This window comes from Pistacia vera, unplaced genomic scaffold, assembly GCF_008641045.1.
Source record: "Pistacia vera cultivar Batoury unplaced genomic scaffold, PisVer_v2 Contig208, whole genome shotgun sequence".
NCBI classification, from domain to species: Eukaryota; Viridiplantae; Streptophyta; class Magnoliopsida; order Sapindales; family Anacardiaceae; genus Pistacia; species Pistacia vera.
In genome coordinates this window covers 330626-474804 of record NW_022196011.1, presented here as the reverse complement: position 1 = coordinate 474804, position 144179 = coordinate 330626, and the positions used below count along the sequence as shown (strand labels likewise).

Below are 144179 nucleotides of genomic sequence, written 5' to 3'. Positions count from 1 at the left end.
TTCAGGGTACGCACATTTATGATTAATTAAGCTTTTAAATATTGGTTTATTTAACGATCATGATTCTCTCATCGTTTGAGAAAAATAATTAAGGTTGTAATTAATGTTTATAGATCGTTTAGGAGAAATGTTTCAAAACATGAGAGAATTAGACTTATAATATTCTATGGAATAATTAATGGATCGAGATTTTATCATTTAGAGTATTAATCACAACAAGGCAAAATTAATTCTCACATAAGCAATCCTAAAAAACTTATGTTTTCATGCATAATCACACATCATTAACTTAATTTCGATCTAGATAATTGTTTTCTTTGTTTCTTCTTACAAGTCTATGTATATCTCTGTACCATTCATTAAAAAAAATATTCTCAATTTTCTATAGGATAAAGTTCATTTTATGAATATCAGTATCTATAACTACAAGTCATATATAGGACATACTTAAAAGACGGGTAAGGAAAACCGTTTTAGATCATGACTAACTGGTAATTAATATGTTAGGATTCTTCAGATACGAATTTCAAGGATTATTTTCATTTAGTCTATTAATTTATTACATTAGCTTCCTACAACATTTTTATCATGTTAACTACAGATTCAAAGGTGTTCAAAGATCAAGAAATGATCAAACAGATGACTCTACAGTCCGTCAAGGGTTTCCCTTCAGAAAAGATACAACTGGTAAAAAATTGTGACATTTCTACCCTAACACTCACCCATCTGAGATATCGTGCTCCATGGGACATATTATTAGGCCAATTTCGAAGGGGAACCGTGACGGTAGCTGGAGATTCGATGCATGTGATGGCTCCATTCCTAGGCCAAGGTGGCTCATCTGGTATAGAAGATGCAGTTGTGCTTGCTAGATGCATGACAAGAAAATTAATTCAAGCCAATAATGATCCTAAAGAATTCAAAGGTCAGAAGATAATTGAAGAAGCAATGGATGAATATGTGAAGGAGAGGAGAATGAGATTGGTTAAATTATCTACACAAGCTTATCTTATTGGTTCATTATTGGATACTTCTTCATTGCTTTTGAAGTTGATAATTTTTGTGCTTTTGGGTGCTTTTTTTAGGGACCAATTTGGTCATGTTCGATATAATTGTGGCCATCTTTGAGAACTTGTTGCTTCTAGAGCTACCCAGCATAGTTTCAATGGTTGCACTTTCTAGTATCGTTTACAGCATCGTGAAGATACTAGAGTTGTGTTTATAAGTTTGTTGTTGAATGTTGTAAATTTATTGTAACTTGTCCGTAAAATTAATGGTAGTTAACATTTGAGTGCAATGTAAGTCATTATCTATCAATTGTTATAAGCCCGTTTTTACTTTTTTAATATCTATTGTTCGTTGTTACAAGTAAGATGTTGACATGATTTCAAGTCAAATTGGTAGTTGAAAATTCATGAATAATATCACAAACAATACACTTATAATATTCAATGATAAGCTTAAAAAAAAAAATGCTTACATAAATCTTCGGCATTAGTTACATCATGGTAAAGATTTTTAATTTTTAATACGAAAATAATATTTAAGTGCATTTTAGGTCACTATTTTTGGTTTTTACAAGTTCACTGTTGTGACATTAATAAATCACGACTATGCTATCAATTTGTTGATAAAAATGACACTAATACCACGACTACATTGTTATTAATTTGTTGTAGATAACTCAATATTCAAATTCAACAAACTTATAAGATTTTAAAAGTAAATTAAAGCATAATAATAACATCACTCAATAATAATATCATAGATTATCTTAAATTATTAATGAATTTTAAAAAAAAATAAATAAATAAATTTAAGTATCACTCCATCTCTAGTACTAGATTTCTCATGCAAAATAACTTCCTGACTGCATTCTAATTAATTGAACAATTCATATTTCATGCATATTAAATTCATACCGGATCCAAGTAGAATATTTTTTTTCTCATATGCATATATTTAATTATACAAGATTCCAATACAATATATATTCACAGGCACGTTAAATTCATGTAAGATTAAAGTAGAATTTATAATTACGCATTATAGTTGTCCAACAAAATTTCTATTTAAAATTTATTTTTTTGTCTCAAGTATGAGTTATAATTAAATTTTAAAAGATTATTTTCAACCAACTAACGATTTTGTTGATAAAAAGGGATGAGAATGCAAAGAACCTGAGTAGCAGGAGCAAACTAGAGTTTGGCAAAAGTGATGTCGTTTTTCCAAAGTTCAGACATCTTCATTTCACAAACAAGAATGCAATTTGTTAGAGTGTTTTGTTTATCTCAAAACTGTATAAAAGGGAAAGTTATTCTCTTATCTTTCTTTTTATGTTCTCTGAACCCTTGCCACTGTTTCACATGGTATCAGAGCATTACAGATCCTAGCTTCTCCCAATTTCGAATAAATAGCAGTAGAAGTGGCAAAAGATTTCCAGACTTGTACAGCTTCAATTCTAGCTTCCAGCTTACGAGTAATTAACCCTAAGTTGACAAGGAACAACTACAAATTTTGGAGTTCACAAGTGCTATTTACAATCGGCTCACATAAGCTAGAAGACCATCTACTAGTTAGGATTCCTTGTCCTTCACCAATTATTCTGTGTGATTCTGAAATTGAGACTGATCTAAGTAAAATCAGCAATGAAATAAAAGCTAGTAATGACAATATAAGTGAAAAGTTGAATCCAGCATATGTAATTTGGAAAAGGATAGACAAATCCTTAGTGAGCTGGTTGTTAGCTTCGATTTCTAAAGAAATGTTTAGCTATGTATCCAAATGCCATTTTTCCAATGAAATTTAGTTAGGTCTAGAAAATGAATTCTTAACAGACTCTAAAGCCAGGGCTCTTCATCTTAAGAATCTTCTTCAAACTACTCATAAAGGAAATATGATATTGGTGATTATGTCAAAAAGATGAAAGAGATTGCAGAAAGTTTGTCTACCAGTGGGATAGTTGTGTCTGATGGAGATTTGCTACAGTATGTACTTGATGGTTTAGGACCTGAGTATGATCCTACAGCGGTTACACTCACTTCTAGGTTAGAATCCAAAATTGATAATGTCACCTTACAAGAAGCACAATTCTTGCTATAGAAGTATGAAATAAGGCTTGACAAGTTTAATTCAGTCGACTTGTATAATAGCTCAATTAATCTTGCTGTTGCTAGTAGCTCTGGATGTTTTAACAGTCCTGGTATGTCTAGCCAATCTGGTCAGAGCAATGACAAAAAGAATGACCAACCCAATAATGTTATAGCTTCACTGATTTTACTTGGCAACCCATACTGTTCACAAACATATACAACTACCTCCTTTTGTCAAACACCATCTACTCAATATTTTACTACATCAACACCTTAAAATTACACTACACCTCAACCCTTCCCAACTTACCATAACACTGGTGGATTTCCCTCTCGACCTGGTGGCCCTATACCTTATGGAAAAGGAAGAGGTAGAGGATATTGCAGAGGTAGACTTATATGCCAAGTGTGCAACAAAGCTAGTCATTCAATTGTTCATTGCTACCACCGATTTAATTCCTCATATACCGGTGCTTTGTCATCTCCTAGAAACACAATTCAAGGTGCCTACGCTGATTCACCATCACAATACACTTATTCAGCTGGTATTCATCATTTTTCACATGGTGGATCCCAAGCTCATATGACAAAAGTCCTTTACTAGCCAATTTACAGTCATCATCAACAGAACTCCAATGCTCAAACTGGTCCTGGTCTATCACCCAATGCCACTTTTGGTATTCCCAGTCAACAGCCAATAGGCTCCAACCAAGCCAATTTTGTGTCCACTGGTCATGGACAACTTAGCTAACATGGTCATACTCTCACTGGTGGCTATTCTACTTCTGGGCATGGTGGTGGAACCCATAACAACTCAAGGATACCTCACAACTAACAAATACACTCAACAGCTATAGCTACAGCCTTTACCCCTACTAATCCCACATGGTACATGGCCTCAAGAGCCACGGATCATGTCACATCAGATCTTCATCAACTAAACATCTGAAGAACTATGAAGGTAAGGAGCAACTTCAAGTCGGTAGTGATGAGTATCTTTCAATTTCACATATTGGTCACTCTATCTTTCCTACTTTACATTCCAAACGTTTACACCTTAGAAATATCTTATGTGTCCCTAAAATCACAAAAAAAATTGCTTAGTATATCTAGGTTTACAAAAGATAACATTGTTGTAGTGGAATTTGATGATAATTGTTGTGTTGTCAAGGACAAGTCCACACGAGCAACTTTACTACAAGGAGGCCTTAAAGAAGGTCTCTATTAGCTGAATATTCCTTATTCTCCATAGCCTTTGCCTACTTATACAGCTCATTACACACCTTATTCACCAGAACACTTGCGTATCACTTCACAGCCTTCGAATCCAAGCCTAAGTCAGTCTGTTTCATTTTATGCTAATAAGTCAGACTCTATTAAGAATTTTGCATGCTCAGTTGAGTTGAATCTTTCTTACTCCATGTCTCAATGTACATAGCTCTACAATGCAAAGTCTACAATAGTTCCTGAAAATAATTTGCAGTGTACTCAAATTCCTATGAATAATATCCATGTTTATGATAATGTTGTTGTCAATTTTGAATGTGATATATATGACAATACTATTAGCGATTGTTTTTACCCTGCTCACTCTGATGATTGTTATAACAATTCTCCTATTTGTGATAATGTTGTTGTCAATTCTGAATGTGATATACATGATAATACTGTTAGTAATTGTTTTTGCCCTGCTCTCTCTAATGATTGTCTTAACGGTTCTCCTATTTGTAATAATGTTGTTGCTAGTTCTGACACTTGTGACACCAGTAAACTTGCTGAAGAATGTATCTATAGTAATGTCAATAACTATGTCAATTCTGATGCTTGCAAGACTGTTTGCTTGACTACTAATAAAGGCACTAACCAGTACATGATTTGGCATAAGAGGTTAGGACATCCTAGTCTCCTTGTTTTACAAAAAAATTGTGTCAAAATTAAAAGCTCTCTAGGTGCTTCCCCCACTCCTTTATTCTGTGATGCCTGCCAATTAGGAAAACTACATCAAAATAGCTTTCCTTTGTCCCAATCTCATTCTCTAGCACCCATTGAACTTGTTCACAGTGATGTGTGAGGTCCTGCCCCAATTCCTTCTATTGAGGGATTTAAGTACTATGTTCAGTTTTTGGATGACTTAAGTTGGTTCACTTGGTTTTTTCCTCTCAAAACTAAAGCTGAGGTTAAATATGTCTTTATCAAGTTCCACCACCTTGCTGAAAGACAATTTGGAACAAAATTGAAATATCTTCAGTCAGACCACGGTGGTGAATATAAAGCCCTTGTTCCTTATCTTCATGAAACTGGTATTCAATACAGGCACTCTTGTGCCTATGTTCACCAGCAAAATGGCCACAGTGATAGGAAGCATAGACACATTGTAGAAACATACCTTACCCTACTTGCACATGCCTCCCTATGCCATTGACCTATTGGTGGCATGCTTTCGAAACAGCAATCTATCTAATCAATAGACTACCTACTGCAGTCTTGAATAATGATACACCATATCACACACTATTTAGAAAAGAACCTGATTATGATTGCTTAAAAATATTTGGCTGGGCTTGTTTTCCTTAGCTTCGAAATAACAACAGTCACAAGTTTGATTTTCATTCTACTAAATGTGTATTTGTAGGATATAACTTAGTACACAAGGGGTATAAGTGTTTGAGGAATGATGGTACAATTTTTGTTACTCCTAGTGTGAAATTTAATGAGGATGAGTTTCCTTTTTTAATTGGTGATTTTTTTTTTTTAGTAAGGTTCTGTCATTGTCTGATAATTCACAGCCCAATTATGTTAATCCCTTACCTACTTACACCCATTTATTTACCTCAATTCATACACAATCTTCAGCACAATCTTCAGCTGACCCTAATCCTTTAATTTCTATGCCAAGTTCAGCTGACCTTGGCACTCCAGTAGTAATTAACCCTTGTGATAAGACTACTCCTTGCAATGTAACAATTTCTGATGACAACACAACAACAAAGTGTCTAACTCCAATATCTAATAGTTCTGATCTTCCAACTCATAATACAACCAACACACGATTAGCCACCACAACTTCAATCACACCTCCAAATACAAACACATAGCCCCATCATATAACTGCTCCAAACACTACATAGTCCCTACACACAGTCCAAACACTACACAGTCTCTACACATAACTTCAAACACACAGCTTTCAAACACAAGATCAAATACAAACACACAGCCCCATCATATAGCTACTCCTACACAGTCCCTACACACAACTCCAAGTATACACTTCAACACAAAATCAAAGGTTGCCAACATTTTACCTATACCTTCATACTATTTTGATCCTGCTGTACAAAAGCTACCCATCATTACATCATTTGATGCTCTACGCACTTGCTCATTTGAGGTTGATCTTACATCAACAAGTTCTTTGATATTCTTGTATCTGGTGTTCATGTTCCTGCCTATTCTGGTCCCAACATCCATCCCATGATAACAAGAGCAAAATCAGCTGCAAATGCTCTCCCTCATCATACTTTTACTCTCCCTTGTCAAGTCTACCTTACAACAAGTCAGAATGTAGTTGAATCTGAACCTTCTACAGTAGCTGAAGCTCTTGTCGGCTCTGCCTGGATAGCAGCTATGCAAGCTGAATTTGATGCACTTGTGTATAACAACACTTGGACCCGTGTCCCTTCAACACCTGATATGAACATTGTAGGGAATAAGTGGGTATTTAGAACCAAATATAATGCAGATGGCACATTCTAAAAGTATACAGAAAAATTAGTAGCTAAGGGGTTTCAATAAACACCTGGCCTAGACAATTTTGAAACTTTTAGTCCAATGATTAAACCATCTACCATTCAGATTAAATTTACCCTGGCAGTAACCAATTCCTAGGATGTGAACAATGCATTCTTAAATGGAACCTTGAATGAAACAGTGTATATGGCACAAGCTCTTGGATTTGTATCAACTGCTCATCCATCTTTTGTTTGCAAGTTAAACAAGGCTTTATATGGATTAAAACAAGCTCCTAAAGCTTGGTTTGACAAGCTTAAAACTTCTCTTCAAACAAAAGGGTTGAAGAACTCCATTTCAGACTCTAGCCTATTCATTCTACATCAACTCTCTGGTCTCATCTATGTCCTGATATATGTAGACGATATCTTTATCACAGGATCAAATCCTGGCTATATTTCTCACCTGATGGCAGAATTGAATGAGCAGTTTGCTTTGAAAACTCTTGGTTCCTTCAAATACTTCCTAGGGTTGGAAGCCAACAAAGGGTCTACTGAAATACATCTTAAACAAAGCAAATACGCCTCAAATTTGTTAGAAAAAACCAAGATGATGGATGCTCATCTCTGCTCCACACCAATGGCTATTGGTACAAAATTATTTGCTAGTGATAGTCCCTTATTTGATCAACCAAGCCTCTATAGAAGCACCATAAGGGCACTGCAGTATTTGACCCTCACAAGACCAGATATTAGCTTCCCTATTAATTGCCTAAGTCAATTTGTACAAGCACCTACTGATTTACAGTGGCAGGCCTACAAAAGAGTGTTTCGGTGTATCAAAGGTACTTTGTCCTATGGGCTTCAATTCAAACCAGCAAGCACTCTTCATGTTGAGCACTATACCGACACTGAATAGGGAAGTAACTTGGATGATAGACGATCAACTAGTGGTTATTGTGTCTGTCATGGTCCAAATTTGATTCAATAGAGCTCTAGGAAATAGAAGGTAGTGGCTCTCTCTTCCACTGAAGCTGAATATAAAGCCTTAACTCACACTGCCATTGAAGTGGCATGGCTTCAGAGTATATTCTCTGAGTTAGGGATTACACTTCCTTACACTCTAATCATTTGGTGTGACAATGTTAGTGTAGGTGCTTTAGCTGCCAATCCTGTGTTTCATGCACGAATAAAATATATTGAGATTGACACACATTATATACGAGAGCAAGTATTAGCCAAAAAGATCAGTGTTCATAATGTGCCTTCCAGATTGCAAATAGCTGATCTTTTGACCAAACCACTGTCTGTTGCCCAGTTTGCTAAGTTAAGACAAAAGCTAAGTGTAGTTGAATCTGCTCCTTCACATGCATAGTCCAAATCTGTATACTATTGTCTACTACTTCTTGCTCATCCCCGTGTTCCTTCAATTCAACTGTTGTATAAAGTTGATTAATTGCTATGCTCATCTTGGTGTTCCCTTAGTTCAACTGTTATATGAGTTGATTGTTGATTGGTTGATTAATTAGTTCAGAGCTTATTAGTGTCTGCTGCTTGCTGCTTATCTTGGTATTCAGTTAGTTCAATTACTATATAAGCTGATTAGTTGCTGGATCGGTTCAGAGCTTTGAATTACTATATAAGTTGATTAGTTGTTGGATCAATTTAAAACTTTGATTATCTAGAGCTTTGATTCATTCCTACTTCAGTTCTCTTGTTCATAATACAATCAAATTACAGTCATACAGAATGCAGCCATATTATATGTTTTATTCAGAGCTTTGATTAATTCCTACTTCAGTTCTCTTGTTCAGAATACAATCAAATTACAATTATACAGAATACAACCAAATTATATGTTTTATATGTTTAGATTGCTTTGTATAGTAGTCTAGATTGCTGTTGCAATTTGATTCAGTTGATTTGTGGTTAAAGATTACAAACCTGCCCCTGCTCCTCTTATATTACAAGTTCAATTCAGCTTATAGTCATAATTTGTTCAGTTGCTACGTGACCAAATGTTACAAACTTGGGCTATAATTTGTGGCTTAACTATGTTGATAGCAATGTACTAAAGCTTCCTAGTTTGATTTGAGGGGAAGTGTTAATAATGTACTGAAGCTTCCCAGTTTCTTTTGATGGGAAGTGTTGATAAAAAGGGATGAGAATGCAAAACAATGTCACTTTGCCAAAGTTCAGACATCTTTATTTCACAAACGAGAATGCAGTTTGTTAGAGTGTTTTGTTTATCTCAAAACTGTATAAAAGGGAAAGTTATTCCCTCTTGTAAACTGTTCAGAAAAGAATTGAATAGAAGCAAAATTCAATTTCTCTTGTCTTTCTTTTTGTGTTCAGAAAAGAATTTTATCAACATTTACAGTTATCGAACACAAATATTGAGAAAGACAATGAAAGAACACTTAACAGTGTAAAGCCGTTAACTTTAACTGTAATTTTTAAAAAACTGGAATATCTATGTGTGAGTAATTTTATTATTTAAAAAATAGAAATAAGACAATATATACATCACTAAAATTTAAAAAAGTAGAAAATATATATAATTATACAAATAAAAAAAGGCAATATATGTGAAAAAAATTATTACAAAATACAAAGTACAGTTTCAATTTTTTTCCTTAGTTTTCCATTTTTTCTATTTTTTTATTGATATGTTCTCATTTATTTTTATTTTGACATTTGTCATTTTCTTATTGATCTATTATTATTATTATTATTATTATTATTATTATTGTAGTTTAAAAAACTTATGTTATATGAAACTATATTACACATAACACTATCTTAATACTCTGAATAAAATTAAGGTTAACAGTTTTTAACCTTTAAGTATCTTTTCATTGTCTTTTTTTCTAATATAAGTGTCTTATAACTGGAAGTTGGTGGTTATTCCCTCACGCCCTGATGGAATAAGGTTTGGTAAGGGCTCTAATTTTGAAGTCCAATTCCCAAAATGAACTTGGAATATTTTTTACTATAAAAGAAAATAAATTAAATACCTTTGAGAGTTGTTCCCATAGAAAATATGAATAAAAATTAACATTAAAAATCTAAAGTACACTCAATCTCATCTTGTGTGAACAACATTAAAAATTAACATAATCATAAAAATAAAAAAAAGCTTTTGAATAACAATTGTTTTAAAAAATTAGAACGATACTATTAATTATAAAAATAAAATAAAAATTAACCAAAAAAATCTTGAATTCTACACCTACCAAATTATAGAGAAAAAGATCATAATCATATCATATTGAAATTTATTACAAAAATATTGTTCTGTAAGAGATGGGTCACCATATTTCTACTTTCTACAAGAGCTATAAGTAGTCTGACAGACTAAAATTCCAACAATTGTAACAAGATAAAAAGGAACAATTGCTCACTTCATAATTTATTTTATAATTTTCTATCATTTTTACATTATAATTATTTGTAATTATATGTATTAACATAATGACATAATAATTAATAATTTTAAAATGTGAATTTCATTAGTAATAATTTTCAATTTTAAATACAAATTTAAAACAATTATTAAAAGATAAATTTTTCAATTTTGAATATCCAACCAAACCTTATCTACTTGAAAATATACACCGTATATCAATACTTACCACAACAAAAAGGGCTTTCAGCTACGAATTTTTTTGTTGCTAAAAACCTAGAAATTGTTGCGATATACGTTTAGCGACGAAAGAAAATCGTCGCCACGCTCGTCACGGTAGGCATGTTGCGCTTGATTTTAGAGTCCGCTTAGGAGTTTTATGGTAGTGGTTATGAGGGTAAACTATCGTAGCGGTTTTGAGGGTAAACCACCATAGCAGTTTTGAGGGGTTTTTAGTAGCAGTTTTTAAAACACCCAACCTGTGCTTGGGAGTTTATTTTCCAACGGTTCTGACAGTTTTTTTAAATGATAAATTTACGTATATGCCCATAAAGTTAAAATACTCTCTCTTTTGCTGAATTAACTTTGATAAATATAGATAATTCCTACATTATTTATTTTTATTTTCTTTCTCTCCAATCAAACAAGAGGCTCTCTCTGCCTTTTTGATTTATGCGGCTGCAATAGTTCAGATGAAAGATTTTGACATCTATTTCTAATATTTAGAGACACATTGAGATTAGTACTAGATCCTTTTAACCTGTATTTTGGTTGATGTTAATAAGTTAATTTTAATGCATTGGTGTTGAACAATAGAGATTGTGAAGCTAATGTTTCATGCAGGGTTAGAGGCATCTACTGTTGTAATGGCTTGGAGAAGCAACAAAGGGATTATTAGTGGAAAGGGGTTTTTTGGGATAAAATGTTTAAACCAGCCAAAACACCCGGATTTGGAGTGTTTTATAAACCCCTCAAAAATACACTACACTAGTTTTAGGGGGTTTTTAAACCAGTCAAAACCAGCCCATTAAAAATAAAACCAGTCTAATTAAAAACCCCCCAAAACCAGTGAAAAAAAAACTCCCAAGCAGACCCTTAGGTGACAATTTGTTAAAATTCGTCGCTAAATCTGGCAACAAACCAAAAAATTGTCGCCTATACCATTTTCATCACTAAAACTAATTACCGGTGAAATATTAAATGTCGTCGCCTAAAGTTAATAATGGCATACTCTCTATTGTGTTACCTACTCTATACCACGATAAGATGTGTGTTTTTGTCGCTTAACATATACCGGGACGAGATGTGTGTTTGTGTCACTTAACGTATACCACGACGAAATGTGAATTTTGCTCGCCTACAATATACCGCGACAAAATGTGCATTTTTATTGCACAAAGTTAATAGCGACATTATAATTGTATGCGTCGCTTAAAGTATACAACGACGAAATGTGACGTTTTGTCGCCTAACATGTAGTGCGATAAAATATGAGTTGTTGTCGCCTAAAGTTAATAGCGACATAATCTCTGTATGTGTTGTTTAAAGTATAACACAACGGTACTTTATATTTCATCACTTGAAACTATTAGCGATGAAATGTAAAAGTCATCAACAAAACTTTTCAATGTTGAATGTATTTCATAGCTAAAAGTCTACAACGTAAATATCAATTTGTAAATTTAATTAATTCAAATCAGACAAATATATCGAACCAAATATATTATAGAACTACATATGTTTGTTTTTAAATAAAAAGTTAAAAATATATAAAGTTGACTAAATTTTTAATGTTCAACAAAAAGTGACAGACAAAAACTCAAATTGTTGCAGGTGGTGGAGGATCTGGTGGAAATTGGCCCGAAAATATTTGTGAGCCATTAGATTGAGAACCCATATTAATTGAGATAAACTGTTGCATCTGCTCCATTGTTTGCCTATATTGGTGAAATTCTTCCCTTATGCCTTGTAGTTCTTGCACCCCCTCACGCAAGTGTGTGAGTTCCTCTAAAACTTCTTGATCGGCTCGCCTTGTAGTCTTCAAAGATGCAGGTGGTACTGAACAAGTCTACCTTATTAGGCTGGTGGCCATTCACTAGAGTTCTTTCTTTTTAAAGAAAGGGGTGGTAGAGCAAGATTCGCATCTAGTCAAAACAAAGAAGGTTAACAAGCGCAAAAACAATACTCAAAAAAATGTTCAATCCAGTGGAAAGTGGAATTAACCTAGGTTTACAAAACTTATGTTGCAAGTGAGTCACCAGTAATAAAAAAACAAAAACAAACCTAATGAACATAATTTTGAATTCTAAATTATATCTTAGTTTCTCAAAATATTACTCAATTTTGAAAAACAAAACTGACACCGCCTAAAAATTATCTCAACTTATAAAGCACACACAAAAAAAAAAAAAAACCTTAAATTGTACTATTAACCAAGCCCTATCCTACTACTATCATAAATTAAAATTTAACAAAACTAATCAACACTAATTGCCCTCAAATCAGCCAAATAACAACTCGAAGCATACACAACGGAAATCAAGAATCAAGTTTATACTCTATCAAATTCTAGCTACTATAATGAAATCAAATTACAAAACAAAAATGTTAAAACAATGAATTTAATCCATAAAATGGAAATTAAAACGCACAATTTTCTTAAAATAAATTACAAATCCCTAATTCAATTACAAAATAAAACAAATCATCAAAAATAGATTTTTAGCTACTAAAAAGAAATCAAATTACCAAACAACAACGTTGAAACTATGAATTGAATCTAGCAGAAAAAAGAAAAAATTGAAGAATTAAAATTCCAGATTTTTTTGAAACGAAAATAGAATGTTTAACCTTAATTTGCTGTGTTTCCCTACCAAACCTTAACAATGCAGATTGGTGCCTTAATGAATTGAAGTGCCACCGAGAGAGAGAGGGAGAGTCTGAGATAAAATATGTGAATTGAAGCGCCACACAGAGAGAGAGGGAGAGTTTGAGATAAAATACGTGGGAAGGAAAAAGAATATTATAATGGCTCTATTTGTAACTTCCCTTTTAATGAAGAGATCATGATCAATATAGGTTTAGCGTTTATGGGCATTGTGTTAGTAAACGGTCCCGTATACGCAGCGGAAACAAAAATAATATAACTCAGGGATCGTTTACATGAGCCAAGATCAAGGGTATAATTTTACAATTTATATTAAATAAAATCTGCATAAATATTCAACATGAGTTTAAAGAAACAAACGCACATTGGAGGGTCCTCCAAATTTTTTGATGAATGTTTTGCTACCGATCCAAGTGTAAGATCGAACCTGTGTAGTCCATACGAAGACAATCTCAAAAGAACCAAAGAGGGATTTGCTAGATCCTCTTTGGCTTCAAGATTAAGAAGAAAACAAAATCAATTGAATTGATTTTAGGCCATAGGTGTTACTGCTGTGGGAGAAGCAAAATGGGGCTGCTTTGTGTTTTTTTGGTTTTGCAAAGAAAAATCCTTCATTAAAAATCACACACTTTTCCTTTTATATTCAAAAAAACAATTTGTCCTAATCCCATACGGAGTAGGCTTGGGCTCCAACCCAAACGCCGCATGTTGTCAAACACTCCCAATTTGATTTATTTTATTTTCCATCATTATCTCAATTAAAATCAATTAATATATATATATATATATATATATATTTAACAATAATGATAATATATTTAAATATGTGCGAACACACATTTAAACGTAATTTCACTTATTTAATTTTTCTAACAAATTAAATAAAGGCTACGACCTCAGCAAATTTAATTGCACTGTGAAATTACCAAAATACCCTTTCGCCTTAAAAGACGAAAACGCCCTTCTTTCTTCTTGCATCTTAAATTGTCTTCTATGTGTGTGACCCTTAGGCTCCTCATCATATCGGCAGTGTATAGTATTGCGATTAACACCAATTAATCGTCTCACTAATACACAGACCAAGATTGGCCCCTAGCAAGGCATCATGGCCACCCGATAGATTCGGATTCAGCAAAGTAGCTACCTGTCAACGATATGGTTACCGTGCAATTCGATCCTTTCATCATACGTTATCTCGACGAGACGAAGGCATAGAAATAGTGTCAACCTTCGGTTACTCTCGATATTATTTATTCAGTTTCTGGACCAATGACCCGTATTATAAACTGGATAGAGCAACAACTCAATCCCACTGTGGCCACAGTTTTAGTGTCATTGCCATATACTGAATTGCGCCGTGAGATAACTTTCTCCCGTACCCGGGAGTGATGAATCCTCTGTCAATCCACCATAGTCTTGATACACTCCTTGATGCAGCCAATCACCACCGTATTGACAGCTCTGAAAAGAACTGCATTAGGCTAGTGTCAAACTACACCAATCGGTGCACAAGGCGCTCTGGTGATCTCAAGTCTAAGGATCACATGCACCACCATTCGTTAGAGGATTTATTCCATAGACACTGGGGTTACCATCCATATGGAATCCTCTAGTGGGTCAGTCCAGTGAACTTGCTGTGGTGTAATCGCCTACAACAAACACCCATGTGTTGCACCAGGTTGTCACCAAACAACCTTGACAAGTGAGACCAGTCACTGCCTTTCAACAGGGTCGTTCAACACTATGATAGCCTTACCGTATTATCTGTGCCCTTAGTTCAGAATAATACTGGGGCTACAGACGTTTCTAGAATGGCCACCATATGTGCTCATAGGGTTCTCACTATCAAGATTTGAAACACTTGATACCCTCATCACGGCTCTACCATTCTAAGGACATATATCAATACATATTGCAATAATAATGATTTACGTGATATAGAATAAAATGCCTTTTATTGATTAATGAACATTATTACAAAGAGTCAATTCTACAATAATTGATTGGCTCTAGGGCATCTACTCTAACACATTGTGATTTGGTTGGCTGCTGTATATAATAATAATACTAAGATATCAATTCATCAGTGGCGAGTTTATTGTTTTTATCTTGTTTTATGGTAGGTTTATTATATTAACCTAAACCTAAATAATATTAATAATATTATTAAGATATCAATTGAGTGGCCGGTTTATAGTTTTTATCCCTTTTTATTAATCACTAGTGTATATCTTCATATTAGTAGACCTAATTTACATTATGGAGTAATAGAAATAGGCTGTATAAATGGAATGTTGATATCACTCATGCTAGAATCCAGCCGTGATTATTGATAATTCCCAAGGTTTTAAAACCTGACCCGAGGAGTGACCCGGTTTGGTCACCGGTTGGTCGGTTGAACCATGATGTCATCATGTAGATGTCAGCGTGATGATGTCATTCTAATGTCAACATAACATATAAAATGACGCAACGAGTTAGCGTGAATAGACAAGAGTAGCACTCGACTACACCTTTAGAACTAATAAACAAATCTCAATTCAGAAACTTAAATAGTGAAATCTAAAGAAAAATCTAAATAATGCATTGAATGGTCTCCAAAACGAAAAATAAGTTTATATAGGGTGACAACCAATCCTAATAAGACTCCTAATAACAAAAGGAAACAAAAACTAAATCGATGATCCTAAGTTAAGGGCCAATTGGAAAGTTATACAGAAGGTGCAACATAGGCATTTATACGACATTCCCAATAACATTGTGGAAGATCAATCGACAATGCATGATGCATATCAAGCCAATAATTCAGATGAATTTAGTTTTCATATTGATGCAAAAGTTAATGAACAAGAAGAACTTCATAGGGTGGATGTGGAACTAGAGGTTGTTCAATTTGTTGAGTCAAGTAGTAGAGTTAGTGACAATGATACCAGTTTCATAAATGATGATAGTGAAAATGAGATGAGTGATGAAAGTTGAAAGAGTCCTAGAATCGTGAAAGGAAAGTTGCAAAACTTTCCAGAGAAGAAGAAACGAAAAACTGACAGAAAAACAGAGCAAGGAAAACTTGCTGAAGAAATATTCTTTTATAAGTTGATTTTAAAAGAGAAAAAATTACAATTTGCTATACGTGCAATGCTTATTTATAAAAGTTCTAAATCGTAACTGAATCAAGCTAAAACATAATGTAATCAAGTTGCAGAATTAGCAACGACTGTAACAAGAATTCATCAAGTTGCAGAATTAGTTTCAGCAATGGTTGTAACAGAAATTCATCAAGTTGCAGAATTAGTTTCAGCAACGGTTGTAACAATAATCTGGTTGTAACAGAATCAAGTTGCAGAGGCAACTTGCAGAATCAAGTTGCAGACTCAAGTTGATAGTAACAGTTGTAACTGATCGGTTTGCCAATGTACGTGGTAAGATGAGTAGTTGTTACTACTAATGCCATGCTGTACATGCACGTACCTTTGCACTGTAATATCCTCCCTTAAACTGAGCAGCAGTAAGTTGGGAAAGTTTGAAAACAAGCACTGTAATATCCTTCCTCAAACTGAGCAGCAGTAAGAAGTTTAGTTGTGATCTGAGGTATTACTTGAAGGGGTTAACTCGTTGTAGAAGAAAGTAGGAGATAGACTATCCTCCCTGAAACTCATAGGACAGTTGATATTTGATTGTGTGTCCTCCCTAAAACGAATAAGAGAGATCAAGCGTAGTTTATCACACAACATTTGAAAACATGTGATAGGCAGAGGTTTTGTAAGAATGTCTGCAATCTGAAATTCACTGGCTATGTACTGAACAGCTAACCTCTTTGAGAGAACCAAGTCTCGGACGTAATGCACATCAATTTCGATGTGCTTAGTCCGAGCATGAAATATAGGATTTGCAGCCAAGGCGTTTGCACTCTTATTATCACACCATAATACTGATTGATTTGGAATATAAATCTTTAATTCTTGCAACAATTGCTGAACCCAAACAAGTTCAGTAGAGGCTTGAGTAAGTGATCTGTATTCAGCTTCTGTAGAACTCAAAGCCACCACCTTTTGTTTGCGAGATACCCAACTAATAAGATTGCCAAAGAGACAAATACAGAAGCCGCTGGTTGATTTTCTATCATTCAGATCATTGGCCCAATCTGCATCAGCAAATCCTTCTAATACTGGATTTTGGGAAAGCTGAAACTGAAGACCAACATCAAGAGTACCTTTGATATAACAGAGGACTCTTTTACAGGCAACCCAATGTGACATAGATGGACTTTGTAGAAACTGACTTAATCTATTCACAACAAATGCCAAATCCGATCGTGTCATTGTCAAATATTGCAGACTGCCAATAACACTTCTGTGCAGGACTGGGTTGTCAAATAAGGCACTATCATCTTTAATCAATTTAGTGTTTGCAGTTATAGGGGTTGAACTAGCATTAGCATCAAACATACTAACCTTTTTTAGTAGATCAGCAGCATACTTGGATTGATTTAGGTGAATACCGGCATTGGTTCGCACTACTTCAAAACCAAGGAAGTAACTTAATTCTCCTAAATCTTTCAAGGCAAAGGTGTTATGTAATTCGACAACTAACTGCTGAATATAAACAAAGTCATTACCCGTAATTAGAATGTCATCCACATATACTAACAAGTAAACAACCTTTGTGAAGGAATGATGAATGAACAAGCTGCTGTCTGAGGAAGAATTCTGAAAATCCTTTTCCAATAGTACTCCTCTAAGCTTTTCAAACCAGGCGCGAGGGGCCTGCTTAAGGCCATACAAAGCTTTGTTCAACTTACAGACATGGGCAGGCTTACTTGTGTCAATAAATCCAGCTGGTTGTGTCATGTAAACAACTTCAGTGAGATCACCGTTTAAGAAGGCATTGTTGATGTCAATTTGCTTAATTTTCCAGTTGAATTGGACAGCCAAAGCAAGGATGACTCTGATGGTACATGGCTTGACGACTGGAGCAAAGGTTTCAAAGTAGTTGATTCCAGGAGTTTGCTAAAACCCCTTAGCCACCAACCGTGCCTTGTACCTGGAAACACTACCATCTATGTTATACTTAATATGGAATACCCATTTATTATCCACCAGACTCATTTGATTTTCATATGGAACTAACGTCCAGCTGTTATTGTTCTACAGTGCATCAAATTCTTGTTTCATGGCTGAAAACCATTCTGGAGAGCTTAAGGCTGCATGTACGTTTGTAGGTTCATGAGCTAGTGTTGCAGAAGATGTCTCAGCAATTTCAGCAACCAAAGCATTTGTTTTGCGTTGAGATCTAGTTATCATAGGATGTTTGTTGGCTTTCAACTGCTGTAAGGTTGATGAATTTTGAGATAAAGGAAGTTCAACCTCTAGATGAATTGTAGGGATTGATGAGGATATTTTATTATCCATAACTTTGTACAATCCTAGAGGCTGATGCTCTGCCGAGGTTGGGATATTTTCAGTGACATTTTCATCTGGAGTCTGACTTTGATGTTGTGTTGAAGAAGAGGATGCTATCAAATTGTCATCTAAGGATGCAGTTGCTGATTTTGGTAAGTTGGCATCAGCGGTATATGTGAGTGGAGCTGCAAGTTTTTGTGGTGAAAAATCAGTTGGTAGTGCACATGGAAGTTGCCAATTACAGGTTACTATCTCAGTTGGTTGTTGTTGAGATGTAGAAGTGACACGCTGCACATCCTTGGATGGAAAGTTTGTTTCATCAAAATCAACATGTCTGGAGATGTAGACCTGGCTTGTTTCACTCAAACATGTAACACCTACTGAAAACTAGTACAATGCATGCAATTAACAATGGAAAATTGGGCCCAAAATTAGGGAACCCTTTTCGATAATTCATTTACCTATTAAATGAATCATCTGGACAATTCATATACATACTTTATTTTAAATGCATGACTGAATAAAGGAAGCAATTTACATATATGAATTGAAGAACTCTTTCTTCTATTATTTATGATATATATAGATACAAGATAAAATGCTCTGAAACTGACAACACGAATGGTTTCTAGGGCATACACTAATATACACTAACACTTAAGTCATTTATGGAGAATCACTTGGATAACCAAGTGTTTACCAACTTTAAATTTTGTAAATCATTCCTGATCAGAAGTATGTCATCGACATACAACACTAGGAATGCCACTGCGCTCCCACTTACACTTTTGTAAACACAGGTCTCATCTTCGTTCTTGATGAAACGAAAGTATTTTATTGCTTTATTGAAATGAATGTTCCAGCTCCTTGAAGCTTGCTTGAGTCCACAAATGGACCTCTACAACGTGCATATCCTTTTAGCTTGTCCATCAAGAACGAAACCATCGGGATGTGCCATATACACTTTTTCTTCAAGGTTTCCATTCAGGAAAGCATCATTTACATCAATTTGCCAAATCTCATAATCATGATATGTAGCAATCGCAAGCATAATCCGGATGGATTTAATCATGGTAACTGGCAAAAGGTTTTTTCATAGTCAATACCATAAATTTATTTGAAACCTTTGGCAACTAGTCGTGCCTTATAAGTATGCACCTTACCATCCATGTCAGTCTTCATCTTGAAGACTCATTTACACCCTATGGGTTTTACCCCTTCAGGTGAATTCACCAGAAACCATGACTGGTTCTAGTACATGGAGTCCGTCTCAAATTTTATGGCTTTAAGCTATTTAACGGAATCTGGATCCAATACAGATTCATCATAGGTTTTGGGTTCATTGTCTTGGTAGACTAGTACGGCACCATATTGAGTCATAAGAAAACCATATCTCTCATACTCACGATGTACTCTTCCAAATCTACGTAGCTCCTGTGCTACCTGAGGTAGTTCACTTTGATCCACAAGTTGTGGAGTAACTTCCTCCTGATGTTCAACCACTTCCTGTGGCACATCATCTCGTCCTTCGTCTAATGTATCTAGTGGTACTAGAACTTCATCGAGTTCTACTTTTTCTCCCACTAGTATTTCTTTGAAAAAAAAATTCATTTTCTAGGAAGACACCAGTATGAGCAAAAAAGGTTTTGTGCTCTTCTGGATGGTAGAAATAGTATCCTTTGGTCTCCTCAGGATACCCCACAAATACACTTTCACAGGATTTCGAGCCCAGCTTGTTCGAAGTCAATTTTGTAAGTAATTGATCTACCATACGTAGCAGAAAAACAAAAATTCAATCAGTAAATCAATTACCTTTCTTTGCCTAGATTTGAGTATATATTATACCATTTACATGTTTATAAACAAAAATCTGTATAAAGTAAATCCATTCAAGGATTAGAATACTTACGTACGTTTGGAGGTTCCTTCGAATATCTTTGATTTTGGACAGGAACACTGTTCATGAGCTACTGTTCACCGTCTACTGTTCATGTGATTTTTTGCCAATCGATCCAAAGTAGGATCGCACTCACGGAAGTCCACACAAAGACAATCCGCAGAACCCTTGATTATTTTGCTAAAACAATCAAGGGCTTCAAGAATCAAGAAAGAAGAACAAGAAAAGTTTTCTTCTTGAGAGAGAGAGAGAGAGATAGGGTGGCTAGGGTTTTAATTTAATGAATAATTCTCTTTAATGTTTTAATTTTAAGTTGCACTTATATAGTGCAACAATTAAAACCCTATTCCACTTAGGAGTAGCCATGGGCTCCAACCCTAATTCACCCTTGCAACCAAACACACCCTTTATGGTATTTTAATTAATTAATTATTATATAATTAAAATCAATTAATATATAATAATATATTAACATTCAATTAATAATAATAATAATTCATTTAAATATATACATAGATATATTTTAATATAATCTCACTAATTTAATTTTAATATTAAAATTAAATACAGGCAACAACCTCAGCAAATTTAATTGCACTGTGAGATTACCAAAATACCCTTTTGTCCTAAAAGACGAAAATACCGTTCTCACAAATTGATTCTTAAATTATGTTTTAAGTGTGTGACCCGTAGGCTCCTCATCATATCAACAGTGTGTAGTATTGTGATAAACACCAATTAATCGTCTCACTACACACAGACCAAGATTGGCCCCTAGCAAGGCATTATGGCCACCCGATAGATTCGGATTCAGCGAAACCGCAGCCTGTCAACGATATGGTTACCGTGCAATCAAATCCTTTCATCAATAGTTATCTCATCGAGACTAAGGTACATAAATAGTGTCAAACTCAGATATCCTCGACATGTTTGTATTCAGTTACTGGACCAATGACAGGAATAATAAATTGGATTGAGCATCAACTCAATCCCACTGTGGCCATAGATTTAGTGTAGTTGCCATTTACTGAATTACCCAATAAGATAACTTCTCCTGTACCCTGGAGTGATGAATCCTTTGTCGATCCACCATAGTCTCGATACACTTCTTAGTGTAGCGAATCACTATCGTATTGATAGCTTTGAATAGAACTACGTTGGGCTAGTGTCAAATTACACCAATTAGTGCACAAGGCACTCCGGTGATCTCAAGTCTAAGGATCACATGCACCACCGTTCGTTAGAGGATTTATTCCATAGACACTAGGGTTACCATCCATATGAAATCCTTTGATGGGTCAATCTAGTGAACTTGCCTCTAGCAAGCACCTATGCATTGCACTAGGTTGTCGGCAAACAACCTTGACAAGTAAGATTAGTCATTGCCTTTTGATAGGGTCGTTCAACACTATAATAGCCTTATCGTATTATTTGTGTCATTGGTCAGAATAATACCGGAGCTACAGACATTTCTAGAATGGCCACCATACGTGATCATAGGGTTCTCACTATCATGATTTGAAACACTTGATACCCTCGTCACGGTTCTACCATCCTAAGGACATATATCAATACATATGATATGTTTACATGATATAGTAGAATATGCCTTTTATTGATAAATACACATTTATTACAGAGTCAATTTTACAATAATTGATTGGCTTTGAGGCACCTACTCTAACAAATTTTTTGACATAAGCTTCGCAACCCCAAATCCTTAGATAAGACAAGTTGGGCTTTCACCCACTCCATTATTCATACGGAGTCTTATCTACAGACCTTAGGGGTACACAGTCTAGTGCGTGAGTCGCAATGTCTAGGGCATAACCCCAAAATTATATGGGTAGATCACAAAAACCTCATCATAGACCTAACTCCCACATTCCTTCAGGTATGTTTAACTCAACTTGCCACATTCGGCGTAGATGTGACTCTAAGAATATTCTTATTGTCCATTTTTGAAAACATATTATTATGAAATAGGTCCATAGAATATTATTTACACTAAAAGACAACAATCCATTAGTAAATCAATATTCTTACTTGTCCAAAGTGGACACAGAAAAATTATTTCTAGAAACTGAACGAATATCATAACAATCCACAAGTTCCAAGTAACAAGCCCGTAGGCAAAATCATACAATAAGATCTACAGCTAATGCAACATCATGTGCTCCATCTCTAACTAGTAGGTCTACCTTTCCCTCGATGAGCAATCTACTCTGCCGTAGTCCCTGCACATTAGAACAAATGTGAGTACCACATCCTATGCTAATGACCCAAGATGCTGACGGGAGAAGTTAATCTCAATCAAGAACATACCTAACGAAGAAGTAACATTCTTCTTCCTTTTTGCTAGAAAATTCTTGCAATGTTTCCTCCAGTGGCTGGGATTCCCACAGCGAGGACAAACACCCTTTCTATCTATAGCAGTTTCTTCCAACGACTTCTGAGCCCTTACCTTCTCACTTGAGTTGGCTTCAACCAACGTCAATGTTTTTGACATTCTCATGTTTGACTCAGTAGCATTCAACATATCTAGAAGCTTAGAAAAGGTATTCTTCTTATCATCCTCAATGAAGTCATAGACAAATTGAGAGTAAGAATATGGCAAAGACTATAATATTAGGTCTATTACTAAACCTTCATTAAGTCTGCATCATAAAATCTCAAGCCTCTTCATATACTCGGTCAACTTGAGTATATGATCGCCAATTTCGGTACTCTCGTCCATCCTATATCTGAATAATGACTGAGACACCATATGCTTCTCATTTCTTTGAAGAAAATGAAGAATAGAAGCCAAGTCCATTCTTTGGCACTGTTGTCGCAGTAATGCTGTCATTGATGCAAGCACAATGTATCTAGTCATTTATGCTTTTGCATCATATATATGCTTCACATATACATACCCAGTCTCATGGATAGAAATATCAGCAGGCTCTGGTGACAAAGCCTACTCAATGGTGTATAATCTATCACTTGACTAAAGTATATCGTTTATACTTCTACACTAATCAATAAAATTCTAACCATTCCATTTCTCTCATAGTTCGATGATTTATCGCAGTGATGTTGGGATCATTTTGCTTAATTAAGTGAAACTACAAGTGCAGAATAAAGCAAAAATATTATCATGTTTATTTTTATTTAATAAGGCCTTTTATTAAATAATCGCTCCCATTATTTTTCTCAAGCCAATAGCCCTCACTATTAACTTGGGAAAGCCCGTTGGCTTTCTTAGTGGACTGAGATCCCATCTAGCCCATTTCAAACCTTCGCTTTGGCGAACAAGCCAAAATGGGTTGATTAGGTAGGCCACCAAATTTAATCCGCACCAGTTGATAGCTCCCACTACCAACCTCAAATGTGGAGTAAGCCAACAAGCCAATCACACAATATGATGACTGAAGGCATTGTTCTCAAGTTTGATTCTCAGTATCAGTAGAGTGGACACTACATGTTGCCACGTACATATAAAAAGTGTACTTCTCTACTGTGCCTATGAAGTGTTTATCAACCTTCGCTTTGGCGAACAAGCAAAACTATCATTTTAAGTCATCCCATCACCATTAAGGAAAACTCCAATGAATTTTAACCTCCCACTAGTAGAAGTGTACCATTCGCTTTGGCGAACAAGATTCCGATGAACAGTGGTTTGATTAAAACCATGGTAATGGAAGGCATACGTGACTTAATATACTTAAGTTAAGGGTTTTATTTAATGTCTCACCATATTATTATCTTTGTTAGAATGTCATTGTTTGGTATGTTATTAAACATTCAACCTTAGCATGCATTCTAAACAAAATAACATGTGCCGGTACATGGCCCACTAAAATCGATTTCCTCGAGCCTAGAGGAATCGGTGGGTCAACTTAGGGGTTTAAAAGTAAATCTTGGGTCTTCAAGTTATTCCTCGTCATAGCTCCTTCATTTCTTCTTCACGATTATTACAAAGTATTTTATAATAAAAACCCTATTCTAATTTACATTGATAAAATAGAAACCTCGCGTTACATACAAGGGGAGTGAGATGAGAAAAAGAAATACATGGAGATATAAGAGAGAGAGGCAGAACACGCAAGTCCTATTTCTTTATAAAATTACAAAAATATACCAAAGTTCTAAGGCTCATGTACTGGGCACCATGCAATTTCAAACAAGAACATTGCATACATCCAAAATTAACATTTTGAATTCAGGTGGGTGGAATTATTAAAATTACCCTTTTTATATGTGCAGAATTATTATTGGCTTTATAGGTTTAAAAACTACAATTTGACCCCTGTGCGAAAAACGGAAAAGTAGCTTTCTTGCTGTGACGAATAAATTTCTTCGCTGTGGCGAAGTTCATACACACATGGTTGTTGCGGCGAAGTTTTATTTCACCACGACAAATGCCATAAACTTCCAGAAAACACAAAACGTTCCAGAGAGATTCATGCCGTGGCGAAGTTTTATTTCACCGTGACTAGATCTACTTTTCTGTCAGTTCGCCGCAGCCATATTCACTTTTTGCATCTTGCCGTGGCATAGTGTTATTTCACCATTGCTAACGCCGTAAAACAGTGAATCGTATAGTAACCCTTTTTGCAGTTTTTTCACGTAACAATATGGATCCAAATCAAATCGAATGCATAAGCATTCGACCAAGACATCAACCAACCAATAAGTCACTCATCAACACATCATTAGTCAATTGATCAATTAAACAAAATTTTATAGATTTAAAAATAATCAATTTATGCATCAACATGTTATCAATCAAATATACATGTTATCAATTAACGATTAAACATTATAATCTGGTACCCGAGGCTCTGATACCACTATTAGTAACTGACTGGATTCGTGTAGCGGAAAAATGTAATAATTAAAATGAATCGATCAATTACACAAACCAAGATCCGAGTACAGATTATAAATTTTTCATGCATAAACTGAAACGTAAAATAAAACTGTATAAAAATACAAGGATTTAGTTCATACCGATGTTTGGAGGCTCTTCCGAATATCTCTAACTGCAGACAAGAACATTGTTCACGAGCTGTTGTTCACTAGCTACTGTTCACCGACATTGTTCACGTGATTCTTTGCTAACCGATCCAATGTAGGATCGCACTCACGGAAGTCCATACGAAGATAATCCACAGAACTCTTGATTATTTTGCTAGAACAATCAAGGGCTTCAAGAATCAAGAAAGAAGAACAAGAAAAATTTTCTTCTTCACACAAGAGTGTAACGTAAGAGAGAGAGATAGGGTGGCTAGGGTTTTTGATTGAATGAATATCTCACCTTGTTTTGATTTTAAGTCGCACTTATATAGTGCAACAATTAAAATCCTATTCCACTTAGGAATAGCCATGAGCTCCAACCTTAGTTCACCCTTGCAACCAAACACACCCTTTATGGTATTTTAATCAATCAATTATTATTATTATTAAAATCAATTAATATATAATAATATATTAACATTTAATTAATAATAATAATTCATTTAAATATATACATAGATATATTTAAATATAATCTCACTAATTTAATTTTAATATTAAAATTAAATATAGGCAACAACCTCAGCAAATTTAATTGCACCGTGAGATTACCAAAATACCATTTTGTCCTGAAAGATGAAAATACCCTTCTCACAAATTGATTCTTAAATTATCTTCTAAGTGTGTGACATGTAGGCTCCTCATCATACCGGTAATGTGTAGTATCACGATTAACACCAATTGATTGTCTCACTACATACAGACGAAGATTGGCCCCTAGCAAGGCATCATGACCACCCAATAGATTCGGATTCAATGAAACCGCAACTTGTCAACGGTATGGTTACTGTGCAATCAAATCCTTTCATCATTTGTTATCTCATCGAGACTGAGGTACAGAAATAGTGTCAACCTCAGATATCCTCGACATGTTTGTATTCAGTTAATGGACCAATGACCGGAATAATAAATTGGATTAAGCATCAACTCAATCCCACTGTGGCCACATATTTAGTGTCGTTGCCATTTACTGAATTACCTAGTGAGATAACTTCTCCCATACCCAAGAGTGATGAATCCTTTTTCGATCCACCATAGTCTCGATACACTTCTCAATGTAGCCAATCACTACTGTATTGATAGCTTTGAATAGAACTATGTTGGGCTAGTGTCAAACTACACCAATTGGTGCACAAGGTGCTTTGGTGATCTCAAGTCTAAGGATCACATGCACTACCATCTGTTAGAGGATTTATTCCATAGACACTGGGGTTACCATCCATATGGAATCCTCTGGTGGGTCTGTCCAGTGAACTTGCCTCTAGCAAGCACCCATCCGTTGCACCAGGTTGTCGGCAAACAACCTTGACTAGTGAGATCAGTCACTACCTTTCGACAAGGTCGTTCAACAATATGATAGCCTTACTGTATTATCTGTGTGCTTGGTCAAAATAATACTGGGGCTACAGACGTTTCTAGAATGACCATCATATGTGATCATGGGGTTCTCACTATCAAGATTTGAGACACTTGATACTCTTGTCACGGTTCTACCATCTAAGGACATTTATAATTACATATAACTATGATTTACACGATATAGAAGAATATGCCTTTTATTGATAAATAAACATTTATTATAGAGTCAATTTTTGCAATAATAGATTGGCTCTCGGGCGCCTACTCCAACATGTTTAACAAATATAATCAAGTAAAATTGATGAAATTAATTGACAGATTCCCATAAACAATTTGTCAGGAACATATGTGCAATGCAATCATAAAAAACTTACAATTAAGTAGAACTTTTGCAAACTATTATATCAAAGTTTACTATTTCCTCAGTTACTTTTTGCAGGCTATTTTTGTTAGCATTAGCAAAAAGAACAATACTGTGGTGACAATATGTGTTAATGCAAAAATACACCAACTAGAGTGATCCGATCGACTTTGTCGGGACTGGAACTGACGTGTGTGTGATTACAGGTAACCAGCAGTTAATAAATAATAAATAATAAATAATAAATAATAAATGCAGTAAATTAAATGGCAAAGAGGTTTTTAAAGTGGTTCAATGAGTTGAACTCTTGAGCCTATGTCCATTGTTTTGTGTTTTCTGTGAGAGTTTACAATGATAGTCCTAGAATAATTTGCTAACCCTTTTCTCATCGTTGAAGGGGGTTTATATACAGATTGTGCACAAAGGAAAAAGTGAAAATAAAGGGATTACAATTAAGTTTGAAATGCAACTCCGATATTTTTGCGATTGGGTGCTGTGGTTGTGCAAAGATTGCTATCAATCTGATCCTTCTTGAGATATCCGGGATTTGAAGTTATCTGTGAATTAGTTGAACAACTGTAAGGATTGGTTGCAAATAGCTTGTGCTAGGTTAAGTTATAACTCGACGAGCTTATTTTGGGTCGAACAATCGGTAGAATCGGGCTAGTTCTAGGTTGAGCTATAACCTCGCAATTCTCCAAGCTTGAAGGAAAAATCACACACAACATCTACTCCCTAGTGTTTGGTGCTCGTTTCGAGCTTCGAAGACTACTGCTCGATTCGATGTCAAGCTCGATATTCATTGGTAAGGCATTGAATGCAGATTCGATTGAGCTTTGTGAGTCAGACTCATCCCCAGTCGACATACTCAACACTTGACCTTTTCTCTTTTGTGACATTTTGGCCAACTCGGAATTTGAAAAGAAAGGGTATTCGTGTAAATTCCACGCGATCATGTCACATTAAATGCGGCAGCCTTTGGCAGTTGCTTTTCATCGCGTGTGGGTGACTACAATTGTCCACATGCGAAGTTGAGGCGACATGTGACGACAGTTATGATTGTGACAGTTTGACGGTTGATCGCCCCTCGTGGATGATTGACGCGTAGCCATATCCAAGGGTTGAGATTGCTCGATGAATGGAGGGCTGAGATTCACTGTAGATCGACGGCTACAATCGAACCCCGCCCTTTCGTCTTCCATGCAAACCACTATAAAAAAGGGTGAACTCGTTATAAAGCGTACACACCTTGCAAAAATTCTCAAATGTTCTTGTTTATTTCGTCATTACTTCTTCATCTTCACGGTGTGTTTCCGGTGAGTTCTTCTTATTCTCTTACTCTGGTAAAGTTTCTTTTTCCTTTCTTCAGTTGTTTTCTTGATTTTTGAGGTTGTGGGTGGCCATTGTCGTGGCCACATTGAGTCTTTTAGGATTTTTAAGTGTGTCTCCAACGAAGCTGGGTTTAAGAAGGGTTTATCATGGCGGTCGTTGGAATCCCTAATAGGTCGTGTGTGTCTGTTGTCCGACGTGAGCTATCTCGGGTGCCTGAACTAAAAGCAAAGTGTGGATCGGTCGCTGAGTTTTTCAAGCTCTGACACATGTTCGCTTCTGTTTCAGGTACTTAGAGGTGAGCTATAGTCATGTCTTCGTCAAGCAGCCACACAATTGATCGCATGTTCAATTCCCCTACAAGCTCGGCAATCCTTAAGGGCACAATCCCTAAGGTTTTCGAGGAGGTCATCACATGGACCTAGATGCGATGGGCTCGTCCGATCATGCTTCGGTGGAGGTCGCTCAGTCAAGGAGATCTCCAGTTCACAGGCTACTAAAGGAACTACAATCCTTGATTGATGCCAAGGATCTTAGGCATATAAATGAGAATTATGTGCCTTAACTCAAGTTAAGGGTTCCAGGAGGCTTCTCTTGGAAGAATCCCCCCACAGGCTGAAAGGCAATCTCTGAGACCCTTTTAAGGTGTGAGATGTCTATTCCCCCTCATTATTTCATCGACAACGTTTTGAGAAGGTTTGACATCGTCCTTCTCTAGCTGTTCACAAACTCATACATCATAATCATAGGTTTGTACATAGCATATCAAATAGCCGAGTTGGGCGAGCCATCTGTTGAAGAGCTCGTCCATTTGCATAGATTAAAGAAGGTCAAGACCAGACATACTACCTCTTCAAGGCGAGGAAGATACATTTCAATGGGCTGGTCGACATTCTAAAGAAGGTCCCGTATTAGGACTCTCAGTTTTTCTTTTATAAGGTCGAGGAGACCGATATTTTTGCTTTGAAAGCTAGTAAGACTTCGACCCCCAGTGTGTATGAAGAGTGGTTTCAAGCTCGATGGTCGAACTAACCAAACTTCTTTGATTTGCAGTTAATGTCGAGCATAATTTTCTCCCCGCTATGAGTTACAGAGGCTTCAGTGCTTCAACGACCTTTCTGATAAGGAGCGCAATGACAACAAGATTATCTCGCTTCCTCGCTTGTAGGCATATGACTTTTGCGAGGGTAACGCCAATTTTATTACCATCCTTGAAAAAGGTAAAGTGTTCACTTGCTAGCGCTTTTTCCTTTTGCATAGGTAGGTCGTTGATTGTTTGCTTCTCCTTTCACAGAAATATGGGCCTAGAAACCAAAGAGCTTGAAGAAAAAAGTGGCAGTTCCTAGGGTTGCCAAGAAGCTGTTGATTGCTCTAGTGAAGAAGCAGCCCACTGATATGCTAATACAAAGCGTAGTAGGGGTGAGCTTGGGGAAGGCCCAAGTGCGAAGAAGCCTGTAACTGCCTCTAAGGCAGTTTGTGGGAAAGGTGCCCCCAAGCCCTAAAAGGGGTTGGCGAAGAAAGCATCCGAGAAACTAGAGGCTTGGGAAAACAGAAAATGCTTGAGCAACATGATGGCTTGAGCAAGAAAAAAGATGCCAAAGCAGAAGAAAATGACCAAGCAGTAGGAGGGCTCAGGGAAACAGAAGGATGCCGAGTAGCAAGGTGACTCGGGCAAGGAGGTTATAGGGTAAGCAGACGGCCCAAAGAAATCTGCGGCCAAGGACTCGAGGCAGCTTAAGTGGCAGTCGATGAATTAATCAACCAACTCCTCTAGCACATCATTATCGGGGTTACGGCGGCCAAAAATGTCCTCACCCTATGAGCTTTCACGGATGTTAGGGATTTGTCTCCCCCATAGCTACTGGCTTAGATGTGCAGCTATACGACGAAGGTACCAATAGTTTGCCCCCTTCTTTATATATATATATATATATATATTCTTTTTATTCCTTGCTGACTTTCACTTTTCCTTTTTTTAGGCTTGCGTGGTGAGCAAGCTCCTCTATGATGAGTGTTACCCCACATTGGAGGGCACTAATCAAGGATGGCAGGAAGCAGAAATGCTTAAGGAGGATGCCTTGGTTAGGGCCGAGGTAGCAGAAAAGGAGAAGGACGAGAAGCAGGCCAAGCTCGAGCAGCTTAAAGAGGAAATGACGACCTTTGGGGTCAAGGAAACGGAGTTCCTTGACAAAATTAAGGCAAGTGAGGCCGCTCGGGCCAAGGTTGAAGCTAAAGCAGTCAAGGTTGAGAAGAGTTTGGCACAGTAGTGAGGTGCCAATAATAAGTTGAACACCGAGCTCTCTTCGGCTCAAAAAACTGCTTTGGATTGGGAACAAAAGTTCAAACAAATCTCGCTGACCTTGCCTAGGAAATAGAAGGTCAACAAAATGTCAAGGCATAAACTGAGCAGCTTAGGCTTCAAATTGGGGAGCTGAATGAGGCTGTTAGGAACCGAGCTTAGGAAACGTCGGTCTTCCTTATGTAGAAGTTGTCGGAAGCTCATCCCTCAATTGACTTCTCTTTTCTGCCACAGTCCTATCAAAAGGAGGTTGACAGAATGAGGACCGAAGCTCAAAGGATAGCCTATGTTTACTCGGATGATTCCGAGCCTGATGGTTAGGGCCATGATGAAGTCGAGGAAGGCCATGATGAAACTAGCATTAATCAGGAGGTTTAGGATCCAGCTCCCTTGGCTATGCTCCCCCTTATTGCTGTCGACCTACCCTCAGCTGAGCCTTCGCAAGATATCCCAGCTCCTACCCCCAAAGAGGATGCCCAGACTCTTGCTGTCTAGGAAACTTTTGCTCAGATTGGCGACAAGCCCCATGATCCTTTAGTTGCTTAGAAGAGTTTTTTTTTTTTTTTTTTAGTTTAGTTTGTAACTAAACTTTCAATCAATGAAAAAGACTTTTTGCATAGATCTGTTGAACAATTTTTTTATTTATGCAGAGTCGTTACGATCGTCCTAATTGGATTTGTCATAAAAAATTCAAATTTTTTCCAAGTTATGCATTGCTCGCTTCTTAAGGAACTTTTCAAATATACGCGTGCAAATCTTATGTGACAACTCTAACTTCAGAATCATTGTCCGTCTCGAGTTTTGGTCGCCGACTTATGACCAATTTCCTTTGACATGTTTTACTTGGATTTTTTCAAGTGTAACTTTGTCGATCTGGGAATTTCACCCTTAATGAGTCGGATTTTGGCGTGACTTATTAAGCTAAGTTTCCTTTTTCCAAACTTATGACTCTGAGTTTTTTAGATGCCATTTTGATTTTCAAAGCAATAAATGATAAATGATAAATAATAAGTAAATAAAAGATGATGAACAAAGAAAAGTTTATGAATAATACCTCTTTTTATTGATAGAATCGTTTGGTCGTAAATGACCTTAACAATAAATGTCTAAAAGAGAATAAAACATGAGTAGAACCTGAGCTGCTCATTAATAATACCTTTGAAAATGCTCGGTATTCCAGGCTCGTAGTATGGCTTCACCATTGAGGCGTTCTAGGTGGAAGGTTCGTGGTGCAAGCTTTTCAGAGATCCTGAATAGACCTTCCTATTTGGGCTCAAGTGTACCCAAGTTTGGCTTTTGTGTATCCTGGACAACCTTTCTGAGGACTAGGTCACCCACTTCAAAGTCCCTGTTCTTGACTTTGGTGTCAAAGTATTGTTTGGCTTGTTGTTGGTACGAGGTAAGCCTTAGCTGAGACTTGGCCCGATGTTCTTCGATTAGGTCTAACCTCAGGCGGAGAAGATCTTTGTTTGTTTCTTTGTTGAAAACTTCCATCCGGAACAAACTAATCCCCATCTCAACTGGGGCCATTGCTTCACACCCATATGATAGAGAGAATGGGGTTTCTTCTGTTGAGCTTCTATCTGTCCTTCTGTAAGACCATAAGGCCTCGGGGCAATTCTTGGCCTATCTTTCCTTTAGGGTATCGAGCTTTTTCTTAATGGTGTGCTTGATAACTTTGTTCACAATTTCTACTTGACCGTTGGCTTGAGGTCGATAAACAACGGCGAAGCTCTTCTTAATACTAAGTCATTCACAGAAATATCTAAAGTCCTCACTATTGAACTATTTTTCATTGTCGGTTATTACAGTGTGAGGGATTCCAAATCTACAAATGATGTTTTTGTAGACAAAGTCTTTCAGCTTGTTTTCTACGTAATGGTAGCTAAAGGCTTGACTTCTGCCCACTTAGTAAAGTAGTCCACAACGACTACTACGAAATTAACGCCCTATTTTCCTTGAGGTAAAGGGCCTATCAGGTTGATGCCCCAAATTGTAAATAGCTAGAGGCTTGTCAAAGTAGTTAACTCCTAGGATGGAGCTCGCGAAACATATGTGAACCTCTATCATTTGTCACATCTGCGCACATAGTCTGCTTCATCGTCAAAGAATGGTGGCCAGTAATAGCCCTGACGAATCACTTTGTATGCTAGAGATCTACCCCCTGCATGGTTCCCATAGATGCCTTCATGGATCTTTCTCAGAACATAGTCTGCATCTTTATGGTCAACACACCGCAATAATGGTGAATTGAACCCACGCTTATACAATTTGTCATTGATGAGCATGTATCGAGCTGATTTTGCGCAAAGTGTTCTGGCTTCATTTTTCCCTTCAGGTAGGCAATTATTGCATCCATCAAGTCGTATCTCTAACTCGTCACTAAGACTGGTTCCTGTAGAGCAGAGATGCTTGGACTTGGGACTTGGGAGGAACTTAACAGGTATTGAATTAGTCTTCTCTTGGTTCATTGTAAAGGCTAGGTGAGCTAGAGCGTCGGCCAATGACTTCTTCTACCTTGGGATCTGAAGAACAGTGAAGGATTTGAACTCCTTAATCTCGAATTTCACTTGTCGGAGATAGGATGCCATTCAGTCTTCCTTTTAAAACCTTGACAATTTTAGCTGGATTTCAATGGATGTATCCAATTGAAAGGACTTTAAGAACTTATAAATCTTATGTAAAGAATTAATGAGTTCATATTATGTTTTATGTATCTTTATGATATTGAAACCAAATTCAACCGACTAGAGCGTAATTTAGATGAATTTAGTTTTGATATTGATGCGAAAGTTAATGAACAAGATCAAAGAACTTCGTAGAGTGGATGTGGAACTAGAGGCTGTTCAATTTGTTGAGCCAAGTAGTAGAGTTAGTGATGATGATATGCGTTTCATAAATTAATTTTATCAAATGTTATTTTGTCACGAGTAATATAGGCATTATGATAAATTACAATAGCTTTAAAATAGTGTTACAATATATTTGAAATACAATAAATTATTTAAAAAAATAGTAGAAATATAATTTAAATTATTTAAAATAATGGTATAAATATAATTAGTTTTTAAATTATTAAATTATCCTATATTTTGGTTGGATCCAATAATAATCATTTTCCTAATCTAAATAGAATAATGGTTTTCTTAATGAATCCACTTGGCATTTACAAAACATGCTACTACACCGTTTTGGGGCAGAAATCCAGTCAAGCTTTCCTTTGCTAAAAACCCTTCTTCCGCTAAAAACCCTTTTGCTATATGCCTCTCTCCCAATGTATGAAATTGCTTTGTCATTAACGCACAAAACTTCAATCTCTTCTCTGCAATAGTGCAACCTTCACTCTTCTCTGCACAAATCGACCAAACTTCACTAGTAGGAAACTTCAATCTCTCTCCCTGTGTATAAAATTTCTTTCTCATATATGTATATTTATGGTATGGTTTTTGGCTTTTTCTATTTGTTCTCTTGTTGGTTGGGTTAGCGGGGTTCTTGGGTTAGATTTTTATGCTACATTTTCTTCATATATTTTGAGAGCTTGACGAACATCTGGTTATGTATTTTCACTTTGAAAACTCTATCAATTAAAATGGTTGAGATATATGCATACAAAGTTTTAGATGTTTAGATTTGAATGTGGAGCTATGTCTTGTATATGCACAAAATGTTTAGAATTGCTTGATTCTGATGGAGTACTGTTTGCCCTTTTTTTTTTTTTTTTTCTATTTCTGTCAGGAATATAGTAATTTTAGCAATAAAAAAAACTGAAAATGGCATTAATTGAATAGTATATACATGAAAATATGCAGAAGTAGACTAGTGTGAATCTCCCTTTGGAAAAGTCACCAAAAAAAAAAAAAAAGTTCTTGTAGTACATTATAAATGCTGGTATTACACAAAATAAACAGAAGTCTTATCATACAAAATAAGCTAGCTTTTGTTTATATCTTGTATCTTTCAATGGTGGATTAGATAATAACTTAATAAATTTCCTCCAGTAGGAATTAAACATTAATTAATTTAAATCAGTATTATTAGATGTCTTTATTGTTTTTTAAATTCCCCAAATATTATTTCAGTCTTGTCCCCCAATATGCAAATGTTTATTCTGTTTCGTGTCTTATATTTTCTAATCAAGTTGATCAAGTTTGTTCTCTATGTATGGTGGATAATTGATAATCTTTCTAATTGTATGATGTAGATGGATAAGAGTTGGATTCATCATCCTAATAGATTGTCAATTGAATATGCCAACGGTGTGCGCACATTTATTGAAATTGCTCGAAATCATGTTGATAGTGATGGGAACACACATTGTCCGTGTCGTAAGTGTCTTAATGCCTTCTTTAAGTCAATCAGTGTTGTTAAGAAACATCTTTTTATGAATGAATTTTCAAGGACATATGAAAATTGGATTTTTCATGAAGATAGTCTATTTGAAGGGTCAACCAATCTGATGCATTCTACTGACATAGACCAACCAACTTCTAATGGTGTAGACATTAATGATGATATGTTAAATGTGTTAAGTGACGTTTGTCGCCCTGCTACCTCCATTAGTTTCAACCACGATAACATGAATGTAGAAGCAGATGCAGTTGATGAGGAAATAGTAACAATGAGCATGAACCTTTTGATCATTTATACAGTGAGGCAGGGAAGAAGTTGTATCTGGGTTGTAAATTATCTGCTTTAACTTTTGTGGTTAGGCTAATGCATTTGAAGGATCTCAACATTTGGAGCAACAAGTCACTTGATATGTTGCTTACACTGTTGAATGAGGTACTACCAAAAGGTTCAAGTTTGCCAAAAAACACCTATGGTGTTAAGAGGATGTTACATGACCTGGGACTTGGATGTGAAAAGATTCATGCGTGCAAATATGATTGTGCATTGTTTTGGAAAGAAAATGAGAAATTGGAAAATTGTCATGTATGTGATGAATCTCGTTATAAGATGAATAATGGCATTGGGAAAAAGATACCACATAAAGTACTTAGATACTTTCCATTGAAGCTGAGATTGCAGAGATTATTTATGTCGAGGCATACATCGGTTGATATGTGGTGGCATACTGAGAAGCGAGTTAATGATGGTATGCTTCGACATCCAGCTGATGGGAAGGAGTGGAAAAAGGTTGATAGGTTATATCCATCATTTGCTAGTGATGCACGAAATGTTCGATTGGGACTTGCTTAAGATGGTTTTAATCCTTTTGGTAATATGTCTAATTCGTATAGCATGTGGCCAGTTATTCTTGTACCCTATAATCTACCACCGTGGAAATGTATTAAAGAGCCATACTTGATAACGTATCTTCTTATACCAGGGCCATAATCACCTGGTAGAGAAATTGAAGTGTTTTTACATCCATTAATTGAAGAACTCAAAGAGTTATGGTCGGTTGGTGCGTTGACATTTGATTTTTCAATTGGCAAGAGTTTTCAGATGCATGTTGCTCTCTTATGGATAATTAACAACTTTCCAGCATATGGAAATTTATCGGGTTGGAGCACTAAAGGTTATATGGCATGTCCAGTATGTAACAAGAAGACTTCATCTACGTGGTTGAGAAGTAAGATATGTTATATAGATCATCGATGATTTTTACATTCTGGGCATGCATGGAGACGAAATCGACTACACAATAATAAACTAGAAACTAGAGCGGCACCGAGGGAGTTATCAGGGGTCGATATTCTGAATCAATTAAGAAGTGTTGAGATGGTGAAATTGGGAAAGAACCCAAGTAATCAAGATAGAAAGCAAAAACGTACACCAGCAGAATTGAATTGGACGAAAAAAAGTATTTTCTTCGAATTGGAATATTGGTCCTCTTTAAAAGTACGACATAATATAGATGTCATGCATGTGGAGAAAAATATTTGTGATAATGTTGTTGGGACAATTTTGTGCATTGATGGAAAATCAAAGGATACTGATAAAGCTCGAATGGATTTGCAAGATATGAACATGAGGAAGGAATTGCATTTGGTGAAAATTGGTGATAGATACATTAAACCACGTGCAACATACACTTTGACACTACAAGAAAGAAAAGACTTTTGTAACTTTCTTAAGACAATTAAATTTCCTGATGGTTATGCAGCTAACATATCAAAAAATGTAAGTGTTAAAGATGGTAAACTTGGATCACTTAAAAGTCACGATTGTCATGTTTTACTTCAACGAACTTCCCATTGCCATTAGGAAATTTTTGCCATGTGACATTTATGCTGCACTGGTGGAGTTATCTTGTTTTTTTAAACAAATTTTCACCACGTCAATTACAAAGGATATGTTGCACAAGTTGGAGGAACATATCGTGTTAATACTTTGTAAATTAGAAAGGAATTTTCCATCGGCCTTTTTTGATATCATGGTTGATGTAGCTGTTCATTTACCACGTGAGGCAAGACTTGCAGGACCAGTTGGATTTCGATGGATGTATCCAATTGAAAGGGCTTTAGGAACTTATAAATCTTATGTAAAGAATAAAGCAAGACCCAAAGGCTCTATTGCCGAGGCATACATTGTTAATGAGTCATTGACATTCTGTTCTATGTATCTTCATGATATTGAGACTAAATTCAACCGACTAGAGCGTAATTTTGATGACAATGACAAAGTGTGTGATGCATCTATTTTCAAGCATAAAGTTAGTCCATATGGTGGGAGGCAACTACTGCAGTTACCACAAGCAGAAGTTGATAAAATACATTGGTACATTCTTAATAATTGTGTCGAATTGCGTGATTATTTAGAGTAAGTGATATTTTTGCTAACCTTATGAATTTTTTGTTTTTGTGAGGTTTTTATTTTGTCATTTTATATGATATGTTCTAACTTTGTTTAATCTTTTGTTGTATCTTATGAAAAAATGTTTAGTGAGCACATGCTTGAATTAGCAAAAGAAAGTGAAGGCACTAATATTTCAGAGGTGGAAATATTGAAAAGGCAACAAAAAAAGTTTCCTGACTGGCTTGAACATCGGGTAAGTTGTCGAACATTTTGGATCTTATTATTATTATTTTTTTTTTATGGTTTTCAACTTTTATATTGATCATATATTTTAATCATTTTTTTTTTGTTTGGTAGATGAAAGTGTTACGTTCTCAAGGAGCAGTTGAGGCTACTGATGATTTGTATTAATTAGTGTGTAAGCCTGATAGACGAGTGTCTAAATATAGTGCTTGTATTGTTGATGGAGTACGATTCACTGTGAAAGATCGTGATGATCGACTCACAACCCAAAAGTGTTTTAGTGTATGAGGAACTTGAAGATGATGATAATGGTGGTGGTGATGATGATGAGAGGATGGAATTTTATGGAATTCTTGATTCAGTTGTTGAAGTGAATTATATTTATGGCAGAAGTGTGATTTTGTTTAAATGCACTTGGTTTGACACTGACCCTAAAAAAAATGGGTGTGAAGGGATTTTCACTTTACAAGCATCAATGTGAGTCACAAATGGTATGCCAATGATCCTTATGTGTTAGCATATCAAGCTAAACAAGTTTTCTACATCGATGATCCTAAGCTAGGGGTCAGTTGGAAAGTTATATAGAAGGTGCAACATAGGCATTTGTACGACATTCCTGATAACATTGTGGAAGATCAATCGACAATGCATGATGCATATCAAGCCAATAATTCATATGAATTTAGTTTTCATATTGATGCAGAAGTTAAGGAACAAGAAGAACTTCATAGGGTGGATGTGGAACTAGAGATTGTTCAATTTGTGGAGCCAAGTAGTAGAGTTAGTGATGATGATAATAGTTTCATAAATGATGATAGTGAAAATGAGAGGAGTGATGAAAGTGAAGATGTATAAGTTGAAGATGATATTGAGAATTAATAATATTTATTATTGTCATCTAAATTTAATTTGCATAATTGTGATATGATTTTTCTTTGTGCATTAATTTTGATTTGTTTGCTTTATATTATTAATTTAATGTACTAAATTTAATATTTAATATTTAAATATAAATATTAAATAATGTTATAAATTTATTATAATAAAATAAAAAAATAATACTAACAATAACCTAATAACAATAACAATAATAAATAATAATAATTTTAAACAGCAACAAACAAGTACAAAACTTAAGCTGCCAACAGTGGAAACCTGAAAAACAATACAAAATAAATAATAATAATAATAATTTTGATTTCTTTTATTAATTACTGATTAGTTTTAAGTTTTCAATTATTGTCATATAAATATAAAATTATATTAAAAATTAAATTCTAACAAACTAATGGCAATGATTTTAAGAAAATCGACACCAAAATTTTTTCACGACAAAACAGAGATTGCGTCGCAATACGTTTTTTGCATTGTTTTTTATATTTGCGTCGCCAAAAACGTTTCTCACTGAACAATTTGTTGCATAGCCAGATGAATTTTGTGTCGTTTTTTATATTTTCGTTGCCAAAAACGTTTCCCAACGAACAATTTGTTGCGTAGCCAAATGGATTTTGCGTCATTTTTTTATATTTTCGTCGCAAAAAACCATTCCTGACGCACAATTTATTGCATAGCTAGATGGATTTTACATCGTTGTTTATATTTTCGTTGCCAAACACGTTTCCCGACGCATAATTTGTTGCGTTGCTAAATGGATTTTGCGTCATTTTTTATATTTTCATCGCCAAAACGTTTCCCGATGCACAATTTGTTGCGTAGCCAAATGGATTCTGCTTTGCTTTTTGTATTTTGGTCGCCAAAAATGTATTACGACGGGCCTTTTGTTGTGTAGCTAAACTTCGTTGGCGTCGCTTTATATATGTTCGTCGCCAAAAGCATTTTATGGCACCATGCATTTGCTTTGCTAAATACTTTTGGCTACGTTTTGCATTACTTTCGGCTCTTAAAAGTATCCACGGTGACATATAGTTACGTCGCGAAACAACTTGGGCATCGCTTTTTTTATTTTCATCAGGAAAAACATTGTATGAGGAATTATGTTGTCGCTAAGTCCATCGCCAATTTGCTTCCTGCCATCTTGTAACAGCCAACATTGAGGTACATGATTTAAATTATGTTGTATAGCCCTTAGTTAAATTTTGTTAGAATTATTTTAAGAGAATTTGAAGAAAATGCCTTAAATTTGCATTAAGGGTAAAATATTCTTTTCTCTCAAAACTAGTTGTTTTTTTGGGGAGTGAAAAGTGATAGAAAATCATAGAGAATTCAATAAAAGTGAAGGCATTTTGGTAATTGACTAAGGGACAAAGATGGAATTGCCTTCTAAGGGACAAAGATGGAATTTTTAGGAAAGAGTAAGGGCAAAATGAGAAAGTGAGTTTATAAACTAAAATGTTAAGGGTTTCAAACCCTTATTTCGTTCATACCACCCCCACACTCCTCCTCCTTTTTCTCTCAAATTTTCATTCACTTTTCCAAGGAATTTGAGGGCTTTTGAGTAGATTTTCATAGGGTTTTGATTCAAGGCATCAAAAGGTAAGGATTCATACTCTTTATCATGATTTATTGTGTAAAGGTTGAGTTCTTATGAAGTTTGCTTAGGTTAAGAGAAGATTGGAATCCAAGAAAGTAGAGAGTTTGAGAGACTACTCAAGCACAAGGTAAGTAAATTCCACTCAAAATCCAACTCAAGCTAAATTTAAGAATTCAGTGAGTAGAGATTTATTTTATATATGCATAGTTGTGATTATTGAGAAATTAGTGAGATGTATGATGTATTATGCTTATTGTTGGATATATTTAATATGAGAAGTATATGTGATGATTTTGATGGGTTGAAATTGGAAGAATTGGAGAAATTTTGGGAGTGTGTTTGCCATGTAGCATGTGATGCTACAAGAGAGTTTTTCTCTCATTTTGGATGCTTTTAGAAATAATAGAATGATATGAATCAGGGTTTGTTGTGCACAACTAATGTTTGATGAAATGCCTAAGTGAAAACATGTTACCAAACTGCCCTGTCACACAGCCTGACTTTCTAAGTGATTTTTGGGCATCTTACAACTATGAACTGGGTTTAGACCAAAACATAAAAGTTGTAGCCTGTCTCAAGCTTTAAAACGAGACTAAAACCGTATGAATCAATGTGTAAACTCAAGTTATGTCTTCTTGAGTATGACCTGGCAGAATGACTATCTTGATGCAATATTGCTTTGTGCATTTCAAAGTGCATATAAGTAAGTAAACTTAATGAACAGCAGACCTCCTTATGCATTAATTGTGCATTGAGAAGTAGTTTGAGAAGAGTAGAGAACTTTGTGATGGGCTACTCTAAAAGTAAGAGAATGAGAAAAATCTAAGAACGGGTTGGTGCTTTGTGAACTCCACCCGGAAGTTATGAAGAATGGGTTGGTGCTTAGTGAACTCCACCTAGAAGTCACGAAGAGTGGGTTGGTGCTTGGTAACTCCACCCGGCCGTGCCTCCGGTAAGATGAGCTGTGACATTCAAGTGAGAAAGAATGAGAAATATAGAAGGAAGAGAGGAACAAAATGAGTAAAGTCACAAAGAGTGGTGGGTGCTTTGTGATATCCACTCAGCCGTGCCTGCCGGTAAATGAGGCTGTGACATACAACAAATTTAATAGAAAAGAGCTATGTGAAGAGAAACAGAAAAAGAAAATAAATGAGAGGAGAAGAGTGTAAGGAAAGAATTAAGAGAAAGAGTTACGGGGATAGACGAGTAGAGGATTTACTTACTGAGCATTATTTTGTGCTCACCCCATTGTTTATCTTTGTGTTTGTAGGATCTAGGTGAGGAAGCGGTCGGATGGGCGTTGGCCAGCGAGGAGCAATAGCTACACTGTCCACTGTTTTTGATAACTTTTACAAATGATACCTTACTTTGTATAAAGAATGATTATATGTATTAAAAGAAAATTTCGGGCCCATTTACTTTTGCTAATATAAATGCATTTTAATTTATGTATTTCTATGAGTAACCTAGTATGAAGCAGTTATTACACGTCTCGTGCAAGGATTAGAAAGTTTGCGAAACTATTGGCAACCAATTTCATATTTCGTCGCTAATAGTTACCTTTGGCGACGAATTTTGAAATCATCGCTAACAAAATCATAGCTAAAAGCCGTTTTTGTTGTAGTGTAAGTTGGTTTCTATCCTCTATGTCTGAATCCATGTTTCATCATGTAGCTAAGTGTAGCACCTCCTATGAAATATGGAACCTGTTAGAGTTACATTTTCAGTCGATAACAAAAGCTAGAGCATTGCACCTTAGAAATATGTTGCAAAGTACTAAGAAAGAGTCCCGTAGTATAAGCAAGTATGTCTTGAAGATGAAAGAACTAGGAGAAGAATTAATTTCAAGTGGTGTGCATATAAGTGATGAAGAATTATTACTCTATCTCCTAGATGGTTTGGAAGCTGAATATGATGCGATGGTGGCAAGCCTTGTGGAAAATAATAGTGAAACAACACTACAAGAAGCCCAATTTTTACTCCATAAGCATGAAATTCGTTTGGAGAGACAACATAATTTATTTAGGAACTTTCATGAATAGTTAGCTTCAGCGTTGATAGCTATAAAAGAAAGCTCTAATGAAACTTCTGGTATCCCGCAAAATAAAACTTTGGTTATGCTTGAAACTAACCTCACCACTGATCAGTCGAAAATGTTCAATACTTTGGCTATGAACAACTTTGCTTTACAGTCTCAACAGTTTCCTACCACTCCACAACACCAGACTTTCAATACTCCCTCTTTTGGGGCAAGTAACGTAAGTTAGACAAGTTTCAGACCTGATTACAATCTGCCTTATCAGAATCAATTTCTTCCAACTATAGATAACTCTAGTTAGTTACTTCCTTCTGTTATGTTCATGTACAATCCTCAAGGGATGAAGGGTCGAGGCAGAGGACAAGGTCACTTTCGACCACGCTTCATATGTCAGGTCTATGGCAAAGGAAGGCACTCTGCACTCTAATGCTATCACAAATTCGACCATGGTATTCAAGGCTTTATCAACACTGGAACACCTGCTGGTTTTGTCAATACTAGAGTAGCTAATCAAGTGGGGTCACATGGCCATTTTTCAAAATTCATCTACTAATGAAGCTCAAGCTCTAATGGCCAGAATTATGGCAGGCCAACCAACACTAAACTCTATCTACTGGAGTCCAACTAACAACTTTGGCTTTGTTGGGACATCTTAGCTGCCACACTTAAGTCAAACTACTAAAGTTTCTGCCAATATCTTTCCTAGTCCAACCTCAACTTCATTTCAGGGAGAAGGATCCTTGACAATTTCTTCATAGAATGTGCCTATTACCTCTCCTTAAACTGTTGCTGACCAGACATGGTATGTATACTAGATTCAGGTGCCACCAATCACATGACCTCTGATGCTAACAACTTGCTCCTCAAGGACAATTATCATGGAGGATTTAATTTCAAGTTGGAAATGGTCAGAATGCTCTCGTCACTCACATAGGTGAGTCTCTTTTACCTTCTACCACTTGTCCTAGGGTATTATATCTTAAGAAAATGCTGTGTGTACCTCATATTGTGAAAAATTTATTAAGTATATCTCAGATCATTAGAGATAATGGGGTTATTATGGAATTTCATTGTGATCGTTGTCTCATAAAGGATAAGGTCACCAAGGTTGTTTTACTACAAGGCTCTCTAAAAGATTGGCTATCCCAGTTGTAAATTTCACTCCCTACTGCTGGTTCTGCATTCGTTTCCTCCTCTACTCATAAAGGTGTATTTCATCTTCCTCTGACTGCAATAAGACATCTTCTGGTGCTGCAGTTTCTTCAATTCATAGTACAAAAAAATAAGGCATCTGGTGGTGCTACTATTTCATTAGTTCGTAGTATAGAGAATAAGCCTTTTGCTAGTACTGCTACTTGTTCTTTAGTTTGTAATAAGGAAGCTGTTAGTAATAATGTTCTTGGAGCATTAGTTAGTCAAGCTCACTGTATGCCAACAAATGAATATGATGTAAAAGTTAGATTTACTAAGCTATGGCATGCTAGATTGGGGCATTCACATGAGAAGAACTTGAAACATGTAATGGATACAATGAATATATGAGGCTTTTTTGGGAATAAAATGCTTTTTTGTGAAGCTTGCCAACTCNAACCTAGAACATTGCACCTCAGAAATATGTTGCAAAATACTAAGAAAGACTCTTGTAGTATAAACGAGTATGTCTTAAAGAGGAAGGAACTAGGAGATGAATTAATTTCAAGTGGTGTGCATATAAGTGATTAAGAGTTATTACTTTATATTCTGGATGGTTTGGGAGTTTAGTACTATGTAGTGGTGTCAAATAGCAGTGAAATAACATTACAAGAAGCCCAATTTTTACTCCACTAGCATGAAATTCGTTTGGAGAGACAGCATAATTCATTTGGAAACTTTCATGAACAATTAGCTTCAGCGTTGATAGCTGCAAAACAAAGCTCTAATGACACTTCCAATATCCCGCAAAATAAAACTTTGGTTATGCCTGAAACTAACCTCACCACTGAACAGTAAAAAATCTTCAATACTCTGGCTATGAACAATTTTGCTTTACAGACTCAACAGTTCCCTACCACTGCGCAACACCAATTTTTCAATAATCCCTCTTTTGGAGCAAGTAATGCAAATCAGACAAGTTATAGACCTGACTACAATATGCCTCATCAGAATCAGTTTCTTCCAACTACAGATAACTTCAATAAGTTCATTCCTTCCACTATGTTCATGTACAATCCTCAAGGAATGAGGGGTAGAAGCAGAGGACGGGGTCATTTTCGACCACGCCTTATATGTCAGGTCTGTGGCAAAGGAAGGCACTCTACACTCTAATGTTATTATAGATTTGACCATGGTTTCCAAGGTTTTGCCAACACTGGAAACACTGGAACATCTGCTGGTTTTATCAATACTAGAGTAGCTAATCTAGTAGGATCACAAGGCCACTTTCCAAATTCATCTACTCATGAAGCTCAAGCTCTAATGGCCAGAATTATGGTAGGACAACCAACACTAAACACTTTCTACTAGAGCCTAACTAACAACTCTAATTTAGGTGGAACATCTCAGTCACCACACTCAAGTTCACCTACTGGAGTTTCTGTTAACACTTTTCCTGGTCCAACCTTAGCATCATTTCAGGGAGAAGGGTCATCGATAATTTCCTCACAAAATGTGCATGTTGCTTCTCCTCAAACTGTCGTTGACCAAACATGGTATGTTGATTCAGGTGCCACCAATCATATGACTTCTGATGCTAACAACCTACTCATCAAGGATAATTATCATGGTGGATCTCAAGTTCAGGTTGGAAATGGTCAGCATGTTCCTGTCACTCACACAGGTGAGTCTCTTTTACCCTCTACCACTTGTCCTAGAGTATTATATCTTAAGAAAATGTTGTGTGTACCTCATATTGCAAAAAAATTATTAAGTATATCTCAGATCACTAGAGATAATGGTGTCATTGTTGAATTTCATTGCGATCGTTGTCTCATAAAGGATAAGGTCACCAAGGCTGTTTTACTACAAGGTTCTCTAAAAGATGGACTATACCAATTGCAAATAGCAATCCCTACTATTGGTTCTGTATTCATTTTCCTTCTCTACTCAGAAAAGTGTATCTCCATCTTCCTCTGACTACAATAAAGCATCTGCTGGTGTTGTTGTTTCATCAGATTGTGGTATAGAAAATAAGTTGTATGCTAGTACTGGAACCTGCTCTTCAGTTTGTAATAAGGAAGTTGGTAGTATTAGTGATAGTCTTGGAGCATTAGTTAGTCAAGCTAATTGTATGCCAACAGATGACTCTGATGTAAAAGTTAGAATTACTAAGCTGTGGCATGCTAGATTGGGGCATCCACATGAGAAGAACTTGAAACGTGTAATGGATACAATGAATGTATGTGGCTCATTTGGGAATAAAATACCGTTTTTGAAGCTTGCCAATTCGGTAAAATACAACAGGCTACTTTTCCTTTATCACATTCTCACGCTAAAGGTCCTCTAGAATTAGTTTATTCTGACGTATGGGGTCCTACACCAGTTTGTTCCTCTGAAGGCTTCAAGTATTACATGTTATTTGTTAATGACTTTAGCAGATACATGTGGATCTATCCCTTAAAACTAAAGTCTGAAGCTTTCACTATATTTACACATTTTCATAGACTTGTTGAAAGGCAATTTGAAGTTAAATTGAAGAGCTTACAAACAAATTGGGGAGGAGAATTTAGACCATTTGCAGGTTATCTTCAAGCCCATGGGATTGCTTTTAGACATCCCTACCCTTATTTGCACCAACCAAACGGAAGAGTGGAAAGGAAACATCGAACCATTACTAAATTTGTGTTAACCCTGCTAGCTCACACTGCCATGCCCCTTTGCTTTTGGTTGCAAGCTTTTTCTACAGCAACCTTCATTGTTAAGAGACTGCCTTCCTCTTCTACTGCCCACATTTCTCCATTTCAAACATTGTTTAAGCAAGAGCCAAATTACAGTGATTTTAAGGTGTTTGGAAGCTGCTGTTATCCATATATTCGGCCTTATTAGAAAAACAAGTTTTCCTATCACACTGAAAAGTGTGTATTTCTAGGATATAGTTCATCCCACAAAGGCTACAAATGCTTAATTATCTTCTTCCAACAAACTTTATATTGCCAAATAAGCGAAATTCAATAAGGATGATTTTCCTTTCAAATATGGTTTTAAGTGCAATTTTTTTAAAGATACTGATTTTGAAGGACTGACATCAGCACTAAATTCAAAAGGAGTTTCTTCCACTTGGGATTTCTCTCATTGTTTTGACTCTTTAGTAGCAGGTATTCACTCTGCTCCAGTTGGTGATTCTGCTCATCATGTTCCAGTTAACTCTTTCATAAATTTAGCTCCTGTCTCAACTTCCCAGTCCACAAAATTAGCCCAACCAAATATAGACATGAATACTTCAATTCACTTGGTCCCCAACTCACTTCTGCCAGCCGAAAATGTAGCACAGCCTTCTGCAACAACTCCAATAATGCCTCATATAGATACTGGCGATGTACCTGTTACTTCTCCCAGTCCTACCTCTTCCTCAGCAGGTCTGAACTCAATCTTTCAGCCTGATGCAAATGTGTCCTCATATCTGTATCTCTCTATTCATCCTACTGGTATCCAGTTAGAGGTAGTTCTGCCCATATCTAAACCATCACTAGCTACCAATAATTGCCACCCGTTGATTAATCGTTCGAAGAGTTACTCTCAAGCATATATGGGGTAGGCTTTTTGGTGTGCTATCGTAGGCAAGCAAGACTAAAACCTAAAAACACATGTAGTAGTGTGAGTAAGGATCATTCCCACAAAGAGTGTCTAGCCGAGTTTTATGTTACGTGAACAAGGTTGAGGGGGTTTCAGTAAAACAGAAACAATTTCAGTGAAAAACAATTCAAATTAAATTACCAATCAAAATAACAAACCTTGGTCTAAGTCAACATCCACCATGAATTTTACAACTGATCATCAATGCAAAAATAAATCAATTCATGCTTTGAGTATTCACCGTTGAAACTATTTTCCTATCTCTCCTTAGTTGTAGTTAATTAGGAAACAAGCGATCTAATTAATCTTACTACTAAACAACCCTAGACAAGCGTTAAAGATTTAATCTAGTAGTAGCCTTAAGGGTTAAAGAAATCGATGAAGCTGAACAACACAAACACAAGCAATTGTATTTAATTTAGTTGAATGTTCTTCTTAAGATTTAATAATTCTTGATGCAGCAAATTCTTAAACCCTAATTACTCACAAGTTAGAAGGATCAAACAATTACGGATTTGATATCTAACTTAGCAGTGGATTGCAACAAATAATAAACTAGTAGGCCTCCTAGTAATTAAATGAAAAAATCATGAAAATAGGCATAGAATAACATCCAATACTCAAAACATATATTGAACACTAGAAAAAACAGATTAGATCTCACAGTTTTATTGATTCCGAGGCCTCAGTTTCCTTCGACCAAGTTATAAAAGTTTTAGCCACTCATGGTCATAATCCAAAACTCTAAAAGAGAAAAATCCCAGAAAAGAGAAAGCGAGGCGTGTGTAATCCCCCTAAATTCGATCTCTCTCTCCTCTTAAAGATATCTAATTCAAGTATTTGAATTCTACTAAATCTCCTAAAAATATTTTAATACCCTAAAATAACATTTATCCTAATCTGATTCTGATTAATTGAAAATAAAATAAAGTCCTAAAATAAAATAGGAAAGTGGTGTGTCCAGCTGTAACTTGCGTGCAACAGGTCTTCAAATCTTCCAATAATAAACTGCCTATTTGAATTGCATGACAAGGTGGAATGTTCCAGAATGTCAGTAGTGCAGGTGTGTCAACTTCAAGGCCGATTACAACCTTGATGAAGCGAGTATCTCTCCAAACTCAAAACATGAAATTGTATATCTCTTTCTTAGAGTTCCACAGCATTTTGAATCATCTCAATCAGAGCTTGGATGAGAGAGTTATGCCCAGATTACGAAGTGATGTCAAAACTGTCCGAATTCAACTAATTAGTTCCGTTTTGCATTTAAAGCCTCCATTTGCATCCTAAATTAAAATAGAATAATAATGAGTACATTTAGGCAACAAATAAGTATAAAATACTAGACATTAAGGGGGGTAAATATGACATTTTGCATTCTCATCACTTTTCTTTCTACTTGTCATATTTTGCCTGAGCCAAAAATAGCTTCTGAAGCTTTGCAAATACTCGAGTGGAAAGCAGCAATGAGTGGTGAATTTTAGGCACTTTTGAGAAACAATACCTGGGAATTGGTTCCTCATACATCGGACATGAACGTAGTTGGGTGCAAATGGGTCTTTAAGACCAAACTTAAAGCTGATGGGACATTATTAAAATATAAAGCAAGGCTGGTGGCTAAAGGTTTTCAGCAAACACCAGGCTTGGATTACTTTGACACATTTTCTCCAGTTGTGAAACCAGCCACCATTAGAATCATACTGTCCTTAGCTATCCATAATCAGTGGGATATCCAACAAATCGACATTAATAATGTCTTCCTCAATGGAGAACTAACATAGACTGTATTCATGGTACAACCAAAAGGTTTTGCTGATTTAACCTATCCTAAACATGTGTGCAAGTTGCATAAAGCCTTGTATGGACTAAAACAAGCTCCTAGAGCTTGGTTTGACAAATTGAAACATGCATTAGTTTGTTGGGGATTCACAAATTCTATATCTGACACTAGCCTTTTCTTCTACAAGAGAGCCCATCAAATGATATATCTATTAGTATACGTTGATGATATCCTCATAACTGGTACTGATCCTGATCTTATTTCTCATATTATTCAAGACTTGAACAAACAGTTTTCTCTTAAACATCTTTGTGTGCTGCAATATTTCCTTGGTTTTGAGGTTAATCGCAATGAGTCAGGATTACACCTTACTCAGTCTAAGTATGCTCAGGACTTGTTGATTAGAGCTGGTATGTTTGATTGCAAACCTTGCAATACCCCAATGGCGACAGGAGTGAAACTAGGGAAGGAAGATAATGCCTTTTATGATCAACCTTCACTCTACCGTAGCATTGTAGGTGGGTTATAGTACCTTACTCTTTCCAGGCCTGATTTGGCTTTCTCTGTTAATCGTCTGAGTCAATTTCTCCAGTCTCCCACCATTGCACATTGGACTACTTGTAAGAGAGTTCTTCGCTATATCAAAGGAACTCTCTCACATGGACTGATTTTTCAGAAAAACTCAAAATTCATCCTTGAAGGATATGTTGATGCAAACTGGGCCAGTGATGTAAGTGATAGACGATCAACCAATGGGTATAGTATCTTCCTTGGTGGGAAACTTGTCCAATGGGTTTCTAGAAAGCAGAAGGTTGTCTCTTTATCCTCAACAAAGGCTGAGTATAGGGCTCTTAGTCAAGCATCCACTGAATTGGTTTGGATTCAACACTTGTTTCAAGAACTTGATATAACTATTAACAATACTCCTGTTTTATGGTGTGACAATATGAGTGTTGGTGCTCTTTCTTCGAATCATGTTTTCTATGCACGCACTAAGCACATTGAAATATATGTGCATTATGTCGGGGAGTTAGCTGCAGAGAAGAAGCTATGTGTTCAATATGTTGGTACAGAATATCAAGTTGCAGATATTCTGACCAAGGCACTTCCAAGTTTTAGGTTTCAAACTCTCCGAGCCAAGTTAAAGGTAATTGCTACAGTTGATAATGAATTAGATAACAATCTTCTTAAAGACATTAGTTTGCTTATTGAAGATGAAGATCCTGTTAAGTTTCATTATGATTGTGGAAACATTGACTGCTCTTGATAAGTCCCTAGAGTCTTTTTGCTGAAGAGTCTGTTAGTTTTTCTGGAGTCCCTAGAGTCTTCTGCTGAAGATTTTGACAGTCCCTGGAGTTTTTGCTGAAGAGTCTGTTAGTTTTCCTTTTGGTTTGCTGGAGTTTTTTGATGAAAGATTTGCTGGAATCATAAAGAATTGTTCTAGTGTTTTTTTATGAAGATTTACTGGAGAATTTGGAACATTTGCAAATTCGTCTTATAGTAATTGTTGTGATACATGCTGAAGACTGTAAAAGAATTGAGGTTTAGCTTATAGGGAAATATTGATGTAAAAGAAATGAGGTTCAGCTTACAGGGAAATATTGATGTATATTGGCACATTACTATGTCTAGTTTAAGGGGAAATATTAGTATAATACGATGAGGTTGTAGAAGTTAATGTAGGGTGCACTTTGTAAGGTTGTATAAGTTAATATAGGGTGCACTTTGTAAAAAGTAAAAGTAGTTTTCTTAGACATCAAAACACTACCGTTTTGATGTTATGGCTTGATGTATAAAAACAAGTCAGTTACCTTTGTATTGAGTTAGTTCAGTTCAGTGGAAAAATTATAATTGGTTTTCTAGAATTTCTTCTCTCTTCTCATTTTTCCTTTTTCTTGCTTCTTGATTCCAAAATCATTCACCCACCTATCAGACCGGTCTTTTGGGTTGGACTCTCCCTTGGGCTTGAGTTCTAACATTGGTGCTTTTCATTGAGAGTTGGGCTGCGGAACGGGCTACCTATAGGCTAGATTAAGGTGTAGTGTGCTCTCTTTGGGAGAAGGTGTTGCATCAAATAACTGATAAGTGAGTGAAGCCACCCAAAGGGGGAAATGGCTACCGTCGGGTCAGTGTCGATAGAGTAAAAGTTGTCCTGTCATGGATGTCAGCTCTTGAAGGGGTGGTGTAATGTTAAGATCCCACATCACACATCAGGATCTCTCATCCACCAAGTGTGGTACTTAAGCCTAGGAGCTCTCACACCTATCAGGCCGGTCTTTTGGGTTGGGTTCTCACTTGGACTTGAGTTCTAACAAAGGATGAGATTAGGAGGAGGCAGCAATTACATGACAAATGGAAACAAATGACAACAAATGACTTTGTCTTACATGGAGACTACTACAAGTTAATATAAAATCGAGGCTGTTCTTAATCTAGTCTGACTTATTAATCAAGGAAAAAATAATATACATAACTATCAGAGAGACCTTCTCGGATAGAAACAGCTAAAAATCAAATTAATATTATTATAATGAATTGCCTCTTGATTTAGAAAACAAAGTATTGCTTACATTTAATAACTGATCAACACCTCAAATTGTTACTGTGTACTTCCATCTTACTAGTTTGATAAATATCATCACTCAAAACAAAAAGGTTTTCATAAATCATCAAAGTTTTCCACAGCCCCCTTTCTGGATAACGTAGCACCTCACTACCTCTCTAGTATTTTAGATTTTTCTTTTTAAAGTAACAATTGCATATGAAGTTTTTGAAATAACGGACATGTCTCTCGATTCTTGTCAACTAATAAAAGAAAACCATAAACTGTGAAATTTTACACATTTACCCTTAAATACATGTGTTATAACATCACAAATAAAGTATAAATTGTTATTTAACATATAAATAAATATAAACGTGGAAAATTAACAGGGGAGGGGGAGGGGGTTCAGTTTTTAAAGGTCAGGGATCCTAGCGATATTATACTGGCTCATAGCATTCTACAATTAATTAACAAAGGTCAATTACAATTAGGACGAAGTCAATATATAATTGCGGTTTGAGATTGGATTATCCAAAAAGTTGACTTTTTTTTTTGGAAATTAAGGATCGAGTTTACGAATATAGTGTATAATGATCCTTTTTGAATTCTTAGTCAGCAATATAAATGATAAATAAACAAATAAGCATTAATTATACGCATGTTCTGATGACTGGGTTCTTCAGAGCCGAAGTTAAAAAATATCATTAATTAAAATAAAATAATGTTATGTGTCACAAGATATTTATATGAGCATATAGGTGAGATGATTATGTATTCATAATTATATTTCTAAAAAACAGGATTCAAACTTTTTTTCTTCAAATCTTGACCATGCAAGGAAGAATTTATTAGGCAAAAGGTAAAAAGAAAATATATAAACTAAGGGAGAGAGACAAATTTATGATTTATTGCAATGTTTTAATTAACGACGAAAAGCATTTGACTTTGCCAAATGTGTTAAAAATACATAATGTATCATTAAAATGGAAGTACGTACTTATCCAAGATATCATTTTCTAAAGTTTAATGCCTACTTAAAACATTCCAATGACTTGTAGTTTATGTATTTTTTATTCCCATAAGTTTACACGGTGAAATTTTGTATGATTTTGGAGATTGAGGGACAGTCCCATGGAAGAGAAAGGCAACAACATGTAACATTAATTATATTAATTTTTCTATTGAATTTCACATTTGAATCTTTCTTAAGGATTCTCATAGAGCCTAGGGAACCCTTCTTTTTTATGATTTCTTTAGAGTAACTTATAACAATGAGAAACTTTGATTGAATATAGTAGTGCCATAAAATTCATCCTGCGTACATACTGTTAGTCATAAAGCATAAACGGGTGGATTTTGAGAGAAATGTGCGAAAAAGAAACAGATCTGAGAAAGTAATTGAGAGAACCAAAAAGGAGTTTTTCTTCTTAACTGAACAATTGAATACTGTTAGGGATGATACTTCCCTTTTATACAACTTTACTCTTTACAAAACGATAGTGCTTTGGCACATATTAAAACATTAGCACAAACTTAAAACGACACCGTTTATGCTTTATGACTAACATTCCCTCTCAAACAGAACTGTATGGACTAATCCTATTTCCAATTGCTCTATGATTAACATGCTCTCTCAAACAAGGCCACGTAGCTTATGATAATTTCTCATGATAACACCTGGTATTTCAGTAAGAACACTTGGAGCCAAAGAAGAAAAAAAAAACTGCCTGTGTCACATCCAAATGAAAAACTGAGTAATGCATACTGCATAATTCCCAGAGCACCATTTCCTGCATAATTTCCTACAAATGCATACTGCATAATTCACAGAGCACCATTTCCTGCATAGTTTCCTGCAAATGCATACAGCATAATTCACAGAGCACCATTTCCTGCACAATTTCCTGCATAATTTCCTGCAAATGCATACTGCATAATTCATAGAGCACAATTTCCTGCATAATTTCCATAGTTGAACTAGCACACAACAATAACATTTCCTGCTTAACCAAAGCTTCAGAAACCAATAATTTTTCCTGCTAAACCAGAGCTTCTCACAACAGTAACTTTTCCTGTTGAATCAGAGCTTCAGAAACGACAAGGCTCAGTCATAGCAACACCCTCACCAGAGCTCAAGTACAGCCACAGGCATGCAATAACATAATCAATCTCCAGAAACCATCCGTTTGACAGAACACACTAGTCTACACCAACTATCGGCTTGACAGAAAACACCACATCTTCATCAGTTTGACAGAATACAACACATCTTCAGTAACTATCAGCTTGACAAAATATAACACATCTGCAGTAAGCTTTAGAACAAGAATTTCCTAGCAACCATTAGGTTGACAGTACACAACCAATAACATCAATTTCACAATTACCATCAGTTTGACAAAAAAAAAAAAAAACTTTAGAACTTCAGTTAGTCTAGAATACAACCTTCTTCACCAGATTTCAACCATCTTCAGAACAAAAAAAAAAAAAAAAATCCAGAACACAACATAGAAAGTTTAGAACTTTAGTAAGTCCAGAAGATAACCATCTTAACCAGATTTCAACCATCTTCAGAACAAAAAATAATTCCAAAACCATCTTCAGAAAAGAAAATAATTCCAAAACACAACACAGAAACTTCAGAACTTTAGTAAGTCCAGAATACAACCATCTTAACCAGATTTCAACCATCTTCAGAACAAAAAAAATAATTCCAAAACACAACACATTTTGAATTCCACATCATGGTAAATTACTGATGAGTTGAAGAAGAAGTAACTGAGACATTATCTTACTCATGAACATCATCAATTTGAACATTCAGTTTAGCCCTTAGAGTTGCAAACTGGGTTGTAGGCAGTGCTTTGGTGAGGAGATCTGCAATCTACAGTTTAATAGGGACATATTGAATAGCAATTTTCTTGGCTAACACATGCTCTCTAATATAATGGGCATCTATTTCAATATGTTTGGTTCTAGCATGGAAAACAGGATTTGCAGCTAAAGCTCCTGCACTAACATTGTCACACCAAACAATGGGTAAATGATGGATGGGTAATCCTAACTCAGAGAACATGCTATTAAGCCAAGCCACTTCTGTAGCAGTTTGAGCTAAAGCTTTATATTCTGCTTCAGTGGAGGAGCGGGCTACCACATTGTGCTTTCAGGAATTCCATTGGATGAGATTGGGTCCTATATAAATGCAGTAACCACTAGTGGAACGTCTATCTTCCACACTACTAGCCCAATTTGCACAGCATAGCATTCCACAGATAATGAGCAGGCTGGTCTGAATTTTAACCCATAATTCAGTGTACCTTTGACATATCTAAGTACTCTTTTGTAGGCTTGCCATTGATGTTCAGTTGGAGCTTGAAGAAACTTACTTAGCTTGTTTACAGTAAAGCTAATATCAGGTCTAGTTAAGGTTAAATACTGAAGAGCTCCTATGGTACTTCTATACAAACTTGGGTTATCAAATAGTGGGCTGTCACTAGGGAATAACTTGACACCTGTAGCCATTAGTGTGGGACAACTATTAGACTCCAACATTCTGGTCTTAGTGAGAAGATCAGTAGCATATTTTGTTTGCTTTAAGTGGATGCCCGAGGAAGTTCTACTTGTCTCCAATCCAAGGAATTACTTTAAAGAGCCAAGAGTCTTTAATGCAAAATCAGAATTTAGATTCTACACTAGAGTGGTAATGTATGAAGAATCTGAACCTGTTATTAGAATGTCATCCACATAAACAAGAACATAGATAATACTAGAAGATTGTTTAAGCACAAACAAGCTGGAATCTGAAACAACATTGTGAAAGCCTTTGAGCTGAAGAGCATGTTTCCGTTTGTCGAACCAGGCTCTTGGGACTTGCTTAAGGCCATGGAGAGCTTTATGAAGCTTGCAAACAAATGAAGGCTGAGACTTATCTTCAAAACCAAGAGGTTGTTTCATGTGAACAGTTTCATTTAGAACACCATTTAGGAAGGCATTGTTGACATCAATTTGTTGAATGTCCCAATCATTTGTAACAGCAAGAGTAAGAATAATCCTAATGGTTGAAAGTTTGATCACGGGACTAAAAGTTTCAAAGTAATCTAAACCAGGGGTTTGTTGAAACCCTTTTGCTACTAACCGGGCCTTATACTTTTGCAAGGACCCATCAGCATTGAATTTGGTACAAAAAAAACCCACTTATTCCCTACTATATTCATATCAGCACTAGGAGGAACAAGACTCCAGGTATGATTTTGGACTAAAGCATCATACTCACACAGCATGGCAGCCTTCCATTCATTACTAGTAAGAGCTTCTGGTACTGAACTAGGCTCTGATACCATGTGGATTTTGAGAGAAATGTATGAAAAAGGAACAGATCTGAGAAAGTAATTGAGAGAAGCAAAAAGGAGTTTTTCTTCTTAACTAAACAACTGAATACTCTTAGGGATGATACTTCCCTTTCATACAACTTTACTCTTTACAAAATGACAGTGCTTTGGCACATATTAAAACATTAGCGCAAACTTAAAACGACACCGTTTATGCTTTATGACTAACACATACAACAAGTTATTAGTTTCTTACGAAAGAAGATATATATTTTCAAAGCAATCGAGTTTATTGACTGACCTAGAGGAAGTCCTAGAATTTTGGGATTCATTTATCAATCATATTTTGTTTTCACATCATAAAAATGTATCTATAGTATGAATTATATAGATACAGTAAAACCTCTCTATAGTCATAATAGTGGGACTAACTAATTTTATTACTATGAGGTTGTGACTTAATAGAGGTGTAGTTAAAAAAATTTATTATTTCATAATTAATATTTTAGTAGTATAATATTAGGATTTCAATTCATGTTTTAATAATATTAGGGTTTCAATTCATCGCTTTTACAATTTGGAGGAAGTCAATTTTATTTGGATTATCCAAAAAGTTCACTTTTTTTATGATTTATAGCAATGTTTTAATTAACGCCGAAAAGCATTTGAATTTGCCAAATGTGTTAAATATAAGTTATGAACAAGTAATCAATTCTGAAAATGAACTAATGCATGCATCAATCAAACCACTTTGTTAGACAAAATTCTGAACTTCTGATTCGCTATCAAAATATATTTGAACCAAAATATATTATTTTTAGTTATATATGATTCAAACACAATTAATCTTATCAAAAGCATAAAAAAAAAATTATTAATTTGTAACGGTCAAAGGGCAAACTTAAGGTTTCTTATTCTTAACTGATTTTCGATTGATTTTGGCTATGACTATTCAATCGGTCATCACCATTTGATCCAACGACCTCTACTCTACAAAATCTCTCTTATCCTGTCTTCTGGTAACTGTTAAACATCAGTTGAAAAAGTAAAGTATATTTTGAGTATTAACAGAATATAAACTTTAGGTAAGAAAGTGGTATTTTCAAACTTTTTGAGTAGAAACCTCGGGTGGGAAAAAGTCGTTCACTCTATTAGGAAACTCTCAGACTATATGCTATTACTTAACAAGACATCCATGCATTAAAGTCTTATTGCATTAATTCATTTTCTAAAAAAGGAGGACTTTGTCTTACATGGAGACTACTACAAGTTAATAGATAATCGAGGTTCTTAATCTAGTCTAACTTATTAATCAAGGCAACATAATGTACATAACTATTAGAGAGACCTTATCGGATAGGAACAGCTGAAAATCAAATAAATACTACTATAATGAACTTCCTCTTGTTTTAAAAAACAAAGTATTCCTTACATTCTATAACTGATCAACACCTCAAATTGTTACTATATACTTCCACCTTACTAGTTTGATAAATAGCATCACTCAGCAAAAAGGTTTTCATAAATCATCAAAGTTTTCCGCAAAAAAAAAAATAATAATAATAATAATAATGAAAATCCAAAATTATTATTTTGTGCAGGAAATAGCATAAAGCCATAAACTGTAAAATATTACGCATTTACATGTGTAATTGTATCATAAATAAACTATAAATCCTTATTTAACATATAATAAACAAAACGTGTCAAATTAACAGGGGAAGGGGAGGGAGTGGTCAGTTTTGTAAAAGTTAGGCGTCCTAGCGATATTATGCTGGCTCATAGCATTTTACAATTGATTAACAAGGATCAATTACAATTAGGAGGAAGTCAAATTAATTGCCCTTTTGAGATTGGATTATCCAAAAAGTTCACTTCTTTATGATTTATAGCAATGTTTTAATTAACACGAAAAGCATTTGATTTTGCCAAATGTGTTAAATACAAGTTATGAACAAGTAATTAATTCTTTAATACAAGATGTCTCATTAAAATAGAAGTACTGTACATACTTATCCGTGATATCATTTTCTAAAGTTTAATACGTACTTAAAACATTCCAATGACTTGTAGTTTATGTATTTTTTATTCCCATAAGCTTACACGTTGAAATTTTGTATTATTTTGGTGATCGAGGGAGTCCAATGGAAGAGTAAGGCAACAAAATGTAACATAACTAAAAAAATAAACACACTCGATGTATACATAACATGTATGTAGCCTTTCTTTATTAGGTCATCAATTGTAACTTGTAAAATAAATTAATGAAAACATTTAGCTAGAAGTAGGAAACATATTTCACTGGATTTGACAATATGTTTCTCTAATTGCTATCCATCCAGAACTTTTTCTGGAGATCTTCCACCACTTTCTTGTCCAACTGGAAAGCTTTAGCAAGAAAACCAGGATCAATGGCAGGATCTGATCCAAATACCGCATTTGCGATGGTAATTACACCAGGGTTCTGGCTGCTTAAACCGGCAAAAGCAATCGCATTTGTTTTTCCAATATTGAGTTGGAAGTGAATGAGACCAATGGGAAACACAAACACATCACCCTTGTTAAGAACTTTGCTGATAAGTGTGTTGTTTGGATTGGAAGTAACGAAACCAACAAGAAGAGTACCCTCCAGGACTACAAGAATCTCAGTGGCACGAGGGTGAGTGTGAGGTGGGTTTTGGCCATAAGGAGCAAAGTCAATACGGGCAGCTGAAATGCCAAGTGTGTTAAGTCCTGGAATTTGATTGACATTCACAGCGCTAACATTTGAACCAACTGGATTGTTTGTGTCTCCAGGCATCTTAACTGAAAAGTAGAAATCCCCAGCTTTGGCAAGCTTGGGGTCCTTGCAGAACTTCCCATTCACAAACACTGAAAANATAGTATTTGAATCCTTCTTTAGAGGCAAAAGGGGCAGGACCCCATACATCACTATGCACTAATTCAAGAGGAGAAGTGGTGTGTGATTGTGAAAGGGGAAAACTAGCCTGATGCAGTTTTCCTAGTTTGCAAGAGTCACAAAACAGTGGGGCACTTAGTTTGAATTCTGAAGATACATGTTGTTTTGAGAAACCAGAAATTATTTTTTGTAAACTCCTAGGATGAGGATGACCTAGTCGCTTATGCCACAACATGTAATCAAGATATTGCTTACTAGTGGTTAAGTACACAACATTATCATCACACGCATCAGTATAATTATTAGCAGCAACAGAAATTGAACTAGTGAAATCAACAGATTTATTAGAAATATTAGCTATGTTAAAGTTGGAAGCATTTTCATTATTGGTAGTAAGATTATCAACAGCAACATTTTGACAGTAAGGAGCAAGCATTACATTAGTACTTTCAGTAACCAATTTATTGGAAATTTCATCAGTGTTAAGCTCATTACAAGAAGAAACATTTGGTTGAACAATGCTGTCACTAGTTTTAACAGTAAAAGGCTGAATTTTATTGTTTGAGACATTAGAAGCCAGAGGCTTACAAGCAACTAAACACTCAGATTCTGAAACAAAGCTAGACTTATTCGTATCAGTAATTACAGGTGTAGTAAGCTGAACACTAGGAACCAGAGGCTGACACATAGTAGGATAGTTTGCTTCTGGAACAAAATTGGACATGCTCTGAAAACTCATGCCTGCACTATTAGGTTGTGACAAAACACTACCAGATGGAGACATAAAATTTTTGAGACCAGGAGATTGAAACAAGGAGGCAAATGATGGTCTATGGGACTTTGAAGAAAGTGTGGATGGAATGTGTAACTGATACAGTCCTCCTTTAAGTCCCCCTTGCAGCATAACTCCCTTGGTTAGCTTGTCCTTAACAACACAAGAATTGGCATCAAACTCTACAATTACATCATTATCTTTGGTAAACCTAGATATACTTAGTAGGTTCTTTGTAATTTGGGGCACACACAATATATTTTTTAAATGTAAACACTTTGTATGTAACTGACTTGGTAAAGATAATTGACCTGTATGAGAAATGTTGAGACACTCACCATTGCCAACTTGGAGATGATTAGTACCTTCATATTGCTTGCTGACATTCAGATTTCCCAAGTGAGACGTGACATGATCAGTGGCCCCTGAGTCCATGTACCAAGCTGGATCAGTTGGAGTCATTGCTGTAGCCAGAGCAGTAGGTGAAGCATGTTGATAATACTGATTAGAGGCTGAGCCAGTGGCTGCAAAATGAGCTTGAGCATCTGATCTTGTTGTCTGTTGACTAGGAACACTGAAACCAGTAAATTGAGCTGGATTGGTGGTGTCAGGACCAGATAGACCAAAATTTGGTGATTGAGGATGTGACTGATAACCAGGAATGCTTTGAGGATTAACACCACCAGGATACGCAACATTTGCAGGAAAAGGTCTGTTCCGTCCACCAAAATGATGATGAGAACCATTATACTGGAGTGGAGCATTGCCTGTAGGTGAGAATGAACCAGTATAGGTTGCATTGAATCTATGATAGCACTGAATAGCAGAGTGCCCTGTTTTATTGCAGACTTGACAGATCAGTCTGTTTCTTCCATTGCCTCTTCCTCTGCCACGACCATACACCACAGAACCATGAGGTCGAGCATTAACTATACTGTTGTCATACGGTATGTATGAAGGTGAGGATGGAATAGTGTAGGTTTGAGGATAATGAGGGTTCCCAAGAGATATTAATGAAGGTACACTATTGTGGACAGGAGGCTCAGTAGCTTTAGTCACATGCTGACTTCCAACAGATTGATTTGCCAAAACGTTAACATTGTGAACTTCATCATAAGAACTAGTAGAGTTACCCGTTGAGGCTATAAGTACAGAACTGTTGTACAGGTCTGTGGAGTTAAACCTGTCTAACCAAATTTCATATTTCTGTAGAAGAAATTGCGCCTCATGTAATGTGACTTTATCTATCTTAGACTCAAGCCGAGAGGTAAGATTCACAACTACTGCATCAAACTCTGGTCCCAGCCCATCCAAAACAAATTGCAAAAGATCTTCTTCTGACACAATAGAACCACTTGCAGATAAACTGTCGGCAATTTCTTTCATCTTCTTAACATACTCTCCAATACTAAGATTACCTTTTTGAGTAGTCTGTAGTAAGTTTTTAAGATGAAGAGCTCTGGCCTTTGAGTCTGTAACGAACTCATTTTCTAAAGCAATCCAAATCTCACTCGCAAAACGACACTTAGAAACATAACTAAACATGTTCTCAGAGATCGAAGCTAATAGCCAACTTACAAGAAATTTATCTGTTTTCTTCCACAAAATGTAATCAGGATTAATCTTTTCATCAAATGAGTCTTTACTTGCACCTAAGTTGTCATCTAATACAGAACTGCAACTGATAACTGGTGAAGGGCAAGGAACCTTACCAAGCAAGTGATCTTCAAGTTCATGTGACCCGACAGCAAAGAGTGCTTGTGAGCTCCAGAAACGATAATTGTTTCTGGTTAATTTTGGGTTTATAACCTGCAGACTGGACGCCAGAGCTGAAGTCGTGCGATTAGCTGAGTTTCGAAGCAATTCTTCAATGCCGTTAAACATTGATGAAGAATTGAATGTATTTGCCATTGACGTGAGTCAGGGCTCTGATACCATGTGGAATTTGAGAGAAAAGTGCGCAAAGAAAGCAGATCTGAGGAAGAAATCAAGAGAAGCAAAAAGGAATTTTTCTTTGTAACTGAACGACTTAATTCTGTTAGGGATTAAGCTTCCCTTTTATACAATTTTCAGTTTTACAAAAACGGCAGTGCTTTGGCACATATTAAAGATACTTAAACGTCACCGTTTATGCCAACATGCTTTATGACTAACAAACCCAATTAGAACAAACCTTTCAAAAAGTTGTCTTTATATATATATATAGCTTTTTCAATTTACTGAATTTTAGGGAAAAAAATGAGTATTAAGTTAAAAATTAAACACACCAAAAAGACTGAAAAATAGAAATTAAGTTAGATTTCGACCGAAGTTGAAAAAACAAACAGGGCCTTATTTGGTCAAGTTACAAATAATAGATTCTCTATCACAGGCTACACATCAATGTATAATTTTATTTTATTTTTTCCAAATATCCCATATGTTGTAGTTATAATATTTCATAATGATAGTGGTCATTCACCATGAATAAAACACTCTATATCACAAATATTTCATAATGCAATTTGTGTGAAGTAGCACTCTTCCATTTTGATAGAATTTTATTTGGTAATTGGGTCAATACGATTGCACGTAACAAGAGTAGGTAGAACTGTAGAAGTGAACGTCATATTAATCAATGCTTTGTTTGCATATAATGTAATTATGTGAAGGCATTGGATCCATATAATGCACGGGATGTATTCTATTTTGCATTTGAAGATTAAGTGTAAGATAAAAGGGGGTTAGATATGTTGGAAACTGAATTATTAGCAATCCATAAGGAATAGGAATTTAGTAATCCTACTCGTAGTGAAATAAGAATGGGATAGTTTGTAATCCTACATCAAATAAGAATATAAATGGGATTAGGATTCTGGGCCTATATAAAGAAGGCCTAAGATCTATTGTTGTTCATCCCAAAAAATTATTTACTCCTATTGATGCGAATTTTCATAACAACTAAATCGTTGAGACGTCAACACACACCAACCAAGGGTGCTCGGTTGACTCTTGAGAGAACCGAGTAAGATGGGTGTGTGATTCCTGGTAATTAGCAGTAGGGACCCGTGTCGCATTCGGTGGAGCTTAAGGTGGTGACGAGCCTCCTAGTAGATGATAAATAGCTAGACGTTTTTAAAGTGGTTTGGCCGTGAGAATGAATAAAGCTTACATCCACTGTTATTTTATTGCTTTGTGTGGTGTTAGGAATACAAATGATGGATTTTTCTGGTGATCGAAAAAATCCTTCTAATTGGTCGTGAAGGCTAGGAGTACAGAGGGAGCTGAGTGATGCTCTATTATTTCTTCCTTTTGCCTCTATATCTATATCCTTCTTTTTTTTTTTTTTTTTTTTTTGTGTACATCGTCCCTCCTTCTGTCATATGGCTATTGCCCTTTTATACAGAGAGGGAGAGTTTTAGAATGCTGTGATGGTGAATGCGTCAGCCATGTTACTCGATGTCGCATGGTGGCCGGAAGCTCACATGCCCCTACGCCATAGCTAATGATGGATATCCACTTTGATAGTAGGTGTCTTTATCCTCTTGGCTAGGGTGCATGGAGAGCACATGGAGCTTGTCTGGTCGCATGCCGTTCAATCATAGTATGCGTCTTTTACATGGTGAGTTGATCTATCCAAGGGGACATATATTTTCCTAGAATGGGTCCCTTTCTTGATCTCATCACACCTTATGTTTGCGCTTTCTTGTTGAGAACTTGTGTTTCTTCCTCGGTTAGTCCTTCTTTCTGGGCTTGATGCTCACTCCAAGCTAAAAGGCATCCCGAGCTCTTCTACTCGGTCCAGGCTTCTTTGCTTAATTCGAGCTGGGGATTTTTCCCACACAACAATTGCCCCTAGTTTTCCAGGGTCGAGGTGAGCCTGGTAAACTAAGTCTTCTGCGATCAAATCCCATTAATGTTGTTCTGTCTAGTCTTGTCACTTGCAGTCTTTTCTTCTGCCTTTAGCTTTTTAGTTATTTGGTGAATATCAGACGTTGTCAAGTGTTGTATTCAATGGGATGCAATTGACTTGCCATGCCATTTCCTAAAGCGTCAAGGGTTGTGGGCATTTCAGGGATATCAAAGTGACACTATAGTGCCTTTTCTCCTTATAATTACATGTGCTTGAGGCTTGAAGTTTCATCATCTACTATCAAATCCTTTGCTCTAAGTCTTGTGAGCAATTTTGAGTTTTCCTCTTCTATGCTTTTTCTTCCATGCTCTAACAATGTCATCCACCAATGATCATGTGGACGAAAAGACTGGTTCTCCAGATAATGAGGTCCCTAACTTGCAGTCACAACTATCAGGAGGCGCTTGGGCTGGTCCGTTTCACTATGGCCTCCATAGTGGCGACAGTGCTAGTCCTTCAAATGCTCCTCATGGGCGAGGAGGTTATGGGCAAGTCCTACATTGTTACCGGACAAGGAGCTATTGAATATAATAATTTATAGAGCTTGGTTATTAAGGAAGTTGTCTACCAAGTCAATTGAGTAAGACACAATGGTATCATCACCAGAAGATTCTCCACCAAGAAAATTGAGTAAAGAACAAATGGCATCATCGTCTACATTAGTAAAACTAATGACGATTACAAATGCAAAAACTGATGTTGAAAAATTCGATGGTCAAAATAACTTTGGCCTATGTCAGTGTGAGGTAATGGATATTTTGTGTTAATAAGATATAGATATAGTTCTAGAGGAGGAAAAAACAGAAGATATTGATGAGAAAGACTGGGTGAGGTTGAGTGTAAAATTTTGTGGAATGATTCACTCATATCTTTGTAGAGAGCAAAAGCATCATTTATGAAAGAAAAGTCTACCAATAAGTTATGGCATGCATTGGGAAACAAATACATGAAGTAATGAGAGTCGACTCTATTTGATGAAAAGATTGTTTCGTCTTCAATTGCAACCAAGTACGAGTATCGGTAGCCACATTGATACATTTAACAAAAATTTGGATGAAACATTCAAAAGATCAACATAAAGCCATGCTATTGATTGGTTCTCTTCCGAATGAGTTGGATCATCTTAATATTACACTTCTTCATAGGAAAGAAAATTTGTCTTTTGAAGATGTTTGTTATGCCTTATATAATCATGAAATTCGGAAGAAAGATCAGAATGAGAATAGAAATGAGTTAGCAAAGGCACTTACAACAAGAGAATATAGTCAGAGTCATAAGAAGGAGAAAAGGGGAAGATCTTATTCAAGGGGAAAAATCGACAGGGATCAATGTGCCTTTTATCGTAAGAAGTTGCGAAAGAAATAAAGTAAAGCTATTTCTGATGCATATGTTGTTAAACATAAAGAAGATGAGTTGGATTTTTCTCCAGTTAGCCTATTGTCCACATTTGGGTCAGTGTGGATTATGAATTCAGGTTGTACCTATTATATGTGTCCTCAGAAGGAGTGGTTCTTTAATTTTAAAGAACTAGCTGTTGGAGTTGTCTATATGGGAAATGATGATGCTTGCAAAATAATTGCGATAGATCCAATTTAATTGAAGAATCAAGATGGCTCAACTAGAACTTTGGGAGATGTTCGGTATAGACCGAAATTGAAGAAGAATCTCATCTCTTTGGGAGCCTTGGAATCTAAAGGCTACATAGTGAACAAATGAAATGGAACTCTAAAGTTTTCTTCATACGCTCTTTTGGTAATGAAAGGTATAAGGAGAAACAAACCGTATTACTATAATGGTAGTACATTTATTGGAATGGCAACTATAGTCGCACAAAAGGAAAAAGATTTAGAAATGCTCAGACTGTGGCATATACTTTTAAGGTATGCAGGTGAAAAATCCTTACTTAGTTTGGTGAATCAAGGAGTATTGAAAGGTGCAAAGACCTATAAGCTGGATTTTTGTGAGCATTGTGTTCTAGGAAAGCAAACAAGAGTGAAGTTTGGCACTACAATGCATAATATTAAAGGTATTCTGAATAATCTTCATTCTAATGTATGGTGGAACCTATCAAAACAACATCTCTGGGAGGTATGCACTATTTTTTCACTTTTATAGATGGCTTTTCCAAAAGAGTTTGGGTGTATGTTATGAAGACTAAAGCTAATGTACTCAGAGTTTTCCTTAAATGGAAAAAGATGATTGAGACTCAGACTAGCAGAAAGATCAAGTAGCTATGAATAGATAATGGTGGAGAGTATCATAGTGATCCTTTTTTGAAAGTTTGTCAAGACGAAGGTATAATACGTCACTTTAGAATAAGAAATAAACCACAACAGTTTGGGGTGGTAGAATGCATGAATCGAACTATACTGGAAAAAGTTTGATGTATGTTGTCTGATGCTGGGTTAGGCAAGGAATTTTGGGTTCAGACAGTTACTTATGCGCACCATCTCATTAATCATTTACCATTGACTGCAATTGAGGGAAAAACTCCATTAGAGGTTTGGTCTGGAAAACTTGTTTCTGATTACGACTCTTTACATGTTTTTGGTTCCACTGCTTATTATCATGTGAAAGAGTCTAAGTTTGATCCTAGAGCAAAGAAAAAAGTTTTCATGGGAATTACCTCAAGTGTGAAAGGATATTGACGTTGGTGTCCAAGTCCAAAGAAAACATTGTTTAGTAGGGATATTACAATTAATAAGTCTTCTATGTTAGAGAAGAAAACAGGAAACTAGATAAAGGCTAAAAGTACTTGGTAGCAGTTAGAGTTTCAAAAAACATCTGTTAGCCCAACTAGAAATGTTGAAGCAAAAAATGATCCTCCTATGATAGAGGAGTCAATTGAAGTTGAAGATGCGAATTCTTCCTAATAACCTCAATAGGAATCCATTGTTGTTAATAGGCCAAGATGAGAAATTTGCAAGCTTACTCGTTTTGAAGATATGGTAGCTTATGCACTCCCAATCGATGATGGAGAAGTTCCTTCCACTTTAATTTAATGAAGCAGTCAGTAGTTTTGAAATTGGTCAGTGGAAGAAAGCCATGAAAGAAGAGACGTAGTCTCTTCAGGAAAATGAATCTTGGGAGGTAGTTCAATTACTAAAGAATAAGAAAGCAATTGGATGCAAATGGGTACATGCAAAGAAATAAGGATTTCTTAATTTGAAAGACATTTGATACAAGGCAAGGTTGGTGTCGAAAGGCTACACTCAGAAGGAAGGAATTGATTACAATGAGGTGTTTTCTCCAGTAGTGAAGAATTCTTCCATTTGGATTTTGTTGGCCATGGTAGCATAGATGAATCTTGAACTAGCTTAACTTAATGTGAAAACTGCATTTCTACTTGGTGATTTGGAAGAGGAAATCTATATGACTTAGCCAGAAGGATTCAAGGTTATTAGGAAGAAATATTGGGTTTGTAAACCAAAAAGGCCACTTTATGGTTTGAAATAATCTTCGAGACAGTGAAACAAGTGATTTGATAGGTTTATGATGAGTCAAAAGTACACAAGAAGAAAATTTGATAATTGTGTGTATTTTCACAAGTTACAAGATGGTTCTTTCATTTATTTATTATTGTATGTTGATGATATGTTGATAGCTTTTAGAAACTTGTCAGAGATTGATGCATTGAAATCATAGTTGAATCAAGAGTTTGAGAAGAAAGATTTGGGTGAAGCCAAAAAGATTCTTAGCATGGAGATTTGCAGAGACAGAGTGAGGCAAGGTTTGTTTGACCCAAAAGCAGTATTTAAAGAAGGTCTTACAACGTTCTAGCATAATTGAAAAGTCAAAACATGTAAGTACTCCACTTGCTTCTAATGTAAAGCTTAGTGCATTGTTATCTCCAGGTACGCATGAAGAACGAGAATATATGTCAAAGGTTCTGTATTCAAATGCAATAGGTAGCTTGATGTATGCAATGGTGTGTACTAGGCCCAACATTTCACATGTAGTTGGAATTGTGAGCAGTATATGCATGATCCAAGTAAAGGACATTGGTAAGTTGTGAAGTGGATTTTATGGTACATTTTAGGTACTATAGACATTGGTTTGGTTTTTGAGCAGGATGATGATCTTAGTCATTTTTGCTATTGGCTATGTTTATTTCAATTATGCTGGTGATTTGGATAAGCGTTAGACAACTACTAGATACGTGTTTACTCTTGTTGGAGTTCTAATAAGTTGGAAATATTCTATAGTTGCATTGTCTACTACAGAGGCAAAATATATGGCAATTATAGAGGCTAGCAGTAGAGGAAGCTATTTAGTTACAAGGACTATTTGAAGAATTGAAGATTAGTTAAGAGAAGATCACTATCTATTTTGATAGTCAAAGTGCTATTCACTTAGCAAAGAATCCAATATTCCATGTTCGCACCAAGCATATAGATGTTCGTTACTACTTTGTACGGGAAACCATTAGTGAAGGAAGAATTTTCCTACAGAAGATTGGGACTACTGAGAATTCCGCAGATATGTTAACAAAAGTGGTGACAATGGTCAAGTTCAATAATTGTTTGAGCTTGATCAACATCTTGCAAGTTTGACTACGCCATTTGGCGCATTTGAAGGTGTTGCATAATTTGTCAGAAGAATACAAAAGAACTTTGAAGATTGATAATTCGTCAAGGTGGAGATTTGTTAAAAATTGACTTATTAGCAATCCATAAGGAATAGGAATTTAGTAATCCTTATGGAATAAGAATTTAGTAATCCCACTCCTGATGAAATAAGAACAGGATAATTTGTAATCCTACATCAAATGGGAATTTAAATGACATTAGGAATTTGGGCCTCTATAAAGGAGGTCAAATTTTATTATTGTTCATCCCAAAAATTATTTACTCCTATACTCTTAGGTGCATTTAGTTCAAGGAATGTTGTATTACTAGGAATGTTATATTAATGGAAATATAGATTTCTTGAAGATTATTGGGAATGCTTAGGGAAATGTGTTTGATTAGGTTGGAATAAATTGGCGGGTATGTTATATTTTTATGTTTGGTTGGGAGGAATAATTTGGAGGATATGTTATGTAGATTATTGAATGGTCCTTCTATGTTAATATTGTTATTATTATTTTAAATTATGTTTTAACCCTCTACATTAATTAATTTAGCTAAACACACCCACAATAAAAGTTTAGCAATTAACTAAAGCACTCCAACCACCCAAGAGGATAGCCAGCTACTACCATCGGACGGCAGCTGACAGTTGCCAGATCCAATCTTTCGTGCATTGATATGGTCGTTTTTGGTTAGATCTCTTGCCAGAATTTGGTCGTTAATAACCGCCAGATTTTGGTTGTTGCTAACCGCTAACCAGATTCTAGATGTTGTTAACAGCCAGCCAGATTCTGCCTGTCGTTAATGACCAAATCTCTAGCCATAGATTTGACTAGAATGGCTAGAGATGACGGCCAAATCAGCGCACGATCGGCCATTTTAGACACTTTGGCGAGCAATGGCTGTCGACGGCAGCGGCGATGGTGATCTTGGGTGGCCTGCAATTTGTTTAAAATACCAGGGCATTATTGTCAAAAAAACTTAATTAATTAGGGATAAAATTGTAGTGGCAGGTTCATGTAAATTAATTTCAAAATAAAGGCATTATTGTCCAAAATTTTTATTAATAAGGGGTAAAATTGTAACAAAATTAATAGTACCAAGTAATCTTAATATACTTAAGAAAATAGAGGTAATCAGATTGTCACCTATTTATCCAATAGTAATTGCTATTGATTTTGGAAGATTACTCGAATCTTATAATGCTTGACAACCAAACTTGACAATCTAGTAATATAAGATAACATTACCTCAATAATTGAGGTACCAAACGCCCCCTTATTGTAAAGGGTTCTTACCCTATAGTTTAGAGTTTTTTTTATATTCCCTTTATTTAGGGTTTTTGCAGTATTACCTAAAAGTTTGTAATATTCTTCAACAATAGTGAAGTTCTTCTACAGCACCCGAGGACGTAGGTAATAATATCGAACCTCGTTAATTTCTTTGGTGTTCTTTATTTTTGCATTTATTGTGGACATTTATTTCTATTCTAATAGAGTTGTATTTCCGTTGCACAACAAAATATGGCTGAGATAAAGGAGATCAAGCGGATTGCAAACCATGAAAATATTTTATGAGATAAAGGAGATCTGCAATTTTAAGTACTTAATGCCATAGTTAAATATTTTATGATAATACATTTATACACTTGTAATATTAGAAATGTAAATGGCACTCTTGCTTTGCCTCATTAGTCGAATTTATTACGAGATTCCATATATTTTATTTTCGAGTTTTTAGAGTATGGATAATGCATATAATTCTTAGCTTTTATCAATTATACATTAAATGTATATGAATTGTGTATGCATTTTATGAGTAAACCACATTTTCCCACTTAAGGTTTAGCGAAATGGTAGTTCCCACCCCTGCTTTCATATATTTTAGATTTCCACCCTCAAATAGAGAGTGCTATTACCAAACTATCCTTGAATCTTTTACTTTTGATTCAAAATAACCCCCATCTCAAATTTCTCTCCACCTCCTCTTTGCCTTCACCTCTACCACCACTGGCCAGAAAATTGTGTTGAGAAAGGTCGAAAAATGATACAATCAATCAACAACACAAATAAACTCCAAACATAATCAATCTCCTTTCAAATGAACTCCAAAAAAAGACTTTAATCAAACCCAATCACAACTATCATGTGAAATCAATGGGGAAGTGGTGGATGATGACCGATGGTCATTTCACGGTCTAGGATGATTGGGGGGGGGGGGGGGTGGATGGGGGATGAGGTGAATGGTGGTGTTAGGGTTGATTTTTGATGTCAGAATCTATTATAAAATCGCTTGAAGCATGCAAACCCTAGATAGCGGCGACTGACATTGATCAGTGATCTTGGGTGGATGACATGGGTTTTGGTGAGTTGAAGCCGTGAGGTGAATGGTGGTGTCGGGGTTGATTTTCAATGTTGAAGTTGACTGGAAATCAGCTTGAACCATGCAAACCCTGGTAAGTGGCGGCCGACGATTGATGAGATCCTGGGTTGGCGATGATAGGAAGCTAGTGAGGTAATGGTGGTGTCGAGGTTGATTTTCGATGCCGAAATCAATCGAAAATCAGCTTGAAGCACGTGTACCCTAGATGAGCAGCGATCAGTGATTGAAGGGTGTCCTTAGTGGGGATAGAAACGGTTTTGGTGGGGGTTAAGGTAAAGTGTTTAGTGGTGTTGGGGTGTCCAACCATCCCGGAATCAAGCTAGATGGCTTGAGACAATAGTCACGTGGGTAGATTCTTGAATTGATTTGTTTTTGGATCTGGGGTTTTAATTTCGGGTATGAAGTTTGGATTTAGTTTGATGTGGTTTGAGGAGGGGGAGATGAAGTCTGGATTTGGTGGAGGTCCAAGTGTCGCAATCACACCTGGCCTGTGCTATTCCGGTCGAATGAGATCTAGGATTTGGAATGACCATTTTACCTTTAACTATTACATTAAACAACTTTCTATTAATTTAAGGGGTGGAATCAAGAATATATGAAGCTAGGGTTGGGAACTTGCCATTTCGCGAAACCTTGGGTGGGAACATGTCGTTTGCTCGCATTTTATTTCAATATTCAATTCTCTTGTAAACTAACCCAAAATTATCTAAATACTCAGTTTTTTTTTTTTTTTTTTTCAAAAAACATTGAATGCTAATCATACTAGGAATAAATTCGGACATTTTTTTTTTTTTATGTTATATATTATACTAGTATGATAGCATTCAACGTTTTTTTTTTTTTTTTAATTTTATTACTATACATAAACTATTTTTCCATTTTATTGAAATTAATTTATTTGAATATATAGTTTCATCTCATATTTTATAAAACCATTTCCTCTTTTTTCATGCCACACTGTATAAGAAAAAAGTGAAATTATTATTTTGAGTACTTAGATTTTAGAATTATCTAACCAATATAATATTTAACAGCTGGTGGTTTTCTAGTATAAAAAGTTCATGTATTGTTGTTAGCTAAGAATTATATGCATTATGCTGAAAATACTGAATCTATGTAATGCTAGAAACTCCTTACATTTTATTTATAGAATTAGTTGCAATTTCCCCTTACGCTATCAAGGAATGACAATTTTCACCCGCATGTATTTGAAATATAAATTTTATCCCTTGATGTATTATTCTTTAGGGTTTCAATACTTAATTTAACCGTCCAAAGGTAAAATGAAAACACATAATGGAAGCTGTGAAATCTTATAATAAAGTCAATTAATGAAGCAAAAGCCAAGATGCCAAAATTTAAGGGCATATTACTTTTAGTGATAATAAGAGTAAATTGTTGTTTCAGATAGAGGGGAAAATATTATTTAGTGATACGTTGTTAAGGGAGAATTGTAATTAACTCTGGTCCATATGAAAACACATAGTAAGATACAAAGAATGACATAAAATTAGTATTTTCAAATAGTTGTAGATATAATTACACACACACACCATATTGGGATTAAATGTCAAAATACACTTTTATTTTAATCATAAATAAAAATTCTATAATTTTTTTCCAATATTGAATGGTGATCCAAATAGTTGCACAAAAAAAATAAAATAAAAAAATACAATTGATTGTGCCAAACATTTTTTTGTCAAATGCAATATAACTCACTGTTTTATATACTATAATTTATATTATTAATTAAATTCATAATTCATTGTTTTGTATACTATAATTTAGAATACATATGAAAACAGTTTTCCACATCTTCAATGAGCTGTACAGAATTTTAAGTAACTTAGTTGACTGTTAAATCTATTTGCAAGAGCACAACTATGAGTATGTACATTATTATTATTTTTTTAATAATAATTCATTGTTTCAATTTAAATATGCAATGTCTCAAATAGGATTATATAAGTTGATTTTTTAGTATATAATTTTGTATTAATATATTTATAATATTTAATGTTATTTCTCCTGTGCGAACCACTAAGTATTAATCAATTGAAATTCCTAGCTTGAGTGCCGCATCGAGCTGAGTTCAAGCTTCCTAATAGTCGGCTCAAGCAGCTCGCGAGCTTACTGGAGCTTGACAGGGTATATATACAAGTGTTGCAACTATTGGGGGTATATATGATTTACCATTTTGCCTACTAAATTATGTAAATGTGAAATTTACATCCCTTAAAAATTCGAATTTCTTACCCTAACTTCTCTGCCGACTCACTCTTTTCTTTTTTCTCCTTGGCCACCTCTCTTCTTCTCTTTTCTTCTTCTTCACCCTTCTTTTTTCTTCTCCTTCTCACTTTTTCTCCTCCTCCTCTTTCTCTCCCCCTTTCCTTCTCCAAGAGCCTAAATCTAGCCAAACTTTGGCAACCCATATCTGCCCAAACTTTGGCGGCCCAATTAGGCCACCTCTTGCCAGATCGTGGCAGTCACGGCTTGCCCACGTCCTAGTGTTTGATTGTATTTTTTCCAGTTTAGTAAAGCTTTTGTTATCTATGTTTAGTTTTGTACTCTTGTTTATGTGTTAAAATATTTTGTATAATCTTGTTTGTTCGGGAAGAGAGTTTCGGGTGATTACTAATTGATTTGGGTTGAAGAAATGTTTTCTAATTACTGACATTGGTTCAAACTCGGGCTTGGCTCGAGCTCAATCTGCACAGGTAATCGAGCCGAGTCCAAGCCCTCATATTTCTGTTGAGCTCAACATTTGAAGCTTAATAGAGCTCGAGCTGGAGCTCCAACTGTTCAAGCCAAGCAAGCTTGAGCTTCCCAATACTCGGCTCTGGTCGATTACACCCCTTTGCAAACACTACGAAATTTGACCCCATCATAATTTTCAAGAATTCTTAAGGTGTTAGTTGAAAGTTTAATACGGAGAAAAAACTCATATCGCTAACAGAATGATTCTACCAAATAATTTTTCTTAAATACATAGATCCCATGCGTCTACAGCAAAGAATAACTATATTGTCAAGTATCATACTGGTTAGATATTTCAAATTATACACTCTACAAAGTATACATGTAGAAGATGAACATGGTTCTCTAGGGAGTATTCAAAATCTGGAATGAGATATATTATAGGGTTAAATAATTTAGTTGACCCCTTTACCTATTTACAAGAGTACAAAGTTTCTTAAATATTCACTGGAAATGCCAGAGGTTAACCATGGAGATTAGGTTCATGAGATTCAACCTCTTTTATGTCATGAACAGCCCCTTCGACTGTTTTCGATAGGCACTTGGTATGCTCCTCAATATATGACATGAACATTCGCAACTGCTCTCGACACGCAGCTAACTGTTGATTTGCACGATGCAACTCGGAAGATAGCTCTCGGATTCTCCTGTCTTTCTCATCCTAAATCATAATACATTGATGATTTAGATATCTGAAAATTCACAAGGATAGATGTAGGAAACGGTAAAATATTTTGCCTTCATTTTGGCAAGACAACACAATATGTAAGCCAATAGATATATATAGAAAGAACACTTCTTGACAAGTCAATCTAAAATATAAATACAATTGTATAAGCTTACACAATGGAAAAAACTATTTCTTTTACGAAATCATAGTAATGGTGGCTAGATTCTAAGAAGGATAAATGTTGATAAATCAACATAATTGAAAAATGCATCGGCGTCAGTCTCCCAATGGATTTAAACAATACACAGGCAAAATCTTTTCCCAAACAACTTCAGTAAAAGTTTGACCACAACACCACAACCATCAGTTGCTTCAGATACTGCCTGAAGTGTTTTTGCGGACATAATGAACTTCTCAAAATTCAATATAAATTTCATATAGGTTTCCAACTGAAAATTATCACCATTAGTAGAGAATGGCTCATCTGGTTTAAGTCTGAGAGTAATGTCCAACCATCTTCACAGAAGCTCATATGCAGCAATTTCAGATATTTTGTTACCCCTTAATGAATACATATATTTTTTGATATTATCCTAATTTAAAGGAATCCCCTGTAATCACCTTGGTAAAGATATGAAAGATAAATAACAATGCTTTTGCCTTCAATAGGAAATTTATAATAAAAATTTAGCACTATTTTGGTTATGCTGAAAACTATTCATCAGCACATAACCCAGTTTGCTTCAAGAAATCTTAAATGCATAAGAAACCCCAATTCACGAGGTTACATAATTTAAATAGTTCTTGAGGACATTGGGAAAGTGCAGATATGGCAAACACTGAAACAGTCAAAAACATTATACAATTTTAAAAATACTTGAGAAGTTAATATAGCATATTTTTTCAATTCATGTGCTAATAGGTTCTTCTCGGAATAAGGTGAATAAACAAAATGGTTTTTACTAAGGTAAACTACTCTCTCTAGTGGTAAAATGGTAATTATCTACATCACACTCAAGTAGCATTCAAGCATGAAGTTGATGGAAGGATGCTTTATCAACCATGGAGATTATTCTCCCAGTTGAGTTGGAGTACTTTATAGAATCAATGAGGTTATCTGGGGAAATATACTCATTACAAGCCAACTACAAGCGTATCATTGGAAGGCCATCAGATTGAGGTCAGCCAATTGCAGAATCCAAATTATGTGAACAAGCACATAGTTTCAGCTTCACTTCCCCTTAAAAAAACTAAATGATCAAACCTATGAAACCATACACTAGCTTTTCGTACTTTCAAAATCATGACCATAGGCCATCTTTTATTTGTTTAATTGTTACAAAGAACATAATTTATGATTATTCTAGACAGCTTCCTAACAACTTTTCATCAATCAATATTCAGGAGTAAACCAATCTGCAAGTGATCATGAGAAAAATTTCTTCGGCAGTAAGCTTGAAATATCCCATATCAAGGTACTCAATTGAAAAAAATAATATAATCCAGGAACAGATCATACAATCCAAGCTAGTTCAACTTTCTGTCTCTGCAGATCACTAACCAGTCTATCACAATTATGGTTTGTATGGTTTCTTTCACTGAGCAAAAAAAAAAAAAAAAGTACCCACAACCTTGCTATAAGCAAAATATTAACTCAGAAGGCTTCAGCAAGATAACTTGCTGCTACAAACAATTCATCCAATATATTTCAGTTTTTTATGTTTCTCATTCTTCCTTTTTATGTTTATTAAAGTTTTTCATCTCTTTAAGCACCTCATTCCCATTAATTGCATTACCAGAACCTGAAGTAATTTCTGATGGGGATACAGAAGCTTAAGTTTTGATCACCTCTAGTAGTAATTAGCAACTCAACCATTGGATCATCCTCTTCCACTAAAATATGTTGAATTTAGCTTATCAACTATGACATTATTATATTAAAATCCTATATGCAGTCTCTTTATATGAAATATTCCTCTCATATATCCTTGGACTTTTGCTAGACCCAACTGAAATGGTGTTATCACTCTCTACATCTTTTTGAAAAATCTCTAGCTTATTCAAGATTGGATGTTCGTTGCAGTGGCGGAACTAGTAGAGGGCTAGCCATGGCTACAAAAAACAATTATAACCCCATGTGGTTTACGATAAAATGCCCATCATGATTTTTTTAATTTTCAGCCTGGCTAGAGGTAGAGAAAACACTAAATTCCCCTGGTGATTTACTTCCAATAATCTCTAGCCATGACCCTGGTTATTTTCTTTCTTGAACAATCTAAGAGGTAAAGAAAACACCAAATTCCTAAAAAAGTATTCTATGTGAAAAGTTTGTTGGAACTTGAAAGAGCTCACAATAATCACTGAGGGTTCTTGACCACTCATGTTTTCTAAATTTTCAGAAAATTGGAAGGCCACTGAAGAAGAAAGAAAGGGAACCCAAAGAGAAAAGTTCTGATTTTGTACATCTTTTAGGAGTATTAGAGTGACCATCTAAATTTCTGGATGTGCAAATCCTGTGAATAACAGAACCAATTGCAGAGATCAATAGACAAACAAACTTAACGCTGTAACCAATTTGGCAGCCACTTACAGGAGCTGGTCGACCATTTTCGGAAGAAACTACTAAAGTATGATTATGCTCCCTCACAAATTTGGTTACAACCCACCGCCCTGGCTTCTCTCTCTTCACCAATATCATTGCCTTGCAACCTTCACGTATGCTTTCTCGCTTTCGTATACGAACCCGCCCTGACTTTTGACGGTTGACATTAAATCCTTCTTTATTACATGCAAGTCGACGAGAGATGATTGACCCATCACGCTCAGACTTACGTGATGAAACAATTCGTGTCAAAAATCCTACTCGTCTAGCATATTCATCATAGAATGCTTTGGCAGCTTCTTCTGACTCAAACATCATACCCTCGTATGGTTCCTGGTTTGTGTCAACTTCACAAACACCAGACTCACCTCCAGTAAGACTTTCTGTTATGATGGTTTTGTCTTCTACAGCGGTTTCCAAATCCACTGAAAAGCAACAAAATGAGAGTTAACATCACCATAGAACAAACTAAAAAAGGCTAAACGCCTAAACTGGCATAGTCCTCACATTAAGCATAAAAATGCACACACCAACATTGTTGCAAGTGCATATGCTTATACCGCCAGAAAGCATACCATATCATATACATGTTAAACCCCCACAAGAAATTGATAGCAATTTTTACATTCATTTCCTAACTAAATACATGAAGCTTACAATATAAAGCCAGAACAAGAATTCAACTCTTCCACAAAGTTACTCTAAGTGAAAAATACCCAAGGTTACAACTTACAACCTTGTCAATATCAATCCCACCAAGACTCTAATGCAATACGGACAACACAGTTATTTGATCAAACACCCAAAATCAAACTTAATCGCCTAAATGAAATGGCTGAAATACCATTCAAAGAGTAATCAGACTGATACAACACCATGTTCTCAACTTAGTAAAGAATTTCCAACCATGTTGAGAATTAAATAAACTAAAAGAACATTAAAATTCTCTCTTTTCATCTTTAGACTTCAAAAGTTCAATCATTTTGATTTAATTTTCATAAATTCAACAACAATTCACTACTTTCACAACACCTCACACTAAAGCACCATCCTCGCCTAAAAATAAACACTAACAAACAACTAGAAATAACTAACAATTTCCATTTCTTCTTCTAAAGCCGAACAATAATAAATAACAAACACATATAACTCAAAATATAACTAACCGGATATTCTTTTTGGCCGCCGAGAAAACAGAGGAAACAAATAGAAAATGAAACTTGAATTAAACTAAGGCAACATGATGGTGAATTAGATAAGCTTCACACAAATACTGTAACTGACTTAATTGAACAGAAATTTTTATTTTCATTTACTCTGATATTCTACAAATTTCTCGGGAAACAAACAGCCAACCTAGTTAAACAGTTAGTAATAATAAAAACAACAAATAATAATTAAAAAAAAAAATTGAACTAGAAAGATGAATGAAACGATAGAGGACTTACTTTGATTTTAACTATTTATGGGTTTGATGGAGGTGGTCAAAATTCAAAGTGATTGTAAAATCATTTTTCTAAGAGTTTTTTTTTTTTTTTTTTTTTTCTGAAAACAGAAGGAACAATGAAAGAAAGAAAGCAGGAAAAAGAAAGGGCGGGTGTAGGTGGCGGTTAGTTATTAGAGGGAATTGGGATTTTGCCTGGCGGTTTTAGCTGAGCGCTCCTTTTTAGGAGCTTTGGCGCTATCCTCAAGAATTATTCAAACTTTTATTACATTTATTAATTGTGATTATTCTTTAAACCCAAGGTTTACGTTTACTCAAACCAGGAAAAACTCTCTAGCGTCTGTCAAACGTAATAAACTTAAAAGAATTTTTGTTATTATATTTTACTTCAACGGATTAATGTAATTAGAACTTTTAAAAAATGTAATTAGAACGTAATAACACTATATTATTTATAATATTTAGCTATATGCATGAAGGGTCCTAATCCTCTTACAGTGATTTTTTTTTTTTTTTCCCCTTTCAAAGATGATAGAGGTGGACGGTAATCCAATTTCAAATTACTGTTAAGTAAGTTAGAGATTATTGGACAGTAAATAATAAAATATTTTTCTTTTTTGTGATTGCAAGATTCACCATATAAGATTTTTATATAAAATAATGTAACAGGAAATTAATAAAATGTTGAATATAAAATATCATTTTGTACAAAAATCCTTTAACAATTTTGGCTTCCTTTGTTTCAGTTTTGAGAATACTACTTTTAGTATTCCCAAAAAAGTTAAACAATAAAATACCCAAAAACTCTGATTTTTTGGAATATTACTCCCAATATTATTCAACTTTTTTTAAACCCCTTAAATTTGATAATTTAATTAAATACCTCTAAATATTTTTTTAAAAATTGTAAAAACACCTTAGTAATCCACATTTACCAGATTCTGCCCATCACTGCCAAAAAATGGCCGGAATCTGTTAGGATGGCACACTATCGGCTGAATCTACCCAGTAGTGAGCTGATTTAGCCTTTTTCGGCCAGATCTAAGGCCAAAGATCTGGTCGTTGACGGCCAGATCTTTGGCCGTAACAGTCAGTAACGACGGCCAACAAACGGTTGTCGTTGACCATCAATGACGACCGTTTGTTGGCCGTCGTTGACAAGCAAATACGGCCAGATCTGGCCGTAGATCTGGCCGAAAAAGGCCATATCGGGGTACGACCGGCAAGATCTAGCCGGTCATGCGTCGATACGGCGACTCCGACCATCCTCCGCCGGTGGTGGCCGGCTGTCCATATTTGAGGGTTGATTGGGGTGTTTTTGTTAATTTTTAATGTTTTATTATAGGGGGTGTTTTGTAAATAAACAAACATAGGGGATATTTTAAATTTATAAATCCTACATCGTAATACCCGCAAATTCAATTTTTTTTTAGCTTTTTTCAAAAAACTTTTCCCAAAAACACCCAATTGTGAACTAAACGAAAGCCTTTATTACTTTACTTAGATTTCAAGTTAGGTGAAATTGGGGATTTCTAGATTATAAATAAATCAATATTTTAACTATCATTTTCATTGTTTATAATCAATATATGAGTTTGATAAAAAAATATTAAGAACTTGAAAATAATTGAGAATAAAAGTCCTTAATTAGACAAAATACTAGGAAAATTTACTATTGCATGTATAAATAGTTTAAAAACAAAACAAACAATGTTAATGATAATTAAATGAATAAATAATCAAATAATCAAAATATAAATGACTTTTCTTACTTTTTTTTTTCTTGACATGGGTTGTAGAAAGNTATATGAGTTTGATAAAAAAATATTAAGAACTTGAAAATAATTGAGAATAAAAGTCCTTAATTAGACAAAATACTAGGAAAATTTACTATTGCATGTATAAATAGTTTAAAAACAAAACAAACAATGTTAATGATAATTAAATGAATAAATAATCAAATAATCAAAATATAAATGACTTTTCTTACTTTTTTTTTTCTTGACATGGGTGGTAGAAAAAGAAATATGGGTTGACAACTTTGACATGCTTACAAAATGTGTGAATGTCTTCAAATTATTGGATACGAAGATTAATGTTATGCTTATAATTGAGTCATATAACAAAGTTAAAAACAAATGACTTAGTAGTCATTTTACATAAATTTTGTAAAATTTTTGTCCGGTTATATGACTTAATTGTAAATAAAACATTATTAATAAATGAATGTCGATAAATGATTTTTTATTTTAGGGTTTGTAAAGTTAGTGTCTAAATGGCGAATGCTTACTTTGATGTGCACGATAAAAATTTTGACACACACACACATATAAGTAATACTACACATACAACATTTTTATCCAACATAATGTGATAAAAAATAATTAAATGAAAATTTAGTTTTAATTTAAAATCGGTCAATCATCTTTTCTTAAGTTATGTTGTATGAGAAATATTGTATAAAAATGTTATTTATATATAAGATTCTCTGTCACGATCTCTTGGGGAAATACCAAAAAAAGAAAAAAAAAAAAAATCATATAATCAAATTATGATTTAACAGAGATTTGATAATTACAGGGGATTTATTGAAGTGTTTATACAAATACAAGTAAATTGTAACAAATACCTGTAAAATCTACATTCGTTTTAGTAAAACAGACTACCAGTGATGAGTGATCAAAGGAACAAAAGTAACAAAGACAAAACGCATACAGGAACGATTTTCCCTCAAATTTACAGTGAAACTTCAATTCCTGCTCTGATGTACCTACTGAAACCAGTTTGAATCTAAAATTGCAACTATGAGCTTTAATGTTGCGCCGGTTTTCAGCATTATTTCCTTTACAGCAACTCTATAGATGAGTTAGATATGTTCACCGGTAGTAATACAAACTGCTATCTAGCTCTCTGTCAGTGCTTGCTATTTTGCTTCTATGGACAAAGTTACATTTCTGGTTCATTATATATACCTACAGCAGAAAGAAGATCACTATAGCGTTAGAATATATCCCTGAATGAATATTATTTTCACGAAATTAAATTCAATTTGCTAGATGCATTAGATTTGTTTAAGAAATTTTTTTTGACTATTCATCATGGAATTTCGCAAGTTGGATTCAATATGATTTTGTGAAAGAACAAAACTGAAAATATCATTGATTGTGGCAAGAAGAATGTCATGTTCTTTTTTCCCATCATGAAAAGCACAACTGATAATAATCTTCAAATTTTCTGAAAGAAACCCACTATAAGTTAAATGGCAAAATATATAAACAGAAACAAGCTCCAGATAACCATTACTTCAAATCAATTTCTTTAAGAGTTAAAGGCATATTTGGATGTCCAGAAAAAACTTTTTCCGGTAATAATTCTAAAGTCCATCAGTATCAATAAAATATTGAATAGCAGACCTTGTCATCCAGTGAAGGTAAAATTAGGGATAGATCAGCCACTGAATGAAATTTTGACTGATCGAATGACCTCAATTTTTGAGATAGCATGTATTCTATCACTACTTCCTTGAATGTATGTAAAAGCTGATAAATTCATTCGATTATAAGGGTATGTTCATAGGATCCCATATATTTTTCTCTAGCGAAAACACTTCCCATTTACCAAAAAGAATACCACCAAAGCAAAAGATAAACAACCGAAGTGAATTAAGAGGCATACCTAACAATCTAAGCAAAAGATGATATACTCTGCATATGGAAGTCATTTCCGGTGTAACAGTTCCTGCCTTTCAGCTTCAAGCTGCTTCAAGTTGTCAAAAACTAATTGAACTTTTGCCGATAGATGTCCATTATGGTCTTCAACATCTTTCATGAATGTATTTAACTGTTCTCTATATGCTGTGCTTAACCTTTTCTTAATCCGCAGTTCTGCAGTCAATTCCTGAATTTTCCTATCCTTCTCATCCTAGAAAAAATTAAATAAAAACCAGATTGTATAAGAAAGCATAATAGCAGGGCCAATGTTGGTAACATAAGAAAGTAACTTTTGATAAACCACGTAATACCAAAACCATACTAGAATAAAGTTAAAGCCCAAGTAAAATGGCAGGTCCAGATTCCAGCAGGGTTCATACTTGAAAATGATTAAATATGTCAATATCTGGAAATGTTGAATGATTAAAAAGAAAAAGCTAAGGAAAAGAAAAGATGCAATTAATCGTCATGATCCTCATGGAGGAGTAACTTGCTGAACATTGTAAAAGTTCTGTAGTCTTTTAAGTATTGGGATTCCAAAATAAACCTATGTTAAGTTCATATAAAGACTGTTTCTACAAAATAAAAAAATAATAATTTAGGCGTTTTACCCCTTGACTATCTCCTTTTCCTTTCTTTCTCGCTTTTGTAGCTATTGGTCACGAGCTTATCCCATTTTGTTTCCCAAATCTTATATCTCTGCTTCTTTTTCCCTACTTTATATGTAGAACTCTATTAAAGATCACATGAATTTGGTATTTGACTACAAGTCTCAGGCGTTTGTATCCTCTTCATTTAACTCTATCTTCTCCTCTGATTAGCAACATTTAGACCTAAGCCCCAGTGAACCCACACCATCATTTCGTCACTTGGGAGAATGCCGAAGGACTGCCTGTCTCTAAACAATAGAGCTTTGCTTATCCCTTATTCTGCACAATATAATTCCCTATTACTTTAACTTGATTAATCCTAGAAGTGCCAAACAGTTAAAGAAAATATTTTGAAGCTAAAGATCCAAGGTTGTTGACATCAAAACCCCATGCCCATTCTAAGAATCTAATTCAAAAGAATAAAATCCACAAATGCATACTTTTTTAATTAATCTACTTCCAAACTAAATTGTGAAACCATATAATTTCCACATAGAAGAACAAACCTAAGCACTACGACAGTGTTAAGTTTTGACACTGCCTACTAATTTCATAACATTTGATAAATCTTACATTCCCCTTTAAAAGCTTTCCATTCTATCTTACAATGAATGTTATTACCCATTCAACATCACAATTCAAGCTTAACTTTAACATTTTCTACAATATCAATACTTTCAATCATGAAGTTAACTCTATTTAGACGATAATGAAGTATATATTTCCTGTTTAAACAGTTAGAAACCTCATTTTTGTTGTAAACTACAGAAACCTTCCACTTCCCCTGCATGCTCATCAAGCTCTAAACTAAACTACACCAAACTAAACTAAACTAAAGGGTCACCTTCTAAAACCCCCACCATTACAACTAATCCGGAAAAAAGAAAAAAAAAAGCTAAAATATTTAATTTAAAAAAAAAATAACTAAATAAAAAATAAAAAAACGCTTACAAGTTTTCTCCTACACTTCGGCAAGTGAGCCACCAAAGGATGATTATGGTCTCTTACAAACTTCCTCACAACCCATCTTCCTTGCTTCTCCTTCTTCAACAAAACCATAGCCAAACAGCTCTCTCTCTGCCCTTTACTCCGGTTCCCACAAGCTCCTCGACACCCAAGTCCCCGAGATATGACAGACCCATCACGCTCCGACTTTCTCGAGGACAAAACCCGGGTCAAGAACCCGACCCGCCTGGCGTACTCGTCGTAATATGACTTGGCTTCTTGCTCGGATTCGAAGAACATGCCCTCGTGAGGCTCTTGCTGGTTTGTTTCAAGCTGGGTCTGTTCAGTGCTGGGTTCTCCCGGTGCAGCAACAGCTTGTTGAATGAGTCCTCCAACGCTGGGATCATCCATTTGAGAGGGAGAGAAAATGGGGGGTGGTGTGAAAGTTTTGAAAGTTCTGGTTTCGGGGGTTCAAGTGAAGACGAAGACAAAAGTTTAAAGGTCCAAGGAGCCGTTTTTGGGAAGATCATGTGATGTGATGTGTGGGAGTAGACTTTTCGAACAATCAAGATATACATATAAAAGAAAATTTACTCGGTAAATTTTTGTTGTTAAAATAAAAAGTTTGAAAATAATTTAATAAATATTTATTAATTTTTAAAAGTATAAGTTCTACCGAAATAGTTTATTAATTATAAGAGAATTACAAAAATTCTCATAAAGATTTTGATATCATATCCATTGTAGACTAGAGAGTTATGTCTTTTAACTTTTACAAAAATATAGAAATAGAAGTAAACATTTTCCATAAATTTTTAACATTCAACGGGAAAAAATGATATTATAAATAGATGTTATTTAATTAAGATACTCAAATTTTACAACAAATATTATGATAGAGATTAATATTAAGATAAATTTCTAACATTTAATGATCATATTAAGATAAATTTCTAATATTTAACATAAAAGTCATATCAAGATTCTAACACTATAAGTCAATCATATATCAGGGATAAGATTTTTTCACTTAAAATTTTGACATAAAATTGATATACAAATTCCTGCCCATAGATATTTTACAATACATAGGAAATAATTTGGAGACCAGGCAACATTAGTTGTGCATAACTACTATTGAGTGGTCCAACAGATAACTAGGATTCTTAAATGTATTATTCAAGAGATCTTGAGTTCGATTTATCTGAGTTGCTAATAGGGATGACTACTGAGAGGATTTATTCGGCTGTCAACATCAATGCTTCAAGGGATTTATTGAAGTACGCAAAAACTAATTCGGACATCCTTGATCACAAAAAAAAAAAAAAAAAATAGTTGTGCACTACGACCACTCGGTTTTTCTAGGCCTATGGCGTAAAATAATTAAAAATTTATCTTTTTATGATACTATTTTTTATTAGCAATATTAATTGCGTTAGTTTTTCTACTTTCAAACTCTACAATATTAAACGTAAAGTTAACCTAATAGATTCTTAAATCATGGTACTAAAGGTTAATCATAATCAACTTTGTCCTTTCAAGACCTAGGGCTAGAAGACTATGAAAGAACAAGGTTTTCAAATGCATAAAAGTTTCAAAAATTGTTTTTTTTTTTTTTTTTTTTTAATTTAAAAGTAAAACAAGGAGACAACAAAAACATCTATACAACCAACTAAAATATCCATTATAACCAAAACATTGGCAACAACCTTAACTGGTAAATTCTAAATCAAGTGACTTGATTCAAGTCTCTAAGATTCTGATGGGCACTGCATTTCAAAGTGGTACACACGCAAGGCAAAGGCACAAGACAAAGGGGCAAAAGGGGGAAAACGCATTGAGACAAGTGNTTTTTTTGAAGTAAAACAAGGAGACAGCAAAAGCATCTATACAACCAACTAAAATATCCATCATAACCAAAACATTGGCAACAACCTTAATTGGTAAATTCTAAATCAAGTCTCTAAGATTCTGATGGACCCTGGATTTCAAAGTGGTACACACGCAAGGCAAAGGCACGAGACAAAGGGACAAAAGGGGGAAAATGCATTGAGACAAGTGGCTAGGTAGTTAGTTAGGATTGGGATTTGGGTGTCAGAATAAAAGAAGAAGAATGGGTAGAGGGGCGACATTCTGAAATTGGTGTATTGGTCTGTCCTGGGAGGTGCTGGTCCTCGAAGACCAACTTATCTTTTTCTTTTTGTTTCTAGTTGTTATTTGGTTATTTGGGGTCTGTTGAGCATAATTCTTAACTTTTAATAGAATCGTATTTGCATTCCCTTGTCTGGTTATTGTTTCGGTTTATATTGATGTATGTGCCGTCTGGTGTTGCTGTGGTTGTGTGGATTGTTTGGAAGTTGCGTTGCAAGTAAGGAGTTCCAGTGAAGGTATCCATCATTTTTGGTATCAGAGCCAGGTTATCAGTTGGGTTATGGTTGACACTAGGATGGAGAATAGAGTAGAGGCTGTGAAAAAAGATATGGCAGTTGTTTAGAGGGATGTAGCTAGGGTGATTGAAACAGTGAATTCCATGAGGGAGATCTTGATGGACATGTAAAATTGGATGCGCAAGAAAGATGAAGAAGAAGAAGAGCGTAGAAGGAATGTTACCAGAGACTCAAGTTGTGACAGAGGGGTAGAACAGAGGGCAATCCTCATAGGGACTAGGGAAACCTAGGTGGAACCTTAAGGGGAAACCCAGATGGAGAGGATTGGAACCACGACGGAGATGGGAGAGATCACCGTGACTGGGGTGGTAGGAAGTTGGAGCTACCCATCATCTCCAACGAAGATCCTTATGGGTGGGGTTTTTTGTGTAAAGAGGTATTTCTCCATCAACCAGATCCCGGATGAACATAAGGTGTCCACGAAAGCACAATGCAAGAGGGGGAGGCTTTCTACTGTTACCAGTGGACAGAGTCTCGGGCAGAGGTAAGGACATGGCCGACGATCAAGGTGGCTCTATTACAACGATTTACTAAGACCTAAGAGGTCAGCCCACTAGAGCTCTTGATGGCCATAAGACAAAAGGGAACGGTGATTGAATATCAGAGAAAAATTAAGGAGGTGGCGACATTAACTACTGGGGAGAGGGAGGATGTCTTTATAGCAACCTTCCTCAATAGGTTAAAACCGAAGGTGAAGGTAGAAGTCAAACTGCAGCAACCTAATTCCTTAACAAGTGTAACCCTCTTGGCCTAAAGGATTGAGAAGAGGAACTTAGTGATTGAAGAGGCCCGTTCTCAATTAGGCCGACAGAATAAATGGAGCTATGCCAACACTAGCCCACGTAATTTCATTTCTCAAACCAGGCCTGAAGAGACTCATCAAGCCCAAACCAATTTTATTAATGCGTCCAACCAATATAACACCACAGCCCATAAAAACCCATGCGAGATATTTTCTAATTCCAGCTCCAACTCTAACTCAACCTCATCTACAAACTCCAAGTCAAGCACTTTTAGATGAGAGTTTCTGTTTAAGAAGTTGACGGAAGCTGAGATTCAATTGAAGAGGGATAAGGGATTGTGTTATCGGTGTGATGCGAGTACTCCCTAGGGCATAAATGTAGTGAACGCCAGTTCCATGTCTTATTGGTTGAAGATGGTGAGGTACAAGAAGATGTTGGAATTACCGAGGAAGATACGACTAATGATGGGGTTCCAAAGGAAGCAGAGTTAGCGATGAGTTTGGTTGTGGGTATCATAGGACCGAGGACCTTGAAATTAAAAGGAGAGATTATGGGTAGAGAAGTTTTAGTCTTGGTGGATAGTGGTGCATCGCATAACTTCATTAACCAGGGAGTGATTGATGAGCTACAAATTCCAATGCTACATACCAAAGCTTTTGGAGTGAGAGTGGGGGACGGATTCAATGTGAAATGTCAAGAGGAGTGTAGAGATGTACGACTGAAGCTACAGGGTGTTGACATTATGCAAAAAAAAAAATTTCGTTCAAGATGAGCAGTACCGACGTCATTTGGGCATGGCTTGTCTAGAGACACATGGCGAATCCATGACTAATTGGAAGAAGTTGATTATGAAGTTTCATTGTGCACGTGGACCAGTGACACTCTACGGGGAACTAACTTTAAGCAAAACTATGGTCTTGTTAAAGAGAATGCTGAAAACACTTCAGTTTGAGGGACCTAGCTACTACATTGAACTTGATCATATACAATTACGAGCTAAAGGGAAATTCGCTGAGGAAGAATCAAGTGTGAATACAAGGGTTATGGAACTCTTGAAGCATCATGAGAAGCTATTCAAACCTGTTGCGAGACTTCTCCCGGCTAGGATTCACAATCATGCTATTAGACTACAGCCTAGAAGTCAGCCCCCTAACATTAAACCCTATAGGTACCCATATTATTTGAAGAATGAGATTGAGCAGATTGTGCACGATATGTTAGTATCCGAAATTATACGACCAAGCAAGAGTCCTTTCTCCAACCTGGTGTTGTTGGTAAGGAAGAAAGATGGGGGGTGGTGTTTTTATGTCGACTACAGGGCACTCAACAAGATCACTATTCCAGACAAGTGTTTGATACTCACTGTTGATGAGTTGTTCTCTGAATTAGGTGGAGCTACTATCTTTTCCAAGCTGGACCTCAAATTTGGTTACCCCCAAACCCGAGTAAAGGACAATGACATATACAAAACGATGTTCCGGACACATGAAGGCCATTACAAATTTCTTGTGATGCCTTTTGGTTTATCTAACTCGCCATCCACTTTCTAGGCCCTGATGAATGACATTTTGAAGCCCTACCTTCGACGATTCATACCGGTCTTCTTCGAGGACATCTTGATATACATTTGCATATCGCCTTTTAGATTCTGGAACAACATCAGCTTGTGATGAACCAAAAAAAATGTAAGTTTGCACAAACTCATTTGGATTACTTGGGTCATATCATATCTCTTATGAGTATCTCTGTTGATCCAGCCAAAATTGATTAAATTCTGTCCTGGCCTGTACCAAAGGACATTAAGGTCCTTTCAGGTCCTTTGAGGTTTTCTGGGGCTCATCGGCTACTATTGGAAGTTTGTATCGGGGTATGGCACAAGAGCAAAAGCACTCACTGACCTGTTTTGCAAGAACTCTTTTATCTAGACAGAATCTACCCAAGCGAGTTTCCAAGAACTAAAGCAAGTGATGACAACAGTACCTGTCCTAGCTATGCCTGATTTCTCCAAGATCTTCATTATTGAAACAAATGCTTCAAGTTTGGGACTTGGGGTTGCCTTAATGCAAGAAAGGTGACCATTAGCATTTATTAGTTAGGGACTTTCACCCCGGTCTCAAGCGAAGTCGGTTTATGAAAGAGAGCTTATGGCAATTGTTTTGGCAACACAAAAGTGGAAACACTACCTTCTTAGACGGCATTTGTAATATATTGTATAACTAGTAATTCTTTGAGAAATATAAGATAAAATCCACTAAATAACTTTTATAAACATATATACATAATGTAAAATCCGAAAATTCTAATTTTAATTCATATAAATATATACACAAAATACTGATATACTTTAGTGACACAAGGTAATCTTGAACAGTGCCGCCAAACTCCTCCACTTCTTTGATGTCCCACTTAGTCGTAAATCATCTAGTACCTACAAAATAGTAAAATAACAGAGTGAGCACTAATTGCTCAGCAAGTAAACCAAACTGCACTATTGTGTTTTCTCCGTTACTCATGTTCTGATTTCCTTTTCTCACTTTATTCATTGATAATATTCTTCATTCTTTTCTAATATTCTGCATTCTTTTCTGATACTCTGATTTGCTACTTACCAACGTGCAAAGATAATGAATAAAACTATACATCATCGAGCACATAAGAAATACTGAATCACATAAGTAGCATAATACATATGTAGAATAATAAACTTTTCTGAGAAAAGAACTTCCTTTTCTTTTCTATTTTCTGTCTCTTATGCTGTATCTCTTTCTTTTCTTCTCTGTTTCTTTTTCTTTTCTTTCTTCTTTCTGGTTTGCCAATCGGACTAGGTTGATGCATGGATTTGGAACCCTGGCCATGTGAGAGGGTACAGTCCTCATCTACATGCACTACTCACAGGCTGTACAAGTACTGTATCTCTCTGTTGTGGGCGCTCGCTCATTGCGACGTGCATGTAGGTATGCTCTATTGGGTACAACCTCATCCACATACACTACTCACGGACTGTACAAATACTGTATCTCTCTGTTGATGCCACTCACTCGTGGCGGCGTGTATGTGGGCATCTCTGTCACTCACGAGGTTCCCCATCACAAAAACCTTATATCATAGCATGCTGTAGAAAGATAATAGAAAGAGATGCTATACACATTTCAACATGAATTTCTAAGCTATGAAAATTCTACATTTGCATTCTATAGTAAATGAGAAAATATACATATTTGCATATTAGCTTAAAAGAAAATTACTAGTAATTTTCTTTTCTTTCTTTCTCATTCTTTGCTAACATATTCTTTCATATTCTCATTTACTAAATCAAGGCTATATATATAATCATGTGCACAATATATGCATGATCAAGCCCATTCTTTAATATGTTTTCCAAATTCACATATACAAACTTGCAAATTCATTATGGCATAATAGTATGTCATGACATATTCTACCATTCTCTACCATCACAATTGCCATATCAAAACAACACTTCAACTTGCAATTCTTCTCTAACATTTTCATGTGTTATTCAAGAAGTAGTAAAGGTTCAAGTACTAGAACCAAGCACTAAGGGTCATTTCTCTCACGGAACTAACATGACCAAGTGATATTCTAAATTTTGGCAAAACAATATGCACCCTTGAATACTAACATTTACACTTGGTTAAGCCCATACATAATCTTCCTACTTCAATTCTTGCCTTTCTCTAACCCTTTCTTCATTAGGGTTTAGCCAACTCATGCATGCATTTTCTCTTTGGATTTTCATCAAACACTTCATATGCACATGCAACTACAATGTTGGCTACACTTCCATAACTCTCTAATTCTACCAAATTGTGAGCCAAAAACTCACTAACTTAGGTATCAAACCTGGCCGATTTCATCACTTTTCTACACTCCAAAAATTTCAACAAAAAATCGTCCACAACTTCACCAAATCATCACATAACCATACACTACTTCTAATGGCTAGAATTTATACATCATTAAACATCAAAAGCAGCCAATAATTCTCTCATACCATCACATACAAACATGCAAAAATTCATTCAACACAAGTCTTACTCAAATCAAGGTTCAAATTAGGTTCACTTACCTTGAATATGTGAGATCACTTCCCTTTTGCTCTAAATCTCTTCCTCTTGGACCTAGATCATATAAAAACCATAAGAATTTAAAACTTTAAAGTTTAATTACACTCATTTTGCTAGAATCTTACCTTAGGATGCTTTAGGATTGAAAATCTCCAAAAATCCAAGACAAATCCTATGATTTTCCTTTGAAATTTAGTGAAGAAAATTGAGAGAAAATGGGGTAAAGTTGGCGTGAACAAGGGCTGAAGGTATGTTAGGGTTTCCTTAAATAAAGCCTCATATCAAATAATATAAACATGTATTCCCATTTTGCCCTTGCACTTTCTATGAAATTCAATTTATGTCCTATAGTCAATTACTAAAATACCCTCATTTTTATTATCTTCTTCACATTATTTTGCTTAATTTCACTTCCCACTTTTTCAACTAATTATGAGTGAAAAGACCATTTTACCCCTAATGAAGTTTTAAGAAATTTTCTTCATATTTGTCTAAGGTAACTTCAAAGAAATCCAACTAAGGGTATTAGGGCATAAGTAAAATTACATACCTTAATATGGGTGTTATAGCATTTCGTCATAAGAACCAACCAATGAAGCCTTCACTACTTGAATGATCAAAGATTACTTGGGGAAGATCAACAGAAGTGGATAGTCAAGCTTATAGGCATGGATTTTGAGATACAATACAAACCCGGGCTGGAAAACAAGGCGGTTGATGCTTTATCCAGGAGAGTAGAATAGGTAGAATGCAAGGCAATCTATACTTGCTATTTTGGCAATCGAGATGAGTGGGAAGAATCCATCTGTCAGGATGAGAAGTTGAGCAAAACAGTCGGGATTTGATTACGGATCCTCAAAGGCATCAGTTATTTTTTTATGATCGACTCGTTTAACCGCGATCAAGTTCACAAGTTCAGTTGCTTCTTCGAGAGTTCCACTCAAGCCCTATGGGGGGTCATTCCAGGTTCTTCCGCACTTACAAACGACTGTCTCAAGTTGTATATTGGGAAGGCATGAAGAGGGACAACCAAGTGTTTGTTCACAACTACTCTATATGCCAACAAAATAAATATGATAACCTCCAACCAACTGGCCTATTACAACCCTTACCCATACTGACACAAGTGTGGGAAGACATCTCGATGGACTTCATCGTCAGCCTTCCCAAAACCCATCAGGTTGATACAATATCGGTGGTGGTTGATCAACTGACAAAGTACAACCACTTTATTCCTCTTCAGCATCCTTACACAGCACTTGAGGTGACCAATTTATTTCTCCAGCATATTGTAAAATTCCATGGTTTTTCGAGAACAATTGTTTTGGACAGGGACAGGCTATTCATGAGTACATTTTGGAGGGAAATGTTTAAACAATCCGGTACTAATCTTCACATGAGCATAGCTTACCACCCCCAATCAGATGACCAATCTGAAGTAGTCAATTGGTGTGTTGAGACATATCTACGGTGCTTTGCCGGACAGCAGCCAAAACAATGGCCCAAATGGTTAAGTTAGGCAGAATATTGGTTCAACACGACCTTCAATCAGTCCTCAGGTATGACTCCATTCCAAGCCTTGTACGACGAAAACCCACCAGCCCTTATTAGGTATTCTGAACATGCATCTATTGTTAAGGCAGTGGATACCCAGATGATAGAGAGAAACCATATCCTAGATGAACTCAAACTAAATCTGTCTAAGGCTCAAGAATCCATGAAGGCCTAAGCGGATGGAAAGAAGAGGGCTGTTCAATTTGAAGAAGGGGACTTGGTTTACTTGAAACTACAACCGTATCGTCTAAAATCCTTGGCACGAAGGCCTAATGAAAAACTCAGCCCCATGTTTTATGGTCCCTATGAGGTGTTAGGAAAAGTTGGTCCTGTGGCCTATCGATTGAGACTTCCAGACACTGCTCGTATCACAACATTTTCCATGTATTGCAACTGAAATCGATCACTTCACATCTAGTTCCAACTCTTCCTCTTCCACCCTTTTTGGATGGTGATATGGTGCTTCAGGTGGAACTCGAACAGGCCCTACTCAAACGACGGTTGGTTGATGGCACCTATGAAGTTTTGATCAAATGGAAACACCTGCCAACTTGTGACAATACTTGGGAACCTTGTGAAGCTATCTGCCATCAGTTCCCATCTTTTCACCTTGAGGACAAGTTGGCACTTCTTGGGGAGGGTAATGATGGACCTTGCATTTCAAAGTGGTACACACGCAAGGCAAAGGCACAAGACAAAGGGGGAAAACACATTGAGACAAGTGGCTAGGCAGAAAATGCATTAAGACAGGTGGCTAGGTAGTTAGTTAGGATTGGGATTTGGGTGTTAGAATAAAAGGGGAAGGATGGGCAGAGGGACAACATTCTGAAATTTGTGTATTGGTCTGTCTTGGGAGGTGCTGGCCTTCAAAGACCAGCTTATCTTTTTCTTTTTGTTTCCAGTTGTTATTCGGGCCTGTTGAACAAAATTCTTAACTTTTAATAGAATCGTATTTGCATTCCCTTGTCTGGTTATTGTTCTGGTTTATATTGATGTACGTGGCATCTGGTGTTGCTGTACTTGTGTGAATTGTTTGGAAGTTGCGTTGCAAGTAAAGAGTTCTAGTGGAGGTATCCATCAGATTCCTTGGAAATATACCGAGCAACCGGCACCAATTTTTCATTTTTTAGCAGCAAATTGTACGGAAGAAAATGAGGAAAAATGAACGCCGATACCAAATTGATCAACATGAAGACAACAACCTACAAGCTTTGTACGGGATGCCCAGTAATAGTTCATTGCTAACTGTCAAAAAGAACAGAACTATTTAATTAATTCAAGATATGGTGATTTACGTGGTACCATAGAGTATGAATGGAGATTGGAAAACAAAAGCATTTCACAAAGTGCTGTGACAGAAACAAGATAAACAAAGGCTATATCCAGGAGGAAGGTAAAAGGGAGCGCAGTCAGATGGCAAGGGAAAGAGTTATCGAAGGGACATCGCCCGAGAAAACAAACATAACTTTTGTCTCTTTATTGATAAATTACAGTGAAAGTCGTAGTAAAATTTTCCTTGAAAACATATTTGGAATGAAGGAACCTAGATCTTTTCAACTATTATAACAAGCTAGTCCAGAGTGGCAATACTTTTTTTCACCATTTTAGGAGCCTCGACATGCCATATTGATCTTATAGTTTTGGTAGAATTGTGTACGATTACTTATGAAATCATCATTAAGGATGCAAATAAAAGAATCAGCATCATTATAATGGAATAAAAAGCTGAAATGGGATCATGACAGAAATACCAAGTGTTAGAACTTCTTTCACAGAACATGACGAGAGAGACGGATCACCATTTCTAAAATATGTCAAGGGCAAATACGGATAGCTTAACCAAATTTTTATGCAACAGTGGAACACAAATTTATGATAGAATAAATTAACTGAATATTACCGATATTAAAAATGATAAACACCCTCTCTTGTACATGTGGCAGTGGTATTGCAACAGTCCCCTCAGGCTCCACAGTCACTAAAACATATATTCCACCCGGAGCACAAGACAAAACTTTGAGATCATCTCATAAAACATACAAGATTGCATCCACAAACTTCGTCATATACATTGAGCACATCAAGACTATCAGTCTTGAATATCAACTTTTCAGTATTCAATAACCTTCTGTTCTGATTCAAACTCAAGTTGAAGTTGCCTTTCTTCAGTTGCAATGAAAAGCAAGCAGATACAGAACACCAGAAATAAGTTCTCAAATTGAGAATGCAGCAAAGAGCAACAAAACATACATAAAGAAAATCACATACAGAAGCTGGATATGATATCTTCACTTCATACCAATTATCTGATTTGAACCCCAGAAGCTGGTACAATCGAGTACCCATTTGTAATGGTAACGTTTCCTCCCAAAGCTTCTCCCCAACATTTAGAAGTTCACCATAAACCCTGTAAAAACATGAGAAAAGTGAGACCTATTTTCAAATCCAATTAAAGAAAACATTACTGAGTTTCAGATTTTGAATAAACTAACAAGTCTCCATGACTCAAAGTTGGAACTGGTAAACATAGAGCAGAATTGGCAAATTTTGCATGTGCACATAGATCTATAAACAGAGGAAAGCCGAGTGCTCTGCTACTTCTGAATCAAACAATCACAATCACACATTAAAATTAAAATTGCACTTTCCCAAAAAGGTAGCATGTTAACCATGAATAATAAGGAACACTAAAATTCTTTTTTCTTTTTAACAGAAGAACAAATACACAAACAATGAAGTGAAATGTGATAGATACTCCAGAGTTGTTTCCCAGGCAACCTCAGATGGTGCTTAAAACACCAGGGTATAAATGAGATATTCCAAGAGCAACAAAATCACTAAAAAGACAACAATAAAAACCAACCCCAGAAGCAAATAAGCACACATATAAATGATATAATGAAAAGCCAGAATTCACGGATACTTCAATAGGAAGGCAATATGAAGTATAATTGTACTTTCATCACATCACCCCAATTAATCATCCCAACAAATTATTCAACATGAGTAATGCATAATCAGTTTGTTGTTATCCCCTATTGAACCATTTCAGGCTTAGCAAACAACAATATCCTACAGGTGAGAAAGAAAAAGAATAAATAAGTAGAGTTCCTTATATATCAATAATCAGTAATTCAACATATATCATGGTAAATTCAAGGCCATACATCTCATGGCGTAGGATTTTTCAAAAGCTTTTCTCTAATCTTAAAAACCATCGGCTAGCAATTAAAAGGATCGTTAGATATCTCAGAGTTAAAAAGATGCAATTGTAGCTGCCGATATTGAGTCTATCTACTCTAGGGTATTGGATGACCTTGGCAGGGGTTCATGGAAATTTAAGCTACAAAAGTGTGTTGCTTTGTCTATGATAGGCCACCTCTTACTAAAAGCTATCAGAGACAGAGGAGAAGGGAGAAGAGCATGACTAGAAGGCATGAGAAGAGTGTGACCAGAGGCCAGGGTAATTAGTTAGGAATAAGTACACGTGTCTTGTGGGGTTGGTTACCTTGGGAAAAGCTCACGTGTATATAAATAGGGCAGGACTGCTCAAAAAGGGGATATACATATTTTGTTAAAAAGGGAACTCTGAGGGAGGCCGCTAACTCCTCGAATTGTTAGCAACTTTACCTGTTATTACGTTCTTTAGTCTGTTTCTTTTGCATTACTGATATTGTATCACTGTGAGTGAATTAATACAAATACTTATTTTCTAATTTCATTATCTGAATTCTGTGTTGAGATCATTGGATTGTGATTTATTGGAGTTGTGAACTGTTGGAGATTGAGGTTTGCATCAGTCTACCATATATTGTGGTGAATGAAGCTAGCAAAGACAGGCAATGGATAAGAAAAATCCCTTGGGAATTGGGCTTGAAACAGGAAAACGTGCTGTGTATTGTGACAGCATATTTTTAATTCAAAATCCAAGCACATTGATTTGATATCATTGGATCAGTGCTGTGCCAGAGATAAAGATATGGCAGGTTGAGAAGATTAATACAACTAAGAAAGAGCCAGATATGATACAAAGCCATTGCCCAAGAAAAACCTGAAAGTACAAGCAGATTGTGTATGATGGAGCTCACCACAAGAGGCGGAAGGGGAACTTAGCAGGCCACCACATATGTTAAAGGCTCACACCAAAATAAAAGATCAAATAAAAAAGGAAGCGAGGGAGTGTTGTATAATACACGTGAAGAAAAAGAACAAAGAAAGTGGAGAGAAAAAGACAGTAGCCAAAGATAAAGAACCAGGCCTTAGGGCTTTGATAATCAACTTTATCATTAGATGATCAAACAAGCTCCGTTTAAGCTCACATTCCAAGTGATCAATACCAGTACAGTGCTCTACTAGTCTTGATTCTTGATTTAATTTTTGTGTCTCATTCGTGGATAACTTGTATGGTTTGCTTAGTTATTCGTATTGGTGGTTGTTAATATTGCCTATTGAGTTGTGTTGATTGGTACATTATCAAGTTTTCATCATACGAAACCAAAAAGATTATTTATTCAACATTTATAATTTCATTTCTTTCCCAAAAACAAAAACATGGGTATACTCAGAAGTCAGAATCATCAAACGCAATGAAAGAATGAAAATAATACATAAATTTACAAAACAAATTCCAATAATCTCTTAAGCACATAACCAGAGTTCCATAAAGAAAATTAATCAAAGGGTCCAATCCTTACCACCTTCAAAGGCTTCTAAACCCTAAAACATTGAAGATAACAAACAGAAATAAACAATTCAATAGTATAGATGAAAGGGTTCATAAACAAAAATGCCAAGAAAACTACTCAAAAGAAACAATAATGCATAAAATTTTACCTGTTTTGAGGAAGAAAATCGAAAAATCTTCGAATTTCGAAGCACTAGAGTGAAAAAGTGTGGAATTTGCAGAGACTTTATGACTGCAGGTGGTGGCCGGTGGGTACATTAGTATTTGCTTGGATGGAGTTGTTAGAATACGGGTACTATAAAGAAAGTTCTGGTTATCTTTTGGGTCTCTTAAACTAATCGAATTTAGAGGGGCTATTTAAAATTTTAACTTTTAATTGTCTTTGTTAAACTTAAACCCTTTCAGCAATTCACATCCATGTAAACCATCATTATTAAATATTTAAAAAAATATTTTTAATTCATTTATCTTCATAATTTTAAAGATAATGTAAATATTTCTAAATTAAAAATATATTCTAACGATTTTTGTATGCAATATATCAATTTTTTTTGGTGCATTTAGTTAAAATTTTATTTCTAAAATTCTAATGGTAAAATCAATAATGCTATGGACACCGATAATTTATACCAAAGTTTTGTATCGACGTACATGGCATCCAGTCAGACCTAACTACGTTGGATACAATACACGCTTTCCGTGAATAAACGACCGTCTAATAATTATGGAAGTTCATACATATTTGATGGACGATCGTTCATTACAAATGGACGGATGTCCACAAAAACAACAATGGATTGGGTCTATATTATTTAGACGGGAGTCATTTACATGGACGGTGTCCAAATCATACGGACAACCATCCATAAAATTTAAAAAATAAAATAATGGATGGCATCCATCTACGGAAGCTAACCGAGAACTCAAATATTTTACATAAAAATTGAACCTTTTCCATAAAATTTTCAACTTGATGTCAATTTTTCATTTTTTTTTTTACTTTATTAGAAGCAATATATACAACAACAAAGCTACGGACACCGAAAATTTTGCACCAAGAATGTGTACCGGTCTATGTGTACCCCTGACTCACACCAACAGTCTAAACACCTGATTTTTCTATAAATATATTTTTAGTGAACGGCCGTCCATCAAATATGGACGGCCGTTCACTCACATGGACCCCCGTCCATACTATATGGACGGGGGTCCATATACGATGGACAGGCGTCCCCATTTAAAGGACGTTTGTCCATAAATAAAATACAATAAATTTTTTTTATAAACATTAGGGACGGCCGTTCATCCGTTATAGACGGCCATCTCTTCATTTTGGACGGGCATCCGTAAATAAGGGACGCCCGTCTTTAACCAAAATATGAAAATAAAAAAAAAAATCTTTGGGGACGGCCGTCCATACTTTTTAAAAAAAAAAAATTCTAAACAAACTTCCCTCTTCTTCTTCGTCTTCATTCCCCATCTCCTCTCTTTTTCTTCGTCTTCATTCCCCATCTCCTCTCTTCTTCTTCGTCTTTGTTTTATGAGATAGGCGTGCCAAATCCAAAGGCTCCAAAGCCCAAAAAACTACATAAGCAAAACAGGGAGAGCTTAAACATTTCACCTATTTACCCAAAAATTTAAGGGTCCTGACGAAAGCCCATCTTAGCAGCGAGCTCTTGAGCACGTTTAACAGCTTCAATGTTGGGTATATTAGTAAGGCCAGGAATAGTAGGCACCCCACTTGCAGGTGGCTTCACAGAAGCTGTTGCGGCAGCTTGTAAGTTTGATGAACTAGGCATTGCACCAGATGATAAAGCATTTGCAGTTGTTGATCATGTTCCCTGCATTATTCCAGTACCAGAGGATGGCACTTTCTCTCTGTCTTTCAATCCAGAGACTGAGCTACCATCTGAACTTGTGCCTTTGTTCAACTAAAAAAATGAAAAGCAGCATTCAGTGTCTACCAAGGAATACATATTACTAAGCAAACATAAAATTGACCACATGAGAGAAGAGGAAAGAAACAACTTTCTTAACAGTGCAGATTCTTCTTACCAATGGTATCTTCTTCAGCTTTTCTGACAATTCCTTCTGCATTTGTAAAGCTTTCTTAGCTTTGGCTAAAGCATCTAGAGATAGACTTCCACTTTTCCCAGCACCTGATGATGTCCCATCTGTACTAGATTTTCCAGGAACCTCATGAGATCTGGTAATACTAACTCCCTTATTTTCATTTGTGGTATAAATTGAAGATACCTTTGTAGAAAGGGGAAGCCACCTGCAACATTATCTTTTAACTGTATTTTTGGGTAAACCGATGCAATGTTTAACCTAGTAGGAACGTGGAACTTTTCTAGATAAGTTATCTGCTTCTTCCAGAAACAGTACACTGAGACCAATTTCATCCAATGTGAGTATATACTTAATTGATGTTTTGTAGCATGCATAGTCATGGCAGTGTTTTAACTGATGGAAAATGGCAGGATCTACAGGATCAGAAATATCAGAGTGCCAACTTTAGTGGTTTAAGATATCCATATTCCTCAGCTTATGTTGGTATGTAATCTTTGAAGTACCAGGTGTTGGTTTCTTGTAGATGGGATATTTAAGTGAATGAATATTTTAAAATTTTTGTTATCTTTTGCTTGTTGCTTCTAACCATTTATCTTTTCTACTTGAAGCTTCATATAATACTGAGAGATCTGAAGGGACTGAAGGTGAAACAGCTCAGAGATGTAAAGCTAGACTAGAAAGGCATCGCCGTACAGCTGAACGTGCTGTATGACTTATAATTTTATTAAAATTTGTGAATGCCTTCTCCATTTCTTACAAACTTCTTGCTTCTGGTGTTTTTGTAGGCAAAAGCTCTTGCAGAGAAGAATATGCGTGATCTTGCTCAAAGAAAGCAAGCTGAAAGAAATGTAAAACCTTCACTCCACTAAAAAATATTTCTCAAGCTCTGAACTAGTGCCATATTTTGCTTATTGTCTTCAATTTATTTCCGTTTGCAGAGACTAGCTGAAACACTGGATGCTGATGTCAAGAGGTGGTCAAGCGGAAAGGAAGGCAACCTACGAGCTTTGCTTCTGTAGTTTTCTAGGCTCTCCCTATTTTGCTTCTGTAGTTTTCTGGGCTTTGGAGCCTTTGGATTTGGCACGTCTATCTCATAAAAGAAAGACGAAGAAGAAGAGAGGAGATGGGGAATGAAGACGAAGAAAAAGAGAGGAGATGGGGAATGAAGACGAAGAAGAAGAGCGAAGTTTGTTTAGAATTTTTTTTTTTTAAAGTAGGAGAATGGATGCCCGACCAAACGTAAGGGACGGCTGTCCAAAATTTATGGACAGCCGTCCCCAAAGTTTTTTTTAATTTTATTTTCATATTTTGGTTAAGGACGGACGTCCCTTATTTGTAGACGTCCATCCAAAATGAAGGGACGGCCGTCCATAACGGATGAACGACCGTCCCTAATGTTTATAAATTTTTTTATTGCATTTTATTTATGGACGGGCATCCTTTAAATAGGGACGCCAGTCCATCGTATATGGACCCTCGTCCATATAATATGGACAGGGGTCCATGTGAGTGAACTTCACTAAAAAAATATTTATAGAAAAATCAGGTGTCTGGATTGTTGGTGTGAGTCAAGGGTACACGTAGGCCGGTACACATTTTCGGTGTAAAATTTTCGATGTCCGTAACTTTGTTGTTGGACTGTTGGTATGAGTCAAAGGTACACGTAGGCTGATACACATTTTTGGTGCAAAATTTTTGGTGTCCGTAGCTTTGTTGATAGGTACAATCTTCAAAGTCTAGCTCTCCTTATCAATAACCCCAAGAGCATACTGAAAAAACTATGGTGCCATAGCTTCACCAGCATAGGTAGTCACCACAAACCCCACACTTGACTTAGCACGACTCACCACCAACTCCAACCTCCCCGTCTTTTGCTTCATCTCATTCATGTTTCTTGTTGATACTTGATTTTTTACATCAACTAATCGACACGTGCGTAATGTTGATTGGTCAAGAGACACACGTGATTATGGATAAAATGTAGAGTAAATGCAATGAGAGCTTTTTAAAGTGGTTCGGATGCTAAGGTAGCAAGTCTTACGTCCACTGATAATTGTATTAGTATTGTGGGTCAAGTCGCAACAGCGGACTGACTTACAAATGATTCGGGAAAAGTAAATACAAAGCTACAAGAGAGAGAGAAAAAGCTAATTCAGAGTGTAAAATGGTCGAATCCCCTTAATGAAGGGGTCTTCCCCTTTTTATAGTGAGATGAGTGCAAATAATCATCATTAAATCCGTGGGTTGGTGTGAATGTCAGGACTAAATCCGGCTTTACGTCACATTGCCCACCTTCCAAGCTGATTTCACGGGATTTGGAGCAGGGAATGGACACGTGGAAGCTCCACAGCGTTTGGCAGGCCTGACGTGCGCTTACCGTTCTGACAGGAGCAGGTCACACTCCATCACGTGATTTCCCATGTCAGCCTTTGATTTCCCAGACATAACATTTCTATACACTCTAACCCTTGTTGTCGTTTCCCCCTCTCCTTTACTCCCCGCTCTGAGGGCTGAACACAGATGGGAAATAGCCAACTAGAGGTGGAGTTTTGTTAGGTTGGTCAGGAATGAGCTCAACTTTTGCGGTCACCCTCTCTGCCTCTTGAGCCATTGTTGTTAAGCTGGGTGGTTTGTCTCTCTTTCTTTTCTTGTTCTTCTTCTTGGCTGTTGTAGCTGGTTCAACATCTCCTCTAGATGAGTTACAGGGTCTTGCTCTGCCTTCATGTTAAGAGTTGAATTTGAGAGAGAGAAAGAGAGGCTTCTTACTCCAACACAAAAATCGGCTCTTCTCTCTGGATAGGGGTTTGTGAGAAAATGACGGAAAAATAGCCCCACTTTAGGCTCTTCAATTTGTGTGATTTTGGGGGATATAAGTGGAAGAGGGCGTGATTGTTTTGGATGAAAATGAGGGAAAATGAAGGTTTCTGGGCGAGAAAAGGAGAGAAAATCATGGTGGGTGGAGGGAAAACAGAGTTTAGGGTGAGCAAATGGAGAGGAAGTCTTTCCTGCATTGCCATGCTACTACATGGTAAGGTGAAGAAACTTTTGTTTTTTGTTTTTTGTGTCTTTGTTGTTTTTGGTTTTATGGTCAATATCTAAAAGAGATGGACGCCGTTATTATTTCATTTTTAAAATTGATGGACGCGTTCAAAAGAGGTGGACATCAAATAAGTCCCGTCTAAATAATATAGACAGGAGTTCAGTGTTATTTTCGTGGATGTTCATATTTGTGATAAAACAGTGTTTATTATTGTTAAACGGTCGGTCATTTACAGAAGACATGTGTTATCTTCAACATGATCATGTATGACTAGATGTGCATTCGATCAATACAAAAATTGGGTACAAATTATCAGTTTCCAAATCATTATGATAATGCAAATAGTTATAGTTCCACCTTTTATAAAGGAGAGGGATTTTTAACTTAAAATTCAACATAAATTAAGACACAATTTTTCAACCGTATGGAGTCAGAAAGAGATTGAAGATGGTTATTAAATTTACCACCTCAACAAATGTTACACATCGATCGTATTAAATCCATGGCTGAAAAATGGTCAAAAAAGTTGGATAGGATAGATCAAATTAAAAGTAGTACACCTATTAACAAGATCTTTATGTTTTTCATATTTACCAATATACTCTTAAACCAGCTTCAACTTTTTTGTAGTTAAAAAAGTTTATCAAGTTCAAACCTTTTTTCTTAAAAATAAAAAAATGTTGTTATTTGGGTGATTGAATGTAAAATACCAATAAAGAACTACTAAAAACAATTTAACCAAACAAAGAATAAAAAAATATTTTATAAATAAACCACGCCAAACAAACACTCTGAGTTGTTCGAATTAAGCATTAGTATATTCAACTCACTCTCAGTTTAAGCCAGTAATTTTCCGGAACAGATTTGATCGGAACCTACAGACGACAACACAAATTCAGAATCAGAAACTGACCGTGAACAAAAATTGAACTACAATGAGAATATATCTGTTTGGCAAATTCAATCTCCTGTTGTTTCATTTCTGACCTTCCTTCTAACATAAATATCCAAACAGGGCATCCAGATAATTACCAAGTGAAAGGGCAAGCAGAACCGAGTTTTGCACAGAACAAAGCCTTGTAGCATATGAAAATACTTAGACCATCTCCAACCCATTGCACCAAATTGGTGTAAATTTGGTGCAAAATACTATTCCATCTCCAACCCAAACACCAAATATTGTATCAAAAAGAATATTCTTAGAATATTCTTTTTTTCTTTTATTGAATCAACAATTAATCTATTTCACTCATTATTTTTGTATATAAATTAAATATGGAATGATATTTATGAAATAATAATATTTGAAAATTATACTAATTTAATAGAATTAAGCATTTATTTAATCAAATAAACATTAATTTAATAAGAAAAACATATAGAAAAACATTACATCTAATATAAAATGATACAAAAAAAAAAGATGTGTTGTCTATTCAAGTTTTTCAATATTTTGATGACTTACTGGATCCGGAACTAATCTACCGGATATAAATTGTTATTTTAGTTTATGTTGATTTTCTTTTAATTTTAGTGTTTTTTAAATAGTGTAATTTTATTTTGAGTTATTGTAGTTTATATTTGCATTGAATAAAGTTCTATTTTTATTTTTCAACATTTTTTAAATAATCATTATTATAAATAATAATCAAATTAAATTAAATACAAATACTCAAATTTGGTGTGATTTTTGGTGTAAAATTTAATACCCAAAAACTTAACAAAATTAAAAAAAAAAAACCACAATTAAAAAAAAAATTTTTTTGTACAGTAGCACTGCACCAAATGGTGCAGTGTTTAGGTGGGTTGGCATTTGGTGTTTTTTGTACCATTTTGACGTGGGTTGGAGATGCCTTAAGTAGAAGCAAAAAAAATTAAGATCGAATTTACAAAATATAAACTTTAAGAAAGTATCGAGAGAACTACATCTGATGACAACAATAAGGCTAAACCCCCATCAAATGTCATATTCCACATGGATAAATGAAAGGATCTTACAATGTAAGGATAAGTAGACAACCTTACTGAATTGGGTTGTCAGCAAGTATCTCAACCGTTACTACAGAATTTTGCGCGAGGTAGCAGCAGTTCAGCCAGAGAAAGAAAAAAAAAAATGTAAAGGAAAAAAAAAGCACTGATTTTGTGAAATTACTGGTATAAATCATCAAAGTTGCCAACTACATTGTACATTCGAATAAAATCAGCTAAAGTAACCAACAAAAAGTAATGCTACAAGACATCAACTCGTATAAACAAATATAAACCTGAGCAGTACAGAAGAAGAGAAAGAGTACAGATAATTGCACCGCCAATTTAAGAATGGTGCTGAATACTCACTTTAATGCTATCTAGGGTGCAAAAGCTCCTTTTCATAGATTCAAATTCTTTTAGATTGTTGACTACATTCTCAACTTTCTTCGATAGCTGGTTGCTATGCTCTTCAACAACTTCCATAAATGCAGTAAGTTGTTCTTGATATGCTATACATAGCCGCTTCTTATATCGTAGCTCTGAAGTCAATTCTGAATTTTCTTATCCTTTTCATCCTGCAATAATGAAAAAGGAGTTATTCCATAATTAGTGGTTCGAGAAAAAGCACCCATGCATAGGCATCATTGCATGTCCAATTTATCCAGAGTTCATTGATCAAAAAAAAAAAAAAAAAAAAAAAAAAAAAAAAAGAATACGTAACTACATCATGCACGAACAGACTTAAACATGCTAATGCAGATACAGTCCGATACACGAGCACAAGCAGTGTTGTCTGTATGCATGCATGTCCAAATAGACTAGAAAATACGAAACTAGTAAAACAAATGAGGGAAAAGAAACAGATAGTACAATGGAAACTTGTGAAATATGGTGAAAGTTCTGGTTCCATTAAGTTAAGAGAACAAGAAGCACAGCTTAAACCGAAGTTTCGCATATAATAATGACAGAACAAAGCCTATAGAAAAGACCTTCCAACACAGCAAATCTAAATGCTGGATAAAAGCAACTTCTGTGTCCCAATTTGAAACATTATTATCATAAATGTTAGCAACTTTTTTTCTTTTCGATAAGACATAAATGCTAGTGCATTTAAAATCCCAATTAAAGTACTTCTTACTATGACTAGTTTTATGTTTGCACTATGGTTACAACCAGCTTTCTTATTTGTTTTTATATTCCAAAAGTGGATTTTGAAAATTGGAACTAAATAATTAACTTTATAGGATCAAGAAGAGTGATGACAGTTCTTGATCAAGATGAAGCCTTTTCAAGTCATTGATAAACTTCACAATGGAATTCTTCTTATCCAGATTAAATTCACAAATTTGGATTCACTCTTGTGCTTGTGTCTTCTAATTTCATAGCAATAAATTACTACAATTTTAAAGAATATAGTCATTTTTTTGTTGGTGAACCTTTCCTCCCAATAAATACAAAGTCTCTTTGATGACAATATCCATACAAGTTTAGAACCAGCTCAATTTGGTTTAGAACACTGTTAGTTCATTAAACTTCCTAGAATTTGTATTGATAACTAAGCTCAATATGTCAAGCAAAATGTAGATTTTAAAACAATCGACAAGAAATGCCAAAGGCAATGTATAGAGTTATGTGGATAAAAAATACTCAGCACTCAATATCTAGACACAAGTGTTTTACCTCTGTCCTGAAAAAGAGCAGAAACTATAGACACAGGGATGTTCCAAGGGAATTGCAAACCCTTAAATATGGAAGGCTGACCAAATAATTTTGCAATAATTGAATTTCCAGTCCTAAATCAAGGAGCTCATATATAAACAAGTCTTTTGCTTTCCAAAATGAAGTAAATAAATTCTTCACATTCCAGAATTCGATAAATCACTTATTTTGAAAGAATCAAATAAGAACAAAAAAAACTCACCATTGTTTGACGAGCTTCTCGTGGCGCCACCACAAGTGGATGATTATGGTCCTTTACAAATTTAGTTATCACCCACTTTCCCGACTTATCAAACTTTACATGAATCATTGCTTTACAACCTTCCCTTGTGCTTGGTCTTGGTTTCCGAACTGGGCCAAACTTCCCTCGGATGCTAACACAATAACCCTCTTTATTACATCCAAGTCTACGTGCAAGAATCCGACCATCTCTTTCTGAACGTCGACAAGACATCACCCGCATAACAAATCCCACTTTTCGTGCATATTCATCATAAAATATCTTGGCAGCATCTTCAGATTCAAACTCCATTCCCTCACATGGTTCCATAATCGAATCTCCTACATACACATCCATATCCCTTCCCGCAGAGCTCTCTACTGCTCCAGCTCCCTCGTCTGAATCCACTGCCAGACAACATGATTAGCTATTATTTTCTTCACAATCCATATCATTTTCAAATAAAATAACATCTTCAAAGACCGAAATTGTTCACCGGAAAAATAGAAATGTCATTAAACAGTGCTACGAGCTAAAAGCTATAAAAAAGGAACACCAATTCAAGTTCAGAATTTGGAAAAGGAAAATATTCAAATTTTAGAACATAAAATTATAAAAATTGACAAAAAAAAGTTTGTAGGCAACTAAACAACCAGAATATACAACAAATATAAAAATTATATAAGCAAAAAATTTTTTAAAAAAAAAAAAAAAAAAAAAAAAAAGAACCTCACTCAGGAAATTTATCAAACAGTTTGAATTAGAAGTTACTAAAAAAGGACATAAATCTAAAAGAAACAAACAGAATTACATTAAAGCAAAACATAACAAATTTAATCCACAACAGGGAATAAAAGACATGAAATTAGAACTTAAATTAATGAAATTCTAAAAGAATAAGCATTTCATAAGCAATTATTAGCTACTAAAAGACACTATATTTAACATCAATACAAAACGAAAACACTCATTCTAAAACAAACCCACTAAAATTCAAGCTCTCTTTAGTCTAAACGCATGGTTTTCATCAAAGAAGAGACCAACCAAACTGAGCATAAATGAACGGCCCAAATCAAAAACAATGGAGGGCTAAATTGATAAGACTGAAAATTTTGATGGGCAATTTAAAATTGCCTCAAAGAGCTGTGACTTACTCGATTGGAGAAGCATAAAGCAGAGAAACGTAGATCTTCTTCGTTCTTGAGAGATTAAGTTTAAAAAAATATTGAAGAAATGAAAATTATAAATCCAATTGGGTTAGAAGGATACTGTCCCGGTAAAGTTACCGCGTCATTAGATTCACATTATTTATTAGGGGTTTCTCAACCCCTGAGGTTTAAAATTAAAAAAAAAAAAAAAAAAAAAAAAAAAAATCCGAAATAACTATAAATTCTACAATTGTGAATAAATAATTAGAATTTAACATAGGATGGATTAATTAATGTTTACTTAATTATCCTTTTATAGTTTATTTTAAAACAAAAAACAGTAGTTAGTAGAAGAACTTTTGTTATTAATATAACCACAGAAGAATTTTTATGATTTAGTTAAAGCAAAGGAGAATTATTGTTATTAACCCTTTTGTTTTATGAATAATATTGTTATATTATCAATTTAAGTACAATGATTTGCAAAATTGACAAAAGACGAGTTTCAAATAATTCAATTTAGGAACATTGAACAGTAAAATATTGTTACACTTAAGGGGCGTTTGAATCATATAATGTTTTATTATAGGAGGATATTATATTCATTGAATAAAAGATCTCCTTGAAGATTATTGGAAATGTTTAGAAAATGTGTTTGGTTGGTTCGAATATATTGGTGAATAATATGTTTGGTTGGAAGGATAAATGGGTGGGTATATTATATAAATTACTAAATTGTCTTTCTTTTTAAATATTAATTTAACAATATTTTTTATTATTATTTTTTTAATAATCTTTTAACCCCCTACTTTTCAGATTTAGCAAAAACACCTTAACAACAAAAAATGTTTTAAACTTAACAAAAATACCCCTACCCACCCCAAGTCACTGCAGGCAACTAGCCACCATTGCTGGTGGCCGCTGGCAATGCCACAAATCTGACCGTGATGCTGGTAGTGCTATAGATCTGGCTGTGAAATGGCCAGGTCTTTGGCTGTGAAACGTTGGCCGTTTCACGATCAAAGACTTGGCTGTTTCATGGCTAGATCAGTCGTCGTTTCACGGCCACATGCTTGGCCATGAAATGGCCATAGATCTGGTTGTGAAACAGCCATATCTAGCTTTTTCCGACCATGGATCTGTGATCCATGGTCGGAAAAAGCCTCATCAATGCACGGCCGGTCGTATGCCATTATGGTGACTTTTGGCAACCTCCGATGGAGATCAACAGTGGCTGTCGGTGGTGGCTAGTTCTGGGTATAAAGGCATTTTTGTGAATAATGATAACAACAAGGGCAATGTCGTCCGAAAAATTTAAAAAGCGAGGACAAAAGTGTCTGCATGATTTATTGGGTGTTTTGTAAATATTAGCAAACGTAAGGTTAATTTGGACCAAATGCTTAACTGTTTAGGGGCAATATGGGAAAAAAATTGTAATACCAAGGTAAGTTTTAATAACAGCACACCCCCCCCGGCCGCCCCCTTGGTATTAAGATTATCGGAAATTTACCCCCAAATGCTACTGTTTATCTAAAATATTACGAGAATAATTTTTTACAAACCAACCAAACATCGTCATCTGCTTAATTTAAAAAATATTACCCCAGTCATCTAATATTAACCCGATCCAAACGGCCCCTTAAGGTGCATTTGGTTTAGGGAATATTGTATTAAGGTAGCATTTGGTTCAGGGTGATATAAGATTAATCCTGTAATCTTTGTTTAATTTTCAAGATTCCCTCCTTTGGTAGTCAAGTAATAAAATATTACGTAATCTTTTATTACAAATAGTGTTTACTGTTGGTAATATTAGGGGTAATCAGATTACCTTCCCAAGGGGTGTTAATATAAGATTACCGAGGTAATCTTAATTTTGACCCTATTTTGCCCTTAATCTTTTATCATTTAGGACACATTTGTCCTCATACGTCTACCAAATAACAATTACCCAGACCCCTTACATTTAAGAATTTACCTAAAACACCCCCGCCACAAAAAAAGTTTAAAAGTTAACAAAATACCCCCAACCACCCAAGACCACTGCCGGTCGCTTGCCACCACCATTGGCCGTCGACAAAATTCGTCATATCAGCATAAGACCGGCAGGATCTTTTCAGTCGTGTGTCGGTAAGGATGTTTCCGGCCATGGATTTGTGATCCATGGCTAGAAACGATCAGATCTAGCCGTCTAGCCATGAAAAGGCCATATTCACGGCCAGATCTGGCCGGATTAGGCCTTATCAGTGCACGACCAGCTAGATCCGGCTGATTATGCGCCATCACGGCAGCTGTTGGCGGTGGTGGTTGGCTGCTGACGGTGGCTGGGGGTGAGTGGGGGTGATTTTGCTACAAATTAAAATTGTGTATAGTTGGGGTGTTTTAGCAAGATTTCAAATATGGGGGGATAAAAGAAATAATTTAAAAAATAATAATAAAAATAATAAAATATTATTATTTAAAAAAGAGAGCAATTCAGTAATCTATATAACATACCCCACTCATTTATCCTCCCAACCAAACATATTATTATAATATACTCACCAATTTATTCCAGCCGACCAAACACATTTCTCTAAAGATTCCCTAGTAATCTATCTTTCCAGTAATACAATATTTCTCAATAATATAACATTCCCCAAACCAAACGCACCATAATAGGAATATTATATTAATGGAAAGATACATTACATTGAAAATTATTGGGAATGTTTAGAAAAATGTGTTTGGTTGGTTGGAATAAATTGGTGAGTATGTTATATTGATATATTTGGTTGGGAGGAATAAATCGGTGGGTATATTATATAAATTACTAAATTGCCCTCATTTTCAAATATTAATGCACTATTATTTTTTGAATAATTTTTTTTAACCCTCTAAATTTAAGATTTTGCTAAAACACTTGAACCATATAAAAGTTTAATTTGTAATAAAATCACCCCTATCCACCCCAAGCCACTACCGACCGCAAGCCACCATTGCTGGTCGCTGCCCACAGTCGTCATACCGATGCACGACCGGATGGCCTTGCGACTTGGCCGGAAATGGCCAGATCAATGGCCATTAATGACCAGATCTGTGGCTGTTAATGACCAGATCTATTCCGATGCACGGCGCCATGGATTTGGCCATTAAAGACCATGGATTTGGCTATTTCTAGCAAAAATAGATCTAGTCATTTTCGGCTAAAGCTACGGTCATCTGGTCGTTTTCAAGCACGACCTGCCAAATCTGACCGGTTGTTGATAATCATATTTTATACTATGATTTTGCATTGAATTTTGATAGGATTTATGATACTTTTCATACAATTTGGGCCATAATTGCTACCTAATTCTATTAATTTGTCTTTGCAGGCCTAAATGATGATTTTGAGCATAAATAACAATTTTGAGCGTAAATTGTGTAACTTGAGCTTGAAAACTCGGAATGACCTGAATTTAGAAGCTTTGAAAAGCTAAGAAAAGAGCTACAACTTTTATGTTTTGGGTTTTTCCTAATTCTGACTGGAAAAGGGTGAAAACTTGGCTTGAAGTCGTGAAAAGTACGCTGGTAACTGAAGAAAACATCTTTAGACGTGCTTTAGTATTTCTGCCATAACTTGAGCTGTAGACCTCGGATAGTTCTGATTCTTGAACTAGTAGAAATATAATTTAAAGGGCTATAATTCATATGTTTAACACATTTCCAGATTCAGACTATATCATGCTCAAATTTTGCCTGAAAGTCCTTACTGCGATAAGAAAAGATCTTCGCCGTGGCGAAACCTGCATCAGATGTAAAAATAAAACGATGCGTTTTGACTTGCTAGGGCTTCATCTTTAAGTGAGAGAGGTATAAATTAGAGCGAAAAGGAAGAGAAAAGAGTCTTGGTTAGTCATTTGGAAGGCAGCTCTTGGAAGGAGAAGATTACTGAAGACTTGGGCTTCAAATTGGAGAAAATTTCTCCATCTTTTGCTTGTTTTTCAATGATGAATCTTGATTCAGGTTGTTTTTATTTTATTTTATTTCGTTTTTGAGTATGAATTGAGTTGTTTACCTAGGGTTTGATGTAACCTTGATACAATGATTCAAATTTATATGAATTGATTTACTTTGAGTTTTAATTTCATGATTGAGTGTTTATCTCTTTGCTTAATGACTTTTGGATGCTTGATCACCATTCAAATGTGTGCTGTTCACAATGAGACTGAGAAGTGATTTGTGATTGTGCCTCTTGGGATAAATACCGTAGATTAAGCAAACGCTAGAGATAGGTTTAGCGATCTATGAAATCTACATAGTATTCCAGAAAGCTTAAAAGACTTTAAACTATTAATCTTCATTTTGTTGGGTGCGAAAGCTTAATAGGGATAAGTAGGGAAATGTAGCTTGAGAAGGTATGTTTTACAATTTAAGGAATTCGATTTTCAATCAAGGAATTAGAACTCAAGTAATAGATTCTATGATTTGGGTTAGCGTATCTAGGTGAAATCAACACCCTAGCATTTTTTAGCATTGTTGAATTAGTTAAGTTGTTGGGTTTTGCTTTAATTTCATTATCATTCATTTATATTTTGTTAATTTGTATTTAGTTTGTTAATTTTCCATCAATCCAATTTATTGTTTCTTCAAGACGCAGGAATCTTTTCAGGTGTCAAGAACCTCACTCAGGAAATTTATCAAACAGTTTGAATTAGAAGTTACTAAAAAAGGACATAAATCTAAAAGAAACAAACAGAATTACATTAAAGCAAAACATAACAAATTTAATCCACAACAGGGAATAAAAGACATGAAATTAGAACTTAAATTAATGAAATTCTAAAAGAATAAGCATTTCATAAGCAATTATTAGCTACTAAAAGACACTATATTTAACATCAATACAAAACGAAAACACTCATTCTAAAACAAACCCACTAAAATTCAAGCTCTCTTTAGTCTAAACGCATGGTTTTCATCAAAGAAGAGACCAACCAAACTGAGCATAAATGAACGGCCCAAATCAAAAACAATGGAGGGCTAAAATGAAAAGACTGAAAATTTTGATGGGCCATTTAAAATTGCCTCAAAGCGCTGTGACTTACTGGATTGGAGAAGCAGAAAGCAGAGAAACGTAGATCTTCTTCGTTCTTGAGAGATTAAGTTTAAAAAAATATTGAAGAAATGAAAATTATAAATCCAATTGGGTTAGAAGGATACTGTCCCGGTAAAGTTACCGCGTCATTAGATTCACATTATTTATTAGGGGTTTCTCAACCCGAGGTTTAAATTTAAAAAAAAAAAAAAAAAAAAAAATCCGAAATAACTATAAATTCTACAATTGTGAATAAATAATTAGAATTTAACATAGGATGGATTAATTAATGTTTACTTAATTATCCTTTTATAGTTTATTTTAAAACAAAAAACAGTAGTTAGTAGAAGAACTTTTGTTATTAATATAACCATAGAAGAATTTTTATGATTTAGTTAAAGCAAAGGAGAATTATTGTTATTAACCCTTTTGTTTTATGAATAATATTGTTATATTATCAATTTAAGTACAATGATTTGCAAAATTGACAAAAGACGAACACACGTTTCAAATCATTCAATTTAGGAACATTAAACAGTAAAATGTTACACTTAGGGGGCGTTTGAATGATATAATGTTTTATAATAACGGGATATTATATTAACAGAATAAAAAATCACATTGAAGATTACTGAGAATGTTTTAGAAAATGTGTTTGGTTGGTTCGAATATATTAGTGAATAATATGTTTGGTTGGAAGGATAAATGGGTGGGTATGTTATATAGATTACTAAATTGCCCTTCTTTTTAAATATTAATTTAACAGTATTTTTTATTATTATTTTTTGAATAATCTTTTAACCCATACTTTTCAGATTTAGTAAAAACATCCTAACAACAAAAAACGTTTTAAACTTAACAAAAACACCACTACTCACCCCAAGCCACTACAGGCAACTAGCCACCATCGTTGGTGGCCGTTGGCAATGCTACAAATCTGACCGTGATGCTGGCAGTGCCACAGATCTGGCTGTAAAATGGCCAGGTCTTTGGCTGGGACACGTTGGCCGTTTCACGATCAAAGACATGGCTGTTTCATGGCTAGATCAATCGCCGTTTCACGGCCACATGCTTGGCCGTGAAATGGCCATAGATCTGGTTGTGAAACAGCCAGATTTGGCTTTTTCCAACCATGGATCACAGATCCATGGTCGAAAAAAGTTTCATCGATGCGCGGCCGGTTGTATGTCATTATGACGACTTTTGGCAACCTCCAATGGAGATCAACGGTGGCTGCCGATGGTGGCTAGTTCTGGGTATAAAGGCATTTTTGTGAATAATGATAACAACAACGGCAATGTCGTCCGAAAAATTTAAAAAGCGAGGACAAAAGTGTCTGCATGAGTGATTGGGTGTTTTTTAAATATTAGCAAATGTAAGATTAATTTGGACCAAATGCTTAACTGTTTAGGGGCAATATGGGAAAAAAATTGTAATACCAGGGTAAGTTCTAATAACAGCCCCCCTAGGTATTAAGATTATTGGAAATTTACCCCCCAAATGCTACTGTTTATCTAAAATATTACGAGAATAATTTTTTACAAACCAACCAAACATCGTCATCTGCTCAATTTAAAAAATATTACCTTAGTTATCTAATATTAACCCGATCCAAACGGCCCCTTAGGGTGCATTTGGTTTAGGAAGTATTGTATTAAGGTAGCGTTTGGTTCGAGGTGATATAAGATTAATCTTGTAATTTTTGTTTAATTTTCAAGATTCCCTCATTTGGTAGTCAAGTAATAAAATATTACGTAATCTTTTATTATAAATAATGTTTACTGTTGGTAATATTGGGGGTAATCAGATTACCTTCCTAAGGGGTGTTAATATAAGATTACCGAGGTAATTTTAATCTTGACCCTATTTTGCCCTTAATCTTTTATCATGTCGGACACATTTGTCCTCATATATCTACCAAAAAACAATTACCCAGACCCCCTACATTTGAGAATTTAGCTAAAACAACCCCGCTACAAAAAAGTTTAAAAGTTAACAAAATACCCCCAACCACCCAAGACCACTGCCGGTCGCTAGCCACCACAATTGGCCGTCGACAAAAGTCATCATATCAGCATAAGACCGGCAAGATCTTGTCGGTTGTGTGCCGGTAAAGATGTTTCCGGCCATGGATTTGTGATCCATTGCCAGAGACGACCAGATCTGGCCGTCTAGCCGTGAAAAGGCCATATTCACGGCTAGATCTGGTCGGATTAGGCCTTATCGGTGCACGACCAGCTAGATCCGACCGATTGTGTGCCATTACGACAGCTGTCGGTGGTGGTGGTGGTTGGCTGCTGATGGTGGCTGGGGGTGAGTGGGGGTGATTTTGCTACAAATTAAAATTGTATATAGTTGGGGTGTTTTAGCAAGATTTCAAATATAGGGGGGTTAAAAGAAATAATTTAAAAAATAATAGAATAAAATAATATTATATTATTATTTAAAAAGGAGAGCAATTTAGTAATCTACATAACATACCCCACTCATTTATCCTCCCAACCAAACATATTATTATAACATACCCACCAATTTATTCCAACTGACCAAACACATTTCTCTAAAGATTCCCTAGTAATCTATCTTTCCAGTAATACAACATTTCTCAGTAATATAACATTTCCTGAACCAAACGCACCATAATATGAATGTTATATTAATGGAAAGATACATTACATTGAAAATTATTGCGAATGTTTAGGAAAATGTGTTTGGTTGGTTGGAATAAATTGGTAAGTATGTTACATTGATATATTTGGTTGGGAGGAATAAATTGGTGGCTATGTTATATAGATTACTAAATCGCCGATTGAGAGGAAAGTCAATCTAGTCCCCCCGAGGGGGATTGAGTAGGGTATTGTCCTTACATACAATTGATACTATTTATAAATTGATACTATTTATTAGATTGCACGAGACGTACCTCCCCCCCGAGGGTTACCTTTCCCTTTTGCTTCACCACCCCAAGGTGTATGGAGCTTTTTCGTAAAATTTATTTATTGTGAGTTAGAGTTTAGCCCTTAAGCGCAAGCCTAGTTGAGCAAAGTAGACGTGAACGCTGTTTTTGCTTATTAGTCTAGTCCCCGCCGCTTGAGGCGGACAAATAGTCCCAGCACCTTCGGTTTTAAAATCTCCTTCTTCTTAACAGGCCTGACTCTATTCCGTAGGATGGAATATAGTAAGGCTAGCCCTGCGGATGGTGCCACCCTGAGGGTAGACTGCGGGTGGTGTAGCTTCATGTCTGAGTTAGGGACTAGTTCAGATAGTTATGATCCAGGCCCCTAAGNTTTAATTTCATTATCATTCATTTATATTTTGTTAATTTGTATTTAGTTTGTTAATTTTCCATCAATCCAATTTATTGTTTCTTCAATTAGGACTTAAATTAGAGAAATCGGTACTTAGTTATACTATTCTCGTGGGAACGATACTCTACTTATCATTTTATTACTTTGTGCGACTAGTGCACTTACTAATATTGCATATTATAGTAACAATGCATCAGTTGTGCATTATTCCGACGGTGGGTGGTTATGATGGCTAGCAGGCGACGGTAGTGGTCTTACGTCGCTTGCAATTTGTTTTAGATATAAGGGCGTTATTGTCCAAAAGCTGAATTAATTTGGGGTAAAAATTGTAAAAGTAGGTTCATGTAAATTAATTTCAAAATAAGGACATTATTGTCTAAAAATTTTAATAGTTAAAGGTAAAATTATAACAAAATTAAGATTATTAAGTAACATTAAAATACCTAAGAAAATGGAGGTAGTTAGATTACCACCTCTATAACCAACAATAATCACTATTGGTTTTGGAAGATTACTAGAATCTTATATTACTTGATAACCAAACATTGTAATCAAATAATATAATATGATATTACCTCAGTAATGGAGAATTACCCCAACCAAACACACCCTAAACGATCATGTGTTTGGTTGAAACTTTGGGAGGATTGAATTATAACTTGAGTTCTGCGACACTGCCAGCATCATTGGATGATCATCGGATGATCTACCCAATGGTGGTGACGAGAAGTCTTTCGGCAAATTTGTTTTGCCAGAAAAGGTTGAAAAGATTGGTTGAATCTTTTCATCCTTTTCCAACAAAACAGATTCGGGGAAAAACTTCTTGTCACTTTTGTTGGATAGATTGCCAAATGATTTACACAATGGCACCGATAGTGTCGACAGATGCCATGTCAGAATCATTGTCGGTAGTCGATGTCCCTGTTGGCCAGTTTCAATTTCTTTTAATTTTAAAAGATTTTTTTATTATTAATTTAAAATTTAAAATAGTTAATTTTATTTAGTTAATTACCTATAAATTTAGTCTGAAGTTACACCAAACACGTGAAGTATTAAATTTAATCCATTCCAATTCATTCTAATCTAGTGTGGCGTGCTAAACACACCCTTAGAGTATAAAAAAAACTTCTTAAATAGCCATCCCATGGGGATATGTTTGGTGATGTCAGGGCGTTCCAATGATGCTGGAATCAAGCCAATTTGGCCTGAAAACGGAAATCTGGTGATGGAAGAGGAAGGTTGAAGATGAGGGGTTTATCGAAATAAATTTGAAAGTAGGATTGATTATTTCTAATTTTACTAATCTGGGTGTTAAAAATTATTTTTTTATTTTATTTTTTATGTTTATTTTGTTATTTTTTTCTTTTTTTTTTTAAAATTTTTTATTTTTTTTGTTTTATGGTTGGTATTTTTTATTAATTGTATCTTTGTTTTTTATTTTTGATTTTTTTTAATCTTTTGTTGTTATTTTTTTTTTTTTTTTAAATTAATTTATTTATTTTTTAAAATTTATTATTATTATTTTTTTATATTATTATTATTTTTTTTTTTTTTTTTTTTTTTTTTTTTTTATTATTTTTTTTTTTTTTTTTATATTTTTATAAGATTTAATTATTTATTATTATTTTAGAATTATATTATAATATTAAATTTTTATTTTTTTTTTTTGTTTTTTTTTTTTCTTTCTTTTTTGCTGTTTATTTTTTAATTGTTTATTTTTTTATATATTTATTTTTTTTTTTTTTTTTATTTTTATTTTTTTAGTTATTTTTTTTTATTTTTTTATATTTTTTTAATATTTTTTCTTTTTTTTTTTTTTTATTATTTTAATTATTTTTTTTTTTTTTTTATCTTTTTTTTTTTTTTTTGTTTTTTCCTAAAGGATCTTTGATCAAATTAACTTCTAAAAGACCCAATATTTCATATATTTATAATATTATAATCTTTAAGACTTGGAGAAACCGAACTTCCCGGAGGAGTCATAAATAAATGTGTAATTACTAAAGGAATATAATGCCTATTTTAACACAATATACTTTTTATTTACTATTCTATCCTTAGTCACGGTTAAACTGTTACCCTAGCAAATTTATATTCTACCATTAATCATGTTAATATAAACTCTTATATTAGAATTAACTCTGTAATGTAAGAGATGATTTGTATACAAGTTTGCTAAATTTTTAATAATCTTAAATCTAAATATTTATCTACCAATTAAGACTTTTAGAACTGCTCTTATTTGAGGAATCTAGTACCAGTCGGTTCGATCGAGAACTGAAACCTCAACTGGTCTGGGTCGAGCATGAACCCGACTTGTGTAGTTAACTCGCCGTGACCCGGGGTCAGACCAGTGTAATAGCACCGACCCACCGGTCCAATCGAGTCACTTATTTCACAAACCCGATTTATGTTTTGGTGTTGGCTCCACTACTAATTGAAAGAGGCATGAGTTATTAATTAAGTAGTAGGAAATGTATTAAAGGGTATACTTATTATAAGTAGTTAAGTATTAGCTGACCACTGCTTATCCTTCGCTTATTGATTGTCACCTTTTTTTTTTATTTTTTTTATTTTTTTTATTTTTATTTTTTTTTCACTTTTTCATGTTGGATCAGCATGATGATAATATCGGCCTGACTCGTTGATCAAACCGATTCAATTGGTCGACCCGGGACCCAACCACTTTGTTAGGTTTTACCTCCAATCGGTTATTAAAACATTGATATTGATCACGAAATGTCAAAATTTTCAAATTCACTTGTATTATAAAATTCACACTTCAACTTAGCATTAAGAGTTAGCACTCAAATGTAAGAGATTATAAGAGTTTACTAAATTTTTACTCATCCTAATTTTAAATATTTAAGGGATATTATCATCTAAAGGACACTTTTTGTTAAAAGTGTACAATTAGAGAGCACCATTTTAAGAAACCGACTTAGAGGATACTTTGTTCCGAAAATTCACAATTGGAGGACAATTAATAGTAAAACATGATTAACTTTAAATTGATATATCCTCTTTCTCATAGCACCATATTTTTTAAGGGATAATAGGCTTGTTATTAAATATGTTGACCACAAAGTAATTTTCGCATAACCAAATTAGAACTTTCCTATTTATAGCTAGCAATCTAATCCATAGTTTTCTCGAATAATCTGTAAAAATCTCTTAGGAAAAGTTCAAACTCAGAAATTGTGAGCTATTTATTGATAATAACTAAATTAGGACAGCATGAAAAAATCTATAAAATTCCTTCGAGCTCATTAAACAAAACATAGCCCAAATCAAAGCAAATAAATTATATACAATCATGGCAACCTCCAACATCACAAAATGGGTATTCTTCTTTGTATTGATTAGCGGCTTGTTGCTGCAAAATCATGTGGAAGCAATATTTGAAGAAGAGGAATCAGAGAAGCCTTGCATTATTTTCTGCGGTTTGTTTGGGCTGTCGAACAGAAAGCTGATGGAAGGTCCAGCTCCAGCTCCAAAGTTTAATCATCACATTGATCACAAGAAGTTGGCTCCAGCTCCAGCTCCAAATTCGAAGCATCACAAGAAGGGAAAGAATAAGGATGAAGAGTAGGATGACAAATGAAGATGACTAGGAAGCTGAAGTTAGTTCCAAAGTCGAATCATCATAATGATCGCAAGAAGGGAACTCGTGGAGAAAATCCTGATAATAATAACGTTGAAAAGGTTAATGAATGAATATGATCATGAAGTTCAAGTTCATGCTTAGTTGCATATATGTTTAATATATATGCATCTTTCATCTTTCGGTTTCATTATTTTGTGATGGAGGCTGGCCTGTGAATGTATTTTAAAAAAAAAAAAATCATAATGAAAGTTTAATACTAAACCAATTTTTTTATTTTCTCGGTTGTGACTCTATGGTGTTGATGAATTTTTATTATTTTTTTGTGAAAACTCTGATACATTGAAATTTCATTACATTTGATTAAAAAAAAACTCAGTCAAATAATAAAAGTTTCTGTTTAACTTAATTTATGCAATATAAATTAATTATTTCATAAATCTCTTTTATGGGATATGATGGGTATGTTTTGAGTGTTTTCAGGATATAAATGCTTAAAAATAATATTTCGATGAAGAAGGATGTGACCTATGGAATTTAAGATGATGACGAATAAACGATTCAAGAATCGGAGTTTGAACAAGGAAGTTATTGCTTTTCGAGTATGAGCTGTAAATCTTGGAACTTGCTTGAGCTTGGAATGTGCTTCAATATTTTGATGATAACTTGAGTTATAGATCTCGTATTTGGATGATTCTTTAACCATTGGAAAGCTAATTTAGAGGGCTACGATTCATATGCTTATGACTTCATTAGATTCAAAAGATATCATGTGTAGTTTTGGACATATTTATTCATCGTGGTAGAATAATTCTTTCGTCGCGACAAAGGTGTCTTAGGTCAAATTGGAAGAAACGACGATTGGATTCCTAATTCTACATGAAGTGTATTACACCTTTATCCAAATTTTCTTGTTCTAGTTTGAATAGGATTATTCTAATCACACTCCTAAAACCCTAGTACTCCAAGTAGAGGTCTTTAGCTACTTTTAGATGAGAGAGACAAGAATAGAGAGAAGGCTAGCCGCTATTTGGAGATCAAGGCAACAATTCTTGGAGCTTTGGTTCCTCCATTAGAGAAATTTTTCTTAATATCCTTTCTTGAATTCATGATTTTTATTTTTACACTGGTTGATCTTTTTAATACAGTTATAAACTAAATAATATTTTCTAGGGTTAAGATGCAACCTAATTTATAAATATGTGTTGATGGATTGTAATTAATTTTTTTTAAGCATATATTTTCTAAGTTTTATTATGGTTCTTAATGCTTTCAATTCTTTTGGTACCAAGAGTTGATTAATCTAATGAACTAGGTTGAGATCGAAAGACAAAATCTAGTTAGTCTAATGTAATAAAACTATAAATTGATCAAACGCTAGAGATATATTACTGTGATTTGTGTGACTATTATAAATTCCATAAAACTTAATGATCTCTTAAGACCTAAATTCAATTTAGAGATATCTTGTGTTGGTAATAGAGGGTTAATTCGGTAATAGTTTGAGAAAAAGTTATTGGAATTCCAGGGAATTTGATCTTTAGAAAAAGCTTAACGAAGTTAGCATTATTTATTAATACATATGATTAAATTGGTATGAAATGTGTGCCTTAGGTTTAGTCATATTATTTAACAAACAGAGGTTTATTAGTTTTGCAATCTTACCTCTTTAGTTTTTAGTTTGTTTTAATTTGTTATTTTTTGTTATTTCATATCTCCAATTTTTGGTTAATCAAATAGTGAAAGGGATAGTTTATTTTGGTAATTAGTAACTAGTAATTATACAGGGTTTGGCATCTGTTTACTCAAACTATATTACTTGTATGATTTCGTATGCTTGCAAAACCCTTGTTAGCTGCCTTTCTAAAGGTTAGAGGAAGAGTTTTAAACATGGCTTCCTAGGGTATGTCGTATATGGCAATCAATTCTTTGAGGAGACAGACGTGTTTGATAGGTCAGATTGGCCTGGGTACGCTGCTATATTTGGCAAAGCAAAGTACTACTGTAGTCGGATATCCTGGATACCGGTGGACAGAGGAGACTCCAAATCCTAGAGTGCCTCTATTTTTCCTTCGATGTTCGCAAAAGAACTGTGAAGCTGGAGAAGTTCTGCTTTCAAAAACTCAGATTCTTTCAGTCTACTGATTGTCTTCAAGGTCATCCTTGCCTCCAGTCCGTGCTCTAGGATCATCTTGCTGATCTTGACGTTGTTGTCATTGTCTCTCCCTCCGAATAGCATCAATTGTATGCCTTGCGTCCCTGTCATGGAGGTGTGGTTGGTTCCATCGCGTACCGGCTGTGCGGCTTGTAGTTATAAACCTTGGTGAATGGGAACGAGATCGCCTCTGTCGCTGGTGCTCTAGCACTTCAAGATCTTACTGATTATTCTAGTCCTTGCCATTCATAACCTTTTTTCCCTTTCTTCTGGAATCCATATTTATAAACTGCTTAATTTTTTTTGAATATGTATAAGAACTATCGTTAATGTTTTTCTTCAAATACTATTATACCCTTATCTAAGGTAGAAGATAGAGGCTGAAGATAAAAATTATGGGGTCTAAAAATCACTTCGCTTTCTCTAATGAAATTAATGCCCTCTTGGTTTCTCTTTGACAAGCCCATTCAATATTTTATTTCCTATTATGGGTTTCGACCCATTAGCCTACAATAGTCTATAAATAAGAAATTAGAATCCTATTTTATTTCCTATTTTACTAAGATCTTAAATCTTATTCAAACTAGTAAACGTAATCTGATAAGGACAAGAAAACATCTTTCTTTCCTGATAGGGATTATCTCCCAAAGTAAGACTCAATGTCCTACTAAGATTTCAACATCTTGGATTCATTATATAAACAGATGTTTGCCCTCTCATAAGGCATGAAATCTCTACTACTCAAAACCACCTACTTGTTCCTAAATTCTTGCTCCCGAGAATTCTACACCTTAGCCGTAGTCCTGGCCTCTAACAAGGCTCCTCGTAATCCTTTTTCCCTTGACTCTTATTAAATATTCTCTTTCAACCTTGCTAACTTAAGCGTCGAAGTGCCTACGACACCCATAAGCTTCACACTTGTCTCTTCATGTATGTAGGTCCAACGGATTGTCAGTGGCTCTAATCTCATGGGATCAGACTCTATTTCCATGACTGTTGATTTTTTGCATCTACAGTAAGCATGTAATGTACTTACTATAAACCTTGGTGAATGGGAAGGAGATCGCCTCTCTCGCTGGTGCTCTGGCACTTCAAGATGAAAAAAGGAGGACTAAGCATGTAATGTACTTATTATAAACCTTGGTGAATGGGAAGGAGATCGCCTCTGTCGCTGGTGCTTTGGCACTTCAAGATCTTCCTAATTATTCTGGTCCTTGCCATTCATAGCCTTTTCCCCCTGGTGTCCATATTTATAAATTGTTTAATTTTTTTTGGAATATGTATAAGAACTATTGTTAATATAGCTTCAAATACTATTATACCCTTATCTAAGATATAGGATAGAGGTTGAAGATTAAAATTAGAGCAATACTAGTCTTACAAAGACAAAAACAAAGAGGACATACAAAGATAATTTCCACCCTTCATCTTCATGATTTCTCTCTCTCTTTCTCCCTCTTTTTTCGTTTTTTCTTTGTTTTTTCCTTCCTGCTGATGTCACTTTGTAGCTCTCTTTGTATTATCTTTGTAAGGATAGCATTTTTCTTAAAATTATGGGGTCTAAAAGTCGCTTCGCTTTCTCCAATGAAATTAATGCCCACCTGGTTTCACTTTTACAAGCCCATTGAATTATCCCCTCACTACACATAAAGGATATAAATTTTATTAAAGCACAAGAGAACAAAGGGAATTAAGTTTATAAGGAAAGGAGGGTCACAACTGGAAAAAGATAAAACCATGAGGGTGTCTTAAAATTTTCAAAATTCTTGGGGGCATGTGCTCCCCTCTCCCTAATGTATGCCCGCCAATGGATTTACCCAATAGTAGTTTTTTTCAGTGATAAAAAGTATGAGATATCATAGTTAAAATATGAATAACAAAGGTTATTAGAGTTGGGGACTAATAAAATTAATAGCATCACTCTATATGAATTCCTTTTATGAAACTTGATATTACAAGAAAATCTCATTAATGAAAAAAAAAAGGACTTACTTTGATTTTATAAGTTCAACACAAATAATTTAGAAATTAAAAAAATCTTGAAATCAAAATATTCTTAAAAATATCTCACATCATATTATTGAACAAAACAATAACTTCAAATTATCTATTAAGACATAGAAAATTATTTTATGAATCCAAGCTATTTCGTTTGGACTTTTTAAGGGAATAATAGAACCGCATGTTGAATATTAATTTAGTAAAACAATAGTATGAAATTATTCAGATGTTAAAAGTTATCATACCAATTTATTAACAGTTACATAAGAAAACAGAAGAAAAAACAATATTTAAGGGTTCATTTGCTTGTCATTAAATATATTGACCCTCAATTAGAACTTGCCTATTTATAGCTAGTAATCTAATTCACAATTTTCTCGAATAATCTGCAAAAATCTCTTAGGAAAAGTTAAATTCAGAAATTATAGATAACCCTAATTAGAACAGCATAAAAAAAAAATCTAGATGGCTTTGAGCTCATTAAACAAAACATAGCCAAATCAAACAAATAAATAATAATCATGGCAGCCTCCAGCATCTAAAATGGGTATTCTCTTTGTATTGATTAGCGGCTTGTTGCTGCAAAATCATGTGGAAGCAGAAGAGGAACCAATGAAGCCTAATCAAGTGGAAGCAGAAGAGGAACGAATGAAGCCTTGCAGTGTTTTCTGCGGTTCGTTTGGGCTATCGAACAGAAAGTTGATGGAAGGTCCAGCTCCGCTCCAGCTCCAAAACGAAGCATCACAAGAAGAAAAATAAGAAGGATGAAGAGGATGATAAATGAAGATGACTACAAGCTGAAGTAGATGCTATATAATATATGCATCTTTCATCTTTCTATTTAATTATTTTATGATGGAGGTCGCCCATTGAATGTATTCAAAAAAAAAAAAAAAAAAAAGAAGAAAACACATACTGTTGATGCAGTATGAATAATAAAATTGCGTTATTAACCAATTTTTTTATTGCTTGTTATGGTGTTCATATTTTTTATTATTGTATTCATTTGCTATCCAATTTAAGCATTCAACTAAAATATTATACACAATAAAGATTAACTCAAAATATAAACACAATTTTCTTAGGGATGTCTTAACCAAAAGCAAGTTAAAAATTCAAAAGTATCTTTTAGAAGTAATGTTGGTGACTTCTTTACCTCATTCTTGGGTGTTTGAATGATTTGTTTTTTTTTTTTTTTTAAACTTTACATACAAAATTTAATAGTTTTAAGCAATAGTTTTGACTCATTTCTATTAAATTTGACTAAGATATAAAAGAAATTAATGAATTTTGAAAAATCATTAGAAAAAAGTCTTAAGATCATAAAAAAGTGTTGGTGTTTATCCACTTGATATTGTTTTGTAATATTTGGTTAAACATACAAGTAATTGGTCCAATATAGAATATCAATGAAAGGAATAACAAAGAGATTTTTTTTTGTTTATTCATGTCTATTAAATTTGACTAAGATAAAAAGAGATTAATGAATTTTGAAAATTCTTTAGAAAAAAGTCATAAGATCACAAAAAGTGTTTGTGTTTATCCCCTTCAAATTGTTGTGTAATATTTTGTCTTATACACAAACAATAGGTTCAATATAAAACACTGAAGGAAGGAATAACAAAGAAGAATTAGAGAAGAAAATAAAAACACAAAAGATTTACGTGGTTTGGCATTACGGGTACTCCCACAAGAGGGAGCTACCCAAAAGGATCTATGAATAAAGTAACTTCTAAAATATTTATAATATTATAATCTTTAAGACTTGGAGAAACCGAACATTCGGAGGAGTCATAAATAAATGTGTATTTACTAAAGGAAATTCTAATATACGTTGGTAAATAAGTCTTTCCTAATTGTAGGTGGATAAACTGATCCTAAGAAACAAGGACTCATACCGTTCTATAAGGATTATAATGCCTATTTTAACACAATATACTTTTATTAGATAGTTGTTGATATTTTTGTCAAACTTATGTTTTAGTGGATAATGATTTTGTTATAATCCAGCCTAAATCAATCTACACATTAATAACAATCTAAACACACAATCAATCACAAAAACAAACCACAACAGCAAGAATTTTACCGTGGTTCAACTATCCTTTAAGGGATAGCCTGCATCCACGTTGGACTTCACAATTGAGGGGCTCTTTGCACTAAATTTACCCTTTATTTAGTTTACACAAACAACAGTCAACTCCTCTCTACAGATCTCACAACATTCTCACCACTATCTTGATACACAACTATAGACTAATTACAAGGAAATACTCAAGCTGGCACTTCCTAACCCAAGAGTAAACAAAACCCCCACTATGTGATCCCTTGATCACAACCCAAAATACAGCAATCAAGAAAGTTTTAGATGCAAGAACAAAGAGCACTAACAGAGAAGAAAATCACTTAAAGGAGAAAGAGAGGAACTCTGTTGTTTTTTGTTGAGTTGCCATGTGATAGAGGGCTGCTTTTATATGGCTGGGCAGGTGTCACATTGAGAGCCATTGGATCACTCTTTAAATCAAAGTTCACTAAAGGTGCAAGCAAAAACGGCAGCGTTTTGACTTCACCTTGAACAGAATTGTTAAGCAAATATNTCTATATTTCCACCCTTAAACCGATGGCATTATCAATTTTTAGAGTGTAGAGGATGATATTACCATACTGCCCTTAACAAATAAATTATTAAATTATTTTTAACCCCCCCAAATTAGTACAATTAAAAATAATCAATCCTACTTCCAAATTAATTTCAATAAACCAATCATCTTCAACCTTTCTCTTCCATCTCCAGATTTACGTTTCCAGGCCAAATTGGCCTGATTCCAGCATCGTTGGAATGCCTCGACACCACTCAACACATCCCCATAGGGTGGCTATTTAAGGAGCATTTTTTATACCCCAACGGGATGTTTGGCATGCCACACTAGAATGGAATGAATTGGAGTGGATTAAATTTAACACTTTGTGTGATTGGTGTAACATCAAACTAAACTTAATGAAATTAAGTTTAAAATAAACAAAATGAAATTAACTATTTTAAATTAATAATAATAAAATATTTAAAATATTTTTTTAAAATTAAAAGAATTTGAAACTTGCTGGCAGGGACACTAACTACCGACAATGATTCTAGCATGGTGTCTGGTGACACCATCGACACCATTGTGTAGATCATCTGGCAATCTATCCAACAATAGTGATAGGGAATCATTTGGCAAATCCGACGAAAAAGATTTAACCAATCTTTTCAGCCTTTTCTAGTGAAACGAATTTGCCGGAAGACTCCCTGTCACTAGCATTGGATAGATCATCCGACAATAATCTAATGATGTTGGCAATGTCGCAGAACTCAATTGTAATTCAATCCTCCCAAAGTTGCAGCCAAACACATGATTAAATTTTAAAATCCATTTTATGGTTGTTGTTCATCTCTTAGTACAGTTCAATGCAGTGCAATACTGCAAAACAAACACACTCTAAATGTATATAATACTTCTCAATAACAATGATCTAACAAGAGATAAATAAAATCAACTATCGTAGAAAATTCATTTACCCTTATATAATGTTAAGGGTGTGTTTAGTTTTGAGTATTCCCCTATTACTGAGGTAATGTCATCTTATATTACTTGATTACCATATTTGGTTTTCAAGTAATATAAGACTCCAGTAATCTTCTAAAATCGATAGTAATTACTGTTGGTTATATAGGTGGTAATCTAATTACCTCTATTTTCTTAGGTATTTTAAGATTACTTGGTAATCTTAATTTTGTTCCAATTTTATCCTCAACAATTAAAATTTTTGGAAAATAATGCCATTATTTTGAAATTAATTTACATGAACCTGCCATTACAATTTTTTCCCCCAAATCAATTAAGCTTTTGAACAATAATGTCCTTATATCTAAAACAAATTGCAAGCCACGCAAGACCACCGTTGCCCACCAACCACCGCTACCACCCGCCATCGGCCACCATCAGAACGGCGCACGACTGGTAAAATCTGGCTAGCCATGCATCGATATGGCGATTTTCGACCATATCGATGGCTGTAGATCTAGCCGAAAACAACCAAATCCATGGTCCTTAACAGACAGATCCATGGCATTGTGTGTCGAAATAGATTTGGCCATTAACAGCCAGATCTGTGGCACACAACGACCACAGATCAGGTTGTTAATGGCCATTGATCTGGCCGAAAACGGCCAGATTGATGTATAGCCAGCCAAATCTGACCGATAGTGTGCTGGTATGACAACTGTCGACTGTAGCTAGCGGTGGTGGCTTGCAATCGACAATGGCTTGGGGTGGTATTTAAAAAATAATAATTAAAATAATATTATATTAATATTTGAAAAGGAGGGTAATTTAGTAATTTATATAACATAGCCACTAATTTATTTCTCCCAACCAAACATATCAATATAATATACACACCAATTTATTCCAACCAATCAAACACATTTCCCTAAACATTCCCTCAACAGTAATATATCTTTCCATTAATTTAAGCAAGTTTTCTATATATTTGTCTTCTCCAATGCATTTCTTTTCAAGCCTGAATATAACTTTGATAATACTCTACATATTCCTTGAGGTTTCATTTGTTTTCATTCGGTTTTCATCATACTTAGGTAGGCTTGAAATACCTTGTTTAGCTCTTGCTTGTTTGAGCTTGGTTGTGGAACCACGTTCCATTGTTGCTTGCTTGGAGTTGTTCAAGCGGATGGAGCTCAAGGCCGACCAGGTGGTCTTAGGTGTGAAGCTTGCTGTGATGGCTAAATGTTCAACCAAAGAGTAAAGATTGAAGTGTTGTCATAAACATGGAGTGTTTTGCAACTTGTGTTTATCTTTAGCTTTGTATTTAACACAAAGAGTTTTTCATAGTGGATTAGCTTCTTCTGGACTTGGTCTCATGGATGTAGGCAAGTTGTCGAACTATCTAAAAATGTGTTATGTTCTTTATTTGTTGCCATGGATGTTTTGTGTATGTTGATGATGATTAAAACAACACATTAACCACGAATGAACAAGTTAACACATTCCGCTTAAGTTTTACAACTTAAAAAAATTTTAAAATTTTCAGTAAACGTCTAGAAAACTCCTATAATCTCTTACATTTGAGTGCTAACTCTTAAGGCTTAAGTTGAAGTGTGAATTTTATAATGCAAGTGAATTTGAAATTTTGACATGTCGTGACCCATATAAATGTTTTAATAACCTGCCTGAGGTGAAACCCAGCAAAGTGGTCGGGTTTTGGATTGATCGGTTGAACCGGTCCGATCAACGGGTCGGATTGATGATGTCACCATGCTGACATCAGTATGATGATGTCATCCAACATGAACAATTGAAAAAAATAATGTGACAAATTAATAAGCGGACAGTGGCCAAGTAATACTTAACTAATAACTATACCCTTCAATAACATCAGCAGGTCATTTTCCAAGATCTTGTATTCTACAGTTCCTAGAAACAATAACATTAGCAAGTCATTTTCCCACACCTAATAATCAAATGACAACCAAGAGAGGGACACATGTGAAGATTTTAGATTACATTATGTGCTTTGCTTCCAAAACCATGCTCCAACTCCAATTAATCTACAACAAGTCTAGCTACTTAACAAAGCATAGGAAAAATGAAAGGTAAATTTCAAAAAAGCCATGTCAAAGAACCAAAGAACGGGGCAAAAACTAGTAATCACTCCAGCATTTGAATCAACTAATTCAATCCCAAGTTTTGCAAAAAAAAAAAAAAAAAAACAAAAAAAAAAACAAAAAAAAAAAAAAAAAAAAAAAAAAAACAATTGAGATAGAGAAGAAACCTTTGATTTTGCATAGTGAGAACTCAAGGAGAATGAAGACTGCAAAAGATTGCATAGGAGACAATGAAGGCTACAAAATGAAACCAGTGAACCGATAATTTAATTGATTTTGCACAGTGGTGACTCAGAGAGACTAAAGGTTGAAGAAGATTTTGTACAATAGGATAGAAAATGGTCAAATTTGGGATTTAGGGTTCACAAAAACATAAATCATGTTTGTGAAATAAGTGACCCAATCTGTGCCTTGGGCAAGTCGGACCAACAAGTCGGTACTATTACACTGGTCCGACTCCAGGTCACGGCAGGTTAACTACGTAGGCCAAGTTTATACTCAGCCTAGATTGGTTAAGCCTCCGGTTTTCAATCGAACCTACTGGTCTGGATCAGGTTTCAAAACAGTGATCAACATTGAATATCCGTTAGAATATCAGGTTTCGAATTCCTTGGAATGCCAACAACTTTCTCTTAAACAATTACCAGATTAACCCTCTATTACCAACACAAGATATCTCTAATTTGAATTTATTTATTATTCTAATTGATATTCAATGTTGATCACTGTTTTGAAACCTGATCCAAACCAGTAAGTTTGATTGAAAATCGAGCCTCAACCAGTCTAGGCCGAATATAAACCCGACTTGTATAGTTAACCTACTATGACCTGGAGTCGAATCGGTGTAATAGTACTGACCTGCTGGTCTGACCAACCTGAGGAACAAATTGGGTCACTTATTTCACAAACGTGATTTATGTTTTTGTGAACCCTAAATCCCAAATTTGACCATTTTCTATCCTATTGCACAAAATCTTCTTCAACCTTCATTCTCTCCGAGTCTCCACTATGCAAAATTGATCGAATCACCAATTCACTGGTTTCACTTTGTAGCCTTCATTGTCTCCTACACAATCTTCTGCAACCTTGATTCTCCCTGAGTTTCCATTGTGCAAAATTGAAGGTTTCTTCTCTCTTTGTTTTTTTTTTTTTTTTTTCTGGGAAACTTGGGATTAAATTAGTTGATTCAAATGCTGGAGATGATTTACTAGTTTTTGCTCCGTTCTTTGGTTCTTTGATTTGTCTTTTTTGAATTTTACCTTTCATTTTTCCTATGCTTTGTTAAGCTAGACTTTGTTGTAGATTAATTGGAATTGGAGCATGGTTTTGGAAGCAAAGCACATAATGTAATCTAAAATCTTCACATGTTCCCTCTCTTGGTTGTCATTTGATTATTAGGTGTGGGAAAATGACTTGCTAATGTTATTGTTTCTAGGAACCGTAGAATACAGGATCCTGGAAAATGACTTGTTGATGTTATTGAAGGGTATAGTTATTAGTTAAGTATTACTTGGCCACTGTCCGCTTATTAATTTGTCACATTTTTTTTTTCAATTGTTCATGTTGGATGACATCATCATACTAACATCAACATGGTGACAACANTATTATAAACACTCGAGCATTGGTACCTCTAGATGTCTGCGCTGCAGGTGCAGGAAGGGCTTTACAATCTTTCATCATATGCCCTGGCTGCCGGCATCTATAGCATACATTTCAGCCCAAATCTCTAAGGCACTCCCCAGAATGATTTTTTCCACACTTCTGGCATTTGGGAACTTCACTGGTTCTCGGCTTTTTGTTTTGCCAATCCCTCCTATTCTTTTTGGGTTGAAACTTTTTCTTATTTCTCACCTCTCTATTAATGGGGCATCAACTATATCTCTCTGTGGAGTAGGAGGTGGAACACTGGGGGCTGCTGCTGATGGAGTTGCCGGGGTTAGCTTATTCACAAATATTTCTGCCCGTAAAGCTTGTTCCAAAGCTTCACCGTATGTCTGAAGGGGCTGGGCACCAGCCATCACATCTCGGGCTATTTCTGGTTCTATATTCTGCTTCAAATAATCTCCTGAACTTAAAATTGTTTTGTTTGGTTCAACATACAAGTAATCGATTCAATATAGAATATCAATGAAAGGAATAACAAAAGATTTTTTTTTTTTTTCACTCATTTCTATCAAATTTGATTATGATAAAAAGAGATTAATGAATTTTGAAAATTCATTAGAAAAAAGTCATAAGATCATAAAAAGTGTCTGTGTTTATCCACTTGGAATTGTTGTGTTATATTTTGTCAAACACGCAAACAATAGATTCAATATAGAACACTGAAAGAAGGAATTATAAAGAAGAATTAGAGAAGAAAATGAAAACACAAAAAGATTTACGTGGTTTGGCATTATGCCTACTTCAACGAGAGGGAGCTACCCAAAAGGAGTTTTGAATAAATTAACTTCTGAAAAACCCAATATTTCTTATATTTATAATATTGTAATCTTTAAGACTTGGAGAAACCTATTGTAATCTTTAAGACTTGGAGAAACCGAACATCCTGGAGGAGTCATAAATAAATGTGTATTTACTAAAGGAAATTCTAATCCAAGTTGGTAAATAAGTTTTTCCTAATTGTAGGTGGATAAACTGATCCTAAGAAACGAGAACTCATATTTAATGTTCTATAAGGAATATAATGCCTATTTTAACACAAAATACTTTTTATTGGATAGTTAGTATTCTATCTTTAATTAGTCACGGTTAAGTGTTACCCTAGTAAATTTATATTCTACCATTAATCATGTTAATATAAACTCTTATATAATAATTACCTCTGTAATATAAGAAATGATTTGTATACAAATTTGCTAAATTTTTAAAAATCTTAAATCTAAATATTTATCTACCAATCAAGACTTTATTGATGAATCTAGTACTGGTCGGTTCGATCGGGAACTGGAGCCTCAACTGGTCTAGGCCGAGCATAAACCCGACTTGTGTAGTTAACTCGTCATGACCCAGGGTCGGACCGGTGTAATAGTACCGACCCACCGGTCCGATCGGGTCACTTTTTTCACAAACTCGATTTATGTTTTGGTGTTGGCTTCACTATTGATTGAAAGAGGCATGAGTTATTAATTAAGTGGTAGGAAATGTATTACAGGGTATACTTATCAGTTAAGTATTTGTCCTTCACTTATTGATTTGTCACCTTTTTTTTTTTTTTTTTTTTTTTTTTTTTCAATTTTCATGTTGGATCAACATGATGATAATACCAGTCCGTCCCCCTGATCGCACCGGTTCAATCGGTCAACCCGAGACCCAGTCACTTTGTTAGGTTTTACCTTGGGTCGGTTATTAAAACATTGATATTGATCACAAAATAACAAAATTTTCAAATTCACTTGCATTATAAAATTCACACTTCAACCTAGCATTAAGAGTTAGCACTCAAATGGAAGAGATTATAGGAGTTTTCTAAATTTTTACTCATCCTAATTTTAAATATTTAAGGGATATTATCATCTAAATGACACTTTTTGTTAAAAATGTACAATTAGAGAGAACCATTTTAAGAAACCGACTTAGAGGATACCTTTTTTCCGAAAATTCACAATTAGAGGACAATTAATAGTAAAACATGATTAACTTTAAATTGATATATCCTCTTTCTCATAGCACCATGTTTTTTAAGGGATAATAGGCTTGTCATTAAATATGTTGACCACAAAGTAATTTTCGCATAACCAAATTAGAACTTTCCTATTTATAGGTAGCAATCTAATCCACAATTTTCTCGAATAATCTGCAAAAATCTCTTAGGAAAAGTTCAAACTCAAAAATTGTGGGCTATTTATCGATAATAACTAAATTAGGACAGCATGAAAAAATCTATAAAATGCCTTTGAGCTCATTAAACAAAACATAGCCCAAATCAAAGCAAATAAATTATATACAATCATGGCAGCCTCCAACATCACAAAATGGGTATTCTTCTTTGTATTGATTAGCGACTTGTTGCTACAAAATCATGTGGAAGCAATATTCGAAGAAGAGGAATCAGAGAAGCCTTGCATTATTTTCTGCGGTTTGTTTGGGCTGTCGAACAGAAAGCTAATGGAAGGTCCAGCTCCAGCTCCAAAGTTGAATCATCACAATGATCACAAGAAGTTATCTCCAGCTTCAGCTCCAAAGTCGAAGCATCACAAGAAGGGAAAGAATAAGGATGAAGAGGATGACAAAGGAAGATGAATAGAAAGCCGAAGTTAGCTCCAAAGTCGAATCATCACAATGATCACAAGAAGGGAACTGGTGGAGTAGATCCTGATAATAATAATGTTGAAGAGGATAATGAATGAAGATGCTCACGAAGTTCAAGTTCATGCTTAGTTGCTTATATGTTTAATATATATGCATCTTTCATCTTTCTGTTTAATTATTTTGTGATGGGGGCTGACCTTTGAATGTATTTTAAAAAAAAAAAAAATCATACGGTTGATGCAGTGAATGAATAATGAAATTTTGCTACTAAACCAATTTTTTTATTTTCTCGGTTGTTGATGAATTTTTATTATTTGTTGATGAAAACTCTGATATATTGAACTTTCATTAGATTTGATAAAATATAATAAAATAAAAACTCAGGCAAATAATAAAAGTTTCTGTTCAACTTGGTATCAGAGTTGATCTGACTAACATCATTAGTCATGGAAAATATTACTTCATTTTCTTAGCGACCAAACACTAGTGAAAGTTTTTCTGCCACTGTCAAAATCGTTCCAAGTCTTCAATATGATAAATGTCCTTCACAAATCAATCCATCAATTTTGTCTACTGCTTGTAGTCATGAATTAGAACCGTTCTTGCTTGGCGTTATTCCTTGTCCATATCTATTCGTTTTTGTTGCACAAAACTCTTAGTTGAAGAAAGAGCCTAATGAATTGATGAAGAAACCTAATCCAAAGTTAATCAATTGGACCAAAACAGAGAATCAGCTATTCAGTTGGTTGTGAAATAAGTGACTCGATCTGTGCCTCGGACCGGTCGGATCAGCAGGTCGGTACTGTTTCACCGGTCCGACTCTAGGTCACGATGGGTTAACTACACAGGCTAGGTTTATACTCGGCCTAGATCGGTTGAGGCTCTGATTTTTGGTCGAACCAACTGGTCTAGGTCGAGTTTCAAAACACTGATCAATATAGAATTTCAGTTATAATAATAAATAAAAAAATCATCTAATAATGTAATTTTGGAAATTTTAGTTAATCTAAAGAGTACTAGATTCGTTAAAAAAGAACAGTCCTAAAAGTCTTAATTGGTAGATAAATATTTAGATTTAAGATTATTAAAAATTTTGAAAACTTGTATACAAATCATCTCTTACATTATAGAGTTAATTCTAGTATAAGAGTTTATATTAACATGATTAATGGTAGAAAATAATACTAGGGTAACACTTTAACCATGACTAAGGGTAGAATAGTACTAACTATCCAATAAAAAGTATATTATGTTAAAATAGGCATTATATTCCTTATAGAACATTAACTATGAGTTCTTGTTTCTTAGGATCAGTTTATCCACCTACAATTAGGAAAAACTTATTTACGAACTTAGATTAGAATTTCCTTTAGTAAATACACATTTATTTATGACTCCTCCTGGATGTGTGGTTTCTCCAAGTCTTAAAGATTATAATATTATAAATATATGAAATATTGGGTCTTTTAGAAGTTACTTTATTCAAAGATCCTTTTGGGTAGCTCCCTCTTGTGGGAGTACCCGTAATGCCAAACCACGTAAATCTTTTGTGTTTTCATTTTCTTCTCTAATTCTTCTTTGTTATTCCTTCCTTCAGTGTTTTATATTGAACCTATTGTTTGTCAGTAAGATAAAATATTACACAACAATTTGAAGTGGATAAACCGAATAGCTTTTATCTCGCAATGCTGTAGCACAAACTTAGGTGTTCTTCATGTTCCTTTTTGTCTTAGAATACACCAAGATTGTAACACCTACTGAAAACTAGTACAATGCATGCAATTAACAATGGAAAATTGGGCCCAAAACGTTTCTTTCATTACAATTCAAATGTCTTTTATACACAAAGGTTACTGTTTACAAAAGTGCATTTTAAAAGACAAAATAGGGGAACAGTGTAGCTATTGCTCCTCGCGCGCCGGCACCCCTAACCGCATCATCACCTAGAACCGCATCACAAAGGAAAATAACGGGGTGAGCACAAATAATGCTCAGTAAGTAAATCTCTACTGTTGTCCCCGTGTGTGACTCTTAATTCTTCCTTTTCTAATTCTGTCTATTTCTGTTTCTAATAACATATGGCCTCATCTTACCGGAGGTACGGCCGGATGGCGTTCACACAGCACCATCTCACTCTATGGCTATGGGTGGAATTCACACAGTAAACAACCTTCCTTAGTGACTACCGAGTGAGGATCACAAAGCACCAACTCGGTTCCTCTAACTATCGGGTGGAGATCACCTAGCACCTACCCGTTCCTCATGAATTTTGGGTAATGATCACCAAGCATTTACCCGTCTTAGTCACTATCGGGTGATGATCACAAAGCATCAACCCGCTTACTAGCGTTGGTGATGATCATAAAGCATCAACCTACATACTCTTAAATAATCGGGTAGTGGTCACAAAGCATCTACCCATTCCTATACTCATTGGGTGACGATCACTAAGCATCGACCCCATCTCCAAGGCTATTCGGATGATGATCACAAAAGCTCAATCCGATTCCCATAACGGTGGGTGATGATCACAAAGCATCATCCCAACTATACTACTCTTTAACATTCTATTGTAGCATTTTAATGCTCTTACCCTTAGGGTAATTTTACCCACTAAGCTCTTACCATAGGGTATTTCTATACACAAAGTTCCTACTCTTTCTTAGGCACTTGTCAATGCATATAACAATGCACATGGATGATTCATCTCTACTAATGCACTTGTGAAATGCCAACATGCAATGTTGCAAGAATTAAGGTCATTTCTCACACTAAACCTCTATGGGCATTTCATCAAACAACTCATGTGCACTATAAGACTCTATCATAGCCATGAATCTAAAACTTTCTAACCATCCAAAATGGGGAAAAACCCCTTCACACAGTCATTAAAACCTGTCAAATAACACACTCCAAAGGGTTTCATAACACCCTTCAAATCCATTCAACTACCTTGCCAATCACAAACCATTTCTCATATTTACAAGGTATTAACATTCACAAGCATAGAAATCCTATTCATACATCCATACATGGCATATCACATGTATTTCCATACATACATCATTACTATTAAAACCCTAATCAAGAAATTCATAAATTCAACTTGGGTTGGGTTTTACTTACTTGCTATGGAGAGACTCACCCAATCTCTTTCTATGGCTTTCTTGGCATTCTCTCTACTCTTAACCAAAAGAATAAAAACCCTCAAAAACCAAAATGAGTAAAATCTAAAATCACACAACTTAAGGAGAAACCTTACCTAGGAAGCCTTAGGTTGCTTTCTATACCCCAAATCACTTCAAAATCCCTTGGAATCCTTGATCAAAAGAAAAGAGAAGTGAGGGAGAAGAATGAAGGGTTGCGTTTTTGGAGAAGAAGAATGAGGGTTTCTTTGATTCTAATTCCTTTTAATGAAATATAAACACAATCATTCCCATTTTGCCCTTACTCTTCTTTGGGAATTCCATTATATCCTTTGATCCATTACAAACTCACCCCCATATCAACACATTCTCCATGAAAAATCCTTACAATTAACTCCCAATTTCCTGCTAATTAGGGGTAGAAAGGTCAAATTGTCCTTAGGGAAGAAATGTCTAAAACTCAACCAACAGAAATTGGCCCGTCGCGCGGCGAAGAAACTTTGTGCCGCGGCGAAACTGTCCAGAGAGTTTACCCTTGGTTCAACCCATCTTGCCGCGGCGAAGATTCTTCTTGCCCCGGCGAAGCTTGGTACACTCAAATTCTTCTATTTAACCAAAATTCAGGCAACATTCAACATGACATTCATCAAACAATAATAACAAAAACCAACTCGGTTAAGGGCAAAAGAGGAAACAATAACAAAAAGTACCTCAAGCGGGGCGTTACAAAGATATATCAATAAACACCAATATGAATCGATCAAAGCAATCCTGAAACACCCTATTCATTAGACAATAAAGATTGTGGGCATTGTTTAACCAAAAGGCATCAACAAACTCATAATGCCCATATCTGGTCGAAAAGCAGTCTTGGTAATATGTTGCTCTGCAACCCTTACTGAGATAACCCGACCTCAAATCAATCTTTGAAAATACTGCTGTTCCTTTCAGCTGATCAAACAAATCATCTATGGGGTAACGGGTATTTTATCTTCACTGTCACTTTTTTAATCTCTATAATCTATACACATTCGTAGAGATCATCTTTCTTTTTCACAAAAAAAAAAAAAAAAAAAAAATGGAGCGCCCTGGGAGAATGGCTAGGTCGAATAAAACCTTATCTAAGAGTTCTTGAAGCTTTTTTTTTTTTAATGAAGCTTGGCTGGGGGCATTCGGTAAGGGGCTTTAGAAATAGGTGTGGTCCCTGGTGCCAGTTCAATACTGAATCTTACTTCTCTTTCGGAGGTAAACCTACAATCTTCGGAAATACATCTAAGAAATCCCAAACTACTGGCATATTCTGAATCTCTGGTTGTGGGACATCACTACTGTGCACTACATGAGCATATATCTTGAGCACATTTTCTTAACATCTTTCTGGCCTTTACACTGCTGATAACATACTAAGCTGGTGACCCTGGCCAAAATTAAACTTATCTCCATCATCAAGATTAAATCTTGCTTCTTTCTCCGACAATCAATCTCTACACCAAACCTCCCCAGGAAATCCATGCCTAAATTAACCTCAAAATCCGGCATATCAAACACTATTAAATCCACTGGCAACGCCATTCCATGGATCACTACGGACTCCCTGGAAGCATCTCTTGAGTTACCACTAACACAATCTGGTAACTCATCTTAATGGGACAATCCACTCTAATAGGTTTTAAACCTAACTCTCTAAAATCCATGTGTAATGAATGAATGTGTGGCTCTAGATCATTAATGCATAGAGGGAACTGAATGAATAATAACTTACAGTAACTACGGATGGGCTAGCTTCAGCTTCACTCTAGGCTATATAAACACTCGAGCATTGGTACCTCTAGATGTCTGCGCTGCAGGGGCAGGAAGGGCTTTACAATCTTCATCATATGCCCTGGCTGGGCATCTATAGCATACATTTCAGCCCAAACTCTAAGGCACTCCCCAGAATGATTTTTTCACACATTCTGGCATTGGGGAACTTCACTGGTTCTCGGCTTTTGTTTTGCCAATCCTCCTATTCTCTTGGGTTGAAACTTTTTTATTTCTACCTCTCCTTAGGGGCATCAACTATATCTCTCTGTGGAGTGGAGGTGGAACACTGGGGGTATGCTGAGGAGTTGGCGGGGTTAGCTTATTCACAAAATTTCTGCCGTAAAGCTTCCAAAGCTCATCGCATGTCTGAAGGGGCTGGGCACCAGCCATCACATCGGGCTATTTCTGTTCAGCCATGCACGATTTTCTCTCCTCAACTTGGTATACTCACTACTCCTGGCGCACACTTCCAGGGAATTGAATTTAACTAAATTTTTCACGATTAGCCCCGGTTGCAAACTAATAAACTTTGAATCTTTTCATGAATTCGATAACTGTTCTATATTCTGCTTCAAATAATCTCCTGAACTAAAATTGTTTGTTTGGTTCAACATACAAGTAAACGATTCAATATAGAATATCAATGAAAGGAATAACAAAGATTTTTTTTTTTTTCACTCATTTCTATCAAATTTGATTATGATAAAAAGAGATTAATGAATTTTGAAAATTCATTAGAAAAAAGTCATGATCAAAAAAGTGTCTGTGTTTATCCACTTGGAATTGTTGTGTTATATTTTGTCAAACACGCAAACAATAGATCAATATAGAACACTGAAAGAAGGAATTATAAAGAAGAATTAGAGAAGAAAATGAAAAACACAAAAGATTTACGTGGTTTGGCATTATGCCTACTTCAACGAGAGGGAGCTACCCAAAAGGAGTTTTGAATAAATTAACTTCTGAAAAACCCAATATTTCTTATATTTAAATTTGTAATCTTTAAGACTTGGAGAAACATGTAACAGACTTGGAGAACCGAACATCCGGAGGAGTCATAAATAAATGTGTTATTACTAAAGGAAATTCTAATCCAAGTTGGTAAATAAGTTTTTCCAATTGTAGGTGGATAAACTGACTAAGAAACGAGAACTCATATTTAATGTTTATAAGGAATATAATATAACACAAAATACTTTTATTGGATAGTTAGTATCTATCTTTAATTAGTCCCGGTTAAGTGTTACCCTAGTAAATTTAATTCTACCATTAATCATGTTAATATAAACTCTTATATAATTACCTCTGTAATAAGAAATGATTTGTATACAAATTTGCTAAATTTTTAAAATCTTAAATCTAAATATTATCTACCATCAAGACTTTATTGATGAATCTAGTACTGGTCGGTTCGATCGGGAACTGGAGCCTCAACTGGTCTAGGCGAGCACTAAACCCGACTTGTGTAGTTAACTCGTCATGACCCAGGGTCGGACCGGTGTAATAGTACGACCACCGGTCCGATCGGGTCACTTTTTCACAAACTCGATTGTTTTGGTGTTGGCTTCACTATTGATTGAAAAGGCATGAGTTATTAATTAAGTGGTGGAAATGTATTACAGGGTATACTTACAGTAAGTATTGTCCTTCACTTATTGATTTGTCACTTTTTTTTTTTTTTTTTTTTTTTTTTCAATTTTCATGGTGGATCAACATGATGATAATACCAGTCCGTCCCCCTGATGCACCGGTTCAATCGGTCAACCCGAGACCCAGTCACTTTGTTAGGTTTTACCTTGGGTCGGTTATAAAACATTGATATTGATCACAAAATAACAAAATTTTCAAATCACTTGCATTATAAAATTCACACTTCACTAAGCGGCTGAAGCAACCCTGATGGCCTTTGGTGTTCTGCTTTCATTTGTTGACTAACTAGTCACTTAGCTACAAAATCTCCAATATCCTTCTTCATACCTTGCCACTAATAGCCTTTCTTTAAGTCTTGATACATCTTGGTTGCTCCAGGATGAGTAGTGTATGGTGTGTCATGAGCCTTTGTAAGAATTCTCTTCTTTAACCATCATTTTGAGGAATGCACAAATGACTCCTGAAACGGAGGACACCATCTAACATGTGGAACTCTGGTATCTTACCCTCAAGCACTTATTGACTTATTTTCTGACACCACTCATCGACAACTTACTTTCCTCTGATTTCTTCCAATAATGCAGACTGAATCTCTAACCTGTCAATCCTTCTTGGTATGACCTCAATCTGTTTTTTGCATAATTCTTCTATTAATTCTTTCTGCCTTATAAGTTAGGACAGGTAAGCTTTTCTACTCAAGGCATCGGCTACTACATTGGCTTTCCCAGGTTGATACTTAATTTCATAGTTATAATCTTTAACCAACTCTAACCATCTCCTCTGTCTCATATTCAACTCTCTTTGGGTGAAGAAATACTTCAAGCTTTTATGATCTGTATAAATGTTACTCTTTGCTCCATACAAATAATGTCTCCATATTTTCAGTGTAAAAACTACAGTAGCCAACTCCAGATCATGTGTAGGGTATCTTGTCTTATACTCTTTTAACTGACGAGAAGCATAAGCTATTACTCTACCCAACTACATCAATACTACACCAAGTCCCTGAAATGAAGCATCTGTGTAAATGTCATAATCGATCTACACCCTCCTGTGGTAACACAAGAATAGGTTAATTTTTTTTTTAACTCTTGAAAACTTTCTTCATAGGCATTCGACCAAATGAAAGGAGTTATTTGCTTGGTGAGAGTTGTAAGTGGTTTGGCCAATTGAGCAAACCTTACTACAAACCGCCTATAATAACCTGCTAGCCCCAAGAAACTTCTAACTTCCTTTACTATCTTTGGTTGTTGCCATTCCATAATTGCTTTTACCTTACTCGGATTCACTGATACACCCTCCTTTGAGACGGTATGGCCCAGAAAGATAACTTGATCTAGCCAAAACTCACACTTAGAAAATTTGGNTCGTAGTCATCTTCATTTATCATAATGAATGTATTTAAAAAAAAAAAAAATCATAATGAAATTTTGTTACTAAACCAATTTTTTTTATTTTCTCAGTTGTGACTCTATGGTGTTGATGAATTTTTATTATTTGTCGATGAAAACTCGCATACATTGAAATTTCATTACATTTGATTAAAAAAAAAAAAAAAAACACTCAGTCATATAATAAAAGTTTCTATTCAACTTAATTTATGCAATATAACTTAATTATTTCATAAATGTCTTTTATGGGATGATGGATATGTTTTGATTGTTTTCAAGGTATGAATGCATAAAAATAATATTAGGAGGAAGAAGGATGTAACCTATGGAATTTAAGATGATGACGAACAAACGGTTCAAGAATCAGAGTTGGAACGTGGAAATTATTGCTTTTCGAGAATGAGTTGTAAATCTTGGAACTTGCTTGTGCTTGGAATGGGCTTCAATATTTTGATGATAACTTGAGCTGTAGATGTCGTATTTAGATGATTCTTTAACCATTGGAAAGCTAATTCAGAGGACTACAATTCATATGCTTATGATTTCATTAGATTCAAAAGATATCACGTGCAGTTTTGGACATATTTATTTGTCATGGTAGAATAATTCTTTCACCGTGACAGAGGTGTCTCAGGTCCAATTGGAAGAAACGACGATTGGATTCCTAATTCTACATGAAGTGTATTACACCTTTATCCGAATTTTCTTGTTTTAGTTTGAATAGGATTATTCTAATCACACTCCTAAAAGCAAGTAGAGGTCTTTAGCTACTTTTAGATGAGAGAGACAAGAATAGAGAGAAGGGCTAGCCGCTATTTGGAGATCAAGGCAACAATTCTTGGAGCTTTGGTTCCTCCATTAGAGAAGTTTTTCTTAATATCCTTTCTTGAACTCATGCTTTTTATTTTTACACTGGTCGATCTTTTTAATACAGTTATGAACTAAATAATATTTTCTAGGGTTAAGATGTAACCCAATTTATGAATATGTGTTGATGGATTGTAATTAATTTTTTTTAGCATATCTTTTCTAAGTTTTATTATGGTTCTTACAACTTTCAATTCTTTTGGTACCAAGAGTTGATTGATCTAATGAACTAGGTTGAGATCGAAAGACAAAATCTAGTTAGTCTAATGTAATAAAGTCATAGATTGAGCAAATACTAGAGATATATTACTGTGATTTGTGTGACTGTTGTAAATTCCATGAAACTTAATGATCCTTTAAGACCTAAATTCAATTTAGAGATATTTTGTGTTGGTAATAGAGGGTTAATTTGGTAATTGTTTGAGAGAAAGTTATTGGAATTCTAGAGAATTTGGTATTTAGAAAAAGCTTAGCGAAGTTAGTATTATTTATTAATATATAAAATTAAATTGGTATGAAATGTGTGCCCTAGGTTTAATCATATTGTTTAACAGCCAAATGTTTATTAGTTTTGCAATCTTACCTCTTTAGTTTTTAGTTTGTTTCAATTTGTTATTTTTAGTTATTTCATATCTCCAATTTTCGGTTAATCAAATAGTGAAAGGGGTAGTTTATTTTGGTAATTGGTAACTAGTAATTCTACAGGGTTTGACATCCGTTTACTGAGACTATATTACTTACATGATTTCATATGCCTGCAAAACCCTTGTTAGGTGCCTTTCTAAAGGTTAGAGGAAGAGTTTTAAACATGGCTTCCTAGGGTATGTCGTATATGGCAATCAATTCTTTGAGGAGATAGACGTGTTTGATAGGGTCAGATTGGCCTGGGTACGTTGCTATATTTGGCAAAGCAAAGCACTTCAGTAGTCGGATATCCTGGATACCCGTGGACAGAGGAGACTCCAAATCCTAGAGTGCCTCTATTTTTCCTTTGATGTTCGCAAAAGAACTGTGAAGCTGGAGAAGTTCTGCTTTCGAAACTCAAGATTCTTTCAGTCTACTGATTGTCTTCAAGGTCATCCTTGCCTCCAGTCCGTGCTCTATGATCATCTTGCTGATCTTGACGTTGTTGTCATTGTCTTTCCCTCTGAATGGCATCAATTGTATGCCTTGCGTCCCTGTCATGGAGGTGTGGTTGGTTCCATCGCGTGCCGGTTGTGCGGCTTGTAGTCATAAACCTTGGTGAATGGGAACGTGATCGCCTCTGTCCCTGGTGCTCTAGCACTTCAAGATCTTCCTGATTATTCTAGTCCTTGCCATTCATAACTATAAATTGTTTAAATGTTTTTGAATATGTATAAGAACTATCGTTAATATTTTTCTTCAAATACTATTATACCCTTATCTAAGGTAGAAGATAGAGGCTAAAGATAAATATTATGGGTCTAAAAATCACTTAGCTTTCTCTAATGAAGTTAATGCCCACTTGGTTTCTCTTTTACAAGCCCATACAATATTTTATTTCCTATTCTGGGTTCCGGCCCATTAGCCTACAACAATCCATAAATAGGAAATCAGAATCCCATTTTATTTCCTATTCTGCTAAGATCTTGAATCTTACTCAAACTAGTAAATGTAATCTGATAAGAATAAGAAAACATCTTTCTTTCCTGATAGGGATTAGCTCCCAAAGTAGGACTCAGTGTCCTACTAAGATTCTAACCCCTTGGATTCACTGGATTCACTATATAAACAAAGGTCTACCCTCTCATAAGGCATGAAATCTTCACTACTCAAAACCACCTACTTGCTCCTAAATTCTTGCTCCAGAGAATTCTACACCTTCGTCGTAGTTCTGGCCTTTGACAAGACTCCCGGTGATCACTTTTCCCTTGACTTTTATTAAATAGTCTCTTTTAGCCTTGTTGACTTAAGCGTCGAATTGCCTACGGCAAACACTACCTTGGTTTTTCTTGTAAGCTTCACACTTATCTTTTCATATATATAAATCTAACGGATTGTTAATGACTCTAACCTCATGGGATTATACCCTATTTCCGTGACCATTGATTTTTTGCATTACAGTAAGCATGTAATGTAATTATTATGAACCTTGGTGAATGGGAAGGAGATCGCTTTTCTCGCTGGTGCTCTGGCGCTTCAAGATGAAAAAACGAGTAAGCATTTAATGTACTTATTATAAACCTTGGAAAATGGGAAGGAGATCACCTCTGTCGCTGGTGCTTAGGCACTTCAAGATCTTTCTAATTATTCTGGTCCTTGCCATTCATAGCCTATTCCCCTTTTCTTCTGGTGTCCATATTTATAAATTGTTTACTTTTTTTTTTTTGAATATGTATGAGAACTATTGTTAATATTTTTCTTCAAATACTATTATACCTTTATCTAAGATATAGGATAGAGGTTGAAGATAAAAATTATGGGGTCTAACAATCGCTTCGCTTTCTCCAATGAAATTATTGCCCACCTGGTTTCTCTTTTAGAAGCCCATTCAATTATCCCCTCACTACACATAAAGGATATAAA

The 144179-nt window shown here is 35.1% G+C and overlaps 5 protein-coding genes and 1 pseudogene across 5 annotated transcripts in view; 2 read left to right on the top strand and 4 right to left on the bottom strand.

Moving 5' to 3' along the window:
• LOC116129141 (monooxygenase 1-like) overlaps nt 1-1346 on the top strand; it is a 3744-nt gene extending 2398 nt beyond the window's left edge. Inside the window, exons 6-7 of the mRNA XM_031414897.1 lie at nt 1-6; nt 602-1346. The exon at nt 1-6 is cut by the window's left edge and continues 223 nt beyond it. Coding sequence (XP_031270757.1) covers nt 1-6; nt 602-1128 — 533 coding nt within the window. The 3' untranslated portion in view covers nt 1129-1346. The remainder of the gene's footprint in view (nt 7-601) is intronic.
• Nucleotides 1347-33614: 32268 nt separating this feature from the next.
• LOC116129140 lies at nt 33615-36017 on the top strand. Its single transcript, XM_031414896.1, has 3 exons — nt 33615-33689; nt 35020-35430; nt 35544-36017. Exons 1-3 carry the CDS (start codon nt 33615-33617, stop codon nt 36015-36017), a joined length of 960 nt encoding a protein of 319 aa, XP_031270756.1.
• A 37313-nt stretch (nt 36018-73330) lies between these two features.
• On the bottom strand, nt 73331-77959 carry LOC116129133 (protein FAR1-RELATED SEQUENCE 5-like). The gene is made up of 3 exons (XM_031414890.1): nt 77745-77959; nt 76285-76721; nt 73331-73685 (listed from the first exon to the last, which is right to left on the bottom strand). Coding segments are annotated over exons 1-3 (636 nt in total). The 5' UTR covers nt 77746-77959; the 3' UTR covers nt 73331-73487.
• A 2413-nt stretch (nt 77960-80372) lies between these two features.
• LOC116129174 (protein FAR1-RELATED SEQUENCE 5-like) lies at nt 80373-83596 on the bottom strand. Its single transcript, XM_031414923.1, has 3 exons — nt 83052-83596; nt 81416-81661; nt 80373-80712 (listed from the first exon to the last, which is right to left on the bottom strand). The coding sequence occupies exons 1-2, from the start codon at nt 83454-83456 to the stop codon at nt 81458-81460; spliced, it is 609 nt and encodes a 202-aa protein (XP_031270783.1). The 5' UTR covers nt 83457-83596; the 3' UTR covers nt 80373-80712; nt 81416-81457.
• Nucleotides 83597-98042: 14446 nt separating this feature from the next.
• On the bottom strand, nt 98043-98966 carry LOC116129138 (protein RDM16-like). Its single transcript, XM_031414895.1, has 3 exons — nt 98950-98966; nt 98617-98839; nt 98043-98492 (listed from the first exon to the last, which is right to left on the bottom strand). The coding sequence occupies exons 1-3, from the start codon at nt 98964-98966 to the stop codon at nt 98394-98396; spliced, it is 339 nt and encodes a 112-aa protein (XP_031270755.1). The 3' UTR covers nt 98043-98393.
• A 4941-nt stretch (nt 98967-103907) lies between these two features.
• LOC116129175 lies at nt 103908-111879 on the bottom strand (annotated as a pseudogene).
• Between the last annotated feature and the right edge of the window lie 32300 nt (nt 111880-144179).

Bases quoted from the DNA above. Each gene is read 5' to 3' on its own strand.
- LOC116129140 (XM_031414896.1), top strand. From the start codon at position 33,615: ATGAACAAGATCAAAGAACTTCGTAGAGTGGATGTGGAACTAGAGGCT. The intron at 33,690-35,019 runs GTTAGTGATGAT...TGTATGATGTAG, and splicing joins TTGTTGAGCCAAGTAGTAGA to ATGGATAAGAGTTGGATTCA. The intron at 35,431-35,543 runs GTAACAATGAGC...ATGCATTTGAAG, and splicing joins ATGCAGTTGATGAGGAAATA to GATCTCAACATTTGGAGCAA.
- LOC116129133 (XM_031414890.1), bottom strand. The intron at 73,686-76,284 runs GTAAGTGGCTGC...ATTATGATTTAG, and splicing joins AAAATGGTCGACCAGCTCCT to GATGAGAAAGACAGGAGAAT.
- LOC116129174 (XM_031414923.1), bottom strand. From the start codon at position 83,456: ATGGATGATCCCAGCGTTGGAGGACTCATTCAACAAGCTGTTGCTGCA. The intron at 81,662-83,051 runs GTAAGCGTTTTT...AATTTTTTCTAG, and splicing joins CGAAGTGTAGGAGAAAACTT to GATGAGAAGGATAGGAAAAT.
- LOC116129138 (XM_031414895.1), bottom strand. The intron at 98,493-98,616 runs GTAAGAAGAATC...TCATTTTTTTAG, and splicing joins AGCTGAAGAAGATACCATTG to TTGAACAAAGGCACAAGTTC.